The sequence below is a fragment of the Callorhinchus milii genome, unplaced genomic scaffold, assembly GCF_018977255.1.
Source record: "Callorhinchus milii isolate IMCB2004 unplaced genomic scaffold, IMCB_Cmil_1.0 Scaffold9, whole genome shotgun sequence".
NCBI lineage: Eukaryota > Metazoa > Chordata > Chondrichthyes > Chimaeriformes > Callorhinchidae > Callorhinchus > Callorhinchus milii.
Genome location: NW_024704750.1, coordinates 3135632 through 3279810, shown reverse-complemented (window position 1 = coordinate 3279810; position 144179 = coordinate 3135632). Strand labels below are relative to the sequence as shown.

Sequence of the window (144179 nt, the reverse complement as noted above, 5' to 3'; positions counted from 1 at the left end):
GGAGTGATCCAGATGTTGAAAAATAATGTAGATGTACGCAATCTATTTGACTTAGTTTGTGGAGGCATAACTAAAGCCCGTATGTTTAAAGTGTAAGAAGCCTTTGTGAAACTAGTGTTTGGATGGAAAGTTTCTGCCATGTGACAGTGAGTATGTGCAACAACAACAAAATGACATTTATATAGCGTCTTTCACGTCGGAAGGACGTCCCAAAGCGCTGACAGTCAGCTGTCGGGGCCCGAGCATGGGAGAGGGGTGGTGTAGAGGTGAGGGAAGGCAGAGAGATGGGAGGGAGACCCAAGGCACGGTCGAAGAGAAGGGTCTTGAGACCGGCCTTGAAGGAGGCAACCCAATATGCGAAGGGACCGTGGGATGGAGTTCCAGAGTGTGGGAGCAGAGAGGCTGAAAGCCCGGCCACCGATGGTGGAAACATCACATTTTTGTAGAATGGAATGGATGATGGAAAAAACGCAGAAACAAATTCTGAATGGACGATATTGATGCGGACTTGATCAATACCTTCCAAAAGAACCTTTTTAAAAAAATAATTCATCTCGCCAGTTGTTTGTGAAATGATGTTCCTTCCACTAGCTTGCAATATTTTACTATCATTGTTCCTTGCTGGAAGAATGTATTGTATGATTAAGAAATTCTATCTTAGATGAATTGAGAATCTATAATATGGTGAGTTGGTTGATTTTATAATTCGGATCCTGTACACTATAGTCATTTACATTTTCGTTCAATTAAATTTAAAGCAGTAAGTAATAGCAGTAATATTTACACTAAAGACACACTCGGCTAATTATAAGCATAGAAGGGTTTACAAATCGCTAAAGTAAATAGATTGGAGTGGAGACCCTTTAAAGTCATCAGATGAAATTGAAATTGCTTGTTGATTTCTTAACAGCGAATAAAATTATATGGAATGTGAACCAACCACTTGACCCATTCAGACTAGTCTGTCCAGTGCCCTCTGCATTGCCATAGATTCTATATGATTTATTTGACCTTCTGACGGATGCAAATAACTACAGGCAAAATGTCAAAGGACAGAAAACAGAAATGCTAATGCTGACCTCGGGATGGCAATTAAATGCAAAGTACGTCAATGTTCATTCAGAACATTCAGTAAATGAGCCTTTCTATCCAATGTGTTTTTGGTTGACAATACTACCTGTAACCTTCAGTCCCTTTCCTAAATAAGCATTCACTGTGCTCCTTCCGAATGCAATTGAAGTAGCGATATATAGCTTTCAATAGGTATCTATTTCACCTTGTTATCTCTCGATGGTAGGGAGGGAGAAGGAGATTCTTGTGCACAACTGAAATTTTCAAGACCGAGGTGGACAGAGTTTTTGTTAGGTAAATATATCAAGGGATATGGAGCAAAGGCTGGTAAACAGAGATGAGGTACAGGCTCGAGGGGCTGCATGGGCTACTCCTGTTCCTGTGTTCCCATGTTACTGTGTCCTCTGTTCCCTCTGTCTTCCAATAACCTGCTTGAAATGTGCCTTCACCCTCACTTTCATTATTTTAAGCTCCTTCGTTACCTATCTTATTTTTAAAGAATAAAGAAATAGATTTCGATCCGTTTAACTTCATCTCATTACCTTTGAATCCCACAACCATCCGTGATGTGGTCCATTGAGGTCTCTGTAATAGATCAATTATCACCTTTGGAAGACAAAGGTCAACAAAAAGTTCAGATAAAATGTCCAAATGTAGCCTCAGCAATATGTAATAAAATTGATGAGCCTTGAAATCTCGTGCCCTTTTGATGATTCACGTGGCTTGATTTTCCTTCTTATCAACACCATTATGTCATTGCTTAGTAATCACATTCAGATCTTTTACCTTTTCTAAGAGAGAGACATTGCGTATTTCATGTTTCCTGTATCAATGTGCATTACCTTTCATTTCCACGCTAGAATCTTATCTCCTGTGCCTCCGTCTATCCACTTAGCCCAGCTTGCTTTGAATATGGTGCTGGTCAATTATCCAAATAGTTTGGTACATTTCATCAGCAATAATCAGAACAGTTACCAGAATCGTAGGTTTTTTTCTTGATTTCTCTTGAGATGTTGACCTGATTCCCTTTTAAATGCTACAAAGAACATGGCTTCAAAATCTATTGCTGGTAAAAAAAATCATAATCCAGCAACTCTCTGTGTGTAAAAGAATTGTGATTATTTTTTTTTCTCTCTTCTAATGCAATTTTCAGTTAATGGCTTTCACATCGGTAGAAATAATCTTTCTCTATTTACCCTATCAAAACCATCAAAGGAAAAGTTATCCAGAATCCATGAAGTAATTTCTCCTTGAACGAAGAGGCCACTCCAACAAGAATGTGCTGTCAATCTCTTCTCTTTGTCAACTTTAGCACCTTGCTTTTTATCTAACCTGGACTGTACGAATGCCATCCATCACCAGTCACTCTTTCAATTGCACATCATCATAACCTGTGAAATGTGGATCGACTTTTTTTTATGGGTGATGAGAGTTTGGGGCGATGCGGGGTGGGGGAGAAGGAAGAGAGTCACAAGTGTGTTATTTTTATCTTGCGAAACAACAACTAATTTCATGTTTTATTTAAATTATATTTCAAAGTATAATTAGAATTGATTGGTGACGATTAGAGTAAAACGTACAAATGGGCTATTGCACTAACTGATCATTTCACAATGACAGTTTGATATTAATTATTCCACAGCCCATTTCACCACATAATGGTGAGCCCATATAGAACTCCTCAGGATAACTATACTACTTCTAACTTGTCCTTGCTTGTTCGGAAAGCTGACAGCTAAACCTATCTCCGTCTCTTCTACAGATCATTGATACACAGAATTTATCAAATCCATTAACAACGTCGAAAGTAGCATATTTTAAGCGAAAATATGCAGAAGAAGAAGAAGATTTACATAAAGTTTACAATGGGTACTTTCCAAAAGTAGGCGCTAAGTATGTTTTCTGGTTTTGCGGGGGTTGGGGGCGGTGGAAGTAAATCAAATTATTTCAGTATATTTGCAAGGTTATTTTAAACGTCCCAGTATTTTGTCTTTTCTCAGAACCTGATCCTTCAAGAAGATCGAACATGTATACTGAGACTGTCATTAGAAAAGCTAAAGATCCTTGAAGATCCAGAAATCTATCTTCGTAGGGTAGTGCTCATAAACAATTTATTGAGGAAAATCCACCTTGACACTCAGAAGGAAGTATATGAATACACTGTACAGCTCAATGAGGCCTCGAGTCATTTGTATTCCGATGCACAGAAAAGGGTGAAATATATGATTAAGGATTGCAGTGGGTGCTCACAATCACTGTATTATGAGGAAATTGGCTCTTACTCTATTGTGCCTTTTTCGTCGAGTAATAGCAAATATATGAAAGGCCAACTGGGGAAAAGTACTTCATAAAATGGAGCTGGGAACAACTGTGAGATGTCAAGTGTTATGAGCACTTGAATGACTGGAGGACGTCACTTCTCTCTCTCCCTCTCTCTCTCCATCTCTCACTCTGACGTAAGCCGATTGCTTTGTGAAGTAAGAATCGCTCACTGAAAAGCAGCAACAACGACGACAAGAACAACTTGCATTTATATAGTGGCCCTCACACAGGGTAGAGTCCAAGAGCTCTTGAGCATAGAGGAGAGTATAAAAGCTGCAATGTGCAGAGAGGAGAGGATGTCTATTTCTCAGTTGTTGGGAACGGTGACCGTCTTAAGTCGATAAAATGGGTGCGTGTGCAGTTTTGCTTTAGGTTTGGATCAGATCGGCTGGAAACGTTAAGTTTTTAACGTGCCGGTGTTTGTTTTAGTCGACGTAGAGGAAACAACGTCAAGTTTCTTTTTCAGATAGAGTAAAAATGGTTGATTGATTATCGCTTTGTGTTTGTATTTTGCCGTCAACTTTTGTCACTGTTTCGGATCATTTCACTGCTTCCTTTTGTTGATCAGTAGGGTGGGTGGGGGCTGGTGGGGGCGAGTGGGGTGGGTGTGGGAGTTGGCAGGAAATCACTGCCACCTTAAATGCTGTTCTGTTTGTGCAAGTTTTTCTTACAATGCACAGTGCTAGTGCTCCCTTTAGTGACGTGATCTTGGACAATGTTAATTTACCCAAGGGGAGGGGAGTTACTGTTGAATAACCATTGAGCCTTGGGGGGTGTTGGGGTTGAACAGGGCCCCCTAGATGGTTCCCAGGGCTAGAGAGCTTACTGCACCATCATAAAAGCTGTACTGTACGTTCGGTTCAATGCCTCCTTCAGCCAAATGAACCTATTCACTTTGCGTGATAGCCTGAGAAGCCCTTCATGTTAACATTCTGAAGTGTACATTGTAATGTAAATTCATATAATCACCCAACAATGCACAATGGATTCTTTGTTTTTTCAGGGGAAAAAAGAACAGCGACAGAGGTTGATAAATAGCAGGGCTGACACTCGGGTTTAGGTTTTTGTCTTGTTTTGACTTGAAGCTGAAACGGGATCTGAAATCGGAGTACATGAAATGAAGAAAAATTAACTATGTAAAGGGGGTGGGGTGTGGGGGGGTAATAAAGCCGGGTTTTCCTGCGGTTATGCATTTAGGACAGGGGGCAGTTTGGTTCCAAAGTCCGTAGAGATAGAGATGAAATGATTCAATGGCAAATGCAACTGCTGCGAGTTTAAAGCAAAGAAAATAATCAATTGTCTGATAAAGGGTGCACCATTTTGTACATTACACAAGCTGAAAAAGATTGCCAAATCATCATAAGCCAATAATATGAAAGTTTTTCTCTTTTTTTCGCTATCCTCATTGGGAGCTATGACTTCATCTGGAACATATTGCTTAGTATTTTTAGTTGGCTAGGCATTAGATTTGTGGTTGAGTGTGTGTGTGTTTGTGAACTTTATGCCTTCTGAAGGTATATCTGTCACAGAACACTGTTACGCAAACTCTTAATTTTCTCCCAACTTCTCTCCTGAAGGCACTGACTGACTGGGTATAGTGGCTCAGGCAAACCCAAAGTGTCCATTACTCATGGGTCTTAGTGACCTTCAGCAGACTATTCAGCTGTAGAGGGCAAAGTAATATAGTGTGGCTCTGACCCGTCCTCACCTAAAGTCCACACAGACACAAACATCCCACTATCACAGTGGAACAATTTGCATTTATATATTATATAATGCCCTTCTCGGAATGCTACCCTACCCACAAACTTGGGCAAACCTCTCCTTAATTGCCAAGCACATGCTGTGACTTTATACTGTAATTTGCATCAGGTCAATTTTCATGGAAAAGTTTCATGGAGAAGTTGTTTCAATGGTTCCTTGTGCGAGATGTTGCCGCTGTGTCAAATAGGCTTTGCTGGCACCCCAACCTCCTTGGCGACACTGACAATCTCCCTTTAAAGCTGTCGGACACTCTTCACAGACTGAACTAGAGGGTGTGAGGCTAATCAAAACTCCCATCAGCAGATAGCTGTGGCGATGGAACATTTAAAGCGATCAGGGTAGAAATATTAATGAATGTCAGGTGTAAGAGAAAGTGACTTTAACGCTAAATTGAAATGTTGCCTTAAAGGCACCAAAAGAATGGCGTTGGCTGCCAATTTACTTGCTTTTTTGAGGAAGGCAGAGCATTTTGAGTCAAATTGCACCAACCTTTTTGTATATTTGCTCTTTAACTATTGTGTGAGTCGATGCATGTTCAAGATGTTGTGATTGGTGTCATTCAGCAAAAAAATGCAAACAGACCATTCTGCTCTCAAAGGACAGACAATTCTGTCTGGGAACTGTACGTCTAAGCTGCCTCAAGGCCAATGGATTTACTTTCTCTCTGTTAGCTTGTCTCAATCTCAGGTCCAGTATGTATAATGTTTCATGAATCTGATGCCAAAAACCTCTTTGTGCAGGTTTTTTTCCTCAGTGTAATAAAATGGGCAATCTTCAAGCATTTGTGTTGCGTCCTTCATCCTACTTCTTGGATTCCGCCCTGGGTTTCGCCGTGGCTTGCTTATTTTCTTGATAATTTATATTGCCGCTTTTAAGACTGTACGATTAATCATTACAGTTCTGCAAATTTACTTTTGGCTCCAGACCACTAATTAAAGGTTTTATAAATGACTAGCTCTATTGACTGCTTATAACATTGTAAAACCAGTATTTGTGTTCAGACTCGCTATCAGCTTTTAAACAAGTGATCAACTAGACAACCAGCCTTCATAAACCGGTCCTGGACTTGTCCAGTCTGTGCAGCGATATCCTTTCCAGCATAATCATTCACTCCCTATCTTTCTCTTTCATAAGAATCGATGTTTCTCATAAGGCAGTTAAAAAGCTGTACCAATAGGGCACATTGTTCCCACTCTGTGAGATTTAGTAATAGTCTTTTTTTCATCAAGATTGGTTACAACCCAAAACATAAGCTTTGCTGTTTCTGCTCAGAGTTGTGCGTAGAAGGGACTTGCTTCAGTTCATGTGGGTTAGATGGAGCCCACATTGTATAGTATGTATCTCCCTCTTGGGTAGTTCTGAAATTTGGCAGAAAAATAACATGCTTTGTCCACCAATGTGCTGGCCATCAATGCTATGTGCTGTCAAGCCTTTGATATGAATGCGATGTGCTGGGGCAAGCAAAGCTTTTGACGTGAACACTGACAGGTAGGAAACTTTGGATCAGCAGTGACATAGCATGGAAAGAATTAAACTTTTGACATAAATGCTACATGCTGGCCTACGTGAAACCTTTGGCATCAATGACTCGTGAAGCTTTTGACGTGAATGATTCACTCTGGCACCCGGGAAACTGTTTCACAATTAATTTTCAGCTCCACTTTAGAATCAGATCCAGAGCTGAACAGAGTGACATTAGCAGCCAACATAGACCTGGCTCTGTGGCAACAAATCCCAGGCTCTCAGTTACAGAGAGAATATCCTGTGATGCACTTTGGGACGTCTCGAAGACCTGATAAGGTGTGGGGTCGTGTAGCTCAGTGGTTAGAGCACTCGCCTCGCAAGCGATCAATTCCCAGCAGAGCAAAATTTTGGGGAAATTTCCTTACTTCACACGCCTCTGTTTATCCTCAAAAATTGGTCACTCAATCCATGACTGTTTGTGGGACGCTGCCGTGCGCCATTGGCTGCCGCGTTTCGCCCACAAAATACAGTCAATTCACTTAACAGTCTACTTTGTGAAGCGCTTTGAGACGTCTCGAAATGCAAGTTGTCGTCGTCGAAGGGGAAGAGGAGAAGTGTGGAGACGTCCACACAGAATTCCGCAGGGAGTAAGGTTTCTTTTACATTAAGTCTGACTTAGCGTTTGAGACATTTATTGTTGAGATGACACTGAATCTGGGAGTGGAGCTGGGTGTGGTGTTGAACAGAAACAGGTACATTTAAACACTAAGCCTTCGCAACCCCCATCATTACGCAGCCTTCCTGCAGCCCATGTATATCAGTGCACGGTGTAACAAAGCTTCAAGCTCAATACAGTGTAAGAGAGAGACATCAAGGCTCATACTTTTCAGTTTCCCCTTTTCCAGCACAGCGAAAGCGGAAGTGTTACAGTTTTCAAGCCAGACACGTTACAACTCAAGATCAGCAGGAAACCTGGCGAAAGGCATCGCTTGTTATTTTTTTAACCTAAAAATATATCCTCACCTTTCCAGAGGGTAATGCTTTTTTTTTCTTCTAACATTAAATGCTTTGAAATGTCAAATGGTTTGAATTTCTGTCCAGGAGCCCAAATGCTATTTACATCTGGTTGTTCAGTTTCGCCTCTAGTTCTGTGTGTGCGTTTTTTTAAAATAAAATGTGCAGTTTAACACCACCGCCGATGTTTGGGAGTGAATGCAATCTTGTTGTTTGGTGATAGTTTTAGTGTTTTTGTACCAATATTCATTTTCCCAGGCAGTTGGCGGTTACAAAGTCAGGGAACAACAACAGCAGCAACTTACATTTTATAGCTCCCCCTCATGCAGGGTGGGGTCCCAGAGAGCTTGTCAGTAGCAGAGCACGATGTCGAGACTGGAGGAGAGAGGGGGCGACTGTAGGTACGGTCGAAGAGAAAGGACTTCAGGCACGACCTGAAGATGGGAAAGGAAGTGACAAGGCGGAGGGTTAGAGGAAGAGTGTTCCAGTGATTCGGGGCACAGAAATCTCGGAGTTAAATGATGTCTGATTTGTTTTTAAAACAGACAGATTCAACGTAAGTTATGCTGCGTGTGGGGAGCTATATAAATGCAACTTCTTGCTGTTGAAGTACCGTCATTCCACTTTAAAGCTGCGAAGCAATCAAAGCACTGCATTGAGGCAAAATGACCCTTTGCAACTCTAAACCCGTGACCTCTCGTTTTTCTCTCACTTTTATCTTTCTTCCGGAATCTACACAGCAACGCACAGCCCATCAACCGGGAAGAGAAGCAGGAGAGAATGTTGGATAAAAGACCATGTTCTGATCTCCCCACATTGCCAGTTTTCGAGTCTTATCCAAGACCTCATCAATAAAGAGCAAACGGAGGACAGTCTTATTGTGACGACTCACAAAGCACAGGAGGTTTGGATGAAAAAGGCCCTTCGGCCCATTTGATCTCATCTTTCCACCATAGCAACCAGCTAACACTCAGCCACCCTTCCTAGTAACCTGTTCTAGCTGTTAATTACCCTCTGGTGTCTGTGCTAAAATTACCTGTTGCAATTCTAAACCTGTGACGTCTTGTTTTGCTGTCTCGGTGGGTCTGAAAGTATTGTTCGGGGTTTACTGCTCAATCCCATTTAAAATCTTATATATCTCGGGAACATCACTCTGAGATATCTCCTGTCAAGACTGAAGAGTCCCAGCTTGCGTATTTGTTGCTGATAGCAAAAATGCTAGAAAGGTTTGTGTGTCAGCCCGGCACAGCGGAAGGGCTCTCGCTTCTGATTCAGAAGATTGCAGGTTTAAGCCCCAACATCGGGACTTGGAATCGCATGGTCTAAGCTGACCCTCCAATACAGTGCTGAGGGTGTGTCTCATTGTCAAATGTGCCATCCTTCAGTTAAGATGTTAAAACAAGGTCCCATCTGCCTGTTTAGGTGGACGTTATAGATCCTGTGGTACTATTCAAAAAGAGAAGGAGTTTCTCCTGGTGACCTGGCCAACAATCCCCTTCACGGCTGTTCCGTTTGTGCACAAACTAACTGCCGCATTTTGCCCGCAAAATACACAGTCAAACCACTTTACAGTAGAGTGGAGTCCTGTAGCTCAGTGGTTAGAGCACTCGCTTTGCAAGTGAGAGACCTGAGTTCAATTCCAGGCAGAGGGCGAAACCTCGGGCAAGTTTCCTTACTCCACACAGAGCCTAATAATAATCCCTCCAAAACCAAAACAATAATAAATTGGTCATTTTCAATCCACGACTGTTTGTGGGACATTGCTGTGCGCAATTGGCTACCGCGTTCGCCCACAAATACACAGTCAATTCACTTTACAGTATATTCTGTGAAGCGCTTTGGGACGTCTTCCCGACGTGAAAAGCGCTATAACAAATGCAAGGATTATTATTATTATTACAGTATATACTGTGAAGCACACTGAGACAAATTGGTGACGTGATAAGCTGCTGTATCAAACGCAAGGATCATTATAATTATAATGATGAACAGATCAAGCCAGAGATTTATGAAGGTAAATATTTGTATCATGTACGTGGTGAAACTATCAGTGAAAATGCACCTGCAATACAGATTAACAAACAAATATTTAAAAACATTTGGAATAGACTCAAAACCTCTGTGTCCCTCTCTCTGCTTCTCCATCATTTGTCTTAGTTCAGTAGCCACAATGCTGTCCAACAGCGCCACCACTTGGGCATTTTAGGTAATATCTTCCAGAGCCCTAATCCTACACCATGTATTTATTTTCAGTGGGTGGATTGATTGTAATTTTCTTTTCCTTAGTGCACAACAGGCAGGAGAGGGCTTTGCATTTGTTCTAAATTTTGCTCCATGGCTTCATGTACCCAGTACCAAGGCATGAAACCTGTGGTAGATATGAAACAACCTGATGCAAACTTGTGTCAAAGGTTGTGGGTTTAGACCCCTTGCCAGACACTCCAGTGACACTCCAGCGCAGTGCTGGGGGGTGGGTCGGGGGGTTTGCAATGTCAGAGGTGCCGTCCTTTGGATGAAACGTTAAACTGATCTTTTGTCTGCCTGTTCAGATGGACGTTAAAGAGCCTGTGGTACGATTTGGAAAGAGATAGGAGTTTCTCTTTCCCGGTGTCCTGGCCAACAATCCCCCAGATAAAATTGGTCACTGATTCCATGGCTGTTTGTGGAACATTGCTGTGCGAAAACTGACTACCGCATTTCACCCGCAAAATACACCATCAAACCACATTACAGTATATCCTGTGAAGCGCTTTGAGATAATAAAGCACTATTAAACGCAAGGATTATTATTTATTATTGAAACGATAAAACCATGCGCAATATATTTGGTATAATATGATTGACTTGTGTCTTATTATTCCTCTTCTCAGCTAACTCGGCCTCGCGAGGTGTCCTGGACTCTCTGAATGCCCATTAATCCGGTGCAGGGTGACACAAGCTCTTTATCTTCAATGTTATGCTGTTTTGGGGATGTAATTGTTTTCTTGGCAATGCTTTTTATTCTTGGCCATGGTATCTGCTTCCTTCCCGTGACTAATGGCTAGAGGAAAAAGCAAAGCCCCAGGATATGTCCAGTTTTTACAGCCAGATAGCATGGGGTGGATTGAAAACCATAATGACTGCAGTACTTTTGCAATGAAGCTAACCTCTGAGCAATCTCTTACATTCTATTTGGTTCTACTCACTGCTGGTAACACTTTTAATGTAGCGAACAGCTTTATAAACCAAAATCTGCCTTTGTGTCACAGCCATCAACACAGTCAGCGTACGTGATTTGATCTCTCTCTTGTTATATTAATTATCATCCTTTTACAAATTGATCATCTTGTGACAAGAGACATTAGGTGACCAATTTGTAAAGGACCTGCATGTGGACTATGTAAGTGGAACTCCCAGTCTGGTTTGGATACTCTTAAGCACCGTGATGGGTTTCTGCATCTAGATGTGGTGTTTTTTCGTATGCGTCACACCCGGCTGATCATAGAAAAAAAAGTACTGTTAGGAGTCTTGCAGAATAATTCAGACCAGAATATTAGCAAACCTTTAAGTTGCTCCCGACCTGTGTTTTAACAGCGATTGACTCCTTCAGGGGACCGTGCGCTGTCTTTGTTTTGCAGAATTCTTGAAACAAGTATAAAATGTTTACGATGAACGATTGAAATCTGAAAACCCTGATCAGTATTTTAAACACCTGGTTGACAGTGAACGTTGACAGCTTTATCTACAAGTGATTGTTAAAAGTTGGTTTTGAATTGGAAGGCACTTTTCTTTCCAAATGTTTATCCCGGCGGAAGAAATTGCTTACAGTGAACCTGATGTCTGGCGGCCAAACGATGGGAGAACTTGTACTGTGAGCCCCACCTGCTGGTTGACCAGTGTCTGTACTGCTCTAACTTGGGACCCTTGACTTTACTGCCAACAATTTAGCACAACTTTTGAGTGTAATATCTGTTTTGTCACAAGTTCCAGAGCAAATCAACCTTTACTGCCAAGGCAGTTGACTGCAATTGAACCAGGGCCAATGCATGTGAAAGGGTGTGTTTTTGAGGCGAGTTTATGAGATGAACCATTGGTATCAGTTACCATGTCCCAGTTTAGTTTAATTTCATTTGCAACTTGGTGACTGTGAATGAATGTTGTGCTTTACTTTTATTTAAAGCAATTGCTGATTCAGATGACTTTTTTTCTCAACTTCCATGAAAACTCCCGCACTCGGATTTCAGTGGCAGGGTGGGGAGGTGGTGCGGGGGGGGGGGGGGGGAGGAATCAGACAACTTTGAGTTTTAAAACGCTTCAGCGGGTTGGAAACGGCTTATTTAAGCGCTCTGGGACTCTGCGTAAATGTAAGTTGTCATTGCTAAAAGCAAACTGTCAGGCAGGTTGGGGGGGGGTGTTGCTGCACACCACTACGCTTCTCGAATTGAAGCTGCACAATTTGAACTGCAGCTATTACTGGGTTTTAAAACACTTCACATTGTGTAACAGTTCCCTGCGCTCATATTATAAATTGATAATAATTTCTGAAGTGCGCTCCTAGAATAGCTTTTCATGCCTCCCCTAAATGTCAAGTCCCATCTGACACACTTGGCTCAACTTTAATGCTCCATCTACGTTGCACTTTAAGGCGATTTAATGCCATGGATTTTAATGCTAATAATAATAATAATCCTTGCATTTAATATAGCGCTTTTCACGTCTTCTCGATGTCTCAAAGCGCTTCACAGAATAAACTGTAAAGTGAATTGACTGTATATTTGTGGGCGAAACGTGGCAGCCAATTGCGCACAGCAGCGTCCCACAACTATTATTAACTCCCTACCAAACATGCAGGTTTCTTCTGAGGAAACATTAAACCTAGGTCTCGGCTGCCTATTCAGGTGCGGGCTAAAGATCCCGTAGTGCTAGTCAACAAAAAGAGAAGGCAGTTTCTCCCGGTGTCCTGGGCAACAATGCCCCAAATCAAATTGATCATTTGTTTAATGGCTGATTTGGGGACAATGCTGTGCACAATTGAAGCGCTTTGGTAGAAAGCTAAATGGAAAACGTTTCATAAACTTGTCGTTGGACTTCACGTGGAGGTTGTATTTTCCGGACGCGTGTGTAACAACAACCCAAAAAAAAACAAAAAAAAAAATTGAATCACTACCAGGAGATTTTGGCTCCCTGCAATCTTCCCTCACTGTTGCCATGAATCAATCCAGTCTGTTTGTTATGAGGAGTTAAGAACGCTGTTATTTTACAGCGTTCAACACACAGAGACCTCGCTTCCTAATATACGTGGGTGTTAGAGACAACGAGGACCTGTTAATTTTGGAGTCTAACGTTGCTGGCAGCGAAACAGTCTCGAGTAGAAAATAAAATTGTGATGGAAACCTTGTGATGGACCCGCTCTCTCTCGTTTCAGTGCAATATATTTGCGGGTTATCTAGATCTAATATTTTATGGGATGATGCTCCCCTTTTGATCACAACCCCGGGTTAGGATTCTCTGCAGACCTCCCCCCTCACAGCCTTTTGATCTTTTCCCCCCACAATGTTTTTCCCCATAATGAGCCCTTCCTTGCATGTCACCTGTCCTGGTCAATCAGGCAGAACAGCTTTGGTGTATGTAGATGGCTTCCACCCGCAATAACAACTTCTCAAGACCCCCCTCTTGGCCCGCGCCCTCAGTCACCCTCATACCCCAACCTACCTGCTCTCCACCCCTCCTGATCTCAAAACCCCTCCAGCTCGGGTCCAAATCCCTGACTGTCCAGCGCCTTGGGACCTCTGCGTAAAATGTAATTTGTTGCTGTTGTTGTCTAAGTACAATTAAACACCTGCACTGAACACAAGTAAGTATTTCTAAATGCAATTATCATCATTTTTTCACATGTTTCAGTTGTTGGTCAGTGCACCGTATAGAGAGAGAGAGTAAAAAAAAATAAAAAATAATTTCCTGAAGAGAGAAGGGAGGACTTTGTGGACAACCCTGTACTTTCGTGCCTGATGGCGTGCTGTTGTCTGGTTCAGTAGTGGGTAGCGTCTGAGATCCACTGTGTGTCTGCCAGTTGAGATGTACGGTCCAAGCAACAGAAGGCAACTTCCAATTGTCCTTAACTATGTGCCAAGTGCAGCCGACTGAGACAAGGCCCAATTATTATGTGGTATCCAGGATGACCAGTACTTTCAAGTTGTGGCCCATCTGTACTGATTGTGCTTTTGATAAACTCCTTGTGTTTAACTTAACCATTTCAGCTCTGCCTGAATCTGGTTGAAGCGCTTTGAGATGCCATCCGGGGTGAAGGGCGCAAGTTGTTGTTGCAATGGAAAAGGAACTGCCTGGTTGATTTAGATTTAATCCCCGTGACACATGCTCTGATGGCTTTTTCTTCGCAGAAGAAAAAAGTGGTTTCACATTGAACCTTTATTGTAACTGCTGCAAATTAAATTCAGAGTAAGGCTCGGGATGAATGACGGAGTTTGATTATATATTACAATGGGAGAAAGGGACTAATACCCATGACAATACGCCTGCAAATATTGGTCCAGTCATTTCCAGACGCTTTTCATTTATGTTTCGGAATACCTTGATTTCCTGAAGAAATTTATTTTTACATCAGGAACGGTATGTTTTTTTTCAACAAATGCTTCCCTTTAATCCATGCGGTTGGAACGGGAATTTGAACCACTTTAAGCTTCTTTGGGGCAAAATGAATTTGAGATTTATTCATTTCAGATGGATGGCAATTTCCTCTGGTTCTCAATTCTGAGTAAACAAAATGCCTGGAGTCATGAATTTAAAAGCTTATTGTCCAGTTTTATGTAATTCAGCTCAAAATATTATGAATTATTGCTGCTGTTCTGAGTGCAGATGGATTTACCCAAAATATTCAAACCAATTTCTTCCTGTAGTCCTGTAGCTCAGTAGTTAGAGCACTCACCTCGCAAGCGAGAGACTTGGGTTTGATTCCCAGGTCGAGCGAAACTTTGGCTAAGTTTCCTTACTACACACGCCTCTGCTTACTGAACAGTAAGTAGGAACCCGGTTATTAGTCGATTGGTGGATCGCTATTCCGAGAGTAATAATTCCTTCAAACTCAATCCAAGACTGTTTGTGGGACGCTGCTGTGCGCAATTGGCTGCTGCGTTTCGCCCACAAAATATATAGGCAATTCACTTTACAGTATATTGAGTGAAGCGCTTTGAGAGGTCTCGAAGACGTGATAAGGCGCTATGTCAAATGCAAGGATTATTATCCATTCTTCAGAAACCTATGTGAAAAACCCCACTTGGTACATAGAATCATAGAAACTTACAGCGTGGAAGGAGGCTGTTCTAACTTCTGTGATGATCTTTTATGTCTACGAGTGAGTGATTTCACTTAACTCCACACACCCACGATCTTTCTTGGGAACTCCAATTCCTCACTTAGGGCTTTTCCTGACTCCTCGAGTAAGTTGACAAACCCATTATAAGGTGAATTTCTGGGTAATTCACACTCTACAATCTTACACGTTACAATATTTGGTGAAGCAATTCCATTCAGTTGTTTGGCCTCATTCAGAGCTGGTCCTCCTGAATGTTTGCATGACGAATCAGTGGCACTGATTTATTTGAGTACAGTTCAGTGTAAAGTGAATATGCTATTCAATGCACATTTCGAACCTACCTTCTCTTTGAACCCAATCCCTCGAGTGCATAATTGAAACATAGCACTGCCTATTTGTAACCTATTCCCCATGATTAGATTCATAAGCAGAGCTGATGAGAGCTCAATTTGTGTTGAGTTTATGCTCAATTGCCAGCAGAGTTCTTTGTCTCCATACAAATGGATTATGGCTTCGACAACCATTTTCAACAATGTGTTTCAAGGCTGAGATTTGTTTAATTTGTTTAATTTGTTTTGCGGACCAAGGTTTTTTTGTGTAAGATTTCGCCCTTATAAACGTATCAACATACAAAATGCTGTGAGTAAAAAAAAATGCACTGAAATTGCATGTGTGCGTATGTGTGTGTGTGTACATTGGGAGAGAAAAACATTGTAGTTTTCAATGGAAATGGGGGCTGGTAATGGGACACTTTTTTATGTATGTATTAAATGGTACAATAGGAAAGATTGCGCCAATTAAGTTTTATTTAACTTAGGTTTTTATGATGTATTATGTTGAAAGTCCTTGACAACACTGTTTTTCAAATCAAACAAGGCAGCCGATTTTATTGGGAGGGTGGCTGGCCTGACCTCTGGGAGAAAATCTGCTCTCTGTTTGAATGGTGCACTAAAGAGCATTAAAATCCATGGAGAGACAGGATCTGGGTTTAACATCTCATCTCAAGGGCATAACCTCCAACAATACAGTGCTTCCCCCAGTCCTGCTGTAGTGTATCAGCATAGACTGTGGATTGTAGCAGGTTATTCTGATTCTGCCCGTGAATTGCCAAGGCTTTGGACTGTGCAGAGTTCACCAATATGCTCAGGGTTTTCTCCCCCAGTCTGTCAAACAGGACTGTAATACTGTTGAGCCAGTTGAGGCTGTACAGAAAATTGAAGGTACCACCAGTGATACTGAGGGGGAGCCAATGTTCTTCAGGATCTCCACACGACCAGCTTGTTCAGGCCGAGCCAAGGAACTGAATGTTTTTTTCTGCAGCTGAACAGAGCTTGTAACTTTTCTGCTTTGGCAACCTTGCCATCCATCTGCCTTGACAAGAGTTATTGGTTCCGCCTTCTCAGTTCTGAAGATGTCAGACAACTGTCCGATTCCATCTGTATTGTTTTACAGCAATTCGGTTGCCTTTTAAATGGAGAGTTGCCCAATTCTGTACACTTAGGGTGTCTTTAGTGAAGAGAGCAACTGAAAATTATTTTTGCAAAGGCTGTGTAAGCGAATGGAATAAGAAAAAATTGTTTGTAGCACAGCAGGAAGTATATACTTAACACATGTTCACACTGACTGCACACGATGAAAGGAGTTAAAGCACGTGTTTTTGTTATCTATGAAAGGAAGCCAAAGAGAGTGAGAGAGCAGAAGCTGGTCTATTCAGTCGCTACTTGTGGTTGGACGACCTACGTGTGCACTGGACTGGGCTGCACCGTGTTTCACCCTCAAAAATATGGCCAGTCCAAATTCACCTTTACACCTACACTATATTCTGTGAAGCGCTTTGAGACGTCTCGAAGACGTGATAAGGCGCTGTATCAAATGCAACGATTATTATTATTATTAAAGTTGTATGTTGGCGATGCAGCACTTGGTTGACCGTGATTCTGAATCTCACCACCAGGAGATAGTGGTTGAAACTGAGCAAAATGTTTCCTCATTCAACAAGTTCAGAAGCGTTACTGTTGTCAACTCAACTGACTTGGTAGTAATATCGCCCATAAATCCTACGAAATCTTAACCCTTCCCCAGATGTAGCCTGGAGCTTTTAAACAAACACTTGTTGTTCTCCTGCATCTCACAGCAATAACTTGCTTTCAATAGTGAGTACTTTGTATATCCTCGACAGCACTGTCTTGAGGAACTTCATAGAAAATCAGATTTCTGTCCTTTACAATGAATCCTGTGAAGCTCTTTGAGACAACTTCCCAAGGTGGACAGGTGTTATATCAAGTGTAAATATTATTAATATTATGTTATTATTATCTGTGTGACTGTGTGTCAGCCTGGCTCAGTGGTCGCACTCTTCGCTCTGAGTTAGAAGATTGTGGGTTCAAGCCCCACGTCAGCACTTGAACTCCCATAGTCTAAACTGACTCTTCAACATAGTGTTGGGGGAATATTGCATTGCCGGAAGTGCCGTCCCTCAGAGGAGATGTTAAACCGAGGTCCCATCAGATGGACATTAAAAATCCCATGTCATGATTTGGAAAGAGAAGGCAGTTTCTCCTGGTGTCCTGGCCAACAATCACTCAAATAAAAATTAGTCATTCACTTCATGGGTGTTTGTGGAACATCGCTGTGTGCAAACCGGCTGCTATATTTGCCCACAAATACACAGTCACTCCACTTCACAGTAAATCCTGTGAAGCACTTTGGACGTCTTACTGACACGAAAGGTGCTATTAACAAATGTTTGGCTCCAGTGGACTGGAAGCACCAGCCCATTTTATTCAGCCTGTGTGTGTGTTTGTGTGTGTGTGTGTGTGTACCTATATTATATTCGATGAGCTTGAGAGTTTCCTGCTATGCTGTGAGTTCTGTATAGCAAACAGCAAAAACAAAAACATTGTGAATAATTTAGACCACTGTCTCTGTCAACACTTACACAAGGAGGGCAATTTCACAAATTATTGTAAATCTGTAAATCTGCAGGATTAGCTAATTTTGATTCCACTTCCCCCTTTCTTCAGGGACGTGGGGGGAGAGAAAGACAGGTCTACAAATGGTGAACATGTAGATTATTTTTACATACTTGAAGGAAGTGCTGAAAGATGGATTAAACAAGAATATCATTCGCTCCATTGCTCTCGTTTTCAACTGTGTCCTAAACCAACAGTCTTCCAGATAAACTAGTCAATTTACTTCATGGCTGTCGGTGGGATGAGACATTACTGTATGCAAATTGGCTGCTCGTTTGTCCATGGTGACTAAACTGGACAGCAATTACATATGAAGGGTTTTGAGACGTTTTTGACAACTATATCAAATGCAAGGACTTTTTTTTATGTAAAGGGCGATGCTATGAACAACTGTTCCCATTTGCTATTTTGATTTAATTCAACTCGGAGAGTGTCCTTGATGGAAGCCTGGAGATGTAGATAGCTGGTGGGGATACCAGGTGTCCTTACAGTATTTTTCTCAGTGAAAAGGAGAGGTTTTCTGTACAGACTCTGTTTTTTTTTCTCTCTCTCTTTCTGTCACTGTAATGTGCAGGAGTTTGAAGCTTAACATTAACTAACGCCCAGCGCTCGATAATGTTTCACTGTTGCAATAAATCATATCTGAAAGATTGTCGTCAGTGGAATGTTCCGAAAAGATAGTAAGGGTGACTAAAAAGATTAATTCAGAACTGTGAATGAAATAATGCTTCTGACAGGATTTTGCAGCTGTTTCCAGATGGATGCATCCATTTGCCTCTTTCAGAGCATTTTTGCCCTGGCTGGGTGCCTGACAGACGGCAATGGACAACAGAAATAACTCACTAAAAGGTAGCACAAGTCCTGAGCTCAAGCAAAATCGGCCACAAAAGGTAAATGTGCCATTTTCCAACGTGTGGCCTGCGAGCATTTCTGTTTCCAATTTGCTTCTGTTTCATCCTCTCGGGATAGAGCAAATTCACACTTACTGGGAATACTGTTTGTGGGGACGCTGCTGGGAGCAATTGGCTGTCGCGTTTCACTCACAAAATACACAGTCAATTCACTTTCCTGTATATCCTGTGAAGCGATTTGAGACGTCTCAATGATGTGATAAGAAGCTGTATCAAATGCAAGAATTATTATTATTATTATTATAGCATTTGATGCTTTTCCTTCTACTCTCACTTCATGGCTGTTTGTGGAACGTTGCTGCATGTAAATTAGCTGCCGTGTTTGTGGGCATTGCACTTAACAGATGAAACCCAGTAAAGCGCTTTGAGACGTCCTCTCCATGTGAAAGGCTCTATATCAAATGTATTGATTGATAGTGTTCTCCTGGGGCACTTTAACACAGGCACCAAGCACCCATTGTACCTGATCCAAGCGCCTATAAATCTTGACTGAGTGTTTTGCAAGATGTTTGAAAGCAGCGAACATTCTGGTAACATCATCAATTTGTATTGTATTGCCGTTTGGTATCCGTCCACTCACATTTCCAGTAGGGGTCGTTGGGGAGCAACCTGGAGCAAGAAACCCACCTCTCACTCTTGCCCTCACTCATGTCAAGCACTGGGGACAAATGCAGGGCCTCTTGTGTCAACCTGGCTAAGGTCAGAAGGTATCAGTCCTGATTGACCCTCGGACTTTCCCAGTCTGTCCCAGCTCAGAAGCTACTGCTAATGGTTCAGTGCTATTAATGGTTAAGTAAATGTTAGTTGTACATGTACAGCCCTGTGAAGCAGTGATCTGTAGCACACGTGGTAATGGGTGCGTGTGAGCAAGAGAAATGCAGCTACTTTCCTAAGTTGGTGAACTTTTACTCTCAGAAACACAGTGTTAAAACGTTACAGTGGGGTGCAATACACAGCCGTTCCTAAACAGATTCCTCACCGAGAAAACCAAGCATGATCTCACTTCAGTGATTGAGTGTATTAAATAATCTACTTCTAATCCTTTCAATTCATACAGTGCCTTTCATGTCGGTAGGACGTCTTAAAGCGCTTCACAGGATTTTTACCGCAACGTGTACCATAACCATCAATAACTTGCATTTGATTGCTGGTTTAAAAAAAACCTGACGCTCAGTGTACTGAGCTGAATGCGCTGTTGGGATTGAGGGAAGAGAAAGATTTGCTAAATATGTTTTGATGGAATCGATGCCCCTAATTGCAAACTTTCACAACAGGGAGCTATTTCTATGTTTAAGAAAAATTCAAATGCTTGCGGTGACTAACACAAGACCCTCCTGGAAATTCAGTCCAATATCGCACTAATTAAGTATTTCAAAAGCAGATAGTGTTGCCTGAGGCCTTCCTTCTGAAGTATCTCAATAAATCGTTACTTCAAAACACAGCAAGTGGAAAGATTGAAACAACCAGCTGTTTCTTGGGTGTTTGACTTCCCTCAAATTGGTAATTAAAACACTATAACAATTAGAAGTCTAAGGCATCGGAGAGTATAAGGGTGTGTGGGATGTAATTGTGATGTTAGTCAGTGGAATTCAATAGTTTGGTAGCAATAAACTGATAATTAAAATGATTTAGTTGATAAAACTAAAGGAATGTGTACTGTGCACGGGTATTAAGTCATTGGGGTTCTCATCTACTTGTGTAAATGTCATGAAAAAACGTCAACGTAAAACTCAAATACTCTTACCTCAAAAGATCAACAACAACAACATCAAATTGCATTTTTATAGCGCCTTTCCCGTCGGGAGGACGTCCCAAGCCACTGGTTGACTAGAGATATATAAATATATACCTGAAAGGATGTTGTAACACTGCTTGGGAGCTTTTGCATCATGCTTTGAGAGCGAGTTTTCCTCTGGAGGTAAACCTTTGCCAACCCAGAGAAGTGGCGACGGCAGTGAAACAAGCCGCAGAGCTGAAGCTGTGCAGTCGATTAAGGAGAGAGAAAAACAATTCAGCTACTGTGTTTTTTTTAATGCAGAGAAGAAGATTTGTTTGAGCAAATGCAAATGCGCGGCTATGTCCGCTTTAAAATTCCTGGTCCGTAATGTTCCGTGCGGAAGCACAATAGAAATCTGGGATGGTTCAGCAACTGTTCGGTTTGTTCTCTCCTGCAATCTCCATCAGGTGCGCACTCCTTGCAAGCCGAGATGACTTTAATTACGTTTCACATTTCGGTTACATTGCCTGGTGGTTCGCTTGCCCCAACTGTTCCATTTGTATTTGTCAACACAATTTATGATCAAATTCTGGTGGAGACTTTAATGCTGAAAGGAATTGATTTTCCAGTTTCTCAAGTGTCAGCATCATATTCAGCCGTTCCAGGGGTTGTTTTGTAACACGGCAGTCTTGGTATAATGGCATTTTAACCTTCAAGTTGTGCCTCACAGACCATAAAGTCTGACTGTCCCATAAATAAAGGGTTTATATTGCACGAGCATCCAGCTATTATAGGGAGTTTCTCCTTGTTGTCCTGACTTGCGCTCCCCCATCACACCCTCATTGTAAGTTATTTGCAATGTTATCAAATGTTTTGATGTTTTTATGTGAAAGGAGCCATATAAATGTATGTTTAGAGTTTCTTCCAACCCCCCACCCAGCCCCCGTTCTTCTTTCATTAGCAGAAATGTCATTTTTCTTTCAACAACACAATTACATTTGCATAGCGGACGTCCCAAGACGCTGGGCAATCAATGTTTCGGACCCGAGCTGGGGATCGGGCTCGAGGAGGGTGGAGGGCAGCGGGGGGGAGAAGCAGGGTGATCGAAGGCACGGTCGAAGTAGAGGGTCTTGAGACAGGTCTTGAAGGAGGCAAGGGAGGGGGCGAGGTGGAGGGACTGGAGGATGGAGTTCCACAGGGTGGGGGAAGAGTGGTTGAAAGTCCGCCCGTCAATGGTGCCATGTTCATATGGATATCAGCATTTATCATCATCATTGTTCTCGATGATCGAGCTCCTGTCATTGTTAGGGTCTGCGAGATGCTATCCCACGTGAAGGGTTATAAATCCTGTGAAAACGCTTTGAGACATTCTGACGACGTGACAAGGCATTATATCAAATGCAAGGATTATTATTAATAAACAACCTCAAATGAGTCCCAGGTTAGAAAGGGAATATTCTGTTCACGATAAGTTACGTGACCGACCATTCTCCCTTTACTTTATAAACGTAACCAGTTGAGGGGAAGAGTTTTTATTCCACCCATAGCTGTACGTGTGTTTATATTTTCGTGTTTCACTGCACGCAGATGTTTCTCCCTCAAGTCTTCGAAACCTGCTGTAGCTTAAACCTTGCCAGAATGAAATGATCCCAAGCCAAAAACATGTTGCCAAAGGCGTTTTCTGTGAATTATTTTTCATAGAAAGCTGTAACTTGAAGCGAAGTGCAATATCTGTTTTGTACAGATCTGAATATTACGTTTTTTTCGCCCACAAAATCTCAGTTAATCCACTTTACAGTATATCCTGTGAAGTGCTTTGAGATGTCCTGACTACGTGATCAGGCGCTATATCAAATGTAAGGATTATTATTATTATCATTGTTATTATAATAACTTATACTTATTTGCATTTGTTAGTCAGAAAACCTGCCTTTGACATCAACCAAACATCTGGTAAGACCGAGGCCTCACCTGTTAAACATACAACAGCTGGTATAGAGCGATAGCTAAATTGGCCGTTAGCTAATGTGTTTTGTGCAGTTCTCGAAAGAATAAGCTTTGCTCTGTGAAGCGCACTCCCAGTTGTTGCGTAAGCTACGTGATTCCATCTGGCAAATTCCTTTTAGCACACAACAGCTTGCAGGGGCACGCTGATTGCACTGATACAGTGAGCAATTCACTCCAGCACATCCACACGTGGAGCAAGTTCATGCATTCCCCCGTAATTTCTGCTCGAAGGCCGGGCGCAAGCAGAGGGCATTTTCCAAACGAGACCATTTGGAGCGGAATTGATGACACACGATCTGCATTTCTACTGCAAATCAAAGGCACTTCAAGGTGATTCACGTTAGAATGATCTGCAGGGAGGTGGCACGATAACTAAAGCCACTTTCAACCCACATTCTGTGCTGAGTGAGCTGATCTTGGCATTGGGTCCTGCAGTGTTTCTCGTTCAGCATCTCGGGGCTGATAGAAACATAGAAACAGGCCATTCAGCTCCTCAAGCGTGTTCCGCCATTCTATAAGAACATGGCTGATCAGGAGAGGAGGAGGAGAGCAGGGGAGGTGGGGAGAATTGATCAGGAAGCCCATTGCTTTTCACTCTGCAGTAACCCCAGCTGGAAGGTGCGTTAATGAGTATGCGAGTATTGGGGAACATGAGGTCACACTCAACCATGATTTTCTTGCCCTTACCCCACTCCCCCTCGTAGTCAAATAGCTTGCCAACATTAGCTGTCTCGGCATTTGTATAAGGAACGGTCACTTGGGTGAGGTATTGGAGGGACGCTACCATTTGTGGATCTTAATTCCAGCTCGAATTTCTGTCTTCAGGTGAGGACTTCACCTGAATTTCTGTCTTCAGGTTAAAATGTGTTGGAGGAGTTGTATCTCATCTTTTCTTATCCTCATCTCACTGTACCAGCTGTTGTATGTTTAACAGGTGAGGCCTTGACCTTACCAGATGTTTGGTTAAAGACAGGTTTCTGGAGTCCTGTAGCGTATTGGTCAGCATGTTCACCTCAAAAGTGGGAGGACACGGGTTCATTTCCCGGCATGGTGAAACTTTAGGCAAGTTTCCTTACTCCACACGCCTCTGCTTACCTAGCAGTGAGTAGGAACCTAGTGGTTAGTCGATTGGTGGGTGGCTTTCTGGGATAATAATCCCTTCCTTTTTTTTCTTTAATAATTTGGTCACTCAATCCACGATTGTTGAGGGATCCTGCGGTGCGCAATTGGCTGCCACGTTTTAACTACAAAATATACAGTCAATTCACTATACAGCAAAAATTCTGTGAAGCGCTTTGAGATGTCTCAATGACATAATCAGGTGCAATATCAAATGCAAAGACTATTGTTATAATAATAATAATAATAATAGAATCAGCAAGCCTTGAGTGCACTAAGTCATCATAACAATGTTCCTGTACAAAATGTACCCTTTCTTTCAAAATTGCTCTTTGGGCGTTTAAAATGCTGCAGTTGTCTTCCCTTCATGCCATAACACGGCACATCACTTAAGAGCCAACCCAATCATGTGTTGTAGCAAGCAAGCATTGGAATAAAAGTTAAAATCTCCGTTTTTGTTAGTGCTTGAGGTTCAGTGCATTTATTTGTTCTTTGCCTCCTCCCCCCGCCAAGTGCCAACCAAATCATTTTTGGTTTTATGCCTCTTTACACTGCAATTCACGGTTGACAACTCCGAGACATCTGCAGTTCGGTTGAAAAAAAAGAGCATTATATTCACTTCCACTACATCAGCCTGTCAGACAGGGAAGAGGGATTATTCTGGTGTACCTTTATTTCTAGTGTTAAAGTGGAACCTTAGTGTGCTGGAGCTATACAAACATTGTATTCCTAAGTGACAACCAGGTTGGGAATTATCATAATTATTATCTTCGCATTTGATTTAGCGCCTATGTCAATGTCTCAATACCCTTCACAGGTAATTGCTATGAAGTGAAGTGACTGCGTATTAGTAGGCGAACACGTCAGGCAATTTGTGCATGGCAGTGTTCCACGTGCAGCAAATTAAGTGAATGATCAACTTTATCTGGGGGTTTGGCGGCCAGGACACAAAGAGAGACTCCCTTCTCAAATGGTCTGATAAGCTGTGCAACAGTACAATTAGAACTAAACACTACAACTTTTTGCTTACTGTCTGTCCCTCTACAAGATGAATCAACCTTACTTTACAGGCAATTACCAATCTCATGTTTTCAATTACTATTCTTATCAGATCCGGTACAAATAGGGATTATTTTTCCTAGACCCGTGTTTACCTAATCTATATTTCATTTCCCTGTCCGTCATTAGCGAACTGAACCAAATGCAGAACCTATAAATGTATGCTTTTTGTTGAAATTAATCCTGGAGATGCTCATTCATCTTTTAGTGCTCAATTGTCTAATAATAAACTGTAGTAATTATAATTGTTTTTGTTCCTCAAACTATTTGCTCTTGTACTTTAAGATTTAAGCGCTCCGAGTTGCTGACCCGCATGAAGGGCGCTATATAAATTTAAGTTGTTCTTGTTAAGATTTTGAGTACAGAACCAGATGCTGCCAGCAACATATTTTATTTGAAATTATCTTTGCCTTTGGTCCAAAATACAGGTGATTGATGTTTTCTATATTTCTTCTCTCTACAGACGTGCAGTTAATCTGTTGACGCAATTTTGTCACTTCTGGAATAAAACAATGCATCAAGTAGTTTAAATGGGACAGTCCCATCAAATGATCCAATTGAATTTCCGCACACACTACCTGTGACTGCCTCCCTTGCTTATAAACTTTTTCACCCGAGATTTGATGTGTTTTCGCCACAAAACGGGATTCATACTGAGGGATACAGTGTGTCAAGAAAGGTTTGGGGAAATGCGTCTGATTCATTTTGATCCACTCTTCAGTTAATTCTGCTAATTGGTGCTATTTGGCATATAAATCCATCTACGAAATAGACTGTGTTGCAGCCAATGGCTATATTCACTACAGATACGAGTCTTTAGCACTTCAGAGAGCTGCAGGACTGAGACTTAGTGCTTCAAATAGACTCTTTGTTATTGATATGAAGCTCAAAGACTGAACATGGCCTGGATGACCTGAAATCTGCTTCTCCCTTCACCTCCCTGCAGTGCCTGAAACTAGTGTTTTTGTGGATCAAATTGACTCGAATTGACTCAACAGGTGTCAGTCAGCCTGGCTCAGTTGGTAGTATTCTCATCTCTTGATTCAGAAGGTTTTAGGTTCAAGCCCCACATTGGAACTTTGAACTCGGTCTGGACTGACGCTCCATATCTCTCAGTACGAATCCCGTTCTGTGGCGAAAACACATCAATGCTCGGGTGAAAAAGTTTATAAGCAAGGGAGGCAGTCAGAGGTTAGTGTGTGCGGAAATTCAATTGGATCATTTGATGGGATTGTCCCATTTAAACTACTTGATGCATTGTTTTATTCCAGAAGTGACAAAATTGAGTCAACTTAGATTCCAGGGGCACTATGTGAAAAGAGAAGGGAGGTTCTTCCCCGGTTTCCTGGCCAGTACGCCCTCAAATTAAATTAGTCATTTAATTCATGGCTGTTAGTTAGTGGGACCATTGCTGTGCATGTAATGGCTGCCGTGGTCATCTCCTGAATTACACAGTCATTATACTTTACAGTAAAATTCTGTAAGGCATTCGGAGGTGTCTCTACAACATGATAAGGTGCAATATCAAATGCAAGGATTCTTATGTATTTTCAATTTGCAAAATATAATAGCACAAAGAGGTGCAGGTGCTGAATGGTTTGATCTGATTTTCTGAATTGATGGGAATCTAAACCCAATCTCGGTCATGCTATTAAATCCAGATTATTCAAAACTCTGCCGCCCGCATTTTCACCCGCACCAAACTCCGCTCCCCGATCACCCCAGTCGTTGCCAGACTGCACTGGCTGCCTGTCCCAGAGAGGATCGATTTCAAGATCCTCACCCTGGTCTTCAAATCCCTCCACTCCTCTGCACCCCCCGACCTCTCTGACCTCCTCTCTCCTCAAAACAGTACCCGTTGCCTTCGTTCCTCCGGGTCTGGCCTCCTCCTCGTCTCCCGAGTCCTCCGCTCCACCCTTGATGGCCGTGCTTTCAGCCACTATGCCCTGAGGCTCTGGAACTCCCTTCCTCACTCCCTTCGCCTCGCCCCCTCTCGTCCTATTTTCAGGTCTCGGCTGAAGACCTTTCTTTTCGACCGCACCTTTTATCACCTTCCTCCCCCCCCCCGGCTCGGCCCCGGGATCCGTTACTGTGAAGCTCTCTGAGACGCCGTCCGGCGTGGAGGGCACTATATAAATCCAAATTGTTGTTATTTTTGTTGTAAAGACTTGCCTTTGTATCTGGGGGATTGTTTGCCTGAAAAAGTTCAGAATTTATTTCTGGGGGGAGTATAAGCTGATAAATCGCTTCCAAGAAGATCTGGGCCAATTGAGCTGAAGGAATATTATTTAAAGATTATTTTTGAAATTGTATTGATGATGATGATTGAAGATAAATCTAAAATGGTTTTGGAGGGTGAAGCGGCAAATGTGTGCGAGTGATTAAGAACTTGCATTATCATAGCATCTGTAATGTAGAGTGTCTCAAAGGGTTTCATAGGAACTGTCACATGTAGTAACTGTTTTTGTTGCAAGCCTCCTTGTGCACACAGTGAACCCTGACAAATAGCCACGAACAATCAATCAGAAATGCTGTCCAGCAAACTGAGAAAATTGTCTTTGCTCCTTTTGAACAACAACAACAACAAGATTCCATTTATAAAGCGCCTTTCACGTCAGGAGGACGTCCCAAGGCGCTGACACAGCAGAGCCATGAGATCTTTAACACCCACCTGGACCACCAGAGGCGGGTTTCAGCAACCGAAGCACTGATGGAGGGAGTGTCCGTTAGCTGAGGCGATGATGAAGGGAAAGGAATTGGACTGTTTTTTTAAAAAAAGGGTTAATATTTAAACAGCGCGCAACTACCCAACTCTAACATCCTACCACTTGATCAATGAAGGCAGCAATGCAGAGTAAAATCAATCATTTCTTTTTTAATTCGTATCCAGGTAGTTCATACCAAACTGAGCAAACATGTTGACTGTCACCTTGGATGGAGACACAAAGGTATTTATTACCTGGCTGCTCTTTTTGGAACCTTTGTGGTTTCACAGACTACATTCTTTATGTATTTTGAATTTCATTGCAAGGAAGTGACTGTTTTTGCTGGACTTCTTTTGGTGGTTGACCCAAAATGGCTACTTATTTGAAGGAAGGCTTTTCAGATGAAGGTGAGTGCTATTTAGAAAATTCACTGGTTTTAAAAGTAAGAGCACCTGCAATTTCCTCTGCGCACAGGGTTCCCACAGGCTTCCTAATAGACTGTTGCATTCAAAGAAGGATGTTTCAGGAAGTTATTCTCGCAGTATGATGAAGCACACATCTAGTTAAGATAATTACTGTGGAAGCCTTTCCCTAATGTGCTGCTGTTGTTGTAGGAGCCCGAACCCAGTCTTAAATATTTTCCGATTTTGTTTTGCAGTAAATTACAGTAATTATCTTCACATGTTTATATCACCTCATCTGCAGGATACTGATGAAGATTAATGCATCAGAGACAATAAAAAGGTGAATAGTTCACTTAAAGAGAGCTAAGGATAAAGCACAGCCACGTAATGGACAATAATTAAAAAAACAATAAAAAAATTTTTTAGAAAGTAACAATCCTTGCAATTGATATCGTGCCTTTCAAGTCTGGTGGATGTCTCAAAGCGCTTAAATGTAGTGACTGTACATGTTCCAGGTAAGCATGATAGCTAATTTGATGCACAGCAATGTCCCACAAGCAGCCATGGCGTGAGTGACTATTTTTATTTGGGGATTGGTGGCCAGGACAGCGAGAGAAAATCTCTTCTCTTTTTGAATAGCGCCATGGGATCTTTGACATCTATCCTAACAGGCAGACAATAATAATCCTTGCATTTGATATAGCGCCTTATCACGTCTTCGAGACGTCTCAAAGTGCTTCACAGAATATACTGTAAAGTGAATTGACTGTATATTTTGTGGGCGAAACAATTTGGAACAAACGGATTGAACCGTTGTACATAAAGTAACAACAACTACAACAATAACTTACATTTATATAGCACCTTTATGCCGGGTAGCATTTCAGAGCACTTGGCCTAAGAGTAAGGGCTGAGAGTCTGCTGAACTGAACTGAAATCTAATTGGCCTCTCTAATTTTGCTGCAAAGCACAGTAAAGTTCAATTATGCAGTGTGTTCTGTGAGGGACTGACTCTTCAGTGATGCAACTCATTTATCTTGTTTCCTATTATAATCTAATGATTTACCTGTATTTACCTGTGATATGTTTCCTCATGTGGAGGATTTGCTAAACTAGCTTGTAGAATTTCAGGAGTTGGTTAATTGTTACCATAAATAAAATATCATTTCACCATCTCTTTTTGCTTCAGAGTTGACCTTCAAAGCCTGTCTTAAGACCTCCCTCTTCAACCGTGCCTTCGGTCATCCTCCTACCCCCACCTTCCCTACCCTCAACCCCTCCTGATCCCAATCCACTAAGGCGCACGTCTTTGACTGTCCAACCCTTTGGGACGTCCTCCAGTTGTAAAAGGCGCTACACAAATATAATTTGTTGTTGTTGTCATTGGCAGACATGTGGAGTCAATCAGGTGTCTATCTGCTTCCCCCCCTCCCACCCCAATGCTTTCTTATTTGAAACAAATGATGGAAAGATCAACATGTTGAACAGATCCTCTGGGGGGAATGAGTAAAAATCTTCTTTAAAACACATAAATTTGTATTCAATATACTATCAAGAGGAATTTTTTTTGCTTGCAATGTGATATATTTTTCCCCCTTTTTCTTCAAAGGGGTTTTATTAGCCACAGTGTTCAAATGCCAACATTTGCATTTTGAAGTGCTTATTCAGATTATATAATGACTTTCTAATGAAAGCTTTGAAGTCAGATAAATTCCTGAAGGGATAAGCACAGCTTCTAATGAATGTTTTTCAATTTTTTGTGTGTGCGTGTAATGGCCAATGGTTTTATCATTTTGACAGCAACCTAGCACAAAATGCACTTAATTCTACCATGGCCTCTTCTTTGTAATGGATTTCCTTATCTCATGGTTAGAGCACATAGATAAGATTATTATGTTCTGGTTATCTTTTCAGCTCAATACGATGGGAAAGGTTTTCCAGCACATCATCCACAAGCATTTACCGTAATGGATAAAGTGCCCAGTCGAACGCACTGCCGGAAAGTGTGGTGGAAGCAGATTTGATTGTAGCTTTCAAAAGGGAATTGGATAGGTATTTGAAAAAGAAAAATTTGCAGGGCTATGGGTTAAGAGAGAGGGAGTGGGAATATTTTGATAACTCTTTCAAAGAGACAACACAGGCACGAAGGGCCAAATGTAAATTATTCTGTGATTCTATGATTTATAATTGGGGTGGGGGCACATACTGCATGAAGACTGCATTGATTTGTCCATCGCTGTATTGGGGAAAGGCAATTTGCTGACGCTTTGAGGAAAGAGGAAATCAATTTCACCTCATACAAAAAGATAACAAATGTAGTTATAATTTATATTTGCTTCAACACTTAAAACTCTTTTTAATTGAGTTCTGATGACATTTCCAAGCATCTCAATAACTTTGGGTGGGAGTGGGAAGGGAACGATAAAGCAAAATGAGCAGTCGAGAGAGGAAATGTAATCTTAATTGATGGACAGACTTTCAAGGCTTGAAATTTTTACTTTGTGGAAAACAAATGCTCCCTTCTCCCAGTCTCTGGAGATCTATGAAGGATATTCCAGGTCAACGTGATACCAGAGAGGCCAACATTCAGGCATTTGGTTTGACTTTAGCCTGGAATAGTTCTACATGTAATGATTTGATAAAGCTACCATTACAACTTTAAAAAGTTTATTTTTAATACAAAATGCCAAAGTTGTAAAGTTTCTATTCTCAATCTCGATTTTCTGGAAACAGTCCTAAATTTCGCCCAAATTGGACGTTTTTTTTTGCAGCATTGGCAGTTTTGAAACAGGATTAAAATTGTCAGAATTCATGTCAGGCCCGGCTTTTTTTCAAACGTTCTCTGACAGGAGAAAACTTCCTTCTTCCTGTATTGCTGTCATCGTCATAAGGCCAAAGATTGCCTCAGCTCCTTGTGTACACCTTGTGTGGGTGTGTGTGTATATATATATACCAATTACACACCTTTCCCATACTGCGGCATTCAAGCGCCAATTTAGTTGGGCAAAATTTACTTGCACTGTCATTCCTGAGAGACCATGTATAATAATAATAATCCTTGCATTTTATATAGCGCCTTATCACGTCTTCCAGACTTCTCAAAGCGCTTCACAGAATATACTGGAAAGTGAATTGACTGTACATTTTATGGGCGAGACACAGCAGCCAATTGCGCACAGCTGTGTCCCATAAACAGTCGTGGATTGAGTGACCAAACTGTTGTTATGAGAAGTTTACGGCATTTATTCCAAAGTCTCTGATTTAGCCGTCACTGGAATTGAAATCAGGGAAGGAAAGATCATTTGGCTTTTGTTATCTTGAAAAGGAATAAGCGGTCACTGCATTGTCCCAAATGGGAAAGACCTGATTATGATTTATTTTTTAACTTTTCTGCTTCCCTCTGCCATGTCCCATTTTCTTTGATTTACATGTAAAATGTGTAATCCTTGCACATTTTACTTTGCTACTGTATGTTCTGGCAAATTGGAGCAACTTCTCTGAATGTGAGAAATTGAATCTAGTTCAGGGGAGAATAATAAGATTCATTGGTACTCTCTAAGTAATGTGATGTTGCTTATCGCTCTATGTTCCTTGGTAACTTGTGCAGTATAAATGTAATGTTCTGTTCTCCAACTGACTGTTATTTGTTAATGCTTGCTTTGACAGTGTGCTGATCATAGTTGCTTCAGAACGATTCTCGATTACAATGTGACATCTGTGGTGTTAAAACTTTCCTTTTGCAATGTTTCTTCTGGTTTGTATTTTGTATTAACCTGAAAGAATTCCCTCCCCCTATTTTAGCAAAGATAAGCTCTTGATGCTTATAATAATTCTTAACGCCTGCCACATTGGGAGGATGTCTCAAAGCACTTTGTAGGACACACGGTAAAGTTTAGTGACTGTGTATTTGTTTGAGGCAGCCAATTTACGCAAAGCGATGTCCAACAAACAGCCATGAAGTGAATGGCCAATTTTATTTGGGTGATTGTTGGCCAGGAAACCGGGAGAGAGAGAAACTTCCTTCTTCAACTTCCGGTTGTGGAAGCTACATTGCTACATTGGCAATAAGGTGTCAATCACCATATTACCAATGTAGCTCATTCATATCGATCTGTTATTGGAGCCAAAATGGGAAGAGGTAACCGTGTTCTGTTTTATTTACTCCAATAGCACTGTGGCCACAAATGTTACTTAATTCTATAATGCATTTATTGTCGGGCTGACAGTAATTTCAATTGGCTTACTGTGGACTCAAAGCCGGTGATCCATCTTTGATTTTTATGGCGACTTATTTTCTGTCTGGGGAATTGCCAATTTCCAGGGTTGTGGGTTAGAGTTGCCTTTCACATCAATCTGTTCCTGTATTAATCAATCCGTGTTTTTCGTACCCTTCAGCGAGTAAATATCATACAAGTAGCCTCCTGTAATATTGTGGTACTTCTGCAGTAATAAATTGTGGCCACTTGAAATCTAATGGCATTGTAAAGACACAACCTTGGTGGTAAAATAAATGACGCTTATCAAAACTATTGAAATTCATTAGCTGTTATATGGTGGTTTACGCTGTTGTGAATTACAAAAATAAGCTGTAATAGAATTTAATTTTTTTAAAAAAATGATTACTGTATTTCAAATTTGGGCTCATTAAAGTGAAGCGTATTAGCGGTGGGGAAATTAAATGCCCTGTTCCATTTTGGGCACGTAGCATCAGTAATGAGCACTCCCAAGGATAGATACAGCACAGGTAAATATGGAGTGTGTTGCATCGCAAGAAAACTCTCACACGCCAAGCATTTCCCCGCTCCACTCGCAAGTAATCTTCCAGGCCATCCATACTTTCTCTCTCTCTCTCTGAATGAAATTGTAAGTTTTAAGAGCAGCTTTTTTTTAGAAACTGGGTGAAGAATTCACAGTCTCCCTTGGAGAAGGGAGTTTCTCCCAGTGTCCTGGCCAACAATCCCCCATATATAAAATGGGTTATTCACTTCATGGCTGTTCGTGGAACATTGTTGTGTGCAAATTGGCTGCTGCGTTCGCCCACAAAACACACAGTCACTCACTGCACTTTACAGTAATAGCTTGTGAAGCGCTTTGTGATGTCCTACTGATGTGAAAGAAAGATGCCATAACAAATGTGAGGGTTATTATTCTTATATCATTTATTATATAACTAATGACAGTGGTAACACTCATGTCTGGTGTCAAACCCAAGTCCCAGAGGATGAAGAATGATATGCTTGTCTATATTACCACCAAGTTCCCATGGGCTTCATCAATTGAGTCTTATGATCCAATATATCAGTGGTGGTGTTCAATGGGTGATTCATGAGCATTAGTTAAGGGATCATCGGAGGCAGTCATTCAGGATTATAATTGACAGTTATATAAGAACAGAAGAAGATGGGGCACCACAGTGTAAAATTAATGTCAATCTTTGTTAGAGTAATTATTCCAAAGTTCTAAATTGCATAAATTAATTACAATATGAATTTGCTTCAAAATGTTTTGCAGACTTCATTACTGCTAGATTTAGTTCACCGGCATCAAATCTTCGTCAAATGTTAACATTTATTTCAAAATAACCCTACGGCCCTCTTCTAGTTGTCAGTTACACCAGTGCAGAGAGGAAAAAGGGGAAGATTCAGAAGTCAGTGGGCTGCTAATTTGTAATGTTTGTTGTGAAAATGCAACCTATTGGGTTTTGATAGTATCTTTTGAATGAAGCTTCTCCAGAACAAAAGCTGTGAAAACGTTTGAACTTGTCTTTCAGTGGCATGAATTCACATAAAAATTCTTCCATTTTTGGGGGTTAAACACTGATCCTGTTACTAGTATAAATCAGGATCTGCATTTACAAGATATGCAACACATCTCGGATTTGCTATTTACAGATCCTTCAGGTGAATATTACAATGTAGATGCTATTGCTTATTAGCGCTGACCGGATAAAGACAAGTGGTTCAACATTATTGTAACAAAACATTTATGAGACGCAGTGTTAACTCTGGAATTTGGACGTTCGGGATATCAGGAGTAATGTACAACATGAAATTTACACCATTTCTCATTACCCCAGAACCGACAAGGCTGCTACATTAATAATCTGTGAATTATCTAAAACTATGAATTCCTATCAGACAATAATATTTTATCCAGTGAATCCTAAGTATTAACACAGAACAGATTCCTGACGTGGTTTGTCAGGTGTTTAATCCTACAATGTGGTCATTAATCCAATTCAATATTGTAATGAAGGAAGGGGTAATGTAAAGGCGGTCATCGATTAAGCAGCAGCCAGCCATAAAGAGCAAAGATATATGCATTCAGAACAATTTCTTAGCAAGTTAGAATATGCTTTAGGATGTAGCAATGCAGTAGAACAAGAGTACCCAGGCTTAGAGTTGCAACGGGCAATTTCAGGACAGATAGCAGGAAACTGTTTGTTATCCAGAGGATAATTAATGACTGAAACAGGTTGCCAGTATTGGTGGTTGAGCCAGGACACTGGGAATCATTTAAAAAGCAGATTGTTGTGATGGGAGGACGGTTGTGTGGGTGTTCTGGAGGGTTGAAGGGCTTTGAGGGTAAAAGGGTAAAAGAGTCTTCTCCGTCCAAACCAATCGTTTGAAAGGCAGAGGAGACACGACCTCAAAGGAAAAGAGAAAGTGTGAAACGCAGCAGAAAGTCTCCAAAAACGTCTCATTTAGATACAATGAGATTAAAAAGACAATCTGCAAATGCCGCAAATCTGAGAAAAAATAAAAAGTAATAATCCAATAAATCAACAACACTCCACGAGCATAGCATTATTTGAGCTAGAGTATTAGAATATTTATTGCACTGACTGTACAGTTGTATGACAGGTGTCAGGCAGAAAATGGCATTTGATTTTAGTAGTCCTGAAAACAGACTTTAGATCGCATGTTGGAAATCACATTGAGTTTGATAAAGTTTGATGAAGTGCAGTATGTAAGCGCAGTTAGTACATTTGTTTATGATTGACTGTGAAAGCGTCCACTAAACACCAACCAAATCCAGGTCAGATCTCGTAACGAGAGCTTCTCCCAGTGCCCTGTCCACCAATCCTCCTGGTTGAAAAAACAATTGGTTATTAATTTCATGGCTGTCAGTGGTTCATTGCTGAGCGTAAACTGGCTGCCTGCTGCATCAGCCTACAAATCACTACAGGTCACTACACTTTACAAGATAAACTCTGAAGTGCTTTAAGAAGGTTTGACGTAATCAGGCAAGAAAACAAATGCGAGGGTTATTAAATAGGACAACTGTGAGCAGTGGTTTAATTGACTAAAACTGCGCCACCTTTACAGTGCGTAGCAAACTGGCTAAATCTCTCCTCGTGTCAACCGTACATGAAAAGTACAGCGTAAATAGGGCATAAAATAATTCTCCATCTAATGTAAGGCAATCATTCAGAACAATGCACCAGGTGAGATTACAGTACTTCCACAGGATGGAACGCAGTGAAATTGCTTCTAGTTTTGCTGAAATATATCATCTTATTTAAATGAAACTAGAAGGCAGATGGTACTTGACCAGATTGTACACAGGTGATAAATTGAGTGCAGTGGTTCAGTGCACACATCATTACACAAAAAAATGATGATTTTGCTTCACGTTGCAATATCAGAGCCATAGAAAAAAAAGCATCTTGGTGAGTTGAGGTCATCCATGGATTTACACAAATTAAATTATATTGTTGGAGTTTGCTTATGGCATTATAATGTTCACAGGGCTCTTTCAAAGAGTATTACTGCAAAGATGTGAGGGACAAGTTCCTCTAGCTGTTAAGTACAGAGGCTTTGACAATGTGTACTTGAAATGAGAAAATCCCTTCCTAAGCGCAAATCAAAATTGCTTTGCTTAACTGTAAGAGACAGTTGATCCTAAGATTTCTTGAACCTTTCTTGCCCTCGTTGTTGGTATGTTTTAGCTTTTTTAATTAGTTACAGAGATGCCGGTTGCCAGGCATTGAATTAATAGATGCAATACTTTGCTGCAAAATATATTTTTTAAGGTTCGCTTCCTCACAGCCTATTGCTGGGGTATACCGCATTATCGGAGGTGTCGTGCTTTGGGTATCGAGGTTCCATTTTCCAGTTCAAGTCAACGTTAAAGATCCATCCCATGGCGCTATTCAAAAAGAGAATAGCGTTTCTCCCGGTGCTAAGGAGAATTTACTTAAGATTTAGAACTCATTTCAATTGGCTCAGCGCTTAATGTTAAGCTGAACCGTATCAGTGTTTTGAAATGTCCCTCCAGGATATCAGTTGCTAAGTCACTACATCCTTTCATGGCATTGTTGCTACTTTGTGGGACTTCATCTTTATTTTTAACAAAGAATGCTTAGCTCAGTGCTTTTTACATTTTACATTTTACTCTCAGCCATAAAGTGACTGGTGTTTCCGAGTCTATTTGATACAAGTGGGAATTATTTTTAATTACGCTGATTAAGGCTCTGGTAATAAAGCCATTTTGTACAATCAATTCTGAGGGCTGATTTTATGTGATCCGCACTGCGAATTAATAAACCTTTAGAATAGACGGTTTGTAAAGCACAGTAGATGGGCTGCCAAGGTGAGTATTCTAAATCAATCTCGTGTCCCTTAACTACTTTTTCATGTAGCTGATTTTTCTGACTATTTTAGCCACGCCAGCACTTCACCCAAGTGATGATGCTTGATCCATCATAATCAGTTTGGCACATGAACAACACCGGATCAGATTTTGCACATCTACGCCACTTAACCATTCTCTGTAATGCTTCAACCACAGCTTCTGTTACAAATTCTCTCTGTGATGCTAACGAGAGCAAAACTGCTGAATATAAGGCCATCCTTACTCTCGAGTTCTTTGTTTCCTACTTTTCCTGTCTAAGGGCTAATCCCATCCTGTCGTCTGCAAATTAAACCTCTTTGTATCTGCAGGTCTCAAATTCCTTTCACGCTCCGGGAATAACCGACGGTGAATGAGGCACCTGTTGTGCAATGTACTGCTACATTTTACCAGTTTACTGGCCAAAAGGCCTTCCCCTGACCGATGCGGTGAACTAGAGTGAAGTAATGGGATGTGAGATGGATAGAATGTGAGAAAACATTTAATCTTTTTTTTCATTACATATCCGAACTGACCTACTTAAATCCGACTCCAGGGAACAAATGGAATTAATTTTTGAGTGACACTGTGCTTTATATCCTATGATGAAGACACAAATTGTATACTGTGCATTTTCCCTTTGTGGGGAAACCGAATGCAAGCCGATGTGATAATTGTGATAATTGTGATAAGGGCTGCCCACAAAAACACAGCCACTCCACTTTTATAGTGTATTCTGTGAAGTGCTTTGGGACGTCCTCCTGATGTGAAAGGCACTATATCAAATCTAAGGATTATTACTTTACGTTATAAAAATATAACCTGTTCAGAGCAGCTTAATACTAATCAGGTCTGTCAAAAAGTCACTCCCCCACACCCACACCCACCCACACACACACAAACACACACACACACACATTCCCCAGGATACTATGCTTAACATTAAGATAAATATCGTGTAGCTAGAGAGTTGGTGCAAGACATAACATCTGTTAACTCATCTCATTATGTATTGCCTGTAGGTCTGTATGGCCCTGCATAATGTTTTGCAACCTCGGTGGGATCTCCCTGGATTAGTGCAACACTGGATAAATAAAGGAACATGAGTAAGCAACAGTTCTTTTCCAGGACCAAAGAGAATGACTGATGCATCAGACATTATAATAATAATAATAATAATCCTTGCACTTGATATAGCGCCTTATCACATTACAGGATATACTGTAAAGCGGATTGACTGCATTTTGTGGGCAAAACGTGGCAAGCGTTTGCACACAACAATGTCCCACAGACAACCATGGAGTTAGAGACCAATTTTATCTGGGGGATTGTTGGCCAGGACAATGGGAGAGAGAAACTCCCTTTTCTTTTCAAATAATACGGTGGCATTTTTAACTTCCGCCTGAACAGGCAGACGGGATCTCAGTTTAATATTTCATCCGATGGACGGCACCTCTGACAATGCAGCACATCCCCAGCACTGCGTTGGAGTGTCAGCGTAGACGATGTGATCCTAAGTGCCGACTTGGGGCTTGAACCCACAACCTTCTGACACAGAGGCGGGAGTGCTACCACTGGATGATGATGTGAGCCAGGCTGACACTGTTAAAAAAGACATAAATACCTAACTGTGTTCCAACCTCATATTAACCTATTGTTGTAACTCGCTGATCAGTGCAGGAATGATTTGCAGGTGGAGTTGATGTGCTGCAGAGACTTGTGATAACTCTAGTATTGCAAGTTAATTACCTTACTGCAAAGGCAGTTCAGCCAAGTAAAGGTATTTGAGCGAAAGCACCTGGGAGCCATTTTAACCTCCAGATTTAGCTGGCGCAAAGAGGAAATTGTTTCAAGATAGTTGTAAGGTGCTGATCTGCAGATTCTTTCTTTGTTTAGTATGATGAGAAGCAGATTGCTGTAATGTGTGTGCTTGTAATTTGTTCCACCAAGTGGGGAATGCAAACCTACAGATTTAATACGAAGTGCCACAGACATTATGTCAAAGGTTAATGCGCAAGAAAAGTTTCAGGGCTGGAATAAGAGAATTAGTGGGGAATGACGCTCGGATGTGACTTTGATAGCTTGAGCTGCCAGGCACTGCATTTCATGGAGAGCTGATGAGAACCAGGTAGCTGCCATTAACTTTACAGTGAAATTATTCCAATAAATTTCCTATTCAAGATCCCGTCCATACCAACTTGTTACCATTGCATCTAATGCATCCCAATTACCCTAATGAATTTTTAGGGCTGTTTTTATCACAACTTGCTTTTATATAACGCCATTCACATGGGGCAGTGTCTCGGAGCACTTAATGGTCTCGGAGCCCGACAAAATTCAAAACAAATTCAAACGGAATATATAATATTTCCACGAGAGCAAAATGCCCTGGGTCTGGATTTACTCCTGTTCATGTTGCATTTTGGAGCACCCCAGAAGTTGGCAAATTGTTAAATTTAGTCTTAAATTCGAATTCAGCTTTCCGCAGGTCTTAAAAGATTCTGCAAAGAAATGGCTTCACAATGTACGGCTCGATTTAAGACATTTCCAATTTCTGGTTGCTCTAAAGCACTGCATAAATAAACTAGCGGCAATTTCTCACTCCTAATAATAATAATAATAATCCTTACATTTGATATAGCGCTTTTCATGTCGTGAGGACATCCCAAAGCGCTTCACAGAACACACTGTAAAGTGAATTGACTGTATGTTTGTGGGCGAACGCGGCAGTCAATTGCGCACAGCAGTGTCCCACAAACAGTCATATGGATTGAAAATTACCAATTTATTATTGTTTTGCTTTTGGAGCGATTGTTATTAGGCTCTGTGTGGAGTAAGGAAACTTGCCCAAGGTTTCGCCCTCTGCCTGGAATTGAACTCAGGTCTCTCACTTGCAAAGCGAGTGCTCTAACCACTGAGCTACAGGACTCCACAAATATATCAAATGCAAGTATGATTATTATTAATATTATTAGGGAATCTTAACGTGCTGGTTTTAATGACTGCAGGTTTCTCACCACGTCAGCCATGTCTCAAACTGTTGGATCCCTGCAAAGAATGACTTAATTTAATTACAGCTGTTGGCACAATTTTTTTTAAAAACACAAAACTCATTGTCCGTGTGTTGGGACTGTTTGTCAAGCCAGCTCTCGCCTCTCACCATCCTACTTCGAAGTAACTGTCAGGTGAGCCATTTTAGCATGTGCTCCATCTCAGTTACATAACCAGCCATCTGCAGGCAGTGATGTCTGACTGCACTCAATTACTCGCTGTTTGGTGTTGAGCAGCAATGGGCCAGGGAATTCTTTCTGAGCTCAGTTGTTTTGTTTTGCCATTAGTTCTATGTAGACGCAGATGTGATGTGCTGTGTAATAAATTTACAGGGCTAAAGTATATAAATTTTAAAGAGCCTTCACCTGCGCGAAAGTAGTTCTTTTTTTGCTGCTAACCACTAACCACCTGAATGTAAAGAATAGCCAGTTGAGCATAATTATTTTATCCATACCCACTTGAAAATGAACCATGGTTTCCAAGTTTTTCAATGGGAATTTAATATGTAATAATAATTAATCATAATTATAAAGATAATATAATGATATAGTGATAATAAAATTGATATTTTATTATTTTCCAGGGGTAATAATCCCTCCAAAAAAAAATAATTTGGTCGCTCAATCCACGACTATATGTGGGACACCGCTGTGCACAATTGCCTGTTGCCCGCAAAATATAAAGTCAATTCACTTGACCGTACATTCTGTGAAGCTTTGAAACGTCTCGAAGACCTGATAAGGCGTTACATCAAATGCAAGGCTTATTATTATCATTATTATTTGATATAGCAGCTTTCACGTTGGAAGGACATCCCAATTTTCTTTTAAAAATCACAAAATCTTGTTTTCTTAACCTTGCATTCATTTCCAGCCATTAGCTGTGGCTCTTGTAAGTGTGTGTGTGTGTGTGAGGGGAACAACAGGTTACCTGACTGACTTGATGTGAAGCCCAACATAAGGGTCGACATCAAAGGGCAAAAGAGCAGAAATTTGCTGAACCTCATTTACTCCCCACCTGCTTCCTGACGAGGGATGTAATTCAGTGGCTGTTGTTCTATATCTGAATCCCTGCTCATAATAAATCATTGCCATGGTGACCGTGAGTTGGTGAATAAAAACTGATTCACCTGCAGCAATTCATGTGCGGTTTCCAAGAAACATGAGGTGTCGTGATAGCGGTAATTCACTCAGAATACCGTACAGAAAGCTGTTCACTTTCAGGGACAATTTTTTTTGCTGCATTTTAGCCATTACGCAAAAAGGAATTAAAAGTAAAAAAAAATCTTAACAATCATTAGCAAAAGTGCTTTTGATACCCAGTCTGTGGTCTCGGTCACTTATCCAGGGGGATGGTCTTTAGATGGGATTAGGGAGGGAGGGAGGGAGGGGGCATGGCGGAAGGATTGAGGGAGAGAGTTCCACAGCTTTGGGGCGTAGTGGCTGAAGGCACGGCCACCGATGGTGGAGTGGAGTCCTTGAGCTACCTTGGAACCATTCATTACCTGTTGATAAATGGCTGCTGAAAGCATCAATTCTTTTTTACCCCGATTGAAACAACTTGTTGGCTATGTGCCATTTCCATCTGCATCACAAAGTGCACCATCACATCCCAGGGCATCCATCAAATTGAGGGGAAAAGTCACCATATCAATAAATGGTAATAATAAATGAACGTTATCGAAGTTCATATTTGCTGTTGCCAGTGTATCATTTTCAATGCGCAATCCTGATTTATCGAGCAAGTTAAGATCTTTATCCTCGAATTTATCACCAGTATAAAAAGTATAATAACCCATTAATGGACTTTGTCAATGACTGAATATATATAACTTACTAAAGAGTCTTACTTTGTGCTTTCCATTCACTTGATTTCATGATGTGCACTAGAATAAGCTGTAAATTTACACAGCTGCATCATCAATCTATCCTATTCAATCGTAAACCATCTGAAATCTTGGGCAGTCTGCTCACAGTGAATAACACTGGCTGTGTATTTTGTAGTAACAAAATGGTAAAAGCTGAGATAACAAGTAAAATATCCTGGAAAGAACACAATGTTCAGCAACCAGAGCTGCCTCCTGCGATCTCGGTTGCCATTTGATTATTTCAGAGAAGTACATAACTGATCCAAGAATAATCCTGATACAGACAGAAAATGACAAAGTACTGCTCCCATTATGCACATATACTGCTCTAGGTGTGTTCACTTGTCATGTAGATTAACAGTTAGATTGCGATTCAACCATCACAAACCAAATGTGTGATGCTTCCTAACTGGTTATTCTGAACATACCGAACAGCATTGAAAATAGTTGCACTGTTAAGTCGGCTCAGACACAGTGAGCAAATTGAAAGCATTTCATGTGTAAGTATTGATTTTTATGTTTGCCTATTTTTCCTCTCTCTGATGATGCTTCATTGGCTGCAGAAATGGGTGTAGCAGATATCATCCCTTTTCTTATTTGTAATGTGTCTGTCTTTCTGCAAACACTCTCTCTATCTCTCTCTTCCAGCGTGGAATAATGCTTTGATATGAGTTATCCTTTCCCAGCTGAAATTTGTCCATGTTTCTTAAAATGGCTTGACAAATTGTAGTTTCAAATGGCACATTGAAAACAAATTCCAATTCTTCCTTCAAACGGAGATTATTAGCACAACACACCTCGAAATATCGCATTCGTACACATTTATTCCCAAGAGCTGGTCAGAATTAAATTTGAATACATCACTAATTAATTGGGTACTGTCATTCACAATGTTTCCCATGCAATAATACTTGTATTAACCGCAGCCAACCATTGAGTCGATTTAAAAACTTTTTTAACGGAGACATTTAATTTTGTGCTTGCCCAGAATAAAACATCTCTCTTCATGAATACCATCTCAAGCTTTTGGTTTGCTTTGCTCCTTGAGGCTCAACTGCCTCACTGTCATGTCATACACATGACTTCTGTAGATCATTATCCTCATTATTGGTGAGGAACTTAGAGACTGTTTCATTTACTTCTTCTGTACTTTCTCAAAGCCATGACCCGGTCATTTCGTTCACTTTCATGGTGTTATTTCACCATCGCTGTACTGTCTTCAAGAACAGCCTCCAAGAAACATCTTATATTGTGCCCCTGCCGCATTGCATTTTTAATAGAATCATAGAACTATACAGCACAGAAAGGGGTCGTTTGGCCCATCGTGTCTGTGCCAGCTCTTTGAAAACAGCTGCCTAACTCAATCCCACTCCCCCGCGCTCTCCCCATAGCCCTGTAAACCTGCCCTCCCCAAATCATTATCTACTTCTCTCTTAAAAGTTGTTATCAAGTCGGCTTCCAACACCCTTTCAGGCAATGCATTCCAGATCTGAACAACTCGCTGTGTGAAAGAATTTCTCCTCACCTCCCTTCTGTTTCTTTTAACAACTATTTTAAATTGGTGTCCTCAGGTTACCAACTCAACCGCCAGTAGAAATAGTTTAAGGCAATACTTTGCTTCCATATTGCCTTTAAGTTTTATGCTCATTAATTTGCCCACAAAATATACAGTCAATTCACTTTCCAATTCAATTCGCAAGGATTAGTATTTACAATATATTCTGTGAAGTGCTTTGCAATGTCTCAACAATGTGATAAGGCGCTATATCAAATGCAAGGATTATTATTTGTAGTTCAGATTTATATTGACTTGTAACTAATGAAAATTGGAATTATTTCATATGATCTAACAGCTGTAAACAATGACTTCCTTCTTCATTTTATATCTAGCCGGAGTTTAAGGCAAAGTGATATTTCTGCTCTTCTCATTCTTTTGATTTTTGTCTTGTCCTGTGGCTTTATTTTCTCTTCATTCTGTTGCTTGATTTTATTAATAGTAATCCTTGCATTTGATACAGTGCCTTACAACATTTTCGAGATGTCTCAAAGCGCTTCACAGAATATACTGTAAAGTGAATTGACTGTATGTTTGGTGAGTGAAATACGGTAGCCAATTGCGCACAGCAGTGTCCCACAAACAGTCGTGGATTGAGTGACCAAATTATTATTATTATTTTTTTAAGGGATTATTATCCCCGGAAAAGCGAGTTCAAGATGATGGTCTCCTTTGGTTTTCTGAGTTCCTTTCAACTCAACCCTTGAATATTGATCAGCAAATGCGCTGCAGCAGAATGTATGTTAGGCAGATAGCAGCATGGGGCTATTTGACCAATTATGAGAAGCACAGATGTGTTATGAATTTGATTCTGGCTGGCTGCAGGGAGCAAAACTGACTGTGGAGAGTGTGTTAGAGATTTACCGTAGCATAATGTATTCTCCAGCATTGCGGACCCAAAAAATGATAGCTCGACAGTTCACTACTGTATGCCTGGAACCGAGTTCAACCAAGCTTAGCGGAGGCTGGTTCAGTAATGGAACAGACCTGCGAATTTCACTTGAGGTCATTGGAGAAAATAAGAGCTGGGGGATCAAATGAGGAGGTGACTTCTCTCTACACACTTTTGTCTACACTGAGCCCATAAGTGAAAGATGGGTTGCAATCCTTGCTTTTTTTTATATATGGCGTCTTCTCATATCCTTCAGATGTCTCAAAGTGCTTCACAGAATAGACTGTAAAGTGCAGTGACTGTGTATTTTGTGGGTGAAACGCGGCAGCCAATTGCACGCAGCAATGTCCCACACACAATCGTGGATTGAGTGACCAAATCTTTATTAATTTTGTTTTTGGAGGGATTATCACCCCCCAAAAAGCGTTCTGCCAATTGATTAACAACTGGATTGTTAGTCCTACTTACTGCTAGGTCAACAGAAGTGTGTGTGTGGAGTAAGGAAACTTGCCTAAGGTTTTGCCCTAACCAACCCGGAAATCAAACCAAGGTTTTCTTTGTGTAGTTCACTGGAGCCTTAATATCTGTACGGACTGTATGCTGGATATAAATTGGCTTGCGTTCTCGGCCAGTGTAAAAAGGGTTGTTTTTAATGCTAAACAACATGGGCAGTGCCAGGAACTCTAAATAAACAATGTGAACCCTTCACAAACTTAATAAAACACAAAATTAAATCACAATGTTTGCTTTTATTGAGCACCAGTAATTGGTGACAATTGAACACGTTCAAACAGTAATTCGAGTAGTTTGCTTGGGAAGATCCTCAAGACTAGGACTTCACTTTGTGGGGGATTGTGGAAGGAACATTTTTCATATGTCCTCCACCTCTTGATTCTTAATAATACAAGAAAACAGGAGATTTAATAAGAGTGGATGAAACATTTGCTTGCCACCCAAGAGATCCATTTCATGACACATTGATGGATCAGGCTTCAGTGTGGGCGTCCTTGATGTATGATGAACATTGATCTAGCTTTAATTCCTCTTGCAGGGAATGTATTGTTCCCTAATACCACACCAAGTGCTGTATCCAATTTATTAAGAAACCACCTCACTTCTTCCCAAGGCTGGAAACTGCAGTAAGCGCATTCTCAGGTTTGAGTGAGCTAATCGATCAAAATAAACAAAATCAAAGAAAAACGATTGGAAATAAACTTCATAATATCAAAAAGAAAACACTTTCTCATATCATACAGATAACATACAACATATATAAGGGAAAAATATGAACTCTATCATTGAGCACAAACTCTCCCCACGGAGTCGTATTATAATTAAGGTGAGATTGCTGGGTTTGCTCTTTCAGGGTTAGACTTTTTGAGGAATTGTATTTCAGTTCCTGTAGATCCATAAACAGATATTAAATTTTTCTCTTCTGGTGCCAGGTTCGTAATTTGATTTATATTGTATTCTTTTGAGAGTGGAGGTGGCCTGTTGCACAGAACTTGGGAACATTGTTCTGAGTTTTCTCAAGTCTATGAATGTTTTTTTTTGGCTCAGGTGTTACATTTTTATATTTTCAATGATTGCGTCTCTAATTCCAAGTGTTAAATTGCCTCACTAGTCTTCTGGGCAAGCAATAAGGCTGCATGTGGCTTGTGTTTAATTCTGTATGTATAATGTGGTTAGTTGTATTGAAAACCGCAACTAAGGCACAGTTAACGGGAAATGTGTGGGGCTGATCTGTGACTGTTCATCTTGATTTGGTGTTTGATAGACTTTGCTGCAGCTCACTGTAATTACCCAGTATGATGAAGTCCTGCTGAAGCAAGGCTATATTTGGCTCGGCATTTGACAGAATTTTCCATGCAAAAAGCGAACACTTGTAAACGTCAGCTCACTCTATTAAATGTCCTGAGGACTTGCTTCCTATTACTGTCACAGAATTGTCATTCTGTAGCACCTGTTTACCATCGGGTTGAAAGCAACAGCCTGAATCCGCTGTCGAGCCCGAATATAGTTTTGATTATTAATGAACACGATGTACTCATCTCACACAACAGCTAACATGGTTAATATAGCTCATTAGTCAATGGATTAGTCTGTATTGAGCAATTAGATTGTCTGGAGCCCTGAGCACATATTCACAGTTAACCCTGTGTTGCTGGTAGCACAAGGGAACAGATATTCGAACTGCGGAAGATATTTGTGGATTCACAGAATCGGTGCAGGTTATTAAATCTGCAGAGAGTAAGTACCAGGCCAGAGGCAGACTGCGGAATAGGAGAAGGTGGAAAGGGACTCAAAGGGCATTAGTTGACTCATCGCTCACTGGGTCCAAATAGTGTGAACCACATGCAAAGCAAATGCGATGATGTTCTGCATTACAAAATCAACAGGATTCAAATCCCCAGAAGTTCCGGTGAGACGTACAGTGCTCAGGTCAGGCTGCAACCTGGAGTACATCTGGTTCAGAACCAGGCACTGGAGAACATTGAGGCTGATCTCAGTTCTGCTGGGAATAGCTACAAGGAACAGTTTGATAAGCTGGGGTTTGAAAAGGGACAGGTGAGGGATGACCCCATTGCGGTTGAACAAATGGTTGAGGCTTGCATCTTGTGTTTTCCCTGTGAGATAGCTGGAGAACGCATTGTTAAATGTAAGTCTTCTCCCTGAAGCCTCTGTGACTTTGCCCACGTGCAAGTTGACAATTCAATGTTTTACCAGCGCACATCTATATATAACATTTGTAGAAATGGAAACAAATGTCCCATAACGATTTCTTCTCAGATAATAGCGTTAAGTCTCCCACTCGTAGCTTGGAGCAACTTTACAAGTGAATTAGGCACAGATCATTTACTTTGATGTTGTTTTATTATACAATATTTCAAGTATTGTTTTGGGGCTCTGGAGTCCTTACCAAGCTTTAAATTCGCACCAGTTTCGAGTCACAAGTTTCTGACCTCATCAATTACGTTCCATCAAATTGGACAAATCAGTTTGTAATAGCTGGCGAAATATGTAAATTTGCAATTTCTAAAAAAAAATTCTACTATATTCTGTCGTTCAGCAGTGTTCAGTGCTGAGAATTCAAATTTCCAAGTTGTGTGTACTGTCTCTCTTCCTCTCTTTCTCTCTGTCTCCAGCTTTGCGTGATCTTGATTCCTGAACTAAAGCAACATATTTCTCTTGAATGCAAAATCATAACTTCTCACGTCTGGAAGATAAATTTAATTCTTTGAGCATTTTGAATATGAGAGCATGTAAAATTTTTATAATAATAATAATCCTTGCATTTGATATTGCGCCTTATCACGTTGTTTAGACCCCTCAAAGCACATAATATATTGTAAAGTGGATTTACTGTGTATTTTTGGGTGAAACACGGAATCCAATTGCACACAGTAGTGTCCTACAAACATCGTGAATTGAGTGACCACATTTCTTTTTTGGAGGGATTATCAGTCCCAGAACTCAATCCACCAATCGACTAATAAACAGTTTTCTGCTTACTGCTAGGTAAACAGAGGCATGTGGATTGAAGAAACTTGCCTAAGGTTTCGCCCAGCCCGGGAATCGAACTTGGGTCCCCTCACTTGCGAGGACCATTACGTTTAACAAGCCTTTTGGGTCGTTGCACTCCTAGCCTTTCAACTCCAACAACGCAGCACTCCCCAGGCACTGCGTTGGTCTAGACTGTGAGCTCAAGGTCCCGATTCAGAGGCATGTGTGCTACCAACTGAGCAAGGTGGGAGATAGCAACTAATTGGAAGAAATTGCAGCTGTTTCTTCTTCTGGAACACTTTATACTCCAAGGACACGGTCATTGATCATTGTCTACCCCTCAGTGATGAATTTGCAAATCATAGAGCACGGCGCACAAATGTTAAAAGATACTTCAAGAAATAGCATTTATCATCCTCTCCGATTCACAGTAAATGTCAAATTACTTATTCAATCAAGATTTATTTTGAGCTCCAACTTAGTTTCTGCCTTGTGGAAGGGTGCCTTTTGCACCTTCAAAATCCGGTATCTTTCCACAGTTCATGACTTGACGTAAGATGCCATCCTTCATGTGATTAGTCTCGCTGTATGCACTAAGGTTGATTTTACGGGTGGCACATTTCCGATGTCAGGGGTGTCCAAGTTATTAGGTTTCAACAAAGTCTTGACTGCTCTTCAACAACCAAGAGTTTTGATTTTGCCATGTGACAACGACAATACTTTGCTGTGGCCTGTGTTATGTTTCAGACCAGTCATGGATTTGACCTGACCTCTGCCATGTGAAGTAAATCTAAGAGACCATATGCAGTAGGAGCTGTGATAATCTTTCAAATGTGCGGCAATGCTTTTTTTCCCTTTGTTTGTTGGAATCTGTTGAACCGTTTTACATTGGCAGTAAAAAGAATAAGCGCATTTTTAATTTCTCTCTTTAACAGTTCAATGCAATATGTTACTGCTCTATAGGTGGGTAATGGCAAAACATTTAATTTATTCTTATTAATAATGATAATAATAATAATCCTTGCATTTGATATAGCGCTTTTCACGTCAGGAGGACGTCCCAAAGCGCTTCACAGAACACACTGTAAAGTGAATTGACTGTATATTTGTGGGCGAACGCGGCAGCCAATTGCGCACAGCAATGTCCCACAAACAGTCATAGATTGAAAATGACCAATTTAATTATTGTTTTTAGTTTTGGAGGGATTATTATTAGGCTCTGTGTGGAGTAAGGAAACTTGCCCAAGGTTTCGCCCTGCCTGGAATTGAACTCAGGTCTCTCACTTGCAAAGCGAGTGCTCTAACCACTGAGCTACAGGACTCCACACATGATCATAATAATCCTTACATTTGGCTTTCGTGTAGCCTACAAAATTCACAGCCGCAACACTTTGCAGTACAAATCCTGTGATGCAGCTTGTGATGTCCTCCCAATTCTCTGGAATTTTGGGGTTCAATTCAACTATTTGGAATATTGGATTATTGCAACACCAAATCATTAGCACTTTGGACCGTGCGCACTATTTTATCTGTAATGTATCCGCAGATTCATTCTTGGGCCATCCAAATCAACAGCTACCAAAGTGGCCCCAGTCTTGACAATAATTCATGTGTTATCCAAGCGAATGATCATGACCACCTCCCCACTCCCCCCCTGCCCCGCATCCCAGGCCCTCTCCTCATTAAAATAACCTGACCTGCAAAATGCCGCTAACTCAGAAGTGTGCAATTTTTAAACGCAAAGCCTTTTCTTTGATTCAACTCAAACGCTTGCTAATGGAATTAGGTTGATCGGGGGTCGGAGAAAGTCTTGTCATCCACACCTACACAATGCACAGTCACTACACTTTACAATATATTCCTGGTGAAGTGCTTTCAGACGTCCCATTGACGTGAAAGGTGTTATTATCAAATGTAGAGATTATTATAATTATTTTATTTTAGGAAGAAGCTTACAGGGTTGTGAAATAGTCTTCAAAACATTTTGAGCCTTTTTCTCACAATATTCAGATCAGCAGCATTGCTCAGCTGGATACCACTGAAGCCCACTGTAATGCAAAATCAATTTTCAAAGTGCACACACTGTGATCCAATCACTCTTTAATAGCCTTGCTATGTAGTGACATTTATTAATGTTCTCTGAGACAGATTGCAAGTCCCATCGCCAGAGGTGCACAATCGTAGCATTCACAAGGCATTCACGGCTAATCCATGCCTCAAACATCAGCGAATCGCATTCAGGCCTCAATGGGTTAATCCATGCTTCGCTGAGATGTGTTTACTGGTATTAAACTGCAGGGTCTGCGAGGTGATATTCAGACCTTTTCTGGTAATAACCCAGATGGATTGGGACGAGGTCTGGTTAGATTTCCATCGGATTTTCTGCTTCGTGCTTTGCAGATTTGAAAATGCAAATCGTTTTGAGCGTTGCTTGTAATTAGTTTAATGGGACTCGCTGGATATGATTGTTGCTGCAAAAAAAAGGTGGTGTCACCTGTGATGCAAGGATAATGAGATCAATTTAAGATTTTCCAAAAACAACAGATTGCAGTTTTTATTTCAGACTACGTTAGTAGATATTGCCCAGTGAGAAATTGGTTTGAATTGGGTCCAGTGGAATGAAATTGGAGTATCTCTGCAAAAATGGCAAAGGGCTACTTAACCCTTGTTCTTGGCTTTATTTTAATGCAGTTGCCATTATACTGCACATTGGAGACAAATTGTTGGTAGGAATTTTTCTGTAAATGGAGTCTCAAATCTTCCTTGAATCGAATTGCTCCTGAAACTTCTTGATGGGGTTAAAGAGGCTTTAAATGAATGGGTTAGCAATTTTAGCAACCCGATGCCTGGATTAGACTGTTCACATATGTCTTAAAAAAAAGATTTTATTTATGAGGGTGAGCTTTTTCCCTGGAATAAAATCTTGCTCACACGTCTTACTGAATGATAGTTGTACATGTTTTTAGGTCAGTGGCAATGTACAATTCTGTTTGTGTCATCCCGACACTGGGCTTGAACATTAATCCCAGAATGGCACCTTTATCTACACCCCACCTCTGTTCTTCCAACTGACATGCATTCACCCTTCTGTAAGCGAAATTGCCCAAATTAGTACTAATTGTGCTAAGTACAAGAGCTAATTTGCGCTGTTATCTTACTTCTACGGGATTAGGAATTCTAGCTAGACAGCCCAAACTCACTACACTGAGGATCCATCAAAGCTTATACTTCCTGAGTAGATTCATCAAAACCAAAGGAAACAGAAAAAGACAGGAGCACAGTATAATGAGAATGTTGGATTTCATCCCGAATTATGCTTGGCTTACAAATAATGATCATAATACTTACATTTCCTGTAGCAGCTTTCATGTCAGGAGGAGGTCTCAAAGTGCTTCACAGGATATGCTATAAAGTGGATCAACTGTGTGTTTTGTGGCACTAATATCCAAAAAGTACTCTAGAACATGCTGCCTTTGATGATATACAGTCCAAAGGCACATTTTTCAACCAAGATCCACCAACATCTGTCTACCCTGGAACTGAACTTGTACCTTAACAGTAAGAGGCTAGTTCAGTCCCAGGCGAGTGTTATGCTGGCCACCAAACGCCTTCATCAGCAACTTATTTGCCAGCAATTTTCAATGTTCGTAAATCTGCAACTTTGTACAAATAATTCAAATTGCTGCCTTTGGCTGCGTTGCCACGAGGCAATAATTAAATCACTTTGCAGTGAAAAGTTGAACAATAATGAAAGTGTTTTCGCTGTATGGATCAACAATTGCACTTTTTATAATTGTCCAGGCATCAGAAGAGACTGCTAGTGCAAGGGTGATACCTTATACCTGAAATACTTTTTAGTTTTGTTGGTCAACCAAATCCAAGTATCTATTTGGAATTTTTTTTCCTGGTCAGCTGGATGTCTGATGCATGTGGAAGCCCATCCCCGTGCTTAACAGTGTCCAAACTAAACTGAGAATTCCATACATCCCACCTACACATGGAAATTCCAGAGATAGATTATTGGAATGGAATGCACACTGTTTTCCTAGAGGGACGCATCCAGCTAACCTGATTCCGGAAAGTATTAGGCACAGGTTGGCAAGAGCCAAGGCTTGGAGACCCCAGAGAATGCATTGAGGTAACTGCTGGAGTCTAACCAGCTAAAACTACATAGTTTGCAACTGATATCACTGTCTGGCAACTTTCCCGCTGCTTGGCCAGCTAGGACCAATCTACCCATAAAGGCATTGGCTTGGAGGGTAACAGGAGCTGAGTGAGATGACTCCCTGCCCCCAGTGACTGGTCTGCCCATCCAGGTCCTGGATGAGCCAGGCTGGGCTGTGCTGCATTGAACAGTGCGTGGAATACTGTGGAACGGTGTGGCTCAGGAGCCGAACTAGAGACCGTCACAGAGGGCTGGCTCGATTTCGACATTCCATTGCCAAGCATGTCACCTTGGAGGAGTTACAGCTCCAAGGAGACTCCGCTTACAAATCTATTTGGATAAGAAGTGAATGATCCATGCTATTGTCAATGCACATTGTGTCTTTGGATGTGATAAACCACATTGATTTATCTGAAGTCTTTTGCGCAGCGTGGGTCAATTTAGCTAAAAGCTAAGGTGAGCACGATTTATAATGTAATAATAGCGAAATGCAACACTTTCGTGTTACGAGATAAACCAGGTAGAAAAGGGTAAAATGGCACTCTTGAAAACCAAATGTTAATGAGATAAATATAATACTAAATCCCATTCATTGCCTGAATCCATGTGATACCCATTGTGTACCTCAACAAAAAAACATCTCAGTTTCAGTCTGCTCTTCCCGAGTCTTGTTGTGTCAAATAAAGGACTGGGTTATGCACTCACCATTGTAGATGGAGGACTGTGATAAAGCAATTTGGAAACAATGTGTATTGATCCAAGTGAACACAGGGGGCTATTAAGGCTGACAACAAACACACAGCAGCAGTTTAGCCACACATGGGCTATTGCTTTACGCCCTCACACAAGAAACGTCAATGCAGGAAAAAAAAGTCTAAGTCGCAACTGCCCTGAAATAACTTCAGTGAAAATAACTGTCAACTTATTTCATAGACTTTTCACCTTTGAAGCTTCAACTTTCTAGTTCGATAAATTCTGCTTTCTGAATTCCAGGAAGAGTTCTTTTCTCTGCCAATTGCAGACAATATTCTTGCGTTTCATATGGCGTATATAACGTCAAAACGTTGTGAAGCATTTTCGCAAGGAAATTCTGTTGTATTTAAGAGCTATAAATCAGGTGGTGTTAGTGGCAATCAAGAGCAAAGTGCAAATCGACTTTTGAATTGAAGTTCTTCACTGGAAAGCTATACATGGGGGTGAGGAGAATTAAGTCCAACATTCCATTGCCGAGATGAGGTTTGATAAAACACAATATCAAATGCAAGGATTATTATTATTATTAATATCTAATAAGACGCACAGTAAGGTTGAAACTGCAGGCAATGAGGAGGGAGAGCTTATTAGGTGGGTTCCTTTGAGTATGAATCAATTGAGCTTGTGTCATTGGAAATGGTTTGAGAGAATATATCTAATGAATTCTTGGGGCGGGAGTCAGCAGTCGGAGGAGAGAGGAGAGGAGACCCTTAAGATAGAATCTGAAAGAGGGAAATGGGAAGAAGCCAAGATTTGAGATAAATCACAGAATAATTGGGCATCCTTCAGAAACATTTGACATATGAAGGTCGGAATTAATACCTGTAAAGGAAAAGTAAGTGCTCCAAAATGGATCTGCAGAGAAAATTGAAAGGGAATTTTATTTAAAAAAATGGAAAATTTACAAAGATTATATGGAGATTAGCAGATCTCCTTGTCCCATTTCTGTGCCTTTCCTCCATAATCCCTTACTTTCCAAGTCTCTATATATCAACCATCTAAATGTCCCAATTAAATCTGCATCTAGAGACAAAAACCTTAGATTTTCACAAACTCCCCAGAGGGTTCTATTAAGCCTCTAAAAGAAGACAACTTTCACTCCTAGGAAAATGATAGTTTTAACGGTATTGTTTGAATTTCCTTTTTTTTAGCCTCACGACCTTGTGTTTTCTTTGTATTGATGGGCTGAGGCATTCTGGAGAGTACAACTAGTGTGTTTTTGATGCATTGATTTTTTTTATTCAATATCTATCTTTCACAAGTAGCTCAACCGTTGAAAGCCCTAAAGGTTTTGCTGCACATTTTTTTTACCGCTCCATCTCCCAGGTAAGTTGAAGCTTGAATTCAAATGCAATCGATATTGCATTTTGGTGGATTAAACGAGAATGTTTTTTTAAAAACATAATGGAGGTTCAAAAAATGCAACCTTGCATAATAAGATGTTTAGGAGGGAGGGTTGAGAATGTGATACGCCATCATATCATATTACACATAATTATTACATTGAACCTGTTATGAAACAACATGTTTTTCACCAAATTATAAAATCTTTCAACAAGTAATAATAATTCTTGCATTTGATATAGCGCCTTTCAAATCGAGAGGGTGTCTCAAAGAGCTTCATAGGAGTTGCTGTAAAGTGTAGTGACTGTGTATTTTGAAGGCGTTGTTCAAAGAGAGTGCAGAGGCAAGAGAACAATTTTTCACAATCCATAATCTAATTGTGATTATTTATGACTACAATTATTTGGAATGTTTTTACTGAGAATGGCAAGTCATAGGCACCCATGGAAGCGTTTCGGTTTCTATCGATCTCTTGTTCAGACATTTTAAATTCATCAGCAATGTCCACATTTCTGAACTAGCTTGCTTTAAAACAACCTCAACTTATCAGCGTTCTTTCGTTCCTACAATAGCAACGGTAAATCGAAGAGGCATTGCATCCACAGCAGCCTTTGACAGCACTTGACATGTCGGATCACAGCAATGACAGATGGTGCAAGCAGATGACTGACCAGGATTGGCTGCAGGAACCAGAGAATTGCCTGGTGCTGTCACCCATGATCACATTACCTAAGGGCGATTTGGCATCACTTTCACATGTTTACATCTGGTGCATTGTAACGAATTTAACAAGTTGTTATTTTCCAATAGCCACTAAAGAGACAAGTGAGGCCTTCTACAGCAGGAGAAACAGAGCTGTTTGCAAACTGTACAGCAACATGTAGCTGCTTCCCCTCCAATACCTCACAAACCACTGAACAGATAAAGCGCCACAGCAACAGTCTATGTTTGAGTCTCCGTTGGTAACAAATTTCCCTCTGAGTCAAAACATTACGAGTTCAAGCCCCACATGAGCTCATGGTTTATTCAGCCTGACACCGCAAAGCAGTGCAGGGGGGAGTGCTGCATTGTTTGAGTTGCTGTCTTTTGGATGAGATGTTAAACCAAGGTCTCATCTACCTGTTAAGATGGACGTTAAAAATGCCACTGCAATATTCAAAGAGAGAAGGGAGTTTCTTCCTGTGTCCTGGCCAACAACCTTCCAGCAAAAATTGATCATAGTTATTTATGGGATATTTGCAGTGTACAAATTTGACTGCCGTGTTTGCAAAGAAACACATTGTCACTTTGTTTTACAGAACATTTACAGCGTTGTACCAAGTGCAAGAAATATTGCAGTAATATTGCCATCCTGAAGTAAAACAAAAAGTGGTTATTACAGAAAACAAACATAATTCAGTTTCAATATTCCATGCTCTTTTTATTATGAAATTATAGGAAAGGGCAATTTAGCTCCCCGGGATAGGGCTTTAATTTGTACATAAATAGTGATTCTGCAGTGTAAGCCCAATAACTCTATATACATGCAACAATTTTTTTCTATTCATAAAACATATTACATTGCATATTTCAAAGACTGATCTTTAACAGTACCGTAATACACCCCAACTGTGCTTTCATTCTAAAAGGTTTCAGCTGAACCAATCTATTCGAAAGAAAACAATTTTGAAAAGTAACTGATAAACTGAACCGTAACATGGCTTTAAGAAGACAATTTTCCCCCTTCCGTCCCTCAATTATTAACTGGTCGTGATTTGCCGTTTCTTCACATGAAAGTTCATAGTTTCATCTATGTGATCATTTTTGTCCTAAAATTGAAGATTGTGTGGATTTGTGGAAAAATTGTACAGCCGTTTTTTCGCATTTCTCAAAAAGAACCGGATTCCAGAGTAACACTGAATTGAGGAGTTTTCCACAATTCCACATGATGTTCGACTTCAAGACAAAAATAATCCTATAGACTAAGCCGAGGTGGAATTTTGGACCCGTGGTGACTGTCTGGGAGTACTGTGCTATAGACTGAATAGGCAGTAAACAAGGCAGAATAAAGACCTCTATAAAGCTATTCTATACGGCTGGGTAAAGATTTTTTCTGGAGTAATTGTTCATAATGTTGCTTGCCGTGCATTAGTGATCGTATATTACTGATGCTCGGCAGAATTTGCATGATGTGCCAGCTGTTTCAGCTAAGAAACCACCAGGGAGCATGCTGTTCATACCATACAATGTGCATACTCCCTCTCTCAAAATACACGGCTCAGTTGATAAAGGCACTGACTGCCCAGTGTGATACTGAACCATGTAGACCACGACAAACCTGGGTTCAATCTTTGTCTAGGCTGTGAGTTGCTACCCTGCGTGAAGGGCATTATATAAATGTAAGTTGTTGTTGTAGTTGTTAGTTCCTCTCAACTTAGTGTTGTGGTAAGGAATAGCTTCAATCACCCTCTGTGCCCTGAACTTGAAGAGAAAGAAATAAGTCAGCTGAAGTTCCTGCTCTTGAGGTCCGAAATTCCACCTGGTCCTGGCCTTTCTAAACCATTTTGGTTTAAACATGTAACATTGCGCAGAGCAGACAGTTTGTTTTTAAGAGCTAAAGTCTTCCAAACAGTCTTCCAAGCCAAGAATTTTCCAAATTGCTGTGCTATCTGACATTTTGAGACAAAACTGCGTGAAAACTGTGAAATTTCAGGCCTCTGATTGCTATTCAGTAACCTTTCTCTCTCCCCCCCCACCCCCCACCCCCCACAACTGTAAAATGCATTCGTGAGGACCTCAATGGATTGTGGTCAGCTTGCGAAGGACAAGTTTGAAGGGCTATGGGGCGAGAGCGGGGGAGTGGGATTGAATTGCATGGCTCCTTTCAAAGAGCCGGCACAGACACAATGGGCCGAATGGCCTCCTTCTGTGCTGTATAATTCTATGATTCTATGTTGATAGCCTCCCCAGTATCCTGTTGATACTTGGCTCCTGTTGGGAGGGGAATACATGATGTTATGTAACATCAAAAGAGAATACACACTATTCGGGTCCGAGATTATACAATAACGTTGGTAAATGTCTTATGTTAAGAAATTGAGCGGGAGGAGAGTCTGATAACTCACATGGCGCTGATTGGAAGTGATGCTCATGAGATTGGTCTGGATGAAGAAGGTCCTTCTGCCCATCTAATCTCATCCCTCCAGACACCGACCCTACCGCCCCCACCTCATTGCATCAAGCTCCTTTTTAAATGTCCCATTTTCCTGGCCTCTATCACCTTTCCTGGCAACATGTTCTAGTCGCTGATTTTCATCCACAAAATACACAGTCAATTTATTTTAAGTACATGCTCTTAAGCGCTTTGAGAAGTCTCAATGACGTGATAAGGGGCGCTATATCAAATGCAAGGATTATTATTATCCTTATCTTGATATCTGTCCTCAAATAGCCCTTTACAACTCTGAACCTATGTCCTCTTGTGCTTGTGGTGTTACTATTTATTCTGCGCAGAGGGCATAAAACACCCACTCCCAAAGAGGATCTCGGCATATCGCTATGATTCTTAAAGACTGGTTCGCTTCTACACAAATTAAACCAAACAAAAGGCTTTCCCCAGGGCCCCAATGGTTTCTGTATTCTCCTTTCTTTGTATATAAAACTGTTCAAAAAGCACCTTATGCTAGCAGATGGCAGGCTGCAGTCCTCTCACTATTTAATCGTTCAGAAGAGCCTTTAGTCTTACACACACAGATATATATGTATCTATATATATATAAGCTGTCTGTTCTTATTTAAATAGTCTGGCGATACCAACCCACGCCTTGCTGTTGCCGAGATAAAACAGCGCCAATTGCTTGAACAAGTTAAACGTTAAATATTTCAAGTCCCTTAAAAGCTTTCAAACTATTGTCAAACCTCGTGGAGACAAACCCCTGGTGACAAAGCTGATCTTATCAGGAGTTCATGTAAAAGGGGGGAACAATTATTTCGCTGGATCAAAGTGCTTTTTTGAAGCGCTCTGAGACGCAACCCTGCGTGAGGACCTACATAACTGCAAGTTGTTGTTGTTGTTGTTGTTGTTATTTCAGCACGTCTTCCAGTTTACTCAATGGCTCCATCCGGCAAAGCTGTTGGCTGGAGTGACTTTGAGCCAGAAGAGCCCATGTCTGATGTTGGGTCTATTCTAAGGTTAAAGGAAGCTGAATCTGAGACTCTATCCTGCATAACGAGCGCTAAACAGACACAAGCTTTTTTTTAAAAATTGGAAAATAGTTTTAAACATATTGCTGTGGCTTTCTGGAGTCAAAGTGACAAGTTACCCACTGTTATAAGTGAGCTTCTGCAGACTGAAACTGGATATTTCTACGTAAAGAGCTTGTGTAGGGGAAAAGGGGAATAGCATGACTTTCAAACCATGTGAATATTCTGCCTTATCACATGAGCCAAGCTTCCAACATGTGTAGAGGAAAAGGAAAATAACAGAGGGGCTCTTCCAACAAATATGAAATTATTCCGGGTTTTATTAACAAATAAAGTAAGATTGATCTGCACCTTGGTGAGGTCTTGGCTACGCTCCAGCAATACACGTAAATGACAAATGTTTGCAATTAGTTGAGGCTACTGGTGTCCAACTTGTACACTGTATTCCTAATAACTCATAATCTGCTCATTTACCTGATTTCTCATTGCCTTCAAAACAAATCATAGCCTATCTGGTGCATTCTCTGCACATCTGATGGATTATTGTGTTGGGCGAATGTTTTGATGTGCCTTCCATCGTATCGCTACTAAATTATTCATCCTGAATTATTCGTCCTACTGACCCCTCTCTCAGCCTCCAGACTGACTGAGGAGAATTAAAACAAACGTACAAAAATGTTCACATCGATAGGAAACTTGGAATTATTTGCTGCAAGTAGAAAAATGACCTTTCCTTGTGTGATTTCATATTATCGTCCTATCGTTTCAAGGCTGTAGAATTTCTCCACTGTATATATTAAAGGCTTCAATTGCTTCTTATCCATCAAGTTACATTTAGTGTCAAAATTGCTTTTGGTTTTCTGCCACCCCACCTCGCCACCCCCCCCCCCCCCCCCCCCGAAAAATATTAAAGTAAGTTTTACTCAACCGTGAGGTTGGAATAAAGAAACTTACAGCGAGATATTGAATGCGACTGCTTTCTTTAGACACTGGGGAAAAAAACAGCATGCATCAAACAGACCTTAAAAAGAGAGAGGAAGTCTCCCCTCCCCACACACCAAGGATCAAGAGCTTCACTCAGCTCAGCTTAAAGTGTTTCAAAAGACCTCCCATGTAGAAATCCTGGCAGGTCTTCACAGGTCTTGCACAGAATGAACGAACATGTGCTGCAGTGCAGGACTGTAAATGATTGTGCGTGTGTCTTTGTGTGTGTGTGTTTGTGCGTGTGCACGTGTATGTATGTGTGCATGCGTGTGTGCTTGCGTGTGTACGTGCATGTGTGTGCGTGTGCGAGTGCCTAGAGTTCATCTGAATCGTTTACAAGTAAAACGCCTTGAACACTTCTCTTTGTCAGGCCAGAATCCAGCTGGACGTGCAAAGTTCTTCAGACTAGGCAAAGCAGCCTGGCCTGTTGTGCATTTTGGTTTGGAATCTGTGGTGTGAGGGTAAAATCCTTCACAGCGTTTTACAAGCTAACACTGATCATCCTTTTTCTCCGGCGAAGGCGTGCCAGGCCTGGGAACGTGAAATATTTCCTGAGGCTGCTGAGGGAGCGTCTTCGACGGGTTCTTTTGCGACAGTATTTGCAAGATCTCACCCACTTGTCTCTCGAGGGCTGTCATTCTGTCGCAAAGCAACTGAATATCGTCTTTGAGTTCCACTTTGACTTCCTGCAAGGTGGTCTGCAAGGCCTGCTCTGGGATTGGGTAGAAGGGGTGTCTGATATCCACCTGGATGGGGCTGTGTTCCAAGGGACTGCGGATTTCCCCGGCATTGTCCAGCCTCAGATCGCTTTTGGTGATACCACTGTCACACGAGTCTGTTTTCCTCAAACAGTTTTTTACCTCCACATTCTCGGAGTTGCCCCCTTTCGAGTCCTCCGAAAGAATCTCCATGGATTCGGCTTTGGTGACATTGTTCCAGACGCCTTTCTTCTCCCCCTCCTCCTCCTCCCCGCCCTCCCTCAGAGGGTTTTTCAGTCGTATCCACCCTCTGACGCTCCCGGCTTTGATCCTCGCCGGGCTGTTGACCTTCAGGCACATCTGATCACGCAGGCCATTTGGCTTCAGCTCCACCGGCTCTCGCTCCCCTTCCTCCTTTTGCTCGTTGCTTTTGGCAAAGGAGAGGGAGGAAGGGATGGGTGTGATCTGTGACACAGTAACCACGCTGCTGCCTGTGGTGGGACCCCCGTTGTGGAACGAGTGGTTGTCCACCTTCAGGTGGTTCCTGTCAGGCTCGCTGCTCCCCTGATTCCGAAGCTCCTTCTGCTGCTTGAACCTAAAATATATATTAAAAAATAATCAATAATTTGGCCGCGCACTCCACTGCTGTGCGCAATTGGCTGCCTCGGTTCACCCACAAAATACACAGTCATTTCACTTGACAGTACACTTCTGTGAAGCACTTTGAAACGTCTCGAAGATGTGAAAAGGCGCTATGTAGAAACATAGAAACAGGAGGAGGCCATTCAGCCTCTCAAGCCTGTTCTGCCATTCTATAAGATCACGGCTGATCGGTACCTCAACTCCAATTACCCGCCCTTGCCCTGAATCCCTTAATACCCTGACCTAACAAATATCTATCCACCTCAGTCTTGAATATGATGATTATTATTATTATCATAATTATTTTTATAATAACCTCTGGAAGAGCTTCCTGACAGGGTGGTCCACAGGGATGCTGAGCGTCACTTCATTCTTCCTCCGCAGACGCTCCTCTTCCTCTTGCTTCACCTCGCTGATCTTCCGAAAAATGATCTGAAAAGAAATCCCAGGAAAATGACTCTTCACAACTTGATCTGCCTGCACTTGCGCACTTTTTTTTTGGAGGCACAGAAACTATTAAATGTTACAAGGACTATCTTTCAACCCCCTGCGAAGCGCTTAGAGAGGTCTCAATGGTGCGATAAGGCACTATAATAATAATAATAATCCTTGCATTTGATATAGCGCTTTTCACGTCGGGAGGACGTCCCAAAGCGCTTCACAGAACATACTGTAAAGTGAATTGACTGTATATTTGTGGGCGAACGCGGCAGCCAATTACGCACAGCAATGTCCCACAAACAGTCGTAGATGGAAAATGACCAATTTATTATTGTTTTTGGTTTTGGAGGGATTATTATTAGGCTCTGTGTGGAGTAAGGAAACTTGCCCAAGGTTTCGCCCTGACCTGCCGGGAATTGAACTCAGGTCTCTCGCTTGCAAAGCGAGTGCTCTAATCACTGAGCTACAGGACTCCACAAATATATCAAATGCAAGTATGATTATTATTAATATTATTATTATGTATTCTTTTGACGGCAATTTTTTTATGCGGGACTAAATCTTGGAATGTTTGTAGAATTTTTATCCCCAATGAGTTTGGGTTGTCAACTTACAGAGAAACTGTGGGGTTGGCGGTTGGCAATTGTTACTCCTTTGGTTGGTTGAAAAAGCACCACAGTAGTTAGGGACTGAACAATGACAACATGTCATAAAGTACATTACCAGTAAGGAACCACATGAGTGTCACACTGACCCAAGAGAAAGAAAAGGCCCTTTGATCCATTTAATCGTCCTCTTAATACTTTGGCTGTGATATGAAACTGGCTTCAGACGAGCTTTCGCAGTCTGGCATTCATGTACATTGGGTTCCCTGTAGGAGATGCATCGATGCCCCAAGCTGCTTTTACCATTAAAATGCCATTTAAGCTGCTGTTTTTAACTATTCGGGACATTTTGAACTCTGTTGTTCCTTGGTGCTGAGGTTCTGCCAGAAACCCATGACCAAAGATTGTCTGTCAGTATTGTGAGTATTCTGAATCAATAAACCACTCATTTCCAAAGTTGACCCCTGTTGTCAAAAGCCTCGTCACCTTTGGAAACAGATTTTCTTTTTGTGGAGCAGGAATATTTCTGTGCGTTGGTCAGGAAATGGATTTCACAGCAGTTAATGGGGCACCATGTCTTTCACGTAAGTAAAGGTTAATATTTCCATTACATTTCAGTCCTGTGAACATGGTTTTACATCAGATGCCTAATTTGCACATGTACATGAGGTACTGCACTGGCGGGTCCTTCGAGATCTCACTATAACTCGTGCCTATTCCTAGTCAACAGAAATTGGTTGGTAATAAGCACAAATAACAAACACCCGATGGTGCCCATTCAAATAAACAAACATTGTAACTTTTGCCTGCCAATGAAGTCACTACACTTTTACAGCAAATCCTGTGAATCACTTTGAGACACTGAAACAACATAAGGCACTATGTCAAATGCAAGGATTCTCATTATTATCCTACTGATCTTATATTTTTCTAACCCTGAAAATGACGTGATTCATACAGTCTGAATGTGAAAATACAACACAACTTTGCAACGTTGAGGGATCTGGATTGGAAATGTTTTTGAGAAAACAAGTTAACATCTATATCAATCTCTACAGATAAGCACTAAAGTAAGATGTTTCGGTAATTCTGTTTGCATTGTGCACCTTCTTTCTATTGTTGAGTTCGATAACCTAAACATCCCCTTCCTGTGCATCATTGACCATGCAGAGCAAAATCAACAGAATCACGTAGAATAAAACAAAGGTGAGATGAATTCAAATTATTTTTTGGAGAGAGGGATATTAAAAGCAACATTCAGCCCAATGAGTCCTATTCCCTCCTGTTCCCTTCCCCTATGCCCTCTGTTCCTTATTAACTGGTGTGATCTCTGACAGTGTTACTGTTATGAAATTGGAACATTTGAAAATCAATAGATTGTAACTTCACAATAAGAAAAGCATTGGCATCAAACCAGTAGGGAGAAGAAAATAAATAGATTTAGGTGAGTTTATTTCACTGAAGATTCACAGTTAATTCAATGATGCTAATCACAAGGTTAGAGTACGCCTTTAAGTGCATTTGACTGTTCTTATTTTGATCTTTGGTAGGTCTTTGCTTTGTGACAAGGCGGTTGGAATATCTTGCGAGGTCTGAGGTGTCTTCCTTTCTAAGGACATTTAAATGGGTTCGGAGAGATCAATAATGTCTTGTGGGACTTAAAGCTCTTCAGTGTTGAGGAGATGCAAGCAAAGCTGAACTTATTTTCATTGGCAAAAAGGTCTTTAAAATCCTGAAAGTATAGATATTTATCTCAATGTGTAGTTTATTTGAGATTCTCCCATTACCCCTCCCAGTTTGACGTAGCTTCAAGAATTCCTCAATACAACGTACAGTTGAAGTTCAGCACCTAATGTATCAAGGTCAAAAGAGTCACTTTTAGGATATAGTTATAATAATATCCTTAAATGATCACATTTGCATCTATTATGCTAACATATTTATAATAATATAATAATCCTTGCATTTGATATAGTGCCCTATAACGTTTTTGAGACGTCTCAAAGCGCTTCACAGAATACACTGTAAAGAGCGTTGACTAGATATTTTGTGGGCAAAATTTCTGCATTGTAGGAGTTAAAAGGTACTTGCACCAACTATTTATTTATAGCCAGATGATCTTTACTAAAGAACTCACATAGAACAGTGCACCAGAAGTTGGAACTTAAATGTTTTCATTAGCTGATTTGTGCCGAGGCCTGTAGCTTCACATAACAGCCATGCAGTGTTATTCAGTACTTGATTGTTTTTTGTTAGCAAAACGCTTTTCTCAGTTTTATTGAAAACTAAGCAATATTGTTGGTTGATTTTTGCTTGAAGCTTCTTGGCAGCTGCAAAAGCCTACACCCAGTGAGGTAACGTTGAAAGACGAAATGGTAATGAGCATCTACAGTAGAAACCTATTATGGTGCGATTCATTATAGCATCAGGTCACTCACAGCACAATTTGTCCACAAAATATACAGTTACTACACTTTGTTGTTTATCCTGTGAAGCACACTGAGCTGACGTGAAAAGCATTACATCAAACGCAAGGATTATTATTAGGATTCATTTGGAGTTTAGCTAATGAGGGTGTGAAAGGGTTGTTTCTGGTGACCCACCTTCTGTCTAATGGGGGGAAAAATCATTGCAACGAAAGGTAAATGGAATGAAATAATTGACTTTTTTTAAACCTGTTATTTTCCGAAATGGTAACAGACTCCAAAGGTCTTGTTTTGTACTGGACAAATGTTATCTGTCTAGGATTGTTTCCGAGCACCAGAATATTGCCCACAAAATACTCAGTCACTACACTCCGCAGTAAGTTCTGTGATGCTTTTCGAGACGTTTCAATAATATGAAAGACACTATATCAAGTGTAAGGAATACTAATATCCTCAGAGAGAAATCTATGCAAGACAAAGAGGCAATCACACAGTGTGCCACTTCTTATTTATATGGCTTCTCATATCAAGTATGAACACTTTCTCTTGTAATACATTCTTGTTATAGATGAGTATCTCTTTCATCAAATCTACACCCATTAAATACTTTACTAAAGAGCTATTTAACCTGTGCAGTTGCTGCGAGCGATGCAAATGCAATTAATTTTCAATGCTGACTTAAAATTGGTATTCTTAATCAAACAGTAATCGGGTTTGGAGCAATTTTACAATGACACATTGTAGCAGTATTCTCCGTGTGTCCAATTAATCCCAAACTGGATGGACGTGCACTATCATTGGTTGCTTGGCGAAGAATTGGCAGCGTTTCAACAGTTAGAAAGTGATGAATTGCCACACCGTTCGTATGAATCGGCACGCTGAGATTGAAATGTTTGCAGCCAAAATTAATTTTCATCAGCGTAATTGACCACTTTAATCCTATTATACGTTCTCCTTTGTGAAACCGATGGGGGTTTTAGGGCCGGTCATAAAATGGCAGGGATTAAAGTTTGCAATCCACTGGGCCTCCAGTGGAGTCTCTCCCTGGACTAGTTTCTTTTGTGAAGAGAATTAGGCATTGCACAATGGGGCAGTAACTGGGTATAAATTACATCAAAAAGGCAGCATCCCAGAGAGAATGAAGCATTCCTCTAAGGGGAGGTTGAAGGACTTCTACTTATCTTGGTAGCACACTGTCTCAAGCTAATTTGTATTGTCGATGCTCCTCATTGCCACAGTGAATAGAAATTAATTAATTATCTGCCAATGTTTAGTGAACGGAGAGAGGAAGAGAAGTCCAATTAAGGATGAAACTTCAAACTCACTCCTTTTTAGATATCTATCTAGTTCCCTTTTGAAAGCTAATTTGGATCCTGCCTCAACCACTAGCCCAGCAAGATATTCCACATCCTAACAGCTCACGATTGTTAAACAAAATTCTTTTAATATCCATCTTTGCTCCTTTGCTAATTATTTTAAACTGATGCTCTCTTGTCACTGATTCACTGACCAGTGGAAATAATTCCTCCCCATCAACTCTATCAAAACGCCCACACCTCTCCTCAACCTTCATTGTTCCAGTGAAAGTAGGCTCCAGTTTTTCTGTTTAGAACCATTCATTTGAATGTCTCTCTTGCACTGCAAGATGAACATTATCCTTTGTCGCTTTCCTGAAATGAACAGCCATGCAAGAGAGTGTTACTAATCTCAAATGCTGTAACCTGATATCATTTGGAAAGAAAATTCATTGCTTTCAGTTTATTCAAAACAAACCACAGTATTAAGCCATTAATCACTGAAGCTATGTTGACAACTCCAGTGGTCTTTGTTGCTTAATGGCAGTAATGAGATAACGGCAGAGCCTCTGGCTGGCTACATGTTGAGAAATGTGCGAAGAATATCGTGTTCATGAAGACGAGATCTCCTTGCGCAACCTTTGGCCAGCGGCAAATTAACAAGGTTTCTAAGTCCCAACTTGGTGCTTGAACCCACAACCTTCTGACTCAGAGCTGAGAGTGCTACCAACTGAGCCAACTGTGAAGCTCTTTTTGACACCTAAGCAATACCGAGAGTTGAACAAGTTTGGCTATGTAGTAGTTTAACTATCCCTTATATTGTTGGAAAGTTCCCAGAGACTCTTATCTGCATTGCTGACCAGTTCAGCACATTTCCAGCTGCGTTGCTGAAAACACACTCACAATATATTAAAGCTGCTCAAATATCGGGACAGTTTTATTACTGCAACATTGAACCTAACCTACTAAATTCAATATAAAAATAGAACATTTGCATGTACCTCTGTTGCTAGGCCAACAATCTCCCAGATAAAACTGATCATTCACTTCATGGCTATTGGCGGGATATTGCCGTGTGCAAATTGGCTGCCCCGTTCACCAGCAAATACACAGTCACTACACTTTACAGTAAATCCTATGAAGCTCCTGGAGACATTTCGATGACGTGAAAAGGATTGATGTCAAATGTAAAAATTATTATTATTATTATAATACGAAAAGCATCAGAAAAGGCTTTGAAACCATTTTTCTTAATAGCAGGTTAGGTTAAGAAAAAGTCAGTGACTTGACAACACTTGAACACAGACGCTGGGTGGAGAGGGAAAGGCTTTAGAAAGAAAGACACAATATTTTTAGTTCCTGCCCTCCATTTAGATACTGGCATCAGCAAAATATTTCTCCCGATGAATAATTCATAAGATAGGAAACGCCTGCTAAAATATTAAACACACAATGTAGAAATTGCCACCAGTTTGGCATTGCACCTCTTCATCTTAGCCTGACGGCTCCCAGCTATCAATAGAAATATGGCTCATTTTTACATTACGCATTTCCTTGTTGACATTACACTGCTCTATGATGCTTTGAGCGGAACTGAATTAGAATGCATTAAGCACCATTAATGCGTACTGAACGAATTTTGCAGCTTTCTTTTTCAAATCACTCTACCTAAGATTAGCCTCGGCAATCTAATGTCAACTGTGTCTTCAGTACAATGTTCGTCTTGAAAGAAATGGAACTAAGACCAGTTTGTTAATTGCCCGTGGATCATGAACATGCAAATCTGCAAATACAATACAATTTAAACTTATATAACAGCTTTCACATGGGGAGGACGGCCTGAATCTGCCTGCCTCAAACACTCTGCGTACAATCAATTCTCTCTGTGCTTCGTATCAGCTCGTGTTTTGAACTGTTTACATTTACGTTCACAGAAATGTGGGGCAGAAAAATGCAGTGTGGCGTGTGATCATTTCCACCGGCGATCATCGTCACATCACAGACCGCACCGGTTCGTGTCGTGTGATCATTTTCATCGGTGATAATTATCACATCGCAGGGCACATCTATTGTGACAGTTGTCTCAAGTGAACACATACATCCGCAATGATGAATTTGATATCGTGCCTTTCACGTCAGGAAGACATCCCGCAGCGATCACAGGATTTACTGTAAAGTATGATGACCGGGTAGTTTGTAGGCAAACACAGGGGCCAATTTGCGCACAAAAATGTCCCGCAAAATAGCCATAAAGTGATTTGAATAGATTGTTGACCAGGACACCAGGAGAAACTCCCTTCTCTTTTCAAATAGTGCAACGGGATCTTTAAAATCCACCTGAACAGGCAGACAGGACCTTATAATCCTTGCATTTGATATAGCATTTGATCTTGACGTCTCAAAGCGCTTCACAGAATGTGCTGCAAATGGAATTGATTGTATATTTGTGGACGAAATGCGGCAGCCAATTGCACACAGTTGTGTCCCACCACAGTCTTGGATTGATGTGACTAATTTTATTATTGTTTTTTTTTCTTGAGGGATTATTATCAGCCGGGTGGAGTAAGGAAACTTACCCAAGGTTTCGCCCTGCCGGGAATCAAACCCAGGTCTCTCGTTTGTGAGGCGAGTGCTCTAACCACTGAGCTACTTGACTCCTGATTGAATGACTCACCCAAAGCACAATATTATGCCATTGCATTTCTCAGCAGGAGTAATTACTGACTGCAACCTGCCTGATCTTTAAAGGTTTGGCCAGGTTGATGAATCTGAATGTTTGATACCAGGGGGGCAGAGAAGTCATTTGAGCTCCACGCTTATAGTCTATGGACTAATTACTGACATTATCTTTGTAGGTTTTACTTGAAGCTGTATAAATGGTTCCCTTGTGCCGGAAATAAAATGAAACGTCTATCAAAGTACTCATGTAAGCGACATTATTTGACCTCTGAATAGCTAGATCCAAAAAATTCTTAATTAAACCCAATGTTGCTGAAACAATGTAATTGGAAAGTGTACATGAATTCTTTACAGTACGAATTTTATGCTTCCTTTTCAATGAAATGCACTGTACGTTTCCTCTACTTGTAATACCAATTGCATTTTAAATGCAAAAGTTTTAGCATGAATAATTTGAAATATTAGTGGAATATCAAATAAACCATTACCTGCAACAGTGTTGAGAGTCTGAAGCTATCAGGAGAAAAAAAAGTGCAAGGTCTAATCAGCCCACAAAATATACAGTCAATTCACTTTACAGTATATACCGTGAAGCACTTTGAGACGTCTCGTGATAAGGCGCTATATGAAATGTAATGATTACTATTATCGTCTGTGAGGCAGCAGAAATTATTACTAGAGTTCCTCAAGTATCTAAATGCATCTAATAAATCTGTATAGAAAATACCTATTTGCCTACAAAAAAGGACAGTCTCCCTTGTGTGTAATGCAGTCAACACACAGGGTAGTAATTGCTGTCAGTCTTTTTGGGACGTTTTGATGGCATGACAAGGCACTATATAAAATGGAAGTATTATTAATCCATCACCTCATTCAAGGTCTGTCGCAAGACACAACACTATGACCGCATTAGTCATCTCCTTTGGTTTCCAGCCCAACATTGGTGCCAACCAGCAGTGTTACGTACTTTGAGATGTCCTCCCGACAAGAAAGGCGCTATATCAATATAAATTGTATTGTACTGTCTAGCAGGATACTCTTTAGAATTATGAATTCTTTTATATTTCAGGAGTATATTTTACAGTAGAAATATGTCACAACTTATGTCGTGTACAACGGTATCAGTAACTCCCATTCAAGTCCGTAAAAGGGGAAGTTTTGACCGTTGATTTTCACAACAATTTAGAGGCTCTATAGAATAGTCACGGTTTTGGGAGGGATTTTATTCTTCTCACCAAACAATTTTGAGAAATTTGTGCAAAAAGGATCAGGTGGGCACTGAAGGCTAGCCTATCATAATAAAACTGCAAGCTTAAACCAGCTGAGCTACAAATCCATTTCAGGCTACTGAAATTATTCAAATGTGTAATGAAATAATATGGGAAGCAGATTATTCTACAGTGAATTTATTTTTTCCTTTTAAAACACAACAGAATCTGTAATGTTGACGTGCACTAACATCGGTAGTTTCCACAAACTCGATGATTCGATAGATCTGAACCTGGAAGTTAAAATTTCATTACATACATATATATATCTATAAATCCAAATATTCTGTATATGATCACCTCTCTATATATATCTACATATTATCTTTAGATGTATATGTTATCTCTCTATATATGGGTATATATCACCTCTATAATATATATGTATACAGTTATGTATATAGCTCCTGATTTTGGTTCTGCAGATGTTTCTGATGGTTTTGTAAAGCTATGCTGAGATCAGAGGGAGCAATTAAAGACAATTATTATCATCTAATTATTTAACAACTGTGTATTTTATGTAGCAATGCATGAGGGAAGGAGAATTACAGCTTTCTGACCTTCATATATATGTTATCCTTTATATATATTCAGATTTTATGTCTACAAAGTAATTGCATTTCACAGTAAAATCGTGTGAAGCACTTTGAGATGTCTCGACAATACAGGAAGGCACTGTATCAAATGCAAAGCATATTGCTATCTATAACATATCAAACTCTTACTTTTCTTCTCACTAGCATTCAAAGACTTATTGACTAAAAGTAAATCATTATACATTTTAACAGGAATTTTGCAATATGTTTCAATGTGGTTTCAAATATAAACAACTTGAGATTCTGGCCTATTTTACAATGCCCTGCATTAAAAAATACAGCATATATTTACGCTAATGTGGATTAATGAAAAAAATGTTGCTTCAATAAAATTTACAATGATTCATACATAGCCTTCTGGAATAGGGATTAACTTCAATACAATTCCGTTGTTTATTGTATTAGCAATTCTACAGTGTGTACTGCAATTGACTTCATTGACCTAGCTTTGTAGGCTGTTATGATCTATGAATGTAGAAAAAAAGCAAAATTGGGCAGAACAGAAAGTATAGCTTAAATTTCAAGCATTTGGGGCGAGATATTGCATTAGCCACTACATGTAACAATTTTATCAGTGTTTCCAATGTGTTCATCTTGTAAAACTACATCGTCAAAATTGCTAAAATTGTCAGGAAGCAGCATTTTATCCTTTAGTTCAAAATAGATCTTTTCTAATCTTAGCCAATGTTATCGCGTAACATCTTGCTTCCTATCACATGCAGATCGCTTCAATAATTAGCACATTATTTGTCCTCTGTATTACGTTCACAATTCTTACAAAAAAGCTTCCTTTCATTAAAACGAAGCAACACTGAGAAATTGAAAAGGTGAAGCTCTGTGTGTTTTGCCCAAGCTCACGTTTGCTGCCAATGATTGAATGAGAATTTTCCAATCGCCTTTCTAATCACGGTGAAATCCTCCCCTGATCCAACATCGAAAAGCATGACCAATTCAATCACGGCATACAGGACATTTGGCGAGGTTTTAAGTGCCACAGAAAGGGCCATAATCGCTACACTGAGCAACCATTACTCTCAATAAATAATCAAAGTCTCCAGTCATTTAGAATCGCTTCTTAATAAATTATTCATTGCTATTTTGAGACGTTAAACAACATGCATTCTACAGGGAATGAAAACTGGGGCAATATGAGGATTCAGTACTGTTCATAAAAACTTGCCCCCCCAAAAATGGGAAGCTACTGCAACCTAGTTTGCTTTGCTCTGGTTCATAAGAAATGCATTAATACAGACATCAATTCTTGAGGTATCTAAAGAACAGTAATGTTCTCTGGAGATGGCCCACATTGCTCGTACAAAGAGACAGCTGGGACACAGTGAAAGTTGATGTGTAATATTAGTGGAAGTAAGCCACTTATCATTGCCGTTTTCTGGGTTGAAACTAGATAGAAAATACAGTTGAAGGGATAAGAGATTTTTCATTTTTTATTTGGATTTTACTTTGGGACTGGACAGATGTTTTCTGATCTTGAACATTCCTGTGAAGCTATAGGTGATTGACTAACTTTATTCTCCCCAAAAATTAATCAGCGGTTTGGAGCAGACACAGAAAATGATGCATAGCACTAACTAAAGACTGCGGCACCATGATTAATGATCTTTTCTTTAATTGGGAGAAGTTATTTTCTCCACTTCCCACATAGAGTATCCTTTTCGTTGATACTCTTCTGTCTCTCTTTTCTCCCTTTCTCTTGACTCTTCCCCCAGTGTGGTTTAGTACAATGATCCGTTCGGTGATGGGGTGCCAGTGGAGCCTGGCCAAAACTGATGGGATGTGGATACTACTCGTATTTAAGATGAGATGTTTCAAAGTGCTTCACTGTAAAGTGAAGTGACTGTGTATTTTGTATGTGAATGCAGCCGCCAATTTGTGCACAGCACTGTCCTATGAACAGCCATAAAGTGCCAATAAATAATTTTGCCAAATTCCTACCTCCTCTTTACAGTTTCTTTACCCTGATGTTTCATTATTTTTGCTCAATTTATTACAATTCAAAAAATACCTACTACGCCTACTGAGTCACACCCACAGTGATGTTTCAACACTGTCTATTCTAAAAACGTATTTGTTCTATATCATATTTTTTTGTATCTCTGTCACTACTGGCAGTAAAGCTGCCTTATTTTAGTCCCGATTAAATATTTATTCCTTTTATGAGAAAGAAATCCCTGAGTGTAAGGTTTCTGGTTAGAATAAACAATGTGCTCTTCAATTTAAATTTCACTCATTTGCAATTGTTTGCTTCAAAAAACGCTCTGTGTATTTAGACGGAAACCACGTAATGCAGCCCATCATCCTCAGGTGCTGATACAGACATAACACTGCGTGATATTCTCCAGCTGCTTTTGGGTTTCAAATTACCTGGTAAGTGCTGCAATGTTTCATTGCTTTTTTTTCTCTCCCCGCAAAACAATTTTCCATTGGAAATACCTGTCAAGGGGATCAGCTCTCAACTTAGCCATCGACAAGACAGGAGACGATTAAAATGGAATTACTGCTCCAGAACAGATGACATCTGCCTCGCTACCTTCAGAATGCTTTCAATGCCAATTTGAACAGCCCATGGCATGAGGTCAAAAACTCTATTTTGGCCATTTGAGAGGAAATCTCGTGAAATTAGATCATTTCCACAGAGCTCCACTCTTTCACAAGGTCAGGATGAGAGCACCGATACATTACAGTTGTGGTTTCTCCACTACAAAAGGTCAAGCCTGTGGGAGAATCCATCAACGAGAGCCTTAGGACACCCATCAACCAACGCTAGGAGCAATAGGAGAGACTATTTGGAGCATGTTCAAAAATCTCTTTGGCAGGTTTCTTCCACTTGTCAGGTGAAGTGTAGAGCACCCAAACAAGAAGTTTTAGTGGGAATTGTTGATCTCAGTTAAGTCTGGAGTCTGCAGGGTGTCATCAGACATCTGGCCTCCCCACTTTGTAATGCTCAGACTAATAATCAAGAAAATCTGCAGCATTGTATCCACTGGAGTTAATGAAACATGGCTCAGAAATGAGGGTTTGCAAAGGGAGTATTTGCAGAACTCTGCTCCAGAACCATTACAGCACCATAAAGAGCAAAGGGGCTACTGGTACCAGGAAGGTAGCAACTCGCTAATGCAGAAGGCAGGTTCCTTTTGAAGACATGAAAAGCATTCATTCTTTAAACCGTCATGTTACATGTTTATTCACAGAGGCCCTTTAGCCTAGTTGGGCTTTCTGCTAGTTGCAGTATAAATGTACTGGCACAAACCTATCTTTGTCAACTATGCTTTTGAAGCTTGAAAAGATGCCGGTCGGTCCATGAACCAGTCCATATTTATCTTTTCAGTTTTCGTTTTAGAGGTCGAGTTTAACTACCCATGGGAGAGGGTGGGAATTAAAGAATTACTGGATGAGACAGAACTGTTTGTAACTCACTGAATGGTTTATACCAGTCTTAATAACGGGGGGGGAAAAAATATCAGCTTCTAAGAAGTCTGTGGTTTACAAAAGAAATAATGTCTGTCAATATTGTGGGAAATAAATGTGTGAAATATTGGATTTAAAATGTGCAGAGGTGCAACGAAGTGAAATTGACATTATTATTACGGGCTAGAAAATGTCAGAATAGCTGGTGATGGGCACAGCATCCAAGCAATGCTGTAGTTGTTTTTTCTATTGTACCTTTGGGTCCAACACATTATATAATCCCAACACACACAAAAAAAATCAGGACTTCCTCAATCCAAAAATCCTCAGTTGATTTCTGCCATATGACATGTTTTTGATTGACGGATCACTGTCAATCACAAATACCCTAGAGAAACAGTTACCCAGTGACACTTCTGGGAATTTGCTTTATGATTGACAGAATCAGACCAGTTTTTTTTCAACCGCTTTTTTTAGTAAGAACAAAATTCAGATTAGTTTTGTAGAAACTATTTCAAGTGTGGTTTTCTAACCCGAGAACATATAAAATAATGAGTTAAAGGCATGAAGTCAAGCACAACAAAACTGATGAAAATCAGGTTCATTGTTATAATAATGTTTACCTAATAGGACCACGATACAAATTGTATTTTTGTTTGCCATGGTTATGTTTTTACGGCTTTGTGATCGCGAAACTTTTCAGAAAGGATAATTTATTCCAAGAACTATAATAGAACATTTAAAGTGTTCTCCTGCTTGCCAGCATTGCTCCTGTGATATTAACACAATGTTACATCGGATCATAATTTGAGCCTGAAGTACCCAAAACAATGAGAATAATGCATATCAAAGGCTAATTACAATTAGAAACGTGTATTCCAAGGATGTAGGGGAGCACATCAATGGGAAAGCACAGTAGAACAACCCACAGATCAAAGCTTTATGCATGGAGCAAGAAAGACAGGTTTTTGAAATTAACTATTTAATGTATCTTAACGTTTGTAATTTAGCACGGGGAAAAAGGGGATCATGTGCATTTTGACTCTTCCCTTCATGGCAAGACTATTGCTGTATGTTAGCTCAAAATAATTGGGATTCTCTTAAACAGTGCTAATCTTGTCAGCAGCACTCTCAACCCAGCATTACTGGAATCCATGGAACAGAAGGAAACGGTACTGAGAAATATTTCAACTCATCCTACCATCGGTGGCCGGGCTTTCAGCCTCTCTGCCCCCACACTCTGGAACTCCATCCCACGGTCCCTTCACCTCGCTTCCCCGCTTGCCTCCTTCAAGGCCGGTCTCAAGACCCTTCTCTTCGACCGTGCCTTTGGTCTCCCTCCCACCTCTCTGCCTTCCCTCACCTCTACGCCACCCCTCCCCCATGCTCGGGCCCCGACATCTGACTGTTCAGCGCTTTGGGATGTCCTCCCGACGCGAAAGACGCTCTATAAATGTAGTTTTGTTGTTTATGCTGAATTATTGTTTTCAAATTTTGGTTATCAAACTTCCGAAATTCATACCTTATTAACAACTTATTACAAAGAGAACGATTAATTTCAGGCAAAGGTTCAGTTGGATTGTTTTGAAAGCACAATTCCTTTAAGTAATACATGACTGTTATGTTTCACTTCAAAAAATCAAAATCAAACCCCTTTAAGATCTTTATCAAATCTATAATGAAGAAAGAGAAATGAGCAAACAGGGCTAGAGATTTCATTCTTTTCACTCAAAACCAGTTGAGTGCACAATTTACAGTAAAACAGAAAAAAAAGTCATCTCAATGAAACATGTGAAACATGAAACAAGAAGAAACGACCATCCAAAGGCTCAAAAAGGGTCTTCGAACTCCAAGCTTTCAATGCACTTGGATATAATTATCTTCGGTGATCAGAAAGCCCATAGAGTGCAAGGTACCAATGTAAAGAAGAAATGTCATGAATGAAATGGACCGTAAAAACAGCACCACAAGCAATCTCACAGAGGAACAAGCGCAGTGCTTTTGATGTGTGGAAAAGATTCAATGTTAAATTACTTCAGGTATTTATTTATCAGAAATGTCTTTGTTAATAGTAGAGAAAAAAAAGGTTATTTTTATCATTCCATCAAGTGCGTAGATCCCCTCTTTGATGGTGAAGCTGGGGATTGGATATACTTTGTGACAACCAGTTGATGTTCCAAGCTAACCTTGCATCTACTGCGGTTTATTCATCTACAGAGGAGTGAAGTGAGCTCAGGTTTTGATGAGTTGAAAGAAGATGGATTAAATTTGCACTGGCCGTAGATTCTAGGATGGATTTTACATTTACTCTGAGATCCTGACATCTCACCTCAAGACCCTGAGAAAACAATGAAACTCACAGCAGGAACCTGAACATTTCTCTATTAGCCCACATTCCTAATTCTGATTTTTATTCACTTCCACCACTGAGTTACGCAGATGGGCAAAATACTGCAGATGCTAGAAATCTGAAACAAAAACAGGAGTCGCTGGGAAAACTCAGCATGCCGAAGCAGCATCTACGGAGACAGGAAAGTGAGTTAGTGTTTCAGGTCCATGACCTTTCGTCAGAACTGGTCAGAACTGACGAAAGGTCATTGACCTAAAATATTAACTCACTTTCCTCTCTCCATAGATGTTGCCTGACCTGCTGAGTGTTCCCAGCGACTTCTGTTTTTATTTACGTTACGTAAATCTTCTCTCGTCATCCCTGTGGTTCAACCCTTTGAAAGATCCTTTCAAAATCTACACACTTGTTCTTTTATACATAACCCTCAAACACTTGTTTTCCAATGCCCTTACAAGGCAAAATTGCCTGAAATCCACCCATACAGGCAGACGTGGGACCTTGGTTTAGGGGAGAGAGTCAATGAAAAGGGGGAGTGGGGGGACAATGAAGATTATAAGATAGAGGAAAAAAATGAAATAAGTATACTTTGAATAAAAATTTTCATCGAGTTGGATTTTGCTGGGAAAGTTTGACATGCATTCTAAAGGGTTACGTGTGTTAAAGAAGAGACTGTTGCTGTGTGACAAATTACCAAATTGGAAGCGGACTTCGCCGAGAGGCATCCGAATGTCATTTGTATTCGGCTGTTAGAGGTAATAATGCTGTGGAATGGTGCCCATCTCTATCTGCAGGACTGTGTCGCAGCTTTAAATCCTATTTCCCACTATTTCATAGCTAATGGTCTTTTAAAGACCTTTATTATACCACTTCTACATTAGGAATCTGTCTCCCGAGGCAACTCAAAAACAACTGGTCGCTTTCTGAGTGTGCGCTCTCGCATTCCATTAGAATAAAAGGAAAAAGATTTAGAGTTGCAAAGGGAAAATTCGGATACCAGCGTGGCTGAGGCCAGGACACTGGGACTCATTTAAAAAGCGGTTTGATGGGAGAACACTGGGTGGGTTTTATGGAGAGATGAGACCAGATGGGCCAAAGGGCCTTCTTCATCCAAAACAATATTGTGATATTACTGGCACTTTACACAGTTAGAAATTTCCTATTTAAAGTCACAAATGATGACTGATTTATGAACCACAAAGTACAATTAGACATGGTTGATTTTTTAAAAAATGATTGAAATGTTTGTGACGTGAATATCACATTATAGCCCAGAGTTTACAAACTTACGCTTTATTTGAAATAAAATATGTTTGCCTTCAAAATAGTCACTTCACTTCACAATATATCCTCTGAAACACTTTGAGTCAACCTCCTGATATGAAAGACGTAATATCAAATGTAAGGATTATTATTCAAAATTCTTATTCAAACTCTAGCGACTGTCTGGCATTTTAAGGACATTTTCTGAAAGTATGAAAGGAAAGTACTGTTGCTGAAATACCCGAACAAATATTTCATAGGATTTTCAAACCTGTGTTTGCAACAACTGTTCTTAATTAAATAGACTCACTCAGACAAGCCAGAATGAAAGTCATTTGGGAAATTGAAAATTCTAATTGTTTCACCAAAGGGTGCTTTGAAGTAAAATTTATGCACAATAGGCAACATAGTCAATAAAGCTTCCCACACAAGCAGCAGAACGAAACAGCTACCTTATATTATTACAATGCCTTATTTTTCAACCTTGTGAATAAAACAGGAGGTGAGGGCAGAACAGACCCTTCCAGAACATTGCTTGGCATTGCCCCACTTAACTGTACGGTGAGCACAAACATGTGATGATTCAAATTAAACTGAATTAAAAATAAACGTGCTGAAGATCGCTTAAAGCATTAAAAATGGGTCCAACAACAACAACAAGCTGCATTTTATAGAGAGTGTATCACATCAGGAGGACATCCAGGGTGCTGGATAGTGAAGGGTTTGCATCCGAGCTGGGAGTTGTAATCAAGAGGGTGGACGGCAAAGGGTGTGGGTGTGGGAAAGTGACCGAAGGCACGGTTGACGGGTCTTGAAGGAGGCGAGGGAGTGGACGAGGTGGAGGGGCCCCAGAATGTAGTTCCAAAGGGTGGGGACAGAAAGGCTGTCGTCGTTAGGAATGGGCAGGGCGGGGGCGTGACATAGGCAAATGTCTGCCGAGTGGAGGGAGTGGACAGGTTGGTAAAGGTGTAGTAGGTCGCAGAGGTAGGGAAGAGCAAGATCGTGTAGGACTTTGAAGTTGAAGACGAGGTTCTTGAACTCGATCGTCTGTGGGATGAGGAGCCAATGAAGCCGGGTGAGGATGGAGGTGATCAGGTCAAGGACCCTAGTATTCTTTTGTTCTATAGGATGAGAGAGGTAGGATTAAAATCGTCTTAGACCCTGTTGCTAAACTCACATTAAAATCCTTGCAAGACCACTTAACCAGTAAGTAAATATGATACTGACTGATGCCAATCAACGGAGCCTTGTTACCAGTTCATCTTTGATGTTTTGTGGGAAATATTTTTCTGCGATTAAAATATTTCCAGTTGGAAACATAAGCACAGCACTTGGTTTGCAAAAGCCTGTGGCATTATTTAATAGGAGGGGAAGTAGTATAATTAAGATTATAATATTCAGATTGTTTGCAAATCAGGGAACAAAGAACAAAACGGTTGTCAAATTTTCAAAACCAAAAGCTGTTTGAGATGAAAAAGGCCTTTACCAGTACAACAGATGAGTTAGAAAGTTCCTGATGGTCAGTTTGTATCTGCAGCTTAATTTCTTATGGGAAGTGTTTCTGACGTGAAGGGCACTATACAAGTGTAATTTGTTGTTGTTGTCTTATCATATATGGCACTGAAGTGTGTTCTCTGGACAAACCGGCTGCGAACACAGTGAAGGGGCTGCTGTCAGGCTGTGATTAAGGAAAATGACTGCTTGTGAAAAGGGACATTGCCTGGTGCGAAGGTCATGAAAGCCAAAGCGCCTGAAGTTTATATAAAGCTGACAGCAGGGAATATTAGAAGCTCTCTTCCTTACTGTGTACTGGTTGGATTTCCGTTGGGTTTTGTTCTACTGCTGCAGCGATGATATTACCTGGAGAAAAATGTCACAACTGGGTCACCTCACCTCCGAGATGTAATTGTCATTATTTTGTTATTGAGAAATAAGTGCTTTTGTCTCATAGATTATTACATTTAGGGATGTGTCAGTGTCCTGAAATGTCTCTTGGAATCTGAAGAATATCACACGTGTCCGTTTTCTGCAGGAGTAGTTACATACAGTATTTGATGACTGCACAAAGGAATGTAAATACAGTAAAATAATGTACTGTTTATGTAAAAAGTCCCGACATGGGGCTTTGAACTGATGGTAGTCGAGGGTACGTGGAAACCATAGCCTTTAGATGAAATACTCTTCCCTCCACCAAATATTTTAAAAATGGAATAAAATAAAATGCCACAAAGATATGGCCCTAATCGCACAAACAAATGAAACCACGCTGCAGAACTGAGGTGCTCTATATAACAGCAGGAATTGCCTCGTTATCAATTCGCTATCAAACTCAGCAGATGTCACCAAAGCAACATCAGAAAATGATGAACTTGACACAACAGTGTTCCAAATGCTGCCCTATTCATTTGTTTAAACCACTGGCTCCAAAAGATAATAGCACCATAGGAGCCCTAGCCTCGAGCATGTACTCACTGTGCTACTGGGCATCGCAGTTAGAAAATGAAACCTGCTCTTTCCCTAACAGTCATCTCTCAAAGCCAGCTCAGTAGCATTTGCTAAACAATTCCGGTGATTGAACCACGCTGCAGAAATAGAAATGATTGCTGTGAGAGTAAATGGTATTTTTATACAGGCAAAATGGGAAAAGGGATTATATACACAGAAGAAATATTTTAAAAATGCTTATAAATTCCACGGAATATTATAATAAATAATAATAATCCTTGCATTGCTATAGCGCCTTATCACATCTTCGAGAGGTCTCAAAGCGCTTCACAGAATACACTGTAAAATGAATCGACTGTATATTTATGGGTGAAACACGGCAGCCAATTGCGCACAGCAGCGTCCCACAAACAATCATGGATTGAATGACCAAATTATTATTATTATAATATTATTATTATTATTATTTTTTTCTTGAGGGATTATTATCAGGTGTGTGTGTGTGGAGTAAGGAAACTTGCCCAAGGTTTCGCTCTGCCGGGAATCGAACCCTGGTCTCTTGATTGCGAGGCGAGTGCTCTAACCACTGAGCAACAGGGCTCCATCAAACTAACCGGATTCCCTTCTGATCATTATATGCCTTGCAGTTTCCACACATTCCTCAACACACTGTAAATCCAGAACAATATTTTCAGATAAGCCAAGATGGTGGTTTCAAGGGTTAAGAAAAGCAATACCCAAACAGACACCAGGAAAAATTTCTTCCCGTAGACTGTAATTAACAACCGGCTTGGGAGACAGGAAGGGTGGATGAGGTCAGCTTCCTTATCTCATTTGAGAAACAATCTGATGTGATAGCAAACTGACAAGAGGGTGGATATTCTGAAAAGATCAGATCAAATGGGCCCCAAGTGCCATCTTCACCCATACCTCTCGTGATACATTTACATTCATACAGCACCTTCCCTGAGGGAAGACGTCTCAAAAGTGCTTAAAATTATCATTGAAATGAAGTGGGTGAGTGGTTGTAGATGCCAATAATAGCTGTTACCAGCATATAAAAGTGAGTTACAAAATGGCAGCTAAAATTAAAAAGTAAGAAGTCTGCAGGTAGTTTAAGAATTTCATCTTGTATTTCAAAAGGACGCTATTAACTTCTCGGGCTTCACGAGGATGGCTTTTGACACTGTCTGAACTCCTCGATTAGATTACTGTCTTGCAATCGTTCCCAGGTATCAATTATTCTTAATTTAACCTTTCTGCTGGCACAAATCGATAGCTAGGTTTGAAATGTGTTTTTTTTTGTTTATTTTCCGCAATCGGTAAAATGGCTTCTGCTGTGTGCTCTGCAATAAAAATAATAAGTGACGTTCAATAAAGTTTTCAGAACAACATGGGGGATATTAGCTCCCTCCCACCTCACACCCCCTCACCCATTAGGAAACACACTTTATGAGGCTCACCAGAGGGAAATTCAGGAATCCAGTGATGTAAGAACACAATTATTAATAACTGAATATCTAATATCTAAATATCTAATCGCAATGTTTGCAGAAAGGATGGCAACTAAATGAATATATGTCCAAAAAGCTTAATTGTAGCTTCTTGAAGTTCACATAGACAAATTCTTCCGTATATCTGAAATAAGATTATTTTTTCAGATAACAGAATCTATGTATTGAATTTTCTATAAAATGTCATCAATAAAATGTACTTATACGCAGAGAAAATGAACTGAGACAGAGTATGAGGATCAGACACATAGAAAGAGGGAAGCAAAATACACACAGGAAACTAAATGTACATCAAAGCAAAACAGAGAGATGGAGAGAATACACACACACAGACAAGCACACAACACACCACACACACATACACACGCACACATGATACAGAACATGGAAGGCAGACACAACGAGAAAAGTGAGATACTGTATTGAAGAACCCAATGCAACACAAAATATAAAACATGGAGCTTCCAGGGGTAAACTACTCTTCTTATCCAAAAAGCAAATAAAAAAGGGAATTAAACTCGCCAGAGCACAAATTTATATCTGGTATAATGAGTATAATTCATGAATAATTTACCTGTAACACACAAATGTGTCTGGTAAAATAGGACGTGCGGTTTTGAGTTATGGTGAAAAATGCTATTTTCTAATTAACTGAATGAAATTAGATGTATTTAATGTAATTCATGTAATGATAGGAATTAACACAATGCATTAAGTTGTACTCTGATAGCAGTCATTAAGCATTCTTCCACATTCACAAAGCTAGTTTTAAAGGTGTGCGAAGTCATTTATGAACACAAGAAATACTTATGCGTTGCTGCTGAAACCCATATCTTCTCACTTCCTCCTTTTATAGGAAAAGTAAATCTGACTAAACAGAATGGATTTTACCTCCAGAAAATGGAAGCAATTCAACAGGAGCAGAAGATCATGAATAAACTGACGTTAATTGCCAAACAAGATCAATGAACATACACCAATAAGACGATAATATCCAATCCACTGGCAACTTACTCTCTTCCTCAGGTTGCAGGTCAATATGAGGTTTCGCGAGAAAGAGTTGGCAAATGGCGTGTAGAACTCCAGAACCTTGAGTAAGGCTTCTCGATGGATTATATGCAAGTCGCAATAGGTTAGAGCCCGCACATTGGCACAGGAGTGAGCCAAGGTACTTTCCTTCCAGAAGACGTCGCCAAATACGTCGCCTTTCCCTGGAAAAAGAGTTTAGAAAAAAAATGATTTACTATTTTACACTGGGTATTATAACAACATCCAAGTATACACAGTCACACATTACAGTATGTTCTGCAAAGAACTTCGAGATGACTTCGCAATGTGATAAGGTGCTATATCAAATGCAAGAATTATAACAACGACTTGTATTGATGCCAGACACATGCAGAAACCCATCAATATGCACGAGATTATCCAAAACAAACTGAACTGGGAGTTCCATGCATGCCACCTTCACATAAAAGGATTGGAAACCGCACTCTCTCCCTGGAGGGATGCATCCTGTTTATCTAATTCCAGAGAATTAGGCGTAGGATGACAAGATCTGCTTGTCCATCTAGAACATATATATATATATCTATACAGTATGTATATATATATTATACATGCATAAGATATAAATAGATTTGTAATCTAATTTAGTACACTCCAGAATGTTCACCAGTAGGACTCAGTTAGATAGCAAAGACTTATAATACTGTTAGAAAAGAAATGAACACACAACTATTTTCGGGAATTCTGATGACCTACATATCATCCTGTCCAAGCCCAGAAATCCTGCTGATCTTCACGCATCGTTAATGGGATTTGCAAAACACTTTTCCGACACAGAGCGCATTTAGAAACGTGTGGTCGGTCCCAGCCCATTACAATGTTTTTGAACAGGAGTTACATTTGAAAAATAATTGGGTAAGTAACTGGCAGCAAAGGCAATTTAATTACTCACTAGCTCGCAGTTCTCTTGCCTTAAGCACAATGTATTCCATCGCGTTCTACTACTCTGACACTCCAAAGGCAACACAGCAAGAGCAATGCTGCATATTTCATTTCCGATATTGCAGCAGCTGCCACATTGCGAGGTTAAGGATCTCAATCCCTATTTTCAAGAAATTAGGCTTTTCGTAAGTGTAATTAGAAATGTCGCAAATTTGAAGCAATTCCCCCATGGAGGGATTTTTGACACAGTAAGAATTTCTGTTTGAAAGGGAACGTACCACTCGCACACAAAGGAAAATGTAAATGAGCAAAACAACTTTCTTTTTTTAACAGAACAGCCCGTTAATTATAGAATGCTTTCTCGAAAATAACGCAATCCATTCACTAAATTCCTTGTTTTGTACAATGCTTTACTGCAGAATTTTAGATTTCCAACCTATGTGCGTCTGTGTGTGTGGTCGTGTGTGTGTGTGTATGTGTGTGTCTGTGTCTGTGTGTGTGTACGTGTGGCTTGTAAATGTATCCTGAGGTGTCAGAATAAGATCAAGATTATTCATCCGAACAAGTTGTTGTTTGAAAGGTTACAGGTTTTGAAAGGATGAGTTTCAGGTAAAAAGGTGAAGTATGATCTGACTAGGGGCTGCTTCACAAAGGAGTGTAATGAGGAAGACCTAATAAAGTAGCTGACCTTTAAAAAGGTGCATCATACATCTGTTTCGAAGTAATAGGTCATGCTGCATAAATATAAATTGGGCTGTATCGAAATTTCCGCATTATAAGACTTAATAAAAGATCTTAAATATCTTTGAAACAGGCAAGAAAACAACAACTTGCATTTATAAAGTGCCATTCATATGGGGTATCATCTGGGAGTGTTGGAAGACAAAAGCAACTGTACCTAGAATCGCGATAACTTCATCATCCTGAATAACCTCCAATGAGCCTGACACTACGAAGCAGAGAGCATCCACACTTTCCCCAGCGTGATAGATTAGGTCGCCTGGAGCACAGTGAATAGTCTGGAACTCCACAGCCAAAGCTCTCAGACAGCCGTCGCTGGCTAGTCGAAAAGCAGGGTGCTCATTAAAGACCTTTCGGTTCAGATGGACACAGATGTCAGCTCTCATATCTTTGGGACAGATGGAGAGGACCTACAGAGAGAAAAAAATTTTGTGGTCGGGGTGGGGGAAAAAAAGAAAAGTTTAATTTTACAGAGTGCACGGAACCACACGTTTTCAATTCCAACCGCGGAGATAATAGGCAAACCTTAGGTGTTTTCAGATTCATAGAGTGGATAATACACTTTATACCATGCTTCTCAGCTGTGCAGTCACTAAATACAATCTTTAGCCGAGGCTAATTCATTCATTTCATCCTGGGTGTGAATCTCCGAAATAATACTGTGTCTAATAATAAAGCAAGTTTAATGGTCCACACCTACCTTAATTGGAATTCTCAAAGCAGTTTAATAAATTGCAGAGTGAATGGATATTTAGTTTGTCTGGGATCAGACTTGAAATGCGAAAATCCAATCAATAAAAAATGAATTTATGGCCTTCATGAATTCAGAAAGGCATATTAAACGATAGTCAAGTTAAATAAGTTTTTCGGAGGCAATACTGGCTGTAACAAGTGATAACCGTGTTTCTTTTTACCCTTGCCGGGGTGAAGAGGTTATTGAAAGTTCTTCTGGTGCTGGAAGAACTACTCAATAAGGATGTCAAGTCAGATGCTTATGTAAGATTGGGCCTGAAGGCCTACTTAACTACTGCAGTTGCTCTTTCACTCAAAAACTCTTACAGGCTTTCAGACTTCTAAGCAGTTATTGTAGCCAACAATGCCATTCTACTAAAGAAACGTTGCTACCTTGGCGACAGCTGTTAATGTCTGCCTAACGGTCTCAAGCTGTGTTGCATTTCCAGTCAGTAAAGCAATGAACAAAGACGGTGCTTTCAACAAATTATTTGTTTTATTCAAAAAAATGTGAAAAAAAAATCACAACAATCGAAGCGCTAGACAAAACATCTTGTTGTCCTCATGTTACTGAGCTTTAGTAATAAGGCTTAAGAGGCTTTCTCTTTGTAGTTCTGTTAGAGCATTCTTCTCCAGGTTCCAAGCGATTTCCTTTGATAATCTGCCCCATTTGCTTGGAGAACCCACCAATTTGCTGCTAATCCAATTATGATTGCTCATACCTTCTCTATCTTTTGTTGTCTCTTCTAAATACTTTTTATTACTACTGTAGCTCTCAAATAGTCTCAAACCAACTTGCAATACTGCACCCTCCACATAACTTCACCGATAAGACTAATGACTATAGAAAGAAAGAACTTCCATTGTTATAGCTCCTTATCGCTGTTGAAAAGTCTCAAAGCACTTTGCAAATGATTACTGGGTGTATAGACTGTCACTGGGATGACAGTCTATACACCCAGTACTTGGATATAAATACCCTACCACATCAAGTCTTCACATCCAGTAGTCAGTCCCTCTCATGGTGAAACAGCAATCTTTTCATAACTTCTTTATAATCATATTTCCTCTTATAAGTAGTAATAAAATTAGTATGAGCGATTAAATAATATAGGCATCTGATGTATCAATCATTTGATCATCTGTCCTTTTCTAGTCTCTATATTCAGACTAGCTACATATAGGCTATGACCCAGTTTAACTGCGGAAACATCATTCTTAATTCAGACTCTTTCTCAATACCATTATAGCATGTTATTAATTTGCACTGAGCAATAGAAACAAAACATTAACAGAAAAATGTTGCTGTATCCATGTGGTATGTGCTTATTGTAAGCCTTGTGTATCTGAAGTAGTTGGAAACATCTGATTAATAATCACCAGACATCAAATATTTGGAAAGGAACGCACATCACTGGAAAAGGCTAACTACATCTTAATGATAAATCTGCACAAGTATTTGAAACATTGTGATCTCTTACAATTAAGCGCTGCCGTGTGTAATTGTCCGCAGACAGATGTATACACATAAGGTGCCCACTTCATAATCATACTATTAATTGAAGAGATTTGTTGAAAGATCAGTATTATTTTGGCAAAAACACTTAAAAGTGAAAAATTCCTGTGATTTAGTAGCATGCAACCAAGTGTCCTGTCCACGACTCTGGGCTTTAATCACAGCAAGTGGATAATGAGGAATCAGTAAGGGTTCATCCATAACTCTAGGCAGAGAAGATAAGCCGTGTTCGAATGTCGTCTATTGCACTTAAGGCTCTAACTGTGAATCATAAAGTCTGTAAAATGTGTTTCCTTCCTGTCCCTCACCTACATGCTAAGTCCCTGCATTGGGTTTGCTCCAACCGTGTTAGAACGCTATAATAATAATAATAATAATCCTTGCATTTGATATAGCACTTTTCATGTCAGGAGGACATCCCAAAGCGCTTCACAGAACACACTGTATTGTGAATTGACTGTATATTTGTGGGCGAACGCGGCAGCCAATTACGCACAGCAATGTCCCACAAACAGTCGTAGATTGAAAATGACCAATTTATTATTGGTTTTGGTTTTGGAGGGATTATTATTAGGCTCTGTGTGGAGTAAGGAAACTTGCCCAAGGTTTCGCCCTCTGCCTGGAATTGAACTCAGGTCTCTCACTTGCAAAGCGAGTGCTCTAACCACTGAGCTACAGGACTCCATCGCTACCCCTTTTGGGTGTGAATTCACTGAGAGAGCAGATCTCCTGTGGACTCGCACTATACCAGGCTCGGTACACGTGGTGTCTGGTACTGACTAGCCAGATTCCCAAGCTAAACAATGACCAACATCTGAGCTGTCAGGTTAGCGGTGATCTAACTAAACTATGGCACTGACAATGCTCCTCTCCCACAGTTCAGATCCTCTATAACACTGACCAGGCTACTCTCCATGTTACGAACCCCAATAGCACTGACATTCCTCCTCTCCCAGTCTAGATATTATTTGGTACTCAGTTACCGTTCCTCTCCCAGGCCAAACCCTGTGTAGTACTGACTGTGCTATGTCCCACTTGCAGACCACGTGCTGTTGGACTGATGTTGTTTCTCTGGCTAATTGCGTTTCTTTTACCAGCTCAGGATGTCCGCGATGATCATGATGCTTGCCCTGAAGACAGCTGCCCTGTAGCAGTGTCACAGTTTCACTCTCAGGGGCAGTTTCCTACGAGGCACTGGACCAGTCCTCTTCAGGCAGCTCCTTGCAGTACTGAGACTGTTTTTCTCCGAGATCAGACCCTACAGAGAGGCCACAATTCCTCTGGTCCAGATATCCTGAAGTGGCTGTGCACCTCTCGAATTTTCACCAGGTTCTCTTCACATCCTCTGATGCCTGTATCAATTCCTGCTGTGCCCTACATATGGTTCTTGCATCTATGCAGATCCCTGGAGCAGGTCCTCTTCCTTCGCTGCCTGCAGACATTACCCTTCTTTGCCTCCCCACTGTAAACGTCTTCAATCCTACGCAGTCTGTAGCAGATGCTCTACCTGATCTAACCTCCAATGAGGAGGCAACTGGACTGACCTAGCTTCTGGAAGCAGGAAGCCTGACTCTGGCACACATCACTGGAACTTACTGGAGTGGAGACTCCTCTGCCATCTGCAGCAATAAGCCCCTAGAAACAAATTTAAACACAAATTAAGAATGAATCAGAATACTCTGCACAGAAAAGCTTTGGAAGCATGGTATAAATCGAATATTCTCCAGTCACCTTCTGAAATCCACACACACACACACAATGTATTTCTGATCCACCCATCGGTTATACTTCACCGGGGATTTTATCGCTTATTAATTCTCAAGTCAATTTCACTGAATTTGACTTCAATGGCCACTTGAGGTGAATCATTGCACCTGCTCATAATAATAATAATAATAAATAATAATCCTCGCATTTGATATAGCACCTTATCACGCCAAGATGTCTCGAAGCGCTTCACAAAATTTTACAGTGAAGCGTAGTGACTGTGTATTTTGTAAGCAAACACGGTAGCCAATTTGCCCACATCAATGTCCCACAAATAGCCATGAAGTGAATGACCAATTTTGACCAATTTTATCTGGGAGATTGTTAGCCAGGACACCGGGAGAAACTCCCTTCTCTTTTTGAATAGCACTTCTGACAATATAGCCCTACCCTTGCATTTCATTGGAGTGTCAGCTTAGATTTTGAGTTAAAAGTCCAGACATGTGGCTTGAACCCACAACTTTCTGACTCAGGGATGAGAGTGCTACTAACTGAGCCGGGCTGACACCTCCATATACCTCTGTACGCATTCAAGTGATACGCTGAGTGAGAATGTCGTGATTTGATTTGCGCAATATTGTCAGTAATACCTTTGAAGGTGTTTGAAACAGATTTGCTAAGAGGCAAATAGTGGTTGATTATTGTATCTAGAAATGTTTAGCAGCTTCAGGCAGGGAGTAAATAGACAGCTGCTGTCTTTGTCCACAGCCTGAGCGGAAACAGATGATGTACTTGAATGTAATTTTATGCACCAAAAGTAAGGTAACAACCAAACACTAATTAAAACATTTTGTATTCTATTGCATTTATTATATTTATTAAAACATTATATTTCAAACTGTTTTTCACAGCAATGCACAATATCTGATGCTCAGCACCTTGGAACAATGCCACTCATTGTTAATATGCACACAGTACCTTTTTCATGTCGAAGGAATGACTCAGTTAAAGCATTGGCACTTCTCTGTAGAAATCTCACTGATTGGAAATAGTGTGGAATTGCATTGGAAAAGCTCACTGCTTGTCACTGTTACATTTGTTTGGAAAAGGTCTTGAAATTTTAGACTTGTATAAGCACCCAATGCCTTTTGTGCTTCTTGCCCCCCACCCAACCCCCACCCCTCACAGTTACTTGAATTCGAATCAATTAAATCCAATCCAATGTGATTTCTTCAGACCTCAGTCTCGGGCCAATATATCTGACACTTTCTAAAGTTTTAAGTTGCACGGAATACTTTCATGCACCAACGTGAGTACTATTTATGCCAAGGGACCAATTGGCTATTGCAATAATTATCTTTCAAGCCATGACTTCACATCATTATAAGATTGATTTGGATGAAGAAGCTGCTTGGGCCCATTTGATCTCATCCTTCCAGAAAACCCACCCCACCATCTTCCCAGTTGGTAATTATCCTATTGCGTAAAGAAAATCTTCCTGGTGTCTGTCCTGAAATTGTCCTTTGCAACTCTAAACACACGGCCTCTTGTTCTACAGTCTTGGTGCATCTGAAAGTATTGTTTTGGGTTTCTTTTCTTAATCTCATTAAAAACTATATTTATGTATATATGTATATACATCTCTATGAGGTCCCCTTTGATATATCTCCTTTCAAGACTGAAGAGCCCTAGCTTATTTTAACTATTGCTCGTAGCTCAGATGAGTTAATGCAACTCTTTATTGCTACACTGTTTTATTTGTTAAATGAAAACGTGTCATGGCTTCAATGTGCCTGAAGTGCTTTAAAATTATTTCATTATTTAATTTGGCCAAAACGTAAGAATTATTTTGGCTCTTAAACATCCCTTCAATACACTGCTTAACATTCACAGCGCTGAGTTGCAATAACTTTCAAAATGAACCCATACAATAGAATTCTACATTAAATAAAATTCAGATCCCAAAATGAACAGTGAAAATTGATCTGCACAGTGCTGATTATTGTGAAACATTGTTCATCTGCATTGTTCCCCCTATAACTTCACCATCAAATCCTCATCAATTGGTCGTTGCTGTTCGTTTCCTACTAAGTTCCAGAAAATAGGTTTTCATTGGTTTTATCAAGCATTTCCCACCCTGCAGCTCTCTAATGTGCTTTCTCTGGGGCTCCTAATAAAGGAATCCGCTGTGGTCTTGGATTATTACACAAGGTGCAAATAAAACCTCCCAAAATGTCAGCCCTTTAATAACTAACGATAAACATGTTTTACCATTGTTAAAATCTGTGTCATATAACCGATTCTAAAAACGGGCAAGTAAAGAAATAAAACAACACTAAAAAAAAATGATTAATCATAAAAATTCTTACATTGAATAGAGCGCCTTATCACGTAATGGAGATGTCTCAAAGAGCTTTACAGGATTTTACTGTGAAGTGTAGGGACTGTGTATTTGAAGGCAAGCGAGGTAGCTAATTTCTGCACAGCAGTATCCCACAAGCAGTCATGAAGTAAATTACCAATTTTTTTATGTTAGCCAGGACGCTGGGAGAAACCCCCTTCTCTTTTTGATTGGTGCCAATGGGATCATTAACATCCATCTGAACAGGCAGACGGGATCTCGGTTTAAAGTCTCACCCAAACGACGGCACCTCCGACGATGCAGAGTTCCCCTGAACTGCACTGGAGTGTAAACCTAGACTGCGAGTTAAAAGTCTCAACGTGGATCTTGAACTCATAACCTCCTGACTCAGAGGTGATAGCTCTGCCACTGAGCCAGGCTGACACTCTGGCTTGAGTGGCAAATCGTATGTCCACACTTTCTTAAAAATCACAATGACCTCTGAAGAAAATAATTCTGGCTTAAGAAATATAAACCAAATCTTGACAGTTCCTTCAAACATTCTTTCGCTCCCCCTCCCAAATGCACAGCTATTTTATAACATGCTGCCATCTGCAAAAATGGAAACCCGTTAAAGAGTATTTACAACTCGCAAATGCCACTCCACCTATTAAAGGCTGCAATAACATTTCTGCACCAATATAAAGTGCTTTAGAAATAATAAATTAGACTTTAATGTGTTGAAGGATTGTTGTGAATTATCTCGCATTTCCATACTCGATATTTAAGATAAATCATTCTTGTCGAAGTTAAATACAAGAAAACTGCAAAATTTCAGTCAATACTCAAAAGGTCAGGAAAGGAAAAAAAAAGTGGCTGATTCAACATCAAAAATAGAAAATTAAATGAGACGATATCACTGCCATGACTCAGTATGGCCTCCAAAGACATATTACTTTCCAATACATATTGCACCTCCTGCTAAATAATGGCTTTAAAATCCAATCCTAATCCGAGATGTGCATGCAAATACAAATGATTCAAAGGAAAGCTTCCTTTATTATTGGGATATTTTACCTCATATGCTCGTACCTTCTCCGTGTCAATGCCTTTAGACATGGACCACGTCGACACAATGTAATCCATAACCCGTTCACTCAGGCCTTTGGGGACTTGGTAAAGCTTTAGGAAATCCCGCACGTTGTTTAGCATTTCGTGGTAGCGATTGGTGTTGGCGTACATCTGCTGGAAGATCGTGGTAACGTTTCCAAAAATAGTTGCATAAAGAAGAGCTGTGATTCAAAGAAGCAAACGGTTTTTAAGTCCTCTCACTATATGGTAAAGTAACCAAACAAATCAATGTGTATTTGAAACTCAGAGACTAACTAATACAGGCTGGTCACTAACGGCCAACTAATAATGTCCAGATCAACCGGTTAACAAATATGGTAAATGAGATTTGTCAGCATGTCAGAAAGCACATCAGTAGATTCGAAACAACCCTGTATATTATTTCCCTCTGGCCAAAGTTGGCTGGAGATTAAATAATTGCTTACGACAGAGATCCATAAGTCCTAGCAGAGAGTGTAGTGCATTTGCAATGTCTTATACCTCATTATGATCAACTATCTGATCTATCTAGCTGGTTAGACCCCAAAACACACTCTGGGGCCCCAAGTCTTGGCTCTTGCCGACCTGCGCCTAATACTTTCTGGAATTAGGTTAGCAGGATACGTTCCTCCAGGGGGAGAGAGAGATAGAGAGAGAAAGAGAGAGAGAGAGTGCATTCCATTCCAACAACCTATCTCTGGAATTTCCATGTGTAGGCCGGATGCATGGAATTCTCGGTTTGGCTTGGATACCCTTGAGCATGGTGATAGGTTTCTGCATGTGTCAGATGTAACCAAAAGAAAATCTATATAAATGACCCAAGTAACTGGGCCGTATGAATTGTTTTCCGGTCCTGCAGCTGCTAAAACAAATGCAGGTGAGGCTGAAAAACACATGCAATATTGAGCGCTCCAAAGTCAACTCTTTTATTGTTAGTTGAAGGGTAAAAGTTCCAAGATAATGGGTTAACCCCTACTTTAGTGCTTTCCTTATCTGCTGATAAAACCTCCAAAACATTCTTAATCCCTAAAATAGACTTGAGTCTGTGTGCAAGTTTCACTTATTTTTAGGTCTTTTATATGGCTCATTGTGTTAACCACGGTTTAAATTGCCCAACCATCGTTCTTCATTACTAAGATCTCCGAGTATCCGAGCCATGTTATGGAAACTCACCCACACGTGGGTCCAGTTCATCTATCTATCAAGGACATTTACACCTACTCACATCCTTAAATCCTTCAGCACAAAGTACAGCGCTGCTAATAAATATAATGTGCTTTAGCAGTTAGAATGGAAAGTAGCTTTAGAGGCTGAAATACGAAACCTGACTTGAAGGCTTCAGTGGAATTAAATCAACATTCCCCATTGTTTTTGAGAATTACAATAATGTGCTGAAATTATAAAATAATAATAACCCTTCTATTTGATATATTGCGTTCCACATCGGGAGGATGTCTCAAAGCGTTTCACAGTAAAGTGCAACGACTGCATTTTAGTTTTGTAGGTGAACTGCTATTTTTGGCAGTCGGGCTTTCAGCCTCTCTGCCTCCACCCTTTGCAACTCCATCCCAAGGTCCCTACTCATCGCGCACCCCCCTCCCTTGTCTCCTTCAAGGCCGATCTCAAGACCTTCTGCTTCGACCGCACTTTAGGTCACCCTCCTGCCCCTACCCTCCCTGCCCTCCACCCCTCCTGATCCCAAACCCAGCTCAGGTGCAAATCCTTGACTGCCCAGCACCTTGGGACGTCCTCCCGACGTGAAAGGCGCTGTACAAATGTAATTTGTTGTCGTCGTATTGCAAATCAGCCCCACCCCAAGCATTGCAATGTTAGCAATAAATGTAAACTGGCAAACTCGTTCACAGACATTGATTTTTAAGTGAGTAAAATGAATTAATGAAGACTTTTCAAGCCGGACTCAAGATACTTGGCAGAAGACTTGCTTTTCTGCACAATATTCATGCAGCGAACACTTGGATGCCCAATGCTAATGCATCTGCTTGTAAAGTATATTGTTCTGGTGATGTGTGGCATTATAGCTGCCACACAGAAACGCTGCACTTTTCCACTGTTCAATTTTTTATTCAACTGCAGAAAGATATTTATTGATCTCAGGCCTTCGTATAATAAGACGAGTCAAGCTAAGTTGTCAATGAGTAAATTGATGGTTCACTTGTGTGGTTGTAATTGATTAATAACACATTAAAAATAAATACTTGCCAAATACTTATTTTAGTCACTTTTAATATCTTTCGATGAGGTTAATAGTAGCAGAAAAAAAGATTAATTAAAAAAATTGCCAATGTCTTGTGAGTTAAACTCTTAGGTTAAATTTCGCCCGCAAAACACACAGTCACTCCATTTTACAGTATATCTTGTGAAGCGCTTTGAGACGTCTCGGCTATGTGATAAGGCGCTATATCAAACGCAAGGATTATTATTACTAATAATAAAGTTTAGTCAAATACAAAGCTAAGCTTTCCTCTATTCGGCTCCATCAATACTGGTTAGTCCTAACCTAGGAGGAACATCTTGCAATGTACTCCTGTGATATTTTCTATTGTCATCACTGATCTCAATGAATGAAACTGAATACCAATTTAATGCCAATTTATGCTGAATTATAGATGCTGTGGATATACGCCCAATTAGGAAGTGTGCTGCGATTTGCTAAATACGCCTTCACAGCCAACACAGAGGAGACTTCCATCACATTAGCCTTGAACGAGAGTCCAATCCATGTCCCACAGATGATATTATTTGTTAATTTCCTAGAAATATTGCAGAACCTGTGTATCCCTGTGCAGTTTCAGATGTTGCACTGATGAGTGCTCTGGGAAGGTAACTGACAACCCATTAAACAAAATAAATAGAAATAGAAATCATACCCATTTTGTTTATTCATATCAAAACCTCTGTATTAGGACTTGTTTATTCTTTTGATAATAATGATAATAATGCTTGCATTTGATATAGCGCCTTGTGTAGTCGGTTACTATCATACTGAACGTCTTCAGGAGAAACTGATGGACTTGGGCTTTAAGTGACATTGTCTGCAGCTTAAAAAAAATTGTGACTGTCCAAAATAAGCTTAATTTAAATCTCTGTTAAAAAACAGAGACAGAAAAATGCAACTCTTATACCTCGCTTGCTTTCAAATTCTCCATCTCGCACTGATCCTCCCAAAGCTGCAATCAAAATGAAAAGCTGTGCCAAATAATAGATTCAGGAAATCTTGAACTGGAGCGCACAGGAGGGTTTTGCATTAAAGTGCATTCCACGAAGCACTAGATATGTCATTATAGAACAGTAGGAGAGTAGATTACACAGATTTGGAGTGATTGCCACTCAAGAAAGGTATTGTTATTGAAAAGTGCATGGCTGCAGTGTGAGCTTTTGCTGTCCTCCTCACCTCCCATTTCATGGGTAGGTGGGCATCTACTGCGCTAGACATTTGCTGTATGATCAAATCCTTGTGTCTCAAGAGGAGGATAAAGAGGAAGGTAGTCTCTCTCCCGGTGTCCTGGCTAACAATCCTGCAAATCTAATTCCTCATTCCCTCCATGGCCATTTATGGGACGCTGCTGTGCGCACATTGGCTGCCCCATTCACCCACAAAACAGCCACACCACTTTACGGTACAGCCTGTGAAGTTCTCTGAGATGTCTTGATTATTGATTATTATTATTATTATTGTTATTGATTATTAGTGAAAAGCGCTATATCAAATGCAAGGATTATTATTATTATTTATTATTATTATACGATTAAAAAGATTTGGGGAACTAAGATTGGGAATCCGTTTAATAACACTTGCGGGTTGACTGGATGCTGACTCGGTTCCTAAAACACGGGACTTAGTTGTTTCAGTGATGCCAAGACAGGCCAGATTCCTGCAGCTCCTGATTTTGAGGAATTTGCACACAGCAATGCCCCACAAACAACCATGAAGTGAATGAACAATTTTAGTTCCAGGATTGTCAACCAGGACACTGGGAGAAACTCTCTTCTCTTTACGAGCAGTGCCTGAGGATTCTTAATGTCCACCTGAACAGGTACACTTTGGTTTAACGTCCATCTGAAGGTCGGCATCCCTGACAATGAATGAACCTCCAGCAAAACCCACTTTGGGGTGAGTGAGAATAATAACAATAATAAATAATAATCCTTGCATTTGACATAGCGCCTTATCCCACATTCGAGACGTCTCAAAGCGCTTCACAGAATACACCGTAAAGTCAATAGACTGAACTGGAGAGAGAGTGGCGGGTTGAATGAGATTATCTTCTCTATCAGTAGATTCAGTTGCAACTAACAGTAACTTTCATGGAGTCAGGTAGGAGTGAGAGTACACAGTTTATATTGCTTCACCCCACTGAGGGACTTATTGCTTGAAATGAAGACTCCTTATTATAAATTGATTTGACCCTAACCTCAATGTGGGCGATTCTAGCTCCTACCTCTTACAACATGCATCTGAAGAATCATGTGTCAGCCTGAGCTCAGACTGAAATTGGAGGTTAACATTGACACAGACTTTTGTCAAAAGGTTTTACGATCAACGAGGAACATCTCAGAGACTTCTTTTGAGAGTTATTAGGTCAACTGCCCGCCGGGTATTGCAACTCACATCATCTTATTATTGATTCATATTCCTCTTGTGTTTCAGTGAACTTGTCAGCATCAATCATTTGATTAAAAAGTACCATTGTGTCTGGTTTTATGGACACATAAGTGACGCTACTTGCTTCGATAGGTTTTGTAAACAGAACAGAGTTTCTTCATGTTTCAGATGAGACATTAAACCGAGATCCCGACTGTCTGTTCAGGTGGATGTTAAAGATCCCGTGTCTTATTTGAAAAAAAGAATGGAGTTTCTCCTGGTGTCCTGGTCAACAATTCCCCCCCAATAAGTTGACCATTCACTTCATGGCTGTACGTGGGACATTGCTATCTGCAAATTGGCTGCCGCATTCAACTACAAAAAGTTGCTATGCTTCACTGTATATCCCGTGAAGCGCTTTGAGATGTCTTCCTGATGCACTCCTTGCATTGGATAAAGCGCCTTTTGTCGTAGAAACATCCCAAAGCCCTTCACAGGATCAACTGGGCAGTACACGCCCATCGATCAATGACGAGCTCATCGATCAGCTGTTGGGTTTCGACCAACAAGTCCCAGATCCCGACACGCTCTGAGCTGTTGTGTTTTGCTTCATTAGCCGAATCGTTTCCTAGTTCCATACCGCTCGTATTCAAGGAGCCGTAACAATAAAATTACTATTGACTATAAATTTACCTGCCCCTTTCCTATCGTGTCACAGAAAACAACTAAATACCTGACTGAATCATGCAGAAAACAGTGAAGAAGATCCTTAAATAGTTTTAGTTTCAAAGCCTTTTTTTTTAAAAAAAGGACCTCCATAAAGCCAGCTTCCATGTTAAGAACGAGTTTAAGAATTTTCACAATTCTACAGCATCTTCAATTTTAATTAAATGGCCCTACAAGCATTAATTAGGTGGATTCCCAGGCCTCTAGAGTTGTATTAAAGAGCGATGCTTCAACAGCAGATTGTAGGTTAAAGCCAGTGCTTTGAAATAGCTAATGTGGTTAAGACAGTAACCTCCTAATATGCACAGATGATAAAACATGCCTTGAAAACGTAAGGAGAATGAGCGACTCTCATTAATGCTTTGAAGAGTTTTAGAAGTTAGAATTACAGAACGTGGTAGGACAGAAAGGGGCCACGTTTCAGAGCTAACTGTTGCTTGGAAGAATTGTCAATTGCAAAGGTCAGTGTTGCAAGTGTCAAGCATCGTAGGCATTGTAAAATTGGGGTGCACTTTGAAAAAATTAAAGTCCCTTGCATTTGAATTTATCTCATCCAGCTATCTGGTCGATAAGCAGCTGGAAGAATAAAAGAACCATTATGCACTGATGCAGCCAAACTAATCTGAATAAAAGACTCTTAAAACAATGAGCCAAAGAGAAATGGGGAGGAGGAGGAGCAGGAGGAGATGAAGTGAGTGAGTGAATGCTTACTAAGGATTGAAAGAAGTAGTATTGATAATAATAATAATAATAATCCTTGCATTTGATATAGCGCTTTTCACATCTTCTAGATAGAAGAACAGAAGTGGGAAACGATAGACTATAAGACTATCAAATGAACTCGCAGAGGAAAGAGGGGACAACATGAAAGCGTTGGCAGGATAGATGTTCTTCTGGATCTCTCTCTCTCTCTTGGAGAGATGATGGAGCTTTTTGCTTTTTCACCAAAGTACAATTTGTTCCATTTCCATTAGGAGCAGCAGATCTGCTGCGGTAAGTTTAATTGTGCAATTAAATGTAAATTTGCAATTATGCAAATGAATCCACTTAATAAACAGAAATGAGCTATTTGATTGTAAACAAGCCCAGCAGTATTAACGCTGCCAGGGTGGTAAATGGAAAGTAACGCCAGGAAAGAAGGCTTCAGTGAAGTGGAATTCGGTCTTTCTCTAAACAGAGTGAAGGCATACGTCGACTGTGGAGTTCACTTTCCACAGTTTACAAACACTGGGCAACTCCAAAGCAAACTGCCTGACACATTATTAATCATAATATTCTTTGCATTTGATAGAGAGCCTTATCACATCGTTCAGACGTCTCAAAGTGCTTCTCGGAATATGTTGTAAAGTGAATTGAGCGTATGCGCTGAGGGCGAAATGCGGCAGCCAATTGCGCACAGCAGTGTCCCACAAACAGTCACGGATTGAGTCACCAAATTATTATTAGTTAGTTATTTTTTGAAAGATAATTACCTTTAAAAGAACTTTAAGATGATTACCTTTAAAGACACCTTTAAAGACCGACTTCAGAAAGGTTTAGCTCTTCCCTGTCGAGATGATAGCGCACTCATCAGATAAACTCACTGAAAATGATCCTACTCTCACCCTTTATGATGCCTGCAGAACATTTCTATTTTGTACACTGCCAACATTAGCCATCTCCGAGATAAAAGCAATGTCTGGGAATATTTGCTCCTATCCACTGAGACTTTATTGAGAGCACCAGAAGTTAATCTATTTACAGTTGATTCTCCACAGCCCCTCATGATCCAAAAGCCTTCTTTGGATTCACCAACAATACTTTAAAAATTAAAAGGAGTTATTGAGTCTAATATATTTGCTATCGTATCGCATAATATATTTTTTGCCCTTTTCAGTAAGTTAGTTGGTGGTCAGTTGCATTTGATCTCTGCAAAAATATAAAACAATAATAATAATAATAATAATAATCCTTGCATTTGATATAGCGCTTTTCACGTCGGGAGGACGTCCCAAAGCGCTTCACAGATCACACACTGTAAAGTGAATTGACTGTGTATTTGTGGGCGAACGCGGCAGCCAATTGCGCACAGCAATGTCCCACAAACAGTCGTAGATTGAAAATGACCAATTTATTATTGTTTTGGATTTTGGAGGGATTATTATTAGGCTCTGTGTGGAGTAAGGAAACTTGCCCGAGGTTTCGCCCTCTGCCTGGAATTGAACTCAGGTCTCTCGCTTGCAAAGCGAGTGCTCTAACCACTGAGCTACAGGACTCCATAAAACAATATATCAAACACTAAAAATACTTCCTGTTGCTAAATTCTGCTGATAAGCCCACTTTCCAAACGAGCATATCTTTAATTAGCGCAAATATAAAATCACCTCGCTGCCTCCAGAGACTAATTAACCTAAACTCTAACAGTGTGAAAGAAATCAGAATGATATTTCAGTGGCAGAATCAAAATCCTATATTTCTAGCTTTATTTTCTGGGTCGCGATCCTCAAAGCGAATGGACAAAATCAAGAATAATAATCCTTGCATTTGATGTAGCACTTTTCAAGTCTTCTAGACGTCTCAAAGCGCTTCACAGAATAAACTGTTAAGTGAATTGACTGTATATTTGCGGGTGAAACGCGACAGCCAATTGCGCACAGCAGAGTCCCACAGACAGTCGTGGATTGAAGTGACCAATTTATTATTGCTTTTTATTTCTTGAGGGATTATTATCAGGCATGTCGAGTAAGGAAACTTACCCAAGGTTTCGCCCTCCCTGGTCTCTAGCTTGCGAGGCGAGTGTTCTAACCACTGAGCTACATGACAGCAATTTTTCTCATTGAATTTAAAAATATATATTTTTAACAGAAAAACCTAAATACAAATATGCAAAATTAGTGCATTATACACAAAGCTTTATTTGTTTGTTTCTCTCTCTATATTTTTGGTGAATTGCCTTGTCCTTAATGAGGCAATGCATGTCAGTTCTAGGAGGGTTAGTTCAGTGTTTCTGTTTCCTAGTCTATTATCACCATCCAGCAGTGTAATCTCAAGTATAATACAGATGAAATACAGGACCAAATTCTCTAAGACTGCACCAAAATAATACTTCAGTTGCAATCTCAGAGTATTTCCTGGGGCATTGCAAGAGGAGGCCGTCTTAAAATTAGAACTAAGACGGTTAGAACTGAAGTCAAGAGGCATTTCTTCACACACACAAGGCTGTGAGGACGTGGAATGTTTTTGTCCCAGAAAGCTGTAGAGGTGGAATCAATAGTGATGCTTAAACAAGAAATTGCCAGATACGTCAGAGGTGTGAAGAAGTATGGCAAAAGGGTGGAGTATTGAGATTAAAAGATCTGCCAAGATCGAATGAACTGGTGGAACAGGCTCAATGGGCTGAATGACCTCCTCCTGTTCCTGTTTTCCTAGGTGCCTAAAAATACATCCAAGATGCATTTGGTTTATTGAGGCTCATTACTTCTGCATGGTATGTTGTGCCAACTTTTTCATGGCTAATTAAGTTTGATCTGAATAAATGATCAATGCCCACTTGAGTGCAAGTCAAGACTTTCTGACTGGGCACAAAATTTGTTGCATTGAACGCAAAAAAAAGTGCAATTAACATTCAGCATGCTCGCTAAATCACTAAAGAATCACATCACTCGAATCGAGAACAGTCCACGCGCTTTGCTTCACTCAATTTGCTTTATCGGTTAGCAATAACTGGCCACGATACAGCTGATAAGCTATGGCTTTTTCCCGTGACGTAATGAATTGACATTGTCCTGTGGATATCCCAAGAGATTTTCAACACAGATTAACAAAATTAACAAGGAGGGTGGTTTGAGCTGCTATTTGACTCACACACCCTACAATATAAATGGGGGGATGTATCTATCGAGCTACCTACTCCACAATATTCCACTGCTAGAAGCAAAGTTGCTTCACTTGCAGCAACAAAAATGGAACATAAAACTTCTTGTTATTCTACATTATATAAGCTGGTGAGGATGGTTAGAGTTTATGGAATGGATAGAACGTTAGCTAGCTGGCTTGCCGATAAGAATAAGAATAATTCCAATAAGGTGAAGATAGTTGTGATTAATGGAATATTGTCTCCTCGGCACTGAGTAATGAAGTCCTGTGGGAATCTGTTCTGGGTTCCCCCACTGTTTAACAACAACTTGCATTTGTATAGCACCTGTCACACAGCGTAGCATCTCGGAGGGCTTAACAATGGAGTAATGTGACGCCAAGATGGGGAGAAAGGAAAGGTGACCATAGGAATGGTCAAAGAGGACATCTTAATGGAAGGCGCTATTTCCACTGTTGTATTATTGCCGATGACACCAAGCTACCTGTCCATCAAATGACATTAAAGAGGATAGTAACCAAATTAAGCAGATGGAATTTAACAAAGGCTTTAATAAAGTAGGCTGTGATGAAGGATTGCCTGGCCCTCAGAGTGAAATGTATCTAATTATGGAAACTGCATAATTCACTAAAACAGCAAGTAAAGCAACTTTGGCAGATAATCAGCCTTCATGTTAACTTATGCTCTGTTAAGCTGAAATAGACTGACATCAGTCAGGGTACTTCAGGCTGAACATTATCCACACAGCTAAAGCCGAGGACTTCAAGGTTCAGGCTTCTACCGCCTTCAAGTGCTTCATGTGCTTGTGGCCCTGATCAATTCACACTGGAACTCCTGCTGTGCCGTGAGCAAACACATGACAAAGAAACCTTCCCCCGTGTTTGTAATTGGGGCAGCAAAGTAAACACAACAGGCCTATTGCTCCCTACTGATGTTTGGCAGCTTCATTGGTTAAAAAATGTTGATTATTCGTTTTAAAAAAAAGCCCCAAGACTCTGGAATACCCTTCTTCTATCCCTCCGCCTTGCCCCCTCCTTCCCCATCTTCTGGTCGTGCCTGTATACCTTCCTGTTCTTCCATTTCATTCAAAATAGAAATCGCCTCAATTTATCTGCAGTGAGCAACACCCTCAAGAAGTAAAGCCCCATCTTAGCCCCAAGTAAATGGACACTGTAGAGTAATGGACATGGGGCATGTAATGGACATTATACAGCCAGTTACTTTTGCTCACAATGGAGATGATAAACGGGTGGCAAGACACAGAGCTGTGGAGGGGGAAGGGGTTTGTCGACACTCCACATGTTTGAGGAGTTGAGGTACCACGGACCACTCGCAATCACGATCCACCATTCAACATCCAAATGCTTGCAATACAACATAGCCCCTTAGCTCACCTCCAACTGCCATCATCTTCAAATTTCAGTCTATTTGTGGTAGGAATGAAACTTTTAACTGGAAAGGTACCATTCGGCTCAGGCACTGTGTCTTGTGCTGGGAGCAGAGAGAAATTCTGGGTCTCACAGGTAGAATCTGTCAGCCTGATCTCATTTTCTGCTCCCGATGTCAGGGAAAACACAATATTTTTTTCTATTACATCTAGCTCTTCAGCTTCTGAAAAGCACAGTATTGAGAGCCCAAAGACATGTTCTACGCCCGCTTGTGCTCCCGTTTCATTATCATTAATGATAATGGAATTTGTTTCCTTCTACGAGAGAAATATAGAAGCTCTACACTGGGTACAACAATAACAACAACTTGCATTTAAATAGCGCCCTTCATGCAGGACAGAATCTCGGAGTGTTGCATTGCAATAATTTTTACAATGAAATATGTATGTTTTGAGTTTTTTCGGAGACCTTAGTGTAACCAACGGTTTGCTAAACGTCAAGTAGCGTTTCAAAGTTTTGCATAAGTATACAAATAGACCATAATGTGTTGAAATATGATGAAGATTTTCATCCCACTTGTCAGGCAGCTGTAGTTATTCCAGTCAGTCACTCACACTGTCTGCTTCTCAAGTGGAACAAAAAATAGCATCAATAACGTGGAGACATAATATTCCGCTGTCGCCAGATCTCGAGACCAGCTCTTTCTTAGTATTTTTCTTAAGTAGCATTTTTTTTTAAAAACAAAATGACCCAGCCTTTGGCACGACGTAGCAGGGCTCCTTGCGTGAGCAGTTTTGGAAGAGGAAATATAATCCTCTGTCCCACTCAGAATTGCTCCATTCGTATCAGAGCTGTTAAAAATAAACCCTGAGGTAGAATGAATGAGGCGTTAGTATATTCTGTTCTATGGTTTCTGGCAAGTGTAGTCAGTAAGATGATTAAGACAGAAGAAGCTAGCACTATCAGTGTGTAAGCCAGCAATATTAGTGTGTAAGTCAGCACTATTAGTGTGTGAGCTTGCACTATTAAGCTGGGGAATATGAAACAATGCAGAGCAAGCACAATGTATCTGGGGCAACTGGAACATAAAGTGTGCCATTTATTCACTCTCTGTGCAAAGGCTGATATGCCAAGCGAAATAGTGATTTAGGTACATTGAATTATGCAACTACAGATTGCCACGATAGAGACCAATGTACTAGATCTGCTGCTATATGGAATTTCTAAGTTTGAAATTCAAACTTAAATATTTCATTCGGTACCTCCACCATGATCGGCAGATGAAGATACTGGTTATTTAACACCGAGAGCTTTTTATCCTTTGCTCTGCGGGTAGAAAACCTAGGCAACAAATTCAGCTTTCTGTTGAGATCAGCCTTATTACATCATAAATATGACAGCTACATTAAACCCTAGGCTTACTTTCCTTACTCCACACACCTGTTTACTAACAGCAAGTAGGAACCCAGCTGTTAGTCGATTGGCTGATCAGTTTTCCTGGGGTAATAATCCCTTCAAATTTTTGTCTTGCTTAAAAGTAAATAATTTGGCCACTCAATCCACTAATGTTTGTGGGACGCTGCTGTGCGCAATTGGCTGCCACGTTTCTCCCACAAAATATACAGTCAATTCATTTTACAGTATATTCTGTGAAGCGCTTTGAGACATCTCGAAGATGTGATAAGACGCTAAATCAAATGCAAGCATTATATTATTATTTTGCTGCAAGGAATGGTGACTTGATGTGTATTAAACCCTCTCTTCAAAAGAATCAAGTTATGGTTATTTTATCATAACAGACAGGGAAGGAAGAGAGGGGGGAGCGAATTCTTGTTCCTTACCCTCTGAAAATGCTTAGACAAAAATAAATCCAGGAGAAATTTCTCCCACAATAATCTTAGAGACTGAGCTGGTTTATTTACAGAGTTGCATATAATACGATCTTTCCAGCAATATAATGGGATCCAATGCTGTTTGCTTGCAACAGAAATCAACCATGCCTTGCACTGAGAATGATATTGCTAGGTACACTTGACTTTCTAGAATAAATATCTCTCAATATTGTAAACATCAAAAGATTTCTGTCATCTGATTTCTACTTGCCGGGTGCAATATTAGTCTCATTCGCTCCTGATTACTTATTCAAGTGGATTCACTTGTATTTTCCCGTTAAAGATATAAATTGGTTTGTTCAGTAGCCCAGTCTGATTAATGTAACCTTTCGAGGATTCCGAAAGTTTTCCAACTCAGCTGATGTGTCTTTCAAACTTAACTTAGTCAAAGGAGGTCTGCCAATGAAAATGTGCTTCACGTTTTCTATTAATTTTGAAATCAGGATAATAACCCTTGTGATTATGCAAAAAAAAACTTTACTTCATGGCTGTTAGTGGGACTCTGCTAATGCACAAATTGGCCTCCACGTTTGCCTACACATATACAGTCATTAAACTTCACGGTATAATCTTGTGCAGTGCTTTGAGACATCTCAATGATATGATAAGGCACTACTATAACACAAATAATAATTGTTAATATTATCTTCTAAAAAATGAAGAAAATTGGCTCTCTAATTACGACTGAATTTCAGAATTTTCCAAAATTCCACACAAATCTTAAATTTTGGAGAAATAACTGTTTTTGAAACATCACGTTTCTTTATTCAGTTCATTTTCTGTTTAGATTTAGATCTAGGTGGCAACCCCCCCAAAACCAGGCTGTCCCATCCACTTCCATGTCAGCCGAGAGAACAAGAAATACTCATGTCATCCCACAGCCACATACATTGCCTATAGTGACGTGATCACATGCAGCAGATGGGGATTTTGTTGGGTTTATAAAGATGCCTTTAAAGTTCACTGTTGAGGTGAGGCCCCAATGGAAACACTGAGTTCGGTAACTGCTAAAGGCTTGAGATGTCACAAGCAGTTGGTAAGACAGACGTGACATGTTAGAACAATGTCCAATCAAACTTCTCAAGCATTTGACCCAGTCACTTGCAGAGAAGAGAGAACGTGTTGTATAATGGGCCAAGAACTTGAAACTACAAGAGTCTTAAAAACTTTGAATCCCTATAAAAGATGATAGGGTTACATAAAACTCTACCAGATTAGTGCTTTCTTCTCAAGTACAGGCTTATCAACAGACTATTTCGCTGTTATTTTTAGATTAAAAATATCAATTTTGTAAAGAACTTCATCCTATATTGATCAAAAATGTAAACCATAGTTTTACTGCTTTCATTCCCCATTTGGATTGACATTACGGTGAAAGCTGATCAGTCGTGAACCTTATTTTAAAGCATATAGCAGTAAATGAGAAACAAAATTTATATACTTACAGCCAACCATCATCATGGCCACCGAGAATATCTTCTCCCCATCAGTGGTAGGGGCAATGTTGCCAAATCCTATGGTGGTAAGGCTGGTCATGGTAAAGTAAAGGGACGATATGTACAGCGAGTTTTTCGTAGGTCCACCTTCCCATTCTCCTGTGCCACTGGCGTTAAAACGATAAGGTGTCCTGGTACTCAGTCCCAGCTGGTAAAGCCAGCTCTCTGTTTTTATTGTGTTTGTGATCTCGTCAATGACTTCATAGTCCCCAATGCTGTACCATATGCAGGCAAGCCAATGAGCCACCAGGCCGAAAACGCAGACCAAAAGCACCAGCACCGCAGCACCATACTCCAGATAATGGTCCAACTTCCTAGCGACACGTCCAAGTCTCAGCAGACGGACAACCTTCAAGGAGCTGAACAGGCTGCTAATACCCTGCAATCAACAAATAACGAATCGTGTTATTTTGCAAAGGGCTCCTTAAAGCCAGAGAGAGATTTCGCGTGACTTGTTACGTACGGTTGGCCTTTTAATACGGCGAGGAAGGAAATGACTCAGTATGAAAGCAACAATGATAACCAGCAATTTTTTCAGCAAATGTTACTGTTACCCTCAAAGATACATCAGATGAAAGTTACTTCGAAACACTGCTTGCAGGGCAGGTCATTTATATCTTCGTTAGGTTTGAGTCAGCACCATTTAGGAGAAGGCAGCTCAATCTACAAGTGAAATCAGCACCCGTACGACATAACATCTTGCATTATTCCCCCAATTCATTTCATCCTGCTCCAGCTACACTGTGTTCTCAAGTTAAATATAATAAAAAGTGTCAAGTAATAGATCAGAACCGTCAATTGATTCTGACATTCTTATTCTAACATTCTTAGCGATATATTAGTGTCATAAATACCATCACTTGCAATCTCAGGACAACATAAACGGATAACTGACAAAGCACATTGAATTAAGAATTGATCCAAAGATTTTATATGTGTCCCAAGGCACGGACTGTGACAGCACTTTTTATTCCTTCATTTAAAACATGAGGTAAGCGAACATCTCCAGAGAAGAGACTTTTTAGACCACATTCACACACAGCTCTGCGTAAGTGTTCTATTAAAATAACGATAGACCTACGATAACATGTAAAAGTGAAGTTGTTACTATCTGTTTACCTGGCAGTAAGTAGGAAGTCGTTTGTAGATTGCTTTCCGGGCACAATAATAAATAATAATAATTCTGAAGCTCAATCCACAGCTGCTTCGGGGACACCGCTGTGCGCAATTGGCTGCTGCATTTTGCCCACAAAATATAGTCAATTCACTTTGCAGTATGTTCTGTGAAGCGCTATGAGACGTCTCAATGATGTGATAAGACGCTATATCAAACATAAGGATTATTGTTACTACTGTGCATGCATGCTCAATTTTGGCTCTCGTGCCATTTTTCAATCAGTATCTACCCATTATAGACATTCAGGCAGCTTGGAGCCACGAGTCCTACTCTGCGAGACTATTTTTCTGATTTATATTCTGACATTGGAAAAGGTTCTGAGTTATGACACAATTCCATGAGTTGTCTGTCACTGCTCGCACACAGTCTGATCTGCAAAGACAGCACACCTGCTGTGAATACACTGCAGCTCTTATTGTTTCAGCTTGGCACCCAAATTTGATAAACTTGCCCAATTTCAGGCTTACAATGCAAGGAAATATTTAACTGCTCATTCTAACCTACAAGTAGCAATATTCTGAGAAAAGGCTTGTGTTAAAACACACCACAGGGAAAACGCTGTATAAAACTAGCAAAGCTGAATCTATGGCACCTCTCATATTATATTGAATTTTATCTCAACATAAAGTTCTTTTGCAACCAGTGAATTATTAATAAACATTTCTCAATCGGAGGGTAGGACTTTAGACTCAGTGAATATAAGATTAACAGTAACCTTGCTTCACATGTGACTGTTGATATTCCGAGGTGTGCAAACTCATTTCAATCAATATAGTATGGTTCCTTACACTCTATTATTTCTATTTAGGTATGTCACTTCCTCACATATTGTATTCACATATTATGAGATTTGCCATTTAATCGTTCCACCAAATACACACTTGTAGTGCGGATTTTCAACTATCCAGGCTTGTTCAATGGTGGGAATCAGTAAGAAACTCTTACAGAAAGATATAGCGTGATATACCACAACTACCCTCCTCCCATTTCTGTAATTATTATCTAAATGTTTCCGAATGGCTGAACAGTAACTCTCAATGTCAAATTGCTAAGACTAAATAGACCACTTTGTAAAGGTGTCAACAAAAAAACCTCAAGGGTATTTTTAAATGAAAATATAATGTAGATGAAAGTGCAGTAGCTTATTATGGAGCCTCCAACCATTTACAGTAAATTCCTGATAACTTGTCACTCCAAGGGCAAAAGGCTCAGTGACAAGTTATCCGGAGTGGCAAATTCAGCACATGTATAAATAAATGTGGCCGTCATATTGACAGCACAATGACTTAAGTGATAGTGAAAGTTAAACCAGGGTCAAGTTATCAGGAGTTTACTGTATAATTATACAGTAAAAACTTTACCTTATACATATACTTTATATATATGTATACATATACCTTATAAAGTATATACTTTACAATCAGGTAATAAATGTCGCTCCCACAAAACAATCCCAACTCTTTGGCACCAAAGTGCATTTTGTCTGTTCTCTATAATGTTAGTGACTAAATTAGGTTCCATACCCTAAATGGAATAAGCTGGAGAAATATTCACCGTGCTATATAGTTTATGGGTGATTGATGGGGAGTAAGAGCAATTCTGACAATTCATCCAACTCCCATTACAGAAGAGATAGTTTGCAATGCAGTACCCACTGTAAACATGAACTTTAATGGTATATAGCTCCTAGTACAGTTTTTTCCATTGAAAACAGCAACTAAGCATATAGGAACTTGGCAGAGTTCTTAACTGCGGTACGGCATTGAGTAAAATGCTTACAATATGCCTGCAGTGGTTCTTTGAAGAAACATTTGTCCAGTGTTGTGATCTAATACCTGTACATCAACACCCACCACCTCTCCAATCCATTGCATGCAGAGATTTATTTGAGCTAAAGACTCACCCTTACTAAATAAATAATCTGGTCACTCAATCCGCGTCTGTTTGTGGGACTCTGCTGTGCACAATTGGCTCCCTCGTTTCACGCACAAAACTTACAGTACATTCTGTGGAGCGCTAGTATTCGGAGTATTTTATTTTAATTTCTGGTTTTGATTTTTTTCTCATGAATTTAGCAATCTTGATCTTTCCATTTGCTTAAAGTTGAACTTTCGCGCTATCTTTCTTGATTGTTTCTGCTTTGAGCTTTTAAAGGGGACATTAACAGAACAAAATGATACTAGTCGCTCAGTAGAGGATTTTCGCATCAAATGCCTGGTTACCTGGTCAACAATTCCCCCCTCCCCCACCCCCAAATATAAATGGACATTCACTTCATGGCTGTTTGTTGGACATTGCTATGTGCACATGTGCTGTTGCGTTTGCCTAGAAAAGTCACTACTTTACAGAATATTCTGGGAAGCACTTCTTGATGTCCTCCTGATGTGCAAGGCCCTTTATCAAATGCAAGGATTATTATTATTATTATTATTATCATTATCATGCCTTTTTTTTGAGAAACACAGATGAGATATGAAGTCGGTCCCTCCGAATTTGCTTCATTCACCCTTCTCCCTATTTCAGTCACAGAGACAAAAGCATTACTTTGTAAATTGTTGCGAAAAGAACAATTTGCAAGCAATTTCACAGCGAACACCTGAGACCTTAGCTATAGCAATGTCCCCGATTTGAAACTGAAGAAATCTCACACAAAGGTTGGATGAGCAGCTCTTCTCTTTAATAATAATAATAATCCTTGCATTTGATCACATCTTCGAGCCGTCTCAAAGCGCTTCACAGTTTCACAATTATTATCCCCGGAAAAGCAACAACAACAACAAGATTCCATTTATAGAGCGCCTTTCACGTCGGGAGGACGTCCCAAGGCGCTGTACAGTTGGGTCAGGACCCGAGCAGGGGGTAAATGGTCAGGGTGAGGGGAGGGAAGGGAGGGAGCGAGGAGGGGGTAGAGAGTCGAGAGGGCAATCCGCCAATCGACTAACATCCAGGTTTTTATCTCCTGCTCGGTAAAGCGAGGCTTATGGAGTAAGGAAACATACCTAACTTTTTGCCCTGCCCAGGATTCAAACCCAGGTCTTCTCAATTGTGAGGCGAGTGCTCTAACCAATACACTACAGGATTCCACAAAGCCTTCATTTTAGATAACTGCTTCAGGACTGTGCTTCCAATAGCCTAATCCAATGAACATTAAATATTCTTTTTAACTCAAAAGCTAAGTCTAAGGTCCAAGAGGTTTACATATGCCCTGACTCACTTCCAGAGAATAAATCTGAGTCAGTTAAAATCATTTAATCCTGACCCGATCTTCCTTAAATCAAAAAGTTATTGGATAGATTCCGGGAGTTTGGGGAACATCAGGTAATACTAAGCTCCAGTGCATTTAAAAGGAATAATTAGTTGGGGTAATGTTTCTTTTCCCATTAGCTCCAGTGGCAAATTATTGTAAGCAAACTATTAGCTCATAGTCACAGAGAACAAGACGCTGGAACTTATTGATTGCAGTTGGGAACAGTAGCTGGTGAAATCTGCCCACAGGAGAATACAATTGCGAAACAAATTACTGTGGCTTACTTCGTGCATTTGATTTATTCTTACAATGTAGATAACATAATGTTAACACAAACAAGCAGGATTCCCTATATTATTCTAGATGTGTGCTGATACCACTCATTTATAATAATCCTTGCATTTGACGTCTTCTAGACATCTCAAAGCGCTTCCCGCCTTAGCCTCCTTCAAGTCCCGCCTCAAAACCCTCCTCTTCGACCATGCCATCGGCCACCCCCCTTCCCCTCCCCTCTCCCCCCCCCCCCCAACCCCAGCTCGGGTCTGAAATGCTGTACTCTGTACAGCTCCTTGGGATGTCCTCCCGACGTGAAAGGCACTATACAAATGTAATCTTGTTGTTGTTGTTCACGGAATATACTGTAAAGTGGGATGACTGTATGTTTTGTGGGAGAAACGCAGCAGCCAATTGCATACAGCTGTGTCCCATAAACAGTCGTGGATTAAGTGACCAAATTATTATTATTTTTGTGAAGGGGTTATTACCTGGAAAAGCGATCCGCCAATCGACTAACAGCCGGGTTCCTACTTACTGCTAGATAAACCGAGGCGTGTGGAGTAACGAAACTTGCCTAAGGTTTTGCCCTAACCAGGAATTGTACCCAGGTTCTCTCGCTCTAACCACAAAGCTACTATCTCATTGATGAGCTCAGTTCTGATATGCAACTTTAAGCATTTCTTAAACAGTGCGAGCTGAGTGTCATCTGAGCAAGTGGCAACCACTCTCAGGCATTCAGATCCCTTTGTGGTGAGCAGCCTTTCAATAACTCTACACCTGGTAATCCAGACATCATCTTATTAGAAACCTGCTCTCCATACATTGAATGATTGAACCTCAGATCCTAAGAATGCCATTAAATCACTTAACTGAATTGATTCAATTACATTAGTTGCAAAAGTGCAAGCAAAGCCAAAAATTAAATGGGGCGGGGGAGGGAGAATGGGGGAGAGGGATTAGGGAGGTGGGGGGGGGATTTTACTTTGTGAAACCGTGCGTAGCTGGTTACACACATTTTAAAGTAAAATGGCTATCTTTTTCATAACGTTTTTCTTCACTTACCAAGATGAGGGAGGTCAGTGTTAAGGAAATGGAACAAACTTCCTTTTTTGTTGCTTCCTGAGTATTAACTTATGATACAATTTTAATAATAACTCGGGGATAAAAATTCCACCTGGGACTGGATTTGCTCTGTGAATGTACCGTTCCAGAGCGTGCAAAATTTGGCAATTTTTAAAACTCCATCTTCACTTTGAAGCCCGTTTTTTCGCAGTGCTCAAAAAAAGGTTTTAACAAAATTGGCTTCAAAATTTGCCTGATACATTCACTCAGTTTATCCAGGTGGAATTTTAACTCCATTGTTTAGCTTTATGGTGAATGTTCCCATTTCTTTTGAAACACTCCAGCACGCTACCCCGCATGAATGGAGCTATATAAATGCAAATAGTTGTTGTTGTTGTTGCCGCTACCTTCCCGAAATTAGATCACTTTATTTGAGCAAGCGTCGTGGGAGAGGGAAAATCATTCTCTCTAAAAGTACATCCAGATCCAACCAGCTTTCCTCTAATGCAGTTAGACAATATTTTTAATCCAGTCTGTTGATGCTCCTAAGAAGGAATGCAATTCCTCAAGATAGCATGTTGAATGATATTATTCTGCCGAAATTGCATATGAAAATGTCTCATAGGAACGGACTATTATGACCATTAATCCAATTTTGGCTGTAACATAATCGTGAAAAATCTAATACAAGTTCATAATTTTCAGCGACTTGTAATTCCCCAAAACAAGGTGCAATAACAATGTCAAAAATAATCTGTGTACTTTCTGAAAAAGTGAAATATTATCCAATTTATTTTAGTTTACGGTGTTGCCAGCAAATATCTGATGCACAGCCAATATGCCCAACAGTTTTGTGATGAGTTGAAACTCATACAATTGCACTGTAGTCTTGACGCACAGTAGATATGATTTTTCTCATTGCACAAAGTAAGAAGGGAGTAACACAGGTTTGTTGTACTGCTGAAGGCACAACTATTTAAAAGGTTTAAGTAATTAGACATATTGCAATTTACTCTCCATGCATATTGAACATTACTTTGCCCTGTCTCCAGAAGGCATTGGTTAATTGGCGTCAGTATATAATAAGAATTGATTATGAGTTTTGGCGTTAAGTAAGCAGTAGACACAATAATACTACTTGCATTTCATATAGCACTTTATTACACCCTCGAAACGTCTTAAAGCCCTTCCCTGGATTTACAGTACTACAAAGTGTAGTGACTGTGTATTTCAACACAGCAGCCAATTTGCTAACAACAAGGCCTCACAAACGACCACAAAGGCAGCGATCAATATCAAATTATAGGATTATTATTGTATTTGTTTAGTATTAATATTACTGAGCCAGGCTGTCATGAGGTATGAATTTTGCAGGATTTCTACAGTATGCTGTAATGGTCAAAAAAGGTGACCAGATTGTGCTGTTGAACGACCAATCCAGGTTGTGCAGTTTGTAGTGCTTTAGGAACAAAATTGTTAAAGAAAAAAAGCAGAGACTGGTTTAATAATCATGTGCTTCGAAGCTTCAAAAGAGGTTGAAATCATGCCTATGTGACCAAACGTTACGTCTTTTTCTCACGGGCTGGTCAATTGAATTTGCAAGTAAATAACAAATGGCAGAAAGGAAGATTCAGATTGAATACGTCTGCGTGTTATATGATTTTAAAACATGTATAATCGCCAGGCAGCTGTTAAATGTGTTCCCTTATTGCTACAGTAGATGATTCTGCACACCACTTTCATACACTGCAGGCAAGAAATTATATTCATAATTTATAGCTGTCAGAAATTTTTTTTTGCCTGAGAAAAATCACAAGAGAACCAAATCAAACTCAGCTATTTTTAAACTTTTCTTGCACTGCACAGCTTTAAAACCGGTGACAGTATTTGTGTCGCTAACGTGACCATTTACCATGAGAACGGATGTACATTGCAACGAGCTATGCGTTCGTTCCATCTACCAGTTTCATCAAGAATCTTATTTTTTAATCCTGGCGTTCGATTTAGCGACTCTCACATCAAGAGGATGTCTCGGAGAACTTCACAGGATTTATGTGGCTGCCAATTCGTGCACAGCGAATGACCATTTATGTTTGAGGGATTGTTGGGCAGGACATCAGGAGGAACTCCCTTCTCTTCTCGAAGTGAGGCCATGGCAACGTTAACATCCACGTGAACAGACAGTTTAAGGTCTCATCCGATAGACGGCACCTCAACAATGCAGCACAGCCCAAGTATTGTATTGGAATGTCACTCTCGACCAAATGAGTTCAAAGTCCAGACTTGCCGGGTCTTCAACCAACTACCTTTTAACTCAGAGGCGAGAACGCTACCAACTGGGCTAAACTGACACGCTGTTCTTGAATATCTAGCTGCCATAGCAACATGTCGAACCATCAGTTATGGGTGGGTTTGGTTGCCAAGACGGCTAATCTTCTCTGTTTTAGACACAAGCTATAAAAGCCGTGACGATATCCCGAATAACTCTGCAGTTTCATCAGAAAGATGTTGTGTTCTCCTCAATGTGTTCCGATGTACTCTTGTACATCGTAGAAATCGGAGCAAATCCAACAATCGAGGTTTTTGTTTTAAAAATTCTTGATATCTTTCATAATATAATAATAATCCTTGCATTTGATATAGCGCTTTTCACGTCTTCTAGGTGTCTCAAAGCGCTTCACAGAATAGACTGTAAAGTGAATTGACTGAATATTTGTGGGTGAAAACTTTTAAAAGTGACAATTTGAGTAATATGATCAAATTCCGTTGACCCTCATACTGAACTGATGCTAACCACTGGACATCAACGGGGCATTACTGAAGATCACCAGTCTTGCTCCTGCCTCGGGAGAACGGTACAGAGGATTCTTAACTATGGTAGAGTGGCCCTTGAATTTTCGAATGGTTCTGCTCACTTTGCTAATGGCTGGGTAGTGCCGCCATGACAGTGTTTGAGCCTTATCATTTGTGTCAGTGGGCTGCCGAGGGCTCTCATCTGTGTACTAACCTTTCGCTGCTTCTGTAATTCAATCACATCATTCCTGCCAATACTATTCACTGTGAGTTGTGCACCTGCAAAAGCATTACACTGTTCATCAATTGTAAAATATTCTCGTCATGCTCTCCAGTGTATTATTACCTCTCTTAACTCTCCTTTCCTCTTCATCCCCAGTGCAATAGAATTGGTTCTCAAAGCCAATCACTCAGATTAAATATATGATAAAGGTCACTTTACTCGAAGCTGCAGCGTCGCACAATTTTGCAGCCTGAAAACATACAAAAGGTCCGGCTGATCCTTATCAACCAGAATTTGTGTGAAGTATGCAATTTTGTGAAGATGGTCTCCACATCTCAAAAGAGAGAAAGCAGAAATCATACTCACCTTTCAATTGCTGATAACTTTTGGATCTATCTCACTGGCAGGTATCCTGTGTAGATATTCCATTATAAAAATATAACCAACTGATCACTATTTTTCGTGTTCAGCGCATGTCTGACCCCCAATGGCTCTAGACGTCTTGTTTGCAATTTTCTCTCCTTCTTATCTCTTTTCTCGTTCTTTGTTTTGTTTTGTTTACTCCCACTATGGAGTCAAATTGTAGTGTTCCTTAAAACGTTCCTTAACTTATTTATTATTATTAACCTTTGCATTTGGTATAGCGCCTTATCACGAGGAACAGCTTTAGGAACACCTCAAATGTTACCCCTATTGCTCTGGCAAAGGATCAATAATAATCCCTGTGTTTGTCTCCACTAATGATTTATAATCACACCTTATCAGCCTGTTCTTAGAACAACAACAACAAAATCAGAAGGTTAAAAAATGGTCTGATCTTTGGTGACGTTCTGAGGTGTTAAGTTTCCTGATCATAAGCTGTTGGCTTGTCTCGTTTCCTAAAACATCTCTATTACTATGGCTCGGTGATTATAGCAATTGAGAGCAAACTGCTTGAGGTCAACTTACCTCATGTACCAATGTAGAATCCATCAGAGAACAGATAAAATCGTGATAGCATTCACGTTGCTTAAGTTTAAGGTCTCTTTTGTTTGTTTGTATTTTGCTTCAGGGAAGTTCAACGCCCTTCAAAGGAACCACTAGCTTTAGGTTAACTTTTAGGTGGATCTATTTTACCAACATTGGGAATCTCCTAACTTTTTTTCTCTGTGACTAATGCAGTGTTTGCATTCCTGCAATTTTAGCGATCGGGCCATGAAACCTATTTCATCCATAACCTAAGCAGATGGCCTGCATAAAATACTTTGGAACATAATAATAATAATAAAAATAATCATTGCATTCGATTCAAGACGCATCAAAGGGCTTCACAGGATTTTACTGCTAAGTTCAGCAACTGAACGTAAATTTGTCAGTGTAATCTATAAGAGTAGTTAGGAGAAATAGTTGAGAAATATTTTAAACGCAATTTCTAGACCGAGTGTTGAATACCAGTTACTGAGGTAGATGCCCTGTTAAGAGAAGTGTGTAAGAAGGGCTCAGAGATCCACCAGAGTCTAGTAGTCTGCAATTGGGCAAGGAGGCAGTTCAGGAAACAACAGTTGCAGAATGAATAGAAACTGTAAAGGATGCAGGAATCCATCTCATGGGCCAATGATTTCGCTTAAAGCCTGATATAAATATAAACGCTCTCTCTCTCTCTGTCACACAGCACGTGCATTGAAGTCTATTGAAGTCAGGAGAAATTCTTTAGAAGTTGGATTGTTAGAAGCCAGAGATGCAGCATATTTTTCAGGTGACTTGATCCATTTGAAGCTTGTGTGCAGATTAAAGAAGAACGCTAGATTACTACTTGCAGGTCTGATCTTCTTCATTCTCCGATTGAAGTTTCGCCTCTATGTGAAAGCTCCTTCCTAGCCTACTCCTCATTTCGGCTTGGAACTTCTCTTGTAAACAAGCCCTCAGTTTTCTGTGGTCTTAATGTATTTCAGTTCTCCTCCGAGACTAAACATGCATGAGATGGAATGAGACTGTGTGTATTCGGTGGGTGAGGGGACGCTTCTCAAAGAGATGGGTCAATTGATCCCGCTCCTCCCCCCCAGATAATGGACAATTATTTAGTAAACGGCACAAGTTACTGTCTCACAAGTTAGCCCCAAAAATCTCTCTGCATGTTAACCCAAACAATGGCCAATGGATGTACGTAACTTCCCCACACAGCTCATTGCTAAATGTACCTTTCTTTATATATAATACACAAATGGAACATAGGAGAGGAGTCTTTGGCATTTAAACTCCCGTACCACAGCTTTCAGTGATGAAGGCACTAATAGACTTGGCATTGCTTCAGATAATAATGATCATGGGAGCTAATTCCTATGAATTTTAACAGTAATAGGAAAGGTTATGGGCAAAATGGTGCCGTGGAATCGTGGAATCATGGATCAAGCAGGGTCTATAAAAACGGTAAGGTAATATAATGTCGCTACCCGCTGGCCATCAATAGAACGGTTTGCTTGCTAAGAATATCCATGATTTTCTGGCTGATTACAACAGCACTCTTGTATTTTTTTAACAAAAAAAGCAGGATATGAATTATGTGATTTTCATCATTCGCACTCCAGGCACAATCCTCTTGTTGTTGTTACCATGTAATTACATACAATGTGCACAATTTACCACTTTGCTTCATATTCTCAGATGTATGTGTGCAACAACCTATGTTTTACATAGTGCCCTTTGCACAGGATAATGTCTTGGACAGCTTCACAATAACAGAGTCAGACCCCGAGCAAGGGAGAAGGGGAGGTGACCAGAGGTGGGGTTGAAGAGGTAGACTTTCAGGAGGGAGTTATAATAATAATATTAATAAAAATCCTTGTCTTTGATATAGCGCCTATCACATCGTTGAAATGTCTCAAAGCACTTCACAGAATATATTGTAAAGTGGGAAGACTGTATATTTTGCAGACGGAACACAAATTGATACCTTATGCATTATGGCTGAATTAAGTAAGTGCATGAATATATAGTTGATTCTGCAGAAGTGTGGGGTGGGGTGGGGGGGGAGGAGAACATTTGCGCTCCATGCGATAGGCAAAGGCGACGAACAGACTGAGAGCTAATACTGCAAACATCATCAACCTACCTCATCCACGTTTTCGAAGGCATTGATGATGTCGTAGGGTAAGCAGGAGAGCAGATCGATCACGAACCAGGTCTTCAAGTAGTTCATTCGTATCAGTTTAGGATCAGATATTACCTCCCCACCAGGCCCCACAAAAGTGGTGTGGAAGTTTAACACAATGTCCACTAGGAATATCACATCCACTACGCTGTCCAGCACCAGCCAGGCAATGTTGTTCTGCTTTGTCTTGAAGGACACATTGTAGGGGACCATGATGGCCGTGTAGAAGGTTAAAATCAGGATGATCCAATCCCAGGTGGTTTTGAACGCACAGTAGTGCAGGATAATGTGCGGAGGAGTCTTTGGAGCTTCCTGTTTGTATTGAGGGAGGATGTCCGACCCCAACTGCAGGACCTAGAATAAGGAGCAAGGTAAAGAAAGACCTTGGTTCAAAGTTTTACATTCACCTTTAACTTGTACTGAGTCACGGAACATTTACAGCACAGAAACCATAGCGGGTTAGTGAAAACGTAAAATCAGCTCAAGTTCTCAATGAATTACAAAGGCTTTGAGATGTCTCGACAATGTGACAAGGCACTATACCAAATGCAAGGATTAATATTATTATTAAATTACATTTTAGCACTTAATCTAAAGTGAAAGCTTGGGTGACACATTAACGGTCCATTGTCACAGGTTCCTCACCCTGTCTCTAGCTGTGCCCAAATGTCCGAATAAATTCTAGGACTGGAATAACTGGCTGCGATAAATAGACCGAGCCCTTGTATATTAGACAATGCACTATGAGTGTCTGTCTCCCTTTAATGTTAAAGATGTTGCCTGGATATTATCCATGGAGGCTAAAAGGTTAATGTGCTGACACCACTCAAAGGGCAACAGCTTTCGCTCTTATTACCATCGGGCAATTTCTCCCAGCAAAACTACTGCCCATGTGAGACTGAGGACGGAAAGGAACAATTATTTGGCACCATGCAACTTAGCTTCAGTCACTGTTGCCCAAGAGTGTAGCCCAAGGGTCACAGATATTGTTGCTTGTTCAACAGTTGGATTTTGTGCGACAGTAAGGAATAAAAATGGACTTACTATTTGATATTATTGTTGACTTAGCAGGCGATTAATGGTCTTAATTGGGTTCCCTGAAAGAACAAAATTGACCAGGGTTTCTGAGTGGAAAGTGGAATAATAGTAATAATAATCCTTGCATTTGATATAGCACCTTATAACGTCATTGACATGTTAACCTCCAGAAAGCGATCCACCAATCGACTAACAACTGGGTTCCTACTTTTGCTGGGTAAACAGAGGCATGTGGAGTAAGGAAACTTGCTTAAGGTTTCACCCTGATGGGGAATTGAACCCGGGTCCTCTCGCTTGTGAGATGAGTGGTCTAACTACTGAGCTACAGGACTCCATGGAATAATCACCTCTGCTAGTCGAGAGTGCTTGTGGACCCCATCGGATTTGTTCATTGGAGTCAACTGCTGCAACGCACTTCGGCTGTTCGTCAGAGCTCGTGTTAGACGTGCAAATTTGGTCCATCCTTTTTTTTAACAAGGAAAAAAAAAGACACAGTTAACCACCGAATCCAGCAACCCACACTTTTGTGACATTAGTTATGACAAAGCCTAAAGCAGCCGTAACACAATACCACCAGAAGCACTGCTTACCTTTAAAGTGGGAACATGTAATCTGTTACAATTCAGATTGACGTACATCAAGACCGATTTATAAGCGTTGTCCGCTTCTCTGCTGCTGCTTTGTAACTCCATCCCACAGTCCCTTTGTCTTGTCCCCTCCCTTGCCTCCTTGAAAGCCTCTCTCAAGACCTTCCTCTGCGACTGCACCTTCGGTCAGCCTCCTACCGCCACTCTCTCTGCCATCCACCCCTCTCCTGATCCCAGCCCGCAACATGGGCGCAAATCCCTGACTGTTCAGCACCTTGAGACGTCCTCGCCACACGAAAAACGCTATACAAATGTAATTTGCTGGTGTTTTATCCTGCATTCTTTCATAATATTGCTTTTAATATTTTACCCATTAGTGTCCAGCTTCCCAGCATAAATAATACGTGTTAAAAGAGTCTGCATCCCCACTACTGCGTCAGTTTTATAAGGAGAGGTAGAGCAATTGAGTTGTGTAGGGGCTTGTAAACCCGACCACTATCACGTCCCTGCACAGCAAAACCATCTGCAATGAGCTTTTTTTCCACTTCGATAAATATTTGGAAGCTTTACAGCTTTAATGAGACATTATAGAGAGAGACAGACAGGACTTTGGGAAAGGGAGAAGGAACGGTTGCTGTTTAAAAATTGAAATTTCTACAAAGAGCTACCCAAATTACGAAGTGAGTCAATTATTTATTTGTACCGTTTGATTCTCTGTTATGTTCTCCCTGATCAATCGTGACAACTGAGATTTGAAACTTTCTTTAATTTTTTTCTTTTTGGTGGGGGTAATTTCCTCTAACTCTGTCTCCTAACCTGCACTGCCCGGAAAAGCTACCAATATCAAAGTACTAGCTCTTCCCAGTTCTGACGCAGACTATCCAATAAAACACATCCATCTGCCTGAGAGTGGATAGAGCCGTGAGCAGAATCCGATCAATTTTACTTAGGTAATGAGTGAGACAGCCTCTTGCCTCCATTAGCTGACAAACTTTGTTATACCTCTAATAGGCAAGATGAAGTGCGACCTCTCGCTATGGCACCAACTTACAGATGACACAGCGATGGTTCGCTAATGAGAGAAGGGAAGGCTCAGGGGAGATCTCATTGAATCATTCAGGATCTTTATCATCATCAACTATACAACAGACTCAAGCTCACAAGAGGGAAGGTGAACAAATAGTTTAGGTCTATATTTAGCCGCTTTGTACGATGTGCAAGGATCGCTAAAATCGGCAATCTTTTTTAATGAGATTCAACAGCACATCATAGCACAAGTCACTGCTGGAAGCCATGGTTGAAGCAGAAAAGCATCAATTTATTTAAGGGAAAACCTGGCACATACATCGGGCAGAAGAGAAGGGAACATAGGGTTTCAGAAGTCTTCTGGTCAGAGTTGCAACACTAAATGACAAAAACAAATATCTCTGCAAGGCGTTTGGTGTCACAGGTTTTCCATCTTGCCAGAATGTACACTTCTTTAATAAATATACTTTGAGATGTAGGATCTTGCTTTGGTGTCTAGGACATGTGTACAGAGGGTTTTCTGTACTGCTGGTGTTCTTTCGCTCTCTGCAGGAGGTGACATGTCGGCTTAACACATGGAGGGACCTTCTGCTTACATTCCTGGTGTCTCCGCTAAGACATTGGGGAGTCACAAATCATCCCCACCAGGAGGGAGACAACAACAACAACAACAACAACAACAACAACAACAACAACAACAACAACAACAACAACAACAACAACAACAACAACAACAACAACAACAACAACAACAACACAACAACAACAACAACAACAACAACAACAACAACAACAACAACAACAACAACAACAACAACAACAACAACAACAACAACAACAACAACAACAACAAGATTCCATTTATAGAGCGCCTTTCACGTCAGGAGGACGTCCCAAGGCGCTGCACAGTTGGGTCATGACCCGAGCAGGGGGGAAATGGTCAGGGTGAGGGGAGGGAAGGGAGGGAGAGAGGAGGGGGGAAATGGTCAGGGTGAGGGGAGGGAAGGGAGGGAGCGAGGAGGAGGAAGAGAGTCGAGAGGGGAGCTGAAGGCACGGTCAAAGAGAGACAACATCAAAAGAAATCAGCCAAGCCTACTCGTGCTCATCTCCTTGTGACCATTCACAGAACTGCATCGCAGTTTCCTCTTACTTTTCGGTGCAGAATATTGCATTCGGTTGTATATTAGAATAGTTTTGCTCTATAACGCACACAAAAAAACAAGAACGGCCAAAGGCCAAAATAATAATCCTTGCATTAACCAACTGTAACAGGTTGCCAGGAAGAGTGGTTGAGGCTGGGATACTGAACTCATTTAAAAAAACAGCTTGATACTGTGATGGGAAGTCAGAAGGTTGGGTATTCTGGAGGGATGAAATCAGATGGACCAAAGGGCCTCCTTCATACGAACCAATCTTGTGATCTTGTGATCAAATACTTCAGGAAACACAAAGGTTCCTACAACGTTGGGTCTCAGCAAACTTTTGTGATCTAAGGAAAGCAAAGAATCACAGCCAAACATTGCGGCGGATTGCAGACTTTCACATGTCTGTCCTTAGAGTGTTGGGAAGAAATACGGCAGAACTTAGCCTTAGGAGATGAAATAAGTGGGAATCCATAAAGGAGTGATATTTCATTTATGGAGGGGCATCGAAAAATCTTAATTATTTTCCTGGAAATCTATTTTTAGCAGGCAGCTTAACATACTGTTCAGATTCAGAAAGCTGTGATGCAGGTGATAGGGTAGGACAAGATCCATCAAACGCTATGATCTGGGTTTCAATCCTAGCCAGTCTGGCTGTCTCTGCTCTCTCACTAAAGCAAACGTCCTGCATAAAGCAAAGGATCCAACATATTATTCAGGCTAATGTGCTTCATAGATAAATATCCTAACAGCACCTCAGTGTGAATCTCTGAGGTTTTTCACTTAAGTAGAATTGCTGCTGAACCAAGTAGTGATATGTAACTGTAATACACTCTCTTCCAGTTGTGAGGTCATTCTTACTGTCACATAAGGTACCGTGGCTGTGTAGTGATGCTTACCAATATCTCTTTGCAAAAAAAAATGTTTTGGCCATCCAAAATCTCGCCTCTCAAATACTGGAGATACGTATTTGAGATACTCAAATACTCAAATACGTGGAGTCCTGTAGCTCAGTGGTTAGAGCACTCGCTTTACAAGCGAGAGACCTGAGTTCAATTCCAGGCAGGGCGAAACCTTGGGCAAGTTTCCTTACTCCACACAGAGCCTAATAATAATCCCTCCAAAACCAAAAACAATAATAAATTGGTCATTTTCAATCTACGACTGTTTGTGGGACATTGCTGTGCGCAATTGGCTGCCGCGTTCGCCCACAAATATACAGTCAATTCACTTTACAGTATATTCTGTGAAGCGCTTTGGGACGTCCTCCCGACGTGAAAAGCGCTATATCAAATGCAAGGATTATTATTATTATTATTACTCCGACGACAGAAATAAAACCTCGCACTGAAATCTACTTGTTACGTTGACCGCACATTTAATATTGACTTCTGTTACAGGACATTGAGCTCTTACACAAGCCAGTGCACGGCATGAAACTGTGGTCGCAGTCAATGGAAGTGCTTTGAGGAAACACTCCTGGGATTGTAATCACTGCACCATAAATATTCTATACAACACTTAGATGGTGACGTTAGCATAGAACAAAGTAAAACGGTTGCTAGGCTGCAAATGAGCGTCAACCACTGCTGAGGGAGAAAAAATCTTCAAAAGCAGGCTAACTAACACTAAGGATGGATATGAGATTTAAGTGGTTCATTGAGTAAAACAATATGAATGTCTTTGATGTATATTATCTCTGATTGGATGTGGAAAGACATAAACCCTTAATGCAGTGTTTTGCAACTATCAACAGTCTTCCATTGCACAAGATCATTGCTGCTCTCGTACACCAACCATCGTTGATCCTATAGGCAGGGTACTTGAACTGAAAACTGGTTAGAAATACATTACATCAGCGAGACTGAGTGAAACATTACCTTTCGTTGATTCATCCTCAATGGGCTGTTTGAACACTGTAATGTCTTTGAAAGTGCATAAAAATAACACCACCTTGTCGTGTTCGTTTCTTATAGGTGCAATTTGCATGTAGAACCAGACTGGCGTTCCTGCCAACAAAAGAAAGACATGTTGAACAACTTTGTCTGCAAATGTATTACGGGTGTGGTCCGTTCATCAACATGAAGAGCAGTGATCAAAACTGACTGGCTCACAGCATGCATTAGTAATGATAATAATAATAATAATCTTTGCATTTAATATAGCGCCTTATCGCAGTTTTGAGACGTCTCAAAGCGCTTCACGGGATACACTGTAAAGTGAATCGACTGTATATTTTGTGGAGGGTAGAAAATGTGATTTGTTTTGTCATGTGTTTTGCAGATAGTTAACTGGATATCGAGGTGTACACCAAAGAGACAAACACACCAGTGTACTTTGGAAAAAATGGACACTAAACCACACAAAAATATATCCAGGCATGGTTCTACTAATGAGTTACTGTTGATTTTTATAATAAACTATAAAGACTTTCAAAGTGCATTCAAGAACTCAATTTATTTTCCTTCTCCAAATTTTCCAATAGATAGTGTTAGTATTAGATCCAGGTCTAATGTACACTATCTGAAATCTATCCATTTTTTCTCTCTCTCTCTTTCACTCCATCTCTCCCCCTTTTCTCGCTGTCCCTGAGTTAGAGTAAGTAATATTGATATTTTTTCACACTGGGTTCAGATCATTAGTTCCAGCTTTCTGCCATTCGTGTTTTACTTTGTGCACTTCTGTAAATCAAATCTCGCATTTCTGATTTACTTATTTTTTTCCCGTTGAAAGGATTAGGGATGGTTCCTGTTGGTAGCTTTTACATGTCTCTACTTGTTATCAACCCTGTATTCATATCAACAGAAAGTCCCCTGTGGGCAAGTAAATGCTAAGTTTTGTTGGTTTGCAGCCCTAAAATGGTCAAGAGGGCTCGCACTGGGTCTAGCGATTTCCATCAATACTGAAATAAAACATTGAAGATGGTAACATTCCCGCAGATTGTTTAGGTGGAATATCTAGGAGATTGGCTGACACCCAAGTACAATACCTCAAGGCTATGCACTTCCACAAGAGAGATCAATAGTATTTCAGGCTGAACACAAGGAAGCCAATGGTCTGCTTCACAAAGGGCATATTACTAATGGCAACATTATTCCCACTTCCCCGCCTTCTTGTCATATCTTCACATATCTACACTTCACAAAAGCCTACCAATCTCCTTCTTGAATCGCTTCAATAAATGGCTCATCTCTGACATTCTGGGGGCATTCTGATCCTTCTCTGTGAGAAAACATTCTTGCCTCAGTCCTTATCCACTTTGCCTTAAATTCCTCCAGTTATTCATTGACCCACTGAAGGAAACAGCCATGGAGTGAGTGACCAATTTAATTTGAGGGATTATTGGCCAAGAAACAAAGGAGAGAAACTCCCTTCTCTTTTCATATAACACCAAGGGATTTTTAACGTCCACCTGAACAGACAGACGGAGCCAAGATTTAATGTCTCATCCAAAAGATGGTACTTTGCAATGTTGGCACTATAATAAAACAAAACACATTCGGGAACAGTATTTATGCTGACAACGTCATGGAAAAGACATTTAAATTGATCTTTACAGCAACTTAGAGATAAATTGGGAAAATATTTTTAGCATAACTTTTCAAGCCAGTACGCTGATTAAAATGATTGTTGAAGCTGTTGCTTTTTTTTACATTATTAATGTGTTTTATCTGCACAGTAAAATGTGGCATCTTGATGTACAAGAAGGTAATTTAATTGTCTAAATTCCATGAGAGCTTTAATTATTTAAACAAAAAAAGAACACCCAACCCCTAAAAGGATGAACAAAAGCCACAAGAAGCTTTCTGGATGAGCAAGATAACATTCAATGAATCTTCTTTCCATAACACAGCACAAATGAACGGGTAACAATGCTGCATGAATGAACAACAACTACTTGTATTTATATTAGCACCTTTCGTCATTGGAAGGACAGCTCAAATTGCTTCACACACCAGGCTGTCAACGGGGGAGGTGGCAGTCTAAGAGATAGTTCTGGAGGTGAATTTGAGGATAGGGAGGAAGGGGGAGAGGGGGGCAAAGTGGAGGAGTTCAAGGGAACAGCAGAGCAGAATGACTGAAAGAACGAGCTTAAGTGATACAGATGAACAATCAGAAGCAGGACAGCTGCACAACCATTTGGTACATGATATATGCACACATGCAAAAGATGAGCGTTTACAGAGGCAATGTACCTGTTTATGAAGGGTCTTCTGTAAGTCTGAGCACCATATACTTTTGCACCACAGTTTCAGGTGTGCAGAGTTAGCTATTCTGAATTTCCATAGGATCTCAGAAGGGAAACACTTCTCCTTTCTAGTTTTAATTTGAAACAAACCTTCGCCAGTAATGTAGAGACACAGTTCGACTTGTTTTTTAATTCCTCCCCTCCCACCCCACCCTTTCTTCAATCTGTTCATGCAAAAAGCCTTTTAACTTAACATTAACAAAGCATTTGTAAGTGTGCACTAAAGCAAAATAAGTTTGCAAATTAGCCATAGGCTAAAGAACCCATGCAGTGATAAAATAAACCAGACTGGCTCAGCAGTGGAATAGTAGATCAGAACACACAACTCTATGAATATCGTGAGCCAAGTGACTCTCTATGTTATTTGGATGGATTTGGATTAGACCTTTGGAATCTGATCAAATCCAAATTTATCAATGGGCAGTTTAAATGTGGGAAATGTGTCCTAGCCAACAATCCCCCAGATAGAAATTATCATTCACTTCATGGCTGTTTGTGAGACATTGCTATGTGCAAATTGGCTGCTGGGTTCACCTACAGTGAATCCTGTGAAGCGTTTTGAGGCATCCTTTCAACGTAAAAGGTGCTATATCAAATGCAAGGGTTATTACTACTATTTTAAATCATCCTTGGCCAGGATGTGTCCTAGAAGGTAAAAGTATATTCCGAACATATAACATAAATACAGGCATGATGTTAACAGATTGTCTTAAAAATCAAACTCAGAGAGTACACTAAATTCTCTGAATAGGTGATCAGAGAAAAATGTGAAACAATCGGCACCGTGTCAGATTGATCAAGCTTAAAATAAGAGAAATAAAGTGGATTTTGAATTTGAGCTTAGATTCGTTTTACTTACTGTTCTTTTTGTAGAGAAGAACCTCAAAGCAATTGGATTCATAGTTCTCAAACGTCCGTCTGACCTTCTCAATGGTCTTCCTGTCTGTTAGCTCGCCGTACATGAAACTGGAAAGCAAAAAAACAAGGAAATGTCACGGGTTTGGGTAATCGCTGACTTCAAGGTTCTATTCATAGCCTTGATAGATTTGCACCAGACTGTAAAGCAACTGGTTGACTTTTTTTTACTGGTGTAAGTCTCCACATAAAGGATTCTTTGACCCATTCAAGATAGCGTATTTGTAATCCAATTGTGAGTTATTTTCTTCCCTCTCTCCGTAATAAGAATTATCTCCAGCTGAATGGCTCGGTGACACTCCCAGGCCTTCACCGACTGTTAGAATCCACAATTAGTGGGCATGAGAAACAGCCCGGGTTGGGGAAGGTATCAGACGTACCTGTGGAACTGTACCTCAATCCTTGTGGAACTAACAACAACAACAACAATTTGTATTTACATAGCGCCTTTCACACGGGGTAGAGTCCTGGAGCCCTTGGCAGTGGCGGAGTCTGACCCCAAGCCAGGGGGAGAGAGAGGAGGGGGGGAAGGGATCATACTGCACTCAAAGGGAAAATGGGATTCACACTCCCTCAATAGAAAAACAAACAATGTCACAAAGATATAATAATAAGGTATGAATAAAATGTGGAAAGGGACACATCTAAGTCTTGCTGTAATAAGCTATTAGTGGATCATCTGAAAGTCTAATGACTCGTATCCCGATTCCATGAGGGACCGAATTGATGGATGCGATATTGCACGTCTCATTTCCTTTCAACTCCACATTAGTGATATATTTACAAAATAAAGAGTAGCTGACAGTCATCAAGCTGAAAATGGACCTGCCATAGTATTACACAGACCATTAGGGAAATGAAGCCTGCATTTCCATTTGTTCTCTATTAACTAAATTTAACTAAAGTTGGTGATTTTTACTGTATTAACAAAAAAAACTGACAAATTAAAATGTTACCAGGATTATATAAGTCCAGCAAGTGGACCATGAAATAGAAGAGAACTAAATGATTCATATAAACCAAGTCATCCAGCAAAAACAATACTACACAATACTACATCATTCCCAGGTATAATGATTTTCAAGTACTGTATTCAAATGAAGGCAACAACAGTAAATTAGTGACTATTACCATACAGCCATTGGTGTTTATCATGTACAGCATCTTAGTTATACAGCAAGGAGAAATGAATATTTTTGCACCAGTGAACATGTTTTGCTTTACGGTAATAACTGAGCCGTGAGATTGAAATCCAGATATCGACTTACAGAGGATAAACTGTGACAAACTGTACATTAGTAATCTCTTCACAATCATTTCAACCACCTATGCATGCCAAGTAGTGAATGCACCAAAACATAATATAGGCAAATGTAGGCTCATGGCATATATATCCTGTGAATTTCTTTGGGACATGCTATGAAAGGGGCTATACCAAATGTAAGGAGTATTATTACTATTATGGTGCCTATGCAAATAAGCCTGACAATCACGTTAAGTAATAGAGAAGTGCGGCATTGCAAGGTATTAGCACCTTGAGACGTCTTTCCGACATGTAAGGAGCTATATAAAAGGAAAAAATGTTGTTGTACTACCTTTCATATGAGATGTTAAACTTAGGTCCTTTCTGCTTGTTCAGATGCACATTGAAGATCCTATAACACTACTCAGAGAAAGAAAGTGAGTTTCCCCCAGTGTCCTTGCCAGCAATACTCCAGATTATCTGATCATTTACCACATGATTGTGGGATCTTACTGCGGACCAATGTTCCCTGGTCGCATTTGCAACAAAACCAGTGAACTACACTTGACAATAACAACAATAAGATTACATTTGTATAGCACCTTTCACATCGGGAGAATGTCCCAAGGCACTGGACAGTGTACAGCATTCAGACCCGAGCTGGGGTCGGGGGGGAGAAAGGAGGGGAGGGGAAGGGGGGTGGCCGGTGGCAAGGTCGTAGAGGAGGGTCTTGAGGCGGGACTTGAAGGAGGCTAAGGAGTGGGTGAGGCGGAGTGATTGGGGGATGGAGTTCCAGAGATTGGGGGCAGAGTGGCTGAAGGCTCTCCCGCCAATGGTGTGGCGGGTATGTCGGGGGACGTGGAGCAGACCGGAGCCGGCTGAGCGGAGGGAACGGGCGGGTTGGTAGGGGGTTAGTATGGTTGCAGTAGGTTGTAGGGTGGGGTGAGGCCATGGAGGGCTTTGTAGGTGAGGACCAGGATCTTGAATTGGATCCTCTGAAGGATAGAGAGCCAGTGGAGTCAGGCGAGAATGTTACCTGTAAAACACTTTCAGATGCTTCAAAGTGATAAGGTGCTCTGAAAACTCAATTTGTTTCTTTCTAATATTCTCCGCACAACTGCTATTTAAAGCTGATGTTCACCGGTCAAAGTGTGGCAATAAAGGCAATTTCTACTTTTGTTCAGGAAAGGAGCCAAGCAGCTTCATGAACAATAAAGTTGGGATCTACAAGAATAGAACTGTCAACTCATTTACATTCCCAATGGGACTGGGAGGTTCATTAACCTGATGTTATTGTTTAACTACGGGGTCACTGAGCCATGCTAGGAAAGAATATTTCAAAGAAATTTTATGTTTCGCCTGGAGCCACATGCCATTGTTTCTTCCATAAGTTTTTTCAATAACTGTTAGGAACTCCCAGAGGCATTCTGAATGGTGAGATATTCCATGTGTTTCAATTGTTTTGCTGCAGCACTGAATCTTAATGCTGTGTTTAAACAGCTAAACAAATTGTTGAGAGAACCTTTGGACAAATCCGTTCAGTGCAATTTATGCTGCAAGGGTCTCTCAAGGCACGTAATATATTCTATTTTTTCTTCCAGGGAAGTGTTTGAATAAGAAAAGTATAATTTTCTCCTCCTATTTAAATTCATAATTTTATTGAGCTGCGAAAGGTGATAGGGCACATTTTTGCATTTTCTTCTGTCTAAACAATATTGCTGGAATTTGCTATTCTTGGAGAAAAAAAGAGGTACATATACCAATCAGGAGGTGAAATCATAGCAACAGTGATTTTAGATGTGTGGACTGTCAGTCGTTTATTTAAAAATAATGATTGGATGAAATTTGGTTCAAGAAATCAACTGTTACCAAATGTTCCAAAAACGCATAAAACAGTCTTCCTTGTGAAATTCGAACGGGAATAAGGGTCCTTATTTTTATTCGGGTACAATTCCAGGTAAAGCCAAGAAAAATATGCATGTGGCTTCTGCTCAAAGTCTCTCCATGGCAACACATAATGATAGGAACTCATAGTATGTGTGCTGCAATCTTTTTTCAATATAAAAAATGTCTTGCCCAGGGAGATTGAAATTTACCTGGACATGTCAATACATAGGATGAAATCTGATTGCTAAATATGGTTATTTTCCTGCTGTCATTTTTCTGAGCTATTCTGTCTGCAATAATATCTCGAATCTTCAGCTGTTAACTGCTCCTGTATTGCAGCACTTGTGATACGATCATCTCCTTGGCACTTCACCTATTTTTACATGTGATGGGAAAATGCACGTTTTCCTCATCTCAGCATTCAGTGATCCAGGAAATAGTGTGAAATGTACAATCGAACCTCACCAATGCGCACGTATCCAGTGTGTATCATATGTGTGATATGTGTGTCAACACAGACATGAAAATACTGTACAACATTCAATCAAAAACGTTTACTATTGTTGATATAATCTCTTTTCCTGTTTATTTATCCCACAATCTTATTTTACTATCAATGAATGACGAATGTGCTGACAAAAGGTCATCGTCCTTAAACTCACTTTCCTCTCCCCATAGATGCTGCCTGACCTGCTGAGTGTTCCCAGCGACTTCTGTTTTTATTTATTATTAAAAGTTTACCTAGACTGAATGTGACCAAGAAGGCACTATCCCAAACCCGATCTAAGAAATTGACACTTTATTAATTGCTGATAAAAGTTTTTTTGTATAACTGAATCTTCAGTCGCAATTCAATGCGTAAAAAATAATATTCTGTTTACCTGCAGGTGCTGCTTTTCTGCATCACTTCAGCCCGATGATATCCAGACAGTTTGCAAAATCCGTCATTACTGTAAACTACTGGCCAGTCCACAATCTGAGCATTTCCAACTAGGAAACTTGTCTCTGCAAATAGACAAATAGTCGCACGTTAAAACAAAGCATATTCTGTGAAGCGCTTTGAGATATCTCGAAGACATGATAAAGTTCTACATCAAATGCAAGGATTATTATTAGTATTATTTGTATTTTGTTTCAGCTCAGTGTTTGGATATTAAAGGAATGCGTGATAAATATGCAGGCAAATGTGGTATAAATGGATTATTATATTATTTCATTTGGATGTTTTGCTACTTAATGTAGTATCATGCCCCCGGGTGCTTTTATAAGCTACACCCTCAAGTCTGGTCTTTTTACACAATATGTAAATTCTTGTCATTTCATGATTACTGCTAAATATTGAACCCAGGGGATTGGTAGAAGCAGAGTCATGTTTCAACGACTTTCCCTTCATAAATAATCATCTATGTTCAGAAAATACATATTTATAAAATGTAAGCAGCAAATTGTACCAGGACATTTTACTGTAAAAGTCTCTCCTAAGGTGAACAAAACATTGCTTTTTATCAAATATCCTTACTAAACCAACGCCATTGTAAGTGTGTTCTTCTGTTTGCCAGTAACATGTGTGTCCCTTTAGGTGTTCAAAAACTATCACTATTACTTTGTCTTTAAAAGCAGATTTTGTATAATATCGGGTTATAAAATTATGTTAAAATGATCCTTGGTGTCCAATAAATTCAACAAGCAAAAGGTTACACAGGACAGTTTCCGTCATTTGGATGATTTGTCATTTGTGAATAATAAAGCCAAGATGAAAAATATACCAGGCTGGTCTCTGCTTAAAGTCTTTTAATCTGCTAATTCCACTGGAACAGAACAGCTGTTCCCAGTCAGATCATACTACAGAATCCTTTGATATATCTTCTTACAATGTATTCAGACTGAAATCTCTACCTCCCATTCACACATCCACCGTCATCTCCCCTCTCTTACGCTTGTACGCTTGCCCCAGTCTTGGCTGGAACAGATTGCCTCGTGGCCTCTGAAAAAAAGTTGGAGGGAGCTAAAAGCATTAGGCAAATACTGAACCAACTACAGGAGAACTGGCAGAATACAGCAACTGAAGGAAAGAAACACTGAGATCAGTGGTTTGTGGCTAACAAATCTGCACCGCATGCATTGGGTTACTGATAGCAGCTGTATTCTTTTCTTTTAAACAGTTTGCTGATCTTAGCTCGCAAACGATAAATAGCTGGATAAATGAGCAATGAATTAATAGCACTAGTGCTGTCTGAATAATGCCTGTTTTGGCAGGGTTCACCGCATACATTGATAACGTAGCATTTATCTTCCATCCTATGTGCACATCTCCCTTCACCGTTCTTGGCATAAGTCCAGTTACAGTGCATCGACTCTGTAATGCTTGCAACGCAGGAATTTATATTCAATAAGGACCTGTGTTCTAATCCACTCTTGTACAAATTCATGTTAATTGAATAATCATTTTGATGTCTCCTGTTTAACAGAGAGGAATAGCTCTGCAATGGAGAAATTGTTTCTTATTCAATAAAACCTGTGCTGGGCGAACTGCTAGGCTCTCCAGGTGAATTCAAGTAGGTCTCTTCACACAATGTTGCGGCAAGAGCAAGGTAACTGATTTTACTGAATGCAATACTTGATCAGTTGCTTTGCAGATGAAAAGCACAGTATTTCACTCTGAGATCATTTTTTGATGATACTGGCCACTTAAAGACCTACCTCTTTGACTCTATAGTCAACTCCTCCTTCTCTCCCCATGCCCCTACCCAATTCTCTTCTCCCTCCCTCACTGTCCAACCCTGTCAATGTGAAGAGCTCTAACAACAACAACAAGATTACATTTGCATAGCGCCTTTCACGTCGGAAGGACGTGAAATCACACAGGCACAAGTCATGGCCCAAACTACATACTGTATCCCACAATATTATTTCCTGAAATAAATCTATCTAATTTGCTTTTGCAAGAGAATCTTAGGTTTCAGGGAAAAGGAAGGCTGTACAGAATGGGGCGTATGAGTGGAAAGTTTATTGAAGGAATAACCGTAGCGATGTCAATGAAATCAAGAATGCAATATATAACGTATACAGAGCAAGAGAGAGGAGTGAGAAGAGAGAGAGAGAGAGAGAGATTGGAAGGTGTAGATAATAGCTCAATGGCAGCTCAGGGGAATATTTGCTATTCTGATATATTCCCACCATCCATTCTCAAACAGTGATATTTTTAGTGCACTTTCAACATTTAAAAAAAAACTAATCAAAGATATATGAGATCCTTTGAAAATACTGTGCGAAAAGCAGCCTAAAATAGAACTGTCATGTTCAATATCAGGTTGATGTATTCAGTTATCTCTCCCAGGCACATGGTAGATGTTGTACTTCACTAATCGTCATACTCAAAAGGGGTTTCAACCTTAATCAATGCAGTATATGGAATAGTCTATGGTGCAAAGCATTGTGTAGCAGCCAAATATTTTTTTTGTAACGTTTCTTCAGATGCAGTGTGCATTTTCAGTGAATTATTCATCCACTTACAGGGGATAATAGCTGTTGTTTACAAATCATTACTTTATTTGCATTACAAAGACGACCTAAGTAGGCCAGTCACCAATAAAGCCAAACAAAAAAAAGGTGAATTATCAAATGGGATCATTAGTGGAAGGAATCACCATAGTTGCAACATTGGGGATTGCAGTAATTGAATGATTGTTATAATACAATTTTGTGAAACGCTCTTTTCTGCTGTCAAAGTAACACCCCCCATTTGATGAGGCAAATTGTCATTAGCTTTCATTCCTAGATCCTTTGCTGAATGATGGCCTGAGGCGTTCAGTGGGTGATCAATCCTCGCAGACAACAGTTTATTAATGAAACTGACGTTTGGGCCCGCATAAATACTAATGATAATCCTTACATTTGATATAGTGCCTTATCACGTCTTTGAGAGTTTCAAAGCGCTTCACAGAATATACTGTAAGTGAATTGACTGTATATTTTGTGGGCGAAACAAGGCAGCCAGTTGCGCACGGCAGTGTCCTACAGACAGTCATGGATTGAGTAACCAACTTATTTAAAACTTTTTTTCAAAGCATTTTTTTGAAAGCATTTCCTCCCCCATAAGCAACTACTCCTTTAAGTAAAACTGCACTTGGGTTAACGTTTGAATTTCATTTCAACTATTCTTAATAGCATGAGTATTAGCTGCTACATCTGAGCAATGAACCTTCATTAGAACATGTTTAGATCAAGAATATTATGCTTATTTACAACAGATGTTATAAATTAGTGTTGGGAAAATGCACAGACGGCTGAACAGTTTTATTTTTTTCATGTTCTTGGAATAAAATAAAACTTGCTTAATCTTTTTTTATTTGGCTGCAAATGTCTTCTAGTCTTCGTAGAGTTGGAAAGAATCTTCAAACTATCTACTGTACTTTTACGTGTCAGCCTGATCTTTTATACATCAGCCTGGCTCAGTTGGTAGCCCTGAGTCAGAAGGTTGTGGGTTCAAGCCCAACGACAGCACTTTGAACTCACATAAATTAGGCTGACACTCCAATGCAATGCTGGGGGTGTGTTGCATTGTCGGAGATGCTGTCCTTCGGATGAAATGTTAAGCCTAGTCCCCAATTGCTGTTAAACTGAGGTCAAACCTGCCAGTTTAAGAACCGTGAAAAACTGGCTTCCAAATTAAAGAAGGTTTTGATTGTTTAAATGTCGAAATATTGGCCTTAAACAACAACAACTTGAATTTACATTGGCGCCCTTCAAACATTTAGTTCCCTTTACTCAGGTAAGCTTCCTGGAGTGAATGATAGCAACGTGGCTTGACAAACAAAACAAACGGCAATTCTGAAAAGCATTCTCTTACTAAATAAGTCTCTCTTTAAAATACTGCCATCTGAAATAACTGGGAAAATATTCCAATGCATATTAGAACGTCACATTATTCAGTGGTGCGCACCTGACTTCTTAGATCCTTGTTCTTTTGTGTTAATGTTTCTCTTTATTGTCGATGTTCTGGATTTCACCATGACTTATTTGTTTGATAGTCTTATCGTCACAGCGTTTCAGCACTACATGCTATGGAATTCAAAGTTGCATATTATTGTAACTTGCGTTGAACCAGTGAACCAAAGGGAATGTTCCAGGGCTTTCAAATTCTCAGTCACAAAGACGTTTTGATCGTAGATATATTTGCACCTCAAACAAATGAGCAAACTGAACTACTGCCAATTTACACTGAGCTCTTAATGCGTGGTTAGCCAATAAGGTCATTCATTTTTGGTATTTGATGCCTATACAAATAATGCCACAATAGATGATTCCACGTTAATTCAAAAACTCATAACAGCTTCAAATTCTTTGCCCATGCCTTTAATTGCACCAGAATAAAAACCGACATAATTATACGGCATTTGTTTTTCAAATATTATTTTGGACTCTTCCTTGAAATTCAATCCGAATCTAAACATAAAATTTATCGCTTTTAATCTGGCATTTCATTGTATTCCACGGTGGTAAGGAAACAAAAGATTGTGTTACAGAGTCACAAACACAAAGAAACATGAGAGATTAACTCTCACGGGTGAGATATTGCAGACAATAATAATAATAATAATAATAATAATCCTTGCATTTGCTATAGCGGTTTTCACATCTTCCAGACGTCTCAAAGCGCTTCACAGAATATACTGTAAAATGAATTGACCGTATATTTGTGGGCGAAATGTGGCAGCCAATTGCTCACAGCAGTGTCCCACAAACAGTCATGGATTGAAAATGACTAATTTATTATTGTTTTGTTTTTTTTGGAGGGATTATTATTATTAGGCGTGTGGAGTAAGGAAACTTGCCCAAGGTTTCGCCCTCTGCCTGGAATTGAACCCAGGTGTCTCGCTTGCAAGACAATTCCTTCAGGTCTCATTTAGCTACTGAGTTAAGAACAAAGGAGGTCAGGAAGAATCGGAATAAAATAATAGTTGGAACTGCGTGTTGCCATCCTACAGCTGTCCAATATCATAAACCATGACACGAAACTGGCTCAAAATCCATCATGGTCTTAGCTGCCAAATCTAGAGGCTGCTGTTTGTTGTGTCATTTAGATATAGTGATCACCAAGACATGTTTTATGAGGACACTCAAAGATTTAAATGTCTTTGGGCCACCTTGATGAGAAGCGCTACACTAAGAAATCCTCAATAAACTGTGTAAGGAAATAGGCAAGGTTCATCTTAATAGCTTATAAACTCAATCATTCAATGTGCTGGGTGCTTAAGGAGACTAGGCTCCTCCAACAATCCAATGCACTCCCAGTAGTGCATTGGAGTGTCAGCCTAGACTGTGAGCTTTAATAATAATAATAATAATAATCCTTGCATTTGATATAGCGCTTTCACGTCGGGAGGACGTCCCAAAGCGCTTCACAGAACACACTGTAAAGTGAATTGACTGTATATTTGTGGGCGAACGCGGCAGCCAATTGCGCACAGCAATGTCCCACAAACAGTCGGAGATTGAAAATGACCAATTTTTATTTTTAAGTCCTCGTGTGGGGCTTGAACCCACAACCTTCTGACTTAGAGGCAAGAGTGCTACCAACTGAACCAGATGACACTTCTCTCTCTCTCTCTCTCTCTCTCTCTCTCTCTATATATATATATATATACCCAAACATCACAGTCATTTGGACCAGGATGTTTCAAATACTGTACTCATTAAAGATGCAGAATAATTTAAATTGTCTCATTAAAAGACTTGGAGGGAATAATCATTCTGCTCCTAGGGAAAACACATTATCCAAATTTGAATAATTTTCTAAACATAGAAATATAAATTACATTATTAGGGAGGAGAAACCTTAGCCGAGAGTCTCATTTTGCACATATTTTAAAGCTATTGAAGCAGCATTTATTAAAGGGAAGAATAAATATAGATTTGTGTAGCAACTGAGCTTTGTGGAGCTCCATGCGAAAACCAACATTAAAGTAAAACCAGAAACTCCTGGAAACACACAGCAGGTCAATGAGCATCTGAAGGATTAGCGGTTTGACATTTTAAATGCAATCATTCATCAGAACAACTATTTCTCTCTTTGTCGTGATTTTCACTTGTCTTTTCATCTATTCTGGTGAAGCATCAAATTTAAAACATGAACCCCTCTTTTAGATGCTGATCAACGTGTCATGAACATATGTATATTTTCAGATTTCTAGCATTACTAGCAACTCCTTTCATTGTGCATTCGAGGACAGCAACTCTGCTACCAAATGTCACTTCCTTAGCAAACAGAGTACTATAATAATTTTCAAACAAATGCATTTGTGCATGAACCTTACCCTTGTTCAACTTGATGTATATATTGTTCTATTTTATTCTTGTAAAATAATGAGACTCCTCTTGATAAATTTTGGTGTGAAATGGAATGAGCCTTCCTAACAAAGAATGACTGACTGAGAATGATAATAATAATCCTTGTATTTGATATAGCGCCTTATCACGTCTTCGCGACGTCTCAAAGTGTTTCACAGAATATACTGTAAAGTGAATTGACTGTAAATTTTGTGGGCAAAACGCCATATCTGAGCCATATCTCAACGGCACCTGAATTTAGCGACTGACCAAAAAAAAGGCATTTTAGGATATCTTACTTCGGAAAATTCCTGTCTTGGAATTTAATTTAATGGTTCAGAGCCACCATTAAAAGTGGACAATCACTATTATTTTTATTTGATCAGTTTGGTGAAGGCTCAGCCAAAAAGTTCCAGCCTGAATTGTTTTTAAACTGGCAGTCCACAAGAAAACAGAGAAAGAGAGGCTGACACTTCGGTTGCTGTGGGAATACCCACTGGATAGGGGGTAAACTACAAATAGCAAACTTCAGTGAATTTCTTTGCCAGCTGGAAGATTTTGATCATTGCAAAAGGATTCTATATATAGAGTAAAGGGCGCTAGGAAAAGAGTGTCATCTAGTCCCCAGTTTCTGATGAAGTCATAATTTAAGCAGCAATAGCACAGCCAAATTGGTTTAGAAGCATCAGCTGGACACTAAGTTTGAATTACAGTTTCTAGCATCCTCCGCAACATCTGTTGGCAAACATATGTGGAGAGATTCCACTTGGGTCTCGATTTACTCCATTGATGCAGCATTTCAGAGCCTCCAGAAATTGGCAAATTGTTCCATTCAAGTCTTAACTTTGAAGCTGTTTTTCTGTAGCTCTTAAAATAATTTACAGATGACTGAATTCAAAATCAAGGCTTTGTTTAAAGGATTTGCCAAATTCTAGATGCTCTGAATTCCTACATAAAGAGAGGAAATCTGGATCCAAGAGGACTTTCTCCTCAGCAACAACGACAATTAAAATCAGTTATTGATAATAATAATAATTATTTCATGATAATTTATTTGCATGTTTTTTGCACTCTCCCATGTAACAATCTAAAACAGCATAAAAGTATAAAACAGCACTGCTACAATCATGAGGTGTCCCATCCTGTCCCACACTGACCTCAGGTCTCTCTCTGACCTCCTCAATCTCAATAAGAAGTTGGATCATCCCCTAAAGGAGCGTGAAGTCATAAAATAAACCCTGGGCCATCTTCAGCAGGTTCCCAATGATAGTACATTTGTACAGCAGTAGTACTACTAATAATAATCCTTGCATTTGATGTAGTGCCTCATCACGTCTTCGAGACGTCTCAAAGCGCTTCACAGGTTAAACCGTAAAGTGAATTGATTGTATATTTGGTGGGCGAAATGCACCAGCCAATTGCGCACAGCAGTGGACCCCACAAACAGTCATGGATTGATCGACCAAATCATCTTTTTTAAGGCCTTATTACCCTCCCGGAAAGTGAAATATTACTGATGCAGAGCATTGCAGAGCTGATGGGGCTGCTGAAAAGCAAACGTAGTCCTTTACAGTGAGGCTGTCTTGCCTTGCTGATAGAATAGCAGTGCCTGTTAACATGGTGCTATTGAGATGTCATCTGCAGATTGTCACACAAACGAGATGAGCAATCCCATAATCTGCAGTATTGTGTGGTTCAGTTTGTCCACAGAGGTGTTAGGGAGAGGGGAGGGGTGGATGAGTGAGTGAGTGATTGCTCGGCTGGAATGAGTGGGGGAGAGAAAATTGCCAGTGAGTGAGGAGTAACAGCGACTCATAATGGTAGGAAAAATATCTCCAGAGTAGGGTTGTCCAATCTCGACTGTACTGTTCTTCTCCAGGACGCAGGTCTGTGCTGATTGCAGAGCTGGGTAATGGGGGAAATTGGGGGACTCCCTGGGGGTAGAGTGGGAGGGGGGGGAGAGTTAGGGAAATGCCAAGAACCATCACACCCATCAGAACCTGAACACCAGTTCCATCAGCTTCCAAATACCTTCAGCCACTGAAATCAACTGCTCCCCTAACCAGCCAACACTCTCAACTGTGGCACATAACTTGTGCAAAGTGTGCAGTCCTTTTTTTTCTCTAGCCTATAATTTCACCCTCAACGTTCAGGAACATCCCCCCACCCCCCCAACCCCCATAATTATTTACTGCACAATTTATAACTGGCAATATCAGGTTTGTGATTGCTCTCAGTCTGGGAGCTTTCAATTCAACGCTTGATGTGTCTCAGAGTCGAGTCTTGCAGCAATAAAGTGTGCACAGTGAGTCTGTGTGTGTGGGGGTTTTGCTTCGCTTTGCAAACTGCCTGTTGTCTACTGCTGTGTTGGGAGTGCATTCGATGCAAAATTTGCCTTCGTTTTTACGGATGCGACGTCGACTTTTATCTTTTACCACTGCTGTGCTGGTTCCTGGGGAATCGAGGGTTAAGTGCAATGGAGAGTGTGTGTCTCCAAAACTAGGGCTAAGTTCCATCTAAGCCAACGTGCAAGGATTCTTCTTCTTCTTATTATTATTATTATTATTATTATACTATAATATTATGGACGATCAGGACTGGAGAATAACCCCCACAATAACAGAGCCAACCTTCCTGCTCAAGTTTATCTTGGCTTCAGAATTCTGTCCAACTGCTGAGGAAATATTGGACTTAAAAATAAGTGGGTGAGGAATGATAACGGTACACATTCTTATTTAGGATGACCTGTTTCCCTTGTTCCCTTCAACCCCCCCCCCCACCCCAAACACACACTCCCACCCACACTTCCAGACTCCCTCCCCAGCCCTGGTGTGAATCATGCAATCAGAATAATATAATATCATTTTAAGGGGTTGTCAGTTTATGACTTGCAATGCCTCCTCTTGCTATTTCTCACAAGCATTATCTGTTAGTTTCCCAGCAAGGCAGCACCTATGAAATATTATTAATCAGTCACCCCCCCACCCACCCCCCTCCCCATCCATCCATCCAATGCAGTCCACTGCGAAAGTAAGCAGCTGTGGTTTGCAAATGAACTCAAACCCACACTAACCAAATGGGCAAACCACTAAAAGTTTTGGATAACCTTGGGTTACAGCATGTACGCTACAGTTGATAAAGTTTCTACCTGCTGCCAACATAACCTGTACCCAGGACCAAAATAACTGTCTTATCCTATCGTTATCTCAGCGTCATTTTGAGCTCTGCTTTATCCGAAATGTTCATATTACATATAAACATATAATATGATATATTTTATACGTTATATATATATATATGTGTGTGTGTGATATGGAACTGCCTTTGAATCGCAAGCACACCAGTAACTGGGGATATTGCAAAGGTGAGACAGTAATGAATCCCAATCTCATCCCAATGTCTCATTTGCTGGTTCCTGACCAGAGGAGAACAAGTCCTCAGTGAAAGAGTTCGCAACAAAACACTCAGTGCTGAATCTGTGTCATCTTTCTACCCACTGAGCAAAAGGCACTTCCGAGACATTAAGTGTTCAGCATCTTCCTTGAAGCAGCATCACCTTTACTGACTGACAAGCGCTGTGCAAAACTGCATGTATGTATATGTATGTATGTTGTATGTATGTATCTATATGTATATATCGATTAGAATTGACATGCAGTGATATCTAACACCTCCACGCTCTGCTGTGTTAAATCCCTCCTCTCTGACTTGTTCCTGCGATCAGTTGAAACTTAAAGACATGCAATGCAATGCACAACACAACACAACGAAACACAAGTGGTACAGTATAATAATATATACTGTAACGATATATATAGGTCAGTTTGGATCACATTATATTTACCACCTGCAGCTTTAACCGTGTGTGTGTGGGGGGGGAGAGGGAGTTTAACATCTCACTTCATCCACTTACACACTTTGATAAAAGAACTCTCTCTCTCTCTCTCTCTCTCACACATATTCTTTCCCCCACAGAGGGTTAAACCCGAACGACTTGGGGCACATCACAGTCGGGCGCTTGGACTTAACGAGCGCATCTTTTCTAACGGTGTTAACTCCTTTGCAAAAGAAGATGTGTTGGACCATCTCTCCCACCAACTACCCCCCTCCCTCCCCCACCCACCCCCCAAAAAAATAACCCATCTAAAACGAGATGAGAAACCAGAGATCAGCACTAAATTATGATCCACAGACCCGGGGTGGGGTGGGACACACACACACACACACACACACACCAGGTCCTATTCTAACAGGACTTTGCAAAGGTAATTAATGCAACATCACAGACTTAGCCTTACAGTAGCAGAGCTGCTACACACCCCGTACACACCCCAGAGAATAACACAAGTAAAGTGCACGCACGGGCTCTCGGATTGAACTGAATGCACAGGAAAAAGTGCTGGACCTGGACCTGGGACTGGGACCCTGGACCTGGGACTGGGACCCTGGACCTGGGACTGGGACCTGGGACCCTGGACCTGGGACTGGGACCCTGGGACCTGGGACCTGGAACTGGGACCCTGGACCTGGGACCCTGGACCTGGGACCCTGGACCTGGGACCTGGGACCCTGGACCTGGGACCCTGGGACCTGGGACCCTGGACCTGGGACTGGGACCTGGACCTGGGACCTGGGACTGGGACCTGGGACCCTGGATCTGGGACCCTGGACCTGGGACCTGGGACCTGGGACCCTGGATCTGGGACCTGGACTCACCGCTTGATCGCCGGACAATATTCTCCAAAAAAGTGTTCTGCGGTGCCACCAGCCCTCTTTTTCCACCGGGCATCGTGGGGTTGCACAGCGCCGGGTGTGGGGGGACGCGGGCAGACGGTCAGTGATGGATGGCCACCGGATCATGGCAGACAGCGCTGGTGCTGAGGCTGAGGCTGAGGCTGGAGCCGCGGCGGCTGCTCTCGCTGTTGGGACATCATCATCATCATCATCACCATCATCATCAGCAGCAGCACCACCACCACCACCAACACTGCTGCTACTGCTTTGCAACTCGATAGGGAACAGCGCCTGCGTGCTCAGACCTTGACGCATCCCCATTCCCACATTCCCCCCACTCTTTCTCTCTCTCTCTCTCTTTCTTCCTCTCTCTCTCTCTCTCTCTCTCTTTCTCTCCCTCCCTCTCTTTCTTGGTCGCGTGCGGCAAGCCATCACCCACCCCCATCCACCCCCCCCCCACCCCTCCCCACCGATCAAAGGGTCTCCAAACCGAGCTGAGAATCCCGCGCGCTCCCCCGCCCCACGGGCGGAAATTCCCGGCGATGGACTGGTGGAACGGAATGAGTACTCTTTCACTCTCTCTCGCACTCGCTCTCTGTGTGCGCGTGGAGGGGAGGCATCCCGTTTGCCTAATTCCGGAAAGTGTTAGCCGCAGGTTGGCCAGAGCCAAGGCTCGGGGGACCCCAGAGTTTGCGTTGGGGCAACTGCTCGAGTCTGACCAGCCAAGACCAAATAGCTTGCCATTGGTATCTCTTACTGTCTGGCAAGCTTTCCCACTGCTTGTTCAGCTAGGACCACCCTATGGGAGGGTGGAGAGAGGGAGACGGTGCCTGCATCAACCTACTGCCCCCCCCACCACCCCGCCCGCACCCCACCACCCCCTTATTTTGGGGTCAGCCCATGTGGTTGACACATCACTATGTTTAAGAGTACCCAAACCAGACTAGAGAGTTGCATGCATCCCACCTATACTGTGCTCTCAGTCAGGCCCCTTTTCTCTCTCTGCCAAATAAATTCACCCCCTCCCTCCCCTGTGCATCATCTCACTCTTCAGCTGCACTCCAGAATAGCTCGCATCTATGCAGCGCCCTTCACTTGAGGGAGGTTTTGGAATGCACAAGGCAGGACAACAAAATACAGCAAAATATGCAGTCACTACACTTTGTTCTCACCTTTGGATCCCTTCCAAGTGAGTGAGCATCTGTGTGGTGATATTTGCAGCTGCGATGCCCTCTATTGTTGACTTGCCTGACAACACTCACTTTCCAGACTCAATTATGAAGAACGGCAACTTGGCAAGGTACCAAAGGACTTCCAGTGCCAGTAAAGTGCACATCAGCAAGGTACAGGCAGGAGAGGAGACAATTAACAAATAAATAAGTATGGTTCCAGATAACTTCTGCAATCTTGTCACTCCCAATGATGTCTGTGACTTTTTAAAGTTCTTTAGATGTGTTGCCTTCTGTGAGTCTACCTCATTATATACGTCTCATTCTGTCTGTTTTTCTATATTGGTGAGTGCCTTATTATTATGTGTGGATATTCAGATATAAATTGTGTATAATTTTGCATAATAAGCCAGCGTTAAGCATAGTTCGATTCCAATTAATTGGGCTATGTCATCTTCTACCAACCTGCCCGCTCCCTCCTCTCAGCGTGCTCTGGCCTGCTTCACGTCCCCCGCCTCTCCCAGCCCACCATTGGCGGGTGGGCCTTCTGCCACTCTGCCCCCACCCTCTGGAACTCCATCCCACGGTCCCTTCACCTCGCCCACTCCCTTGCCTCCTTAAAACCTGTCTCAAGACCCTCCTTTTCAACCGTGCCTTCGGTCACCTTCCTTCCCCCACCCCTGCCCTTCACCCTCCTCCATCCCGAAACCCAGCTCAGGTCCGAAACACCGAATGTCCAGCGCCTTGGGACATCCTCCCAACGTGAAAGGTGCTGCACAAATGCAATTTTGTTCTTGTTGTTCTCTCCTTTACAATTAATTCACTCAACTATACGACAAGCTAAATGAAAAAATAACCCATTGCGTTACTTTTTAATTACGTTTTCTAAGTCATAAAATTAATCCTGAAGATAAATGTCTAAATTAAAGTGGATAAATGCTTGAGATGTTGTCAATCAAATTGTGGATATAAATTGTGAACAGGACACCATTTCAAAATGAGCCCAATGGTTTAAGGATTACAGGAGCACATTTTAGGAAATGTATCAAGAACATTTCTCCCATTCTAATTCTAATATATTTTGAATTTAAACGTACTTGTACAAATATGTTTTTTTCCCAAAACAACTATATGACATCTGCAAAGTCATAAGTTAAGTGTAATTATTAGAATCTGTAAGCATTATCCTCCCCATCCATCTCACATAGGCAGGTTGCACATTGAAAGTATTTTCAGATACATTTATATATGCACGTACCTGCGCCCACAGATATCTTCAACAATATTTTTAGAATTTAATACATTTTGCCAACTTGTGTTTATTATTTGGTCTGCTATTTCAATTGATTGCTCTTACAGTTATATCTCCTCATGTAATTTCCAAACTATAATTTGGCAACAAAACTCCTTTTTCAGCATAATCGCTTAATTACACCGTTTCAATCGCAATGGTCATAAATTTAAACAGGCGCTGGTTTTCCTGGTGTTAAAATAATTTATACTCCCAATATTACTCTGTTTTAAATATAGTATGTTTAACAAAAAACAGTAGAAATGTACTTCATCCATCCGATTTTTTCACAGCTATCTGCCGCACTCGAATTGGATGTTGTGCTACTTGCATTATAAACTTTCATAAAACATTAAGGTGCGATGCAGTAATTGGTAATTAATTACTCTACAAAATGCAATTGTAATAGCACACTGTTTAAAATTCTGATAGCTAATAGGTTTCTATCGCGTTCAAAATATAATTACTTTCAGTTTACATTTTAGAGTTTATTGCTAAAATGATGATACTGACACTTTTATATACAAGTTGCACAGCTAGATAATGGTGTGCGTTGGACATCTAATTATAACATAGCTGTGCGTGGCGTGGCTAAAGTCATCCCAGGACATAAGGCAATTCAAATATATTAAAACTGTAATTGTAATTTTAATTAAAAAAGTAATTACTTGTCAGAATTTTAAATATCTGTCATTTTCGAAGCCGGTTTGAGAAACTTTCTGAAGTATTTGCGGAGTCAGCTGTAGATGTATTTCTTTTTTATGTTTCATTCTCCTCGGCCTTATTGTGAGCACGTTCACTGCACTGGATCCGAAGCACTCAGCACATTGCTATCCACCCTATCTATCAGTCTGAACTGATTTCATTTTGCAATTTATCCCGTCATGTTGTATTCCAGGAGATAATGTTGAACAAGTCAGATGGGAACATGTTGAGTGTGTAGCTATTTCCCATTATGTCCACCAAACCCCCATTGCTGTCTGAAAGGCTGCTGGGCAGAATGGCCTGGCTCAGTTGGTTGTATGCTTGTCACTGAGTCGGAAGTTTGTGGGTTCAAGCTCCACATCAGGTCTTTAAACTCATGTAGTCCCGGATGACACCCCAGTGCAGTGCTGAGGGTGTGCATTGTCGAAGGTGCCATCCTTCGTCAAACCAAGGTCCATTTTCCCGTTCATGAGGATGACAAAGATCCCACGGTACTATTTAAAAAGAGAGG

At 40.5% G+C, this 144179-nt stretch overlaps 1 protein-coding gene and 1 non-coding gene across 2 annotated transcripts; one reads left to right on the top strand and one right to left on the bottom strand.

The window, feature by feature from the left end:
- Positions 1–59236: 59236 nt before the first annotated feature.
- On the bottom strand, positions 59237–140558 carry kcnh5b (potassium voltage-gated channel, subfamily H (eag-related), member 5b). Its single transcript, XM_007903885.2, has 12 exons — positions 140486–140558; positions 129322–129445; positions 125255–125361; positions 122027–122155; positions 117739–117854; positions 116315–116707; positions 104398–104827; positions 90473–90672; positions 83242–83494; positions 81408–81604; positions 60405–60520; positions 59237–60041 (listed from the first exon to the last, which is right to left on the bottom strand). The coding sequence occupies exons 1-12, from the start codon at positions 140556–140558 to the stop codon at positions 59237–59239; spliced, it is 2943 nt and encodes a 980-aa protein (XP_007902076.1).
- trnav-uac lies at positions 121146–121217 on the top strand. Its single transcript has one exon. It is a non-coding gene; the product is annotated as a tRNA-Val (tRNA).
- Positions 140559–144179: the final 3621 nt, after the last annotated feature.

Coding starts and splice junctions, on each gene's coding strand:
- kcnh5b (XM_007903885.2), bottom strand. CDS start 140,558: ATGCCCGGTGGAAAAAGAGGGCTGGTGGCACCGCAGAACACTTTTTTG. Junction 122,156..125,254: donor TCTTCTCTACAAAAAGAACA/GTAAGTAAAACG, acceptor TTTTGTTGGCAG/GAACGCCAGTCTGGTTCTAC. Junction 104,828..116,314: donor CCTTCGAAAACGTGGATGAG/GTAGGTTGATGA, acceptor TGTTGATTGCAG/GGTATTAGCAGCCTGTTCAG.